This window comes from Bufo bufo, chromosome 4 (assembly GCF_905171765.1).
Source record: "Bufo bufo chromosome 4, aBufBuf1.1, whole genome shotgun sequence".
NCBI lineage: Eukaryota > Metazoa > Chordata > Amphibia > Anura > Bufonidae > Bufo > Bufo bufo.
This window is the reverse complement of record NC_053392.1, coordinates 177,645,472-177,789,650: the sequence shown is the minus strand read 5'-3', so window position 1 is coordinate 177,789,650 and position 144,179 is coordinate 177,645,472. Positions and strand designations below refer to the sequence as shown.

At 42.5% G+C, this 144,179-nt stretch overlaps 1 protein-coding gene across 1 annotated transcript; it reads right to left on the bottom strand.

The window, feature by feature from the left end:
- Positions 1-42,727: 42,727 nt before the first annotated feature.
- Positions 42,728-139,484, bottom strand: LOC121000025 (vomeronasal type-2 receptor 1-like). The gene is made up of 6 exons (XM_040431054.1): positions 139,282-139,484; positions 80,138-80,429; positions 77,550-78,413; positions 72,537-72,767; positions 69,579-69,702; positions 42,728-43,725 (listed from the first exon to the last, which is right to left on the bottom strand). Exons 2-6 carry the CDS (start codon positions 80,393-80,395, stop codon positions 42,728-42,730), a joined length of 2,475 nt encoding a protein of 824 aa, XP_040286988.1. The 5' UTR covers positions 80,396-80,429; positions 139,282-139,484.
- Between the last annotated feature and the right edge of the window lie 4,695 nt (positions 139,485-144,179).

Genomic DNA, 144,179 nt, shown 5'->3' with positions numbered 1-144,179 from the left:
AATTGGAGAAAAGGGGACAGGCAGGGGCGTAGCTAAAGGCTCATGGGCCCTGGTGAAAGAGTTCAGCTTGGGCCCCCCTTCCCTCAAACCTTCGTGCTGCATGAGGCAAAAATTGAAACTGCACCCCCTCCTCCATACCAAATTCTTACCCTAACCCCTTCTGTCCAGCCAGAGGTGTAACTTGCATACACTTTCTGCACCCCCTCCTCCATACCAAATTCTTACCCTAACCCCTTCTGTCCAGCCAGAGGTGTAACTTGCATACACTTTCTATAATACCAGTGTCTGCTTATGTGGCATAAGAGTCTTTAGACCCCTCAGGCTCCTGGGCCCGGTAGCGACTGCTACCTCTGCACCCCCTATAGCTACGCCCCTGGGGACAGGCCAAAGTCAGAACCTCCTGACACATTTTACAATATACTCCTGAAATGTACACCCTTGCTGGCATAGATTTTGTTTTCTGATGCCCAAGGATGCGTCAAAATTATTAAGAAGCAAAATGTTGGCAGATTGTACTCCTGTGATATTAATGATGTCAGAAACATCAGTCTTAGGACTCATGCACATGAACATATTTATTTTCTGCACCTGTTCCATTTTTTCGGGTCTCGTATGCGGAACCATTCACTTTAATGGAGCTGCAAGAAACGGAAATGACTATGTGTGCACTTTGTGTCCGTATCTCCACATGGCCGTTCTGCCAAAAACTAGAACATGTCCTATTATTGTCCACATTACGGACAAGGATGGGACTGTTCTATTATAGGGGCACAACATTCCGTTCTGCAAAATGCAGAATGCACACGGCCGGTATTTGTGTTTTGTGAATTAGCAATTTGCGGACTGCAAAACATCCAACAGTCATGTGCATGAGGCTTAATAAATTCTCCATATGCTAGTTCTTTGAAACATGCAGTAATTCATTCACACCAGGAGATGGTGCTTTTGTAGTACAATATATTTTGAAGCACCGCACTTCAGAATATACTGTTTTGCTGATTATGGTTCCCTGGCATCTTTTTATCCCTTAAATATCTTAGTCGACTCACTTAAAGGAGTTGTCTCATCTAAGACATTGGAGGGGCTATCCATACCTCCCAACTTTTTGGACAGTCAAAGAGGGACACTTATGGTTCATTGTGTGAAAGATAAATTTTTCCTGCATTTCTATAAACTTTAATAGTTTTCTCTGACAAAATAGCGCAGAAAATAATCTAAATATAAAAATTTCTAAAATCCCAACTAGTGATGAGTGGCAAAGGCAATATTCGAATTCGCGAGAATTTGAGAATTTGTGATCTCGTCGTTATTTTCTTGATTGCGAAAATCGGCAATGTAATATATTCGCAATAAAAATTCGCGATTAGAATATTCGCGATCAACACTAAGGGGTAGACATCTTTCCTATTGGTTGCTAGGGATGTAGCTAAGTGTCGATATTCATGATAAATTTGCGATTAGAATATTCGCAGTCAACACTATTCACGAATACGAATATACAGCACTATTTTCTAAATAATCACGATTTCTCGAAGAGGCGATATTCGTGATTAAAATTCGCGATTTGAATATTCGCGCTGAACACTAATCTCAACTGCATCAAATGATGAAAAAATATACAAGACGGGCTCGAATATACAGAGAGGAACCAGACAAACACTTCCTGGGTCAATATTGTGAATGTAATAATGCAAATCTATTCCTCAGATGAAAAAGAGGGGCAATTAAGGAGCAAAGAGGGACAGAGGGACTTGGGTCAAAAATAGGGACTGTCCCTCCAAAAGTTTTGGAGATAGATGCGGGTCCCACACCTATCTGACTTTGATGGCATATCCTAGTGATATGTGATCAAAGTCCCAGATGACACAACCCCTTTAAGCACAATTTTATGACAGTGGCTCAGGCTGGATGATAAATGTGGTGCAGGGATTTTTTTCTAACTATACCAACTATTGGTTGGCATGAAATGAAAAATTATAGACAATGGCACTTGGCATTTACAATCTCTAAAGGGCACAGAGCTTGGTGATTACAGTCTCTATTGGACACACAGTTCTATGGTTATGGTCGCTAGTGGGCACACAGCTTAAGGGTGTATTCACACGACTGTACTGTATTCATTTCAATGGGGCCGCAAAAGATAAGGACAGCACACAAAAAAGATAGAGCATGTCCTATTCTTGTCCGCAATCACATACAAGAATAGGCATTTCTGTCTTAGGGCCGGCTACATTCACACGGCCGATATCCATGTTTTGCAGGTCCGCAATTTACGGACCCCAAAACATATACGGTCGTGTGAATGTAGCCTTAGGGTCCATTCACATGGCCACATTTTCAGTCCGCATCCAATCAGCATTTCTTCCAGATTCATTTCAATGGGGCTGCAAAACACGCTGTTCGCATCTCTATGTCTGTTTCATTGCCCTACAAAAAAATTAGAACATGTCCTATACGTGTCCAATTTGCAGAAATGAATAGACATTTCTAACAAGGGGCAGGACATGCTGATACACAAAATAGCTGGTATCTGTGTTTTGTGAACCAGCTATTTGTGGACTGCAAAACGGATGCAAATGCTTGACTACCCCCTAACAATTACAATCCTTAGACAGACATTAGACAAGAAGTATCAAAAGTGCTAAGGAGGGAAAATGAGGGTTGCCACTTGTACGGGAATGACCCGGACAGTCCGGGTTTGTAATCCTGTGACCGGGTACAAGCCTTTCTCAGACCTGGGCACAGGATTCATTTCAAACTGCAGACTTGCTAGTCGGCCCTCACCTGACAGCTGGCGGTGAGCGGCGGCGAGCGGTGATGAGCGGCGGCGAGTGGTGATGACCTTGAATGGCCAGCGTGTCAGTCAGCGGCGAATCCGATCAGCCGTGCCTGTGACATCCTAGCACAGGGCGGCGGTGTCTTCAGACACTCCCTCCCTCCCTCTCCTTCTCTCTGCTAGTGAGAGGAAGTGACATCAGAGAGAGAGAGGGAGTGTGGGAGCATTCATTCTCCGGCAGCCTGCGCGTGGAGCAGCTGCTCCAGCAGTTTCTCTTCTTCTTTTTGTCTGGGAGTCAGTCGACCTCTGCGATCATTGCCGTGACTGCCGTCCTTCTCCACACACCTGGACCTCTGAAGTTGAACTTCTAAAAAAGGTATTTAAAACATTTGAAGTGTTTAATAAAAAATATTAATTAAAAGGGGGGTCGGCGGGCACGGCACTTGTTAGTATTGCACATAAAAGATGCCCCCATAACCAGTGACATGTTTTGTGGGGGCATCTTTTATGTGCAATAATACATATCGTCCAATACAGACATCCAAATTTCATGTTAGTGCAAAATCCATTTTATTGATAGTTGTCGTCCAATCGACAAGTGCTTTTGGGGCCATGCAGGGTCCCCATCGGGCCCAGAAATGCGCTTGTCGTTTCAATGACAACTATCAATAAAATGGATTTGCACTATAGATGTACCGAACTACCGATACCGATACTAATATCGCTGCCGATACAGAGTAGTACTCGCCCAAATGCTCCGATACCTTCCCCGATATTGGAACTTCCGGTCGGAGGGAGATGTCCCTCTGACTGGCAGCGCCAAGGGAGCATACAGCCGACTTTCTTTCTAATCAGGAAGCCGGGAGGTGGGTTATCATTCGCCTCCTGGCTTTCTGATTGGCTAGGAAGCCTGCTTCACTTGTTGCTAGGCAGCCTGGCTTCCTAACCAATGTATGGTGAGGTCAGGCAGCACTGCGCGTTAGTCGGCGGGTGCTCGGTCTTGCGGATGTCATCCCGAAGTCTGCACAACGAAGAAAAACCGGCACTCCAATTTTCTTTGCTCAAAAGGATTTATTGGTCACTCATGTGACGCGCGTTTCGACACTGACAGGTGTCTTTTTCAAACTGAAATGCTCACTTTCTGTTTGAAAAAGACACCTGTGAGTGTCGAAACGCGCGTCACATGAGTGACCAATAAATCCTTTTGAGCAAAGAAAATTGGAGTGACGGTTTTTCTTCGTTGTGCTGGCTTCCTAACCAATCAGCAAGCTTGGCAGTATGTCATGACTCGCATCCCGGCCTCCTTATTGGTTCAGGAATGTACCCTGCCTACAAAAAAGTGACTCCATATGTATTGTGATACCTTGTGATTACCTACAATATTATTTAACTAGATTGTGTCGTTTCTGAAGAAACCACAGGATGTTGGCTTGAAATCTGATTGGCTGTTTGTGGCTCCACTTACTTTTTAAAATTTGAACCCAAGTCACCCAATGATTGATTGTGCCAAATTTGAGGACCCTGCCATTAACAGTCAAAGAGCGGCCGTAATTTCAATTTCCCCATATAAAACAAATGTCTGAAATGTGATTGGCTGTTAAAGGCTCCACCCACTTTTCCTAAATTCTAACCACACTCACCCAGTGACCCATGGTGCCAGTTTGGGGACTCTGGCTTTCATACTGTAAGAATAACAGCTTTTTACATTTTCTCTGTGAAGTCAATAGGTGAAATCTGATTGGCAGTTTTAGGCTCCACCCAATTTTCCTAAATGTTGACCGCAGTCACCCAGTGAGTAATTGTGCTAAGATTGGGACACTTGGCATTCAAACTGTGATAATAGCAGCAGTTTATCTGTTTTTCATTAAGGTCAAAGGCTGAAATCTGTTTGGCTGTTGTTGCCCCGCCCCTTTTTTCCCCTAATTGTGAACCACAGTCACCCAGTGACTAACACTTTAAGGTTTGGGAATTGTGGCATTTAACGTGTAAAAATGGCAGCAGTTTTATTGTTTTCTATTGAAAATCAATGAGTGAAATTTGATTGTTTATTGGTGGCTCCGCTCAATTTTTCTAACTTTGAAGTGGAAACACCCAATGACCACATTTGTGATATTTGATGTCCATGACATCAATAATGTGAGAATGGCAGCATTTTTTGTTTTTCCCATTTAAATCAATCAAATAAATCTGATTGGTTGTTTTTGGCCCCACCCACTTCCCAGAATTTTAATCCCAGTACTTCAGTGACCAACTGTGCCAAGTTTGAGGACCCTGCCATTAACAGTCTAAGAGCAGTGGCAGTTTTAAATTTTCCCATTTAAACAAATGGCTGAAATTTGATGTTGTAGACTCCGTCCACTTTTTTATAAATTTTAACCCCAGTCACCCAGTGACCCACGGTGCCAAGTTTGGGTACTCTGGCTTAAATACTGTGAGAATGACAGCAATTAAAATTTTCTCATTGAAGTCAATAGGAAAAATCTGATTGGTTGTTTGGGGCCCCGCCCACTTTTTAGAGTCCCCAAAATGTGACAGTAATTTTTAGGTTGACCCCATGACTAAGTGACCCAAGTTTGGTGAGTTTAACTTCAAAGCTGTACGAGTGGCAAAAGTTTACAATTTTCCAATAAAAGTCTATGACAAAAAGTGGGGCCTTCGGGGGTCCGCCCCAGGGGCCCAGAGGGTGGAATCGGTTAACAAAGCACAAGCAACCTATTTGGGTATGTGCCGAACAAGTGTGCAAAGTTTGGTAAAACTGTGGGAGGAGTAGCGTATAGAAAATAGCTACATTTTCATTGGCTGTTGCTAGCTCCGCCCACTTTGGGATGTCCCCTCAAAATTTGCCCTTTTATTAAGGTTGACACCAACAATATGTGGTCCAAGTTTGGGGCGTGTAGCTTCAAAACTGTGCGAGTGGGAGCGATTAGAAAATTTTCCCTGTCAAAATCAATGGCAAAAAAGGGGTCTTCGGTGGTCTGCCGCAGGGGCCCGGAGGGTGGGATCGCTTATTAAAGCACAAGCAACTTACCTCACTATACGTCGAAGAAGTGTGGAAAGTTTGGCGTTTGTAACCCCAAAACTGTAGGAGGAGTAGCGTATAGAAACAACATAATTATAAAATATGTGCATAGTGTATACTTTACCAAAAAAATTGCCGCGAGGTGCTAAAGTGTTTGGGTTTGGCTTGAAGAAAAGGTGGCAACTCTAGGGAAAGTAGAGCAGCTGCCCTGGGCAACCAATAAGATTCGATCTCTCATTTTCCAGAAAAACTTTGGTAAATGAAAGCTGAAATCTGATTGGTTGCCATGGACAAAGACTCCACTTTTCCTTTGCATAAATCTCCTGTATTTTATCCTGTTGAAAAAACCGGGTTTAATAGGCCTGCATTATTAGCAGGTCTGGGGGGGATATATAGGCCCCTGGCTGCCATAGTAACACTGAGCACTCTGTGATTGCGTCATGGAAGACGTGATGGGAAGAGAGGAGGAAACCCTTCCCTCTCTCTAACCACTTAGATGTGTTAAGCGGAAGGGGTTTAATACAGTTAGCATAATACATATACTGTATAACAATTGTCACTGACAAGTGATGGCACAGACATAGCTCATGAACTCTGCGCCATCACTGCGTCATAATAGTATGTTTGTTGGCAAGAGCTGCATTTCAGCCGTGATGTACTATTAAGGTGAAGGGGTTAATAAGTTTACCCATGTCAGCATGTCAGTATGTGGGTTACGATTCTTATAGCTGTTTATAGCAGATCCGTTATCATATTATATCCTCTTGTTCTTCTCTTCTCACTCTCCTCTGCAATAGGGAGTGCTCCTCATTCTTAGGGCTCATCACAAGACCGTGTGTCGGCCTCATGTCCCAGGCCGATGGCGGCCCCCCTGACCCAAACTTTATCATCGTAATTAGTGGTAGTCATTCTCTGCTTAATCGTGTGGCTACATGATGATGTGAGAGCACTAAAATAGCGCTGTGATCAGATACGAACTGATAGTATCATAAATTACTATGATGCAGTCAGTTGGGGTCAGGGGAGCTGTGGTCAGCCTGGGAGATGTGGCAGACACACATACCGTGTTTCTCGGGCTGATCCTTGTCGCGCACATCAGCCCGCAGGCTCCTATTAGCCAAAAAGTACAATCTTTTTTGTGCTGTTTGGCCAATCAGGTGAGGGGCCATGTCCCTGTAATAGTCCGCCTTTAAACATAGTAGGACAGATCCCCGTCACTATAAAAATTTCATAATAAATGCATAATGCATGGCTAACATACCTGGTTTCCTGCTCTATCAAATCTTTCAGGTGCAACTAAATCCAATAGATCATGGCTTCTCAAACTCTTTATACTCATGCCTTTTTTATACCTTACCTCTGCCAGTAGCATTGTCCCTCTTCTTACTTCTCCCCCATTGTCAGCAGCATTGTCTCCTTTCTTACCTCTCCAGCACTGGCAGCAGCATTGTTTCCTTTCTTAACCCACTACCACTGGCAGCATCATTGTCTACCATCTTAGCCCTTCCCCACAGCCTATTTAGAAATAAAAAAGCTCGTAATGCTCTCCCCTGCCAAATTGGCCTTCTGACATGCTGAGGAAAGATGGCAGAGGCTTTATAGCCTTTATCCAATGCTAATCCAGTGAGGGAGAGGGCTTTTGTCTCCATCAAATTTCAGATCATCACATATCAGATACTGCCTCAACCAAAAGTAAAAACAAAGAATGGGAAAGGACCAGAATAGCAATACAACTGCCCAATAAGCAAATCAATGCGTGTGCTGACTAGTGTTGAGCACGAATATTCGAATCGCAAATTTTAATCGCGAATATCGCCACTTCGAGAATTCGCGAAAATTTAGAATATAGTGCTATATATTCGTATTTGCGAATAGTGTTGATCGCGAATATTCTAATCGCGAATTTATCGCGAATATCGGCACTTCGCAATATTCCTAGCAACCAATAGGAAAGTTGCCTACTACTTAGTGTTGATCGCGAATGAAGTAAATAATGACTGGAGGTCACGAATTCTCGAACTTGCGAATTTATGGTGAATATTCAGCCAAAAATTCGAGAAATATCGCAAATTTGTATATTGCCTATGCCGCTCATCACTAGTGCTGACAGGCAACCAAGGCTGTCACAAAATGGAGGGTAGATACCATGTAATGACTAGACAGGATGTCAAACAATACACATATTGTATATACAGTAACTGTTAGGTTTCTGTCAAATTCTCTGTTATTTTTTTGTGGCAAGAAATGGACTGTATGGACCCAATGGCGATTTAAACACATCATTTATATGCATTATACTTTCATTTGCTGCTGCATATTACATAAAACTAACTTTGTATTACTGCATCCAGGGTTAGGCCTCATGCACACAGACGTTTTTTTTTTGCGGTCCGCAAAAACGGTTTCCGTTGTTCCGTGATCCGTGTCCGTTTTTTCTTCCGTGGGTCTTCCTTGATTTTTGGAGGATCCACGGACATGAAAAATGAAAAAAAAATCTAAGTCAAGTTTGCCATTGAAATGATAGGAAAAAACGGACATGGATCACGGACACGGACGCGGGTGACAATCTTGTGTGCATCCGTGATTTTTCACGGACCCATTGACTTGAATGGGTCTGCGAACCGTTGACCGTGAAAAAAATAGGACCGGTCATATTTTTTTCACGGCCTGGAAACACGGATCACGGATGCGGCTGCCAAACGGTACATTTTCCGATCTTTCCACGGACCCATTGAAAGTCAATGGGTCCGCGAAAAAAAACAGAAAACGGAACCACGGACACGGATGCACACAACGGTCGTGTGCATGAGGCCTTAGAAAAACATATTTTTATTTTTTCTGGAAACCGCACTAGAGATCGAAGCTAATCGAAGCTGACGAAGTTGAATTCGATCCGAATTTCAGGAAATATTCGATTCGCACCGAAGCCGAATTTCCTCAGGCTTCGTGGTAACTAGAGATGAGCGAATCAAAGATGACGAAGTTGAATTCGATCCGAATTTCTGGAAAAATTTAATTCGCACCGAATTTAATGGTAATGAATCACATTTTTTCCTAAAATGGCTGCCACACGTGTGAGGATATGGAGAAAGGAACTCTGGGAAGGTGGGATCACCCATAATGCCATGCATGCAGCCAATCAGCAGCCAGCCCTGTGATGTCACAGCCCTATAAATAGTGTCAGTCTTCTTAGATTCTGCCATTTGTCAGTGTACTTAGTGCAGGGAGAGATGTCTGCAGGCGCTAGGGACACTGATAGGAAAGACTTGATTGTGGTGAAAAAATGATTTATTAGTACAGGGAAAGATTATTCAAGGTGTAGGGAAAGGATAGGGAGGAATCGTTCCACAGAATTTCTGTAGAACAGGGTTCAGTAGGGGAGGTTACAGGCTGGGTAATAGGAACAATCCTATTACACTTTGTAGCACTGACTGGGGAAATCAAATTGCCATTACTGTATACAGCTCTGTAATTCCAGCAAACCATTCTTGTAATTGGGGTGCAAATGCTGTTTCATACAGCCATTAACAGCATTTATTACAAGGAAATATTTCTACAGTACGTCTTATTTGCCCTTGTGCGGTGCAGTGATATATTCTAAAGCCCTATTTGCCGTGTATTAATGGCGAAATAAAAATATATTCGCTGTTCAGCGTTGCACTTATCTGTTGAAAAGCCATTTGTGTTTTGTAAAAGTTGAAAAAAATTAGGGCCTAATTGCTGTTCAGCGGTTCAGTGATATATTCTAAAGCCCTGTTTGCCATGTATTAGTGGCGAAATAAAAATATATTCGCCGTTCAGCGTTGCACTTGTATGTTGAAAAGCCTTGTGTAGTGGAAAAGTGGAAAAAAATTAGGCCTAATTGGCGTTCAGCGGTGCAGTTATTTATACTAAAGCTCTGCTTGCCGTGTATTAGTGGCAAAATAAAAATATATTCGCCGTCTATCATTGCACTTATATGTTGAAAATCCTTTGTGTGGTGAATTGAGAAAATTACAGAGTTTTTTGTGGTGTTGTAATTTCCTTTTTATTTATTTATTAAATCTAACAGTATGTCAGACAGAGAAGTGCCAGGCCCTGCACAGTGGAGTGGCACAGGCCTAAATGTTTCTGGCGCAGGCAGAGGTCGCAGCAGAGTAAGGGGGCGTGGCAGCAGGGGTCGCAACAATAGGCCTGAGCTCCCAGTGTCATCTAGCGGTCGTGTCTTGACCAGCACCCCAGCGGTTCTTGAATGGTTGACTCGGTCATCCACTTCGTCCCAAGTAACATCAGACACCCCCAGCCAAGAGTTTGTGGGTTCCTCTGACACAATGCTTAGTTGGCATGGCCCAGGGAGCAGGCCCCATGGCCCCACCTGTCCTAAACCTTCCTCTGTCATTTTCAGTTCCCTCACCGCTAGAAGTTTTATATGCTATAGGCTCAGCTCCACTTTTCAGCGAGGACGAGCTACTAGAGGGCAGTCAGCAGCTACTGCCCAGCCAAGATCTGGAGGAGACATCCGCCGCTTCCTCCGCTAGGCAGGCAAGTAGTGATGAGGAGAGTGGAGTGAGAGTTGGTGTTGCGAGCAGTCAGGCTCCTGACCCAGAGATGGTTGAGGAGGACACAAGTGACGTGTAGACAGTACTCGATGGTGATGATGTAGCTGATCGCACTTGGGAGCCGAGTGACGAAGGAGCTTCATCATCATTGGGAGAAGAGGGTGGCAGCTTGCCCATGAGGCAGCAGCGGAGCCAGCAAGTCACTAGCGTGGCCGGGAGTCAGCAGGGTGGCAGCAGTGGGAGGTCGGTAGCCAAACATGCCCGGGATAGACCACCCGCTTCGCGGGAGCCTCCTGCCTGGAAAGTAGCGGTGCAGGGGTTCACGGAGGCAGCGGCGGTAGCAGTCTTTGCATAGTTTTGGCGGTAAAATGACCTACTCAGCGGTGTGGCAGTTTTTGTTAAGCCGTCGGAGGAGGTGAACGTGGCCATATGTCGAATCTGTGGGTAGAAGGTGAAGCGTGGCCAGGGTGCCAATGTTGGCACCACGGCCCTGCATCAACATATGCAGCATCACCATAAAGTGGCCTGCGAGAATTGTGGCTCCAATGTGATGGTCTAGCCTGCCGCAGCAACCGCTTCATCACCCAGTGGCACGCACCCGGTTTCAGGCAGTCAAGGCTCCACCACCTCAGCCGAAGGAAGCTGTCTGTCTGTCGTTCCCATTATCTGCTGGTCCTGATGCTCCTGCTCTTCCTCCTCCTCATCACTCATTCCTTCAGCAATCGATCACTGAAGCGATTGCCAAGAGACAACTGTATGCATGCACTCATCCAATGGCACAGAAGCTGAATGTGCTCCTGTCCAAGTTGCTGGTGCCGCAGTCCCTCCCTTTCTAAGTGGTGGACTCTGCACCTTTCAAAACTGATGGCTTGTGCCGAGCCGAGGTGGAGAGTCGCAAGCCGTCATTTCTCTGCCAAAAAGGCAGTACCAGCCCTGCACACACATGTAGAACAGAAGGTGGGCCAGTCATTGAGCCTGTCGGTGTCTGCCAAAGTGCACGGTAGTGCCGACGTGTGCAGCTGTAACTACGATCAGGGAAAATACATGTCCTTTACGGCCCACTGAGTGAATTTGGTTCCTGCACAGCCACACTAGCAACTTGGCCAGATGACGCCGCTTCCGCCTCCACGTTGCCCCGCCGTTGGTCCAGCAACAATGTCCGCCTCAGCCTCCTCATCCTTCACCGTGTCCTCAGCCTCCACTGCAGGGACTATTCAACAGTGCCCCTCCAGCATAACACATGTGCAGGGCACGGCGGTGTCACGCTGTTCTGCACCTCGTTTGCCTGGGCGAACGGAGTCACACAGGGGAGGAACTGCTCCATGTCCTTCAGCAAGAAATCGAATCCTGGCTTTCTCCGTCACAACTGAAAATCGGAACCATGGTGACCGACAACAGGAAAAACATTGTGTCGGAGCTGCGTCAAGGAGGGCTGAGCCATGCGCCCTGCATGGCACACGTGTTCAATCTGGTTGTCAAGCGGTTCCTGAAGTCTTCCACCCATCTGCAAGACTAAAAACTTTGCATGTACTTCAGCCACTCGTACACCGCAAAGCACACCCTCCTTGAGCTGCAGGAGCAGAACGGCATCCCCCAACATAGACTGATATGCGATGTTTCCACCCGTTGGAATTCTACCTATCATATGTTGGACCGACTGTACGAACTATAAACGATTTCCTGATGATCCAAGCGGACAGGAGTACTCCATTGTGTAACTTCGATGTCAGCCAATGGCAGCTCATGCGTGACACCTGCTGTTTGCTCAGGCCCTTTAAGGAGGCAATTTTATTTGTCAGTTGCCAGGACTATGGGATGAACAATGTCATTCCACTGCTTCATGTTCTGGAACAGATGCTGGTAAATCTGGCTGGTCAGGGGACTGGAGACATGGCGCCTAGATCTCACGGCCACATGAGCCCTGTGGGGGCTGAACTGGAGGAGGAGGAGGACATTGGAGCACAAGTAATGTGTAGCGAAATGGGTGGTTTTTCTACACAGGTGACAGGAGAGGAGGAGCAGGAGGAGGAGGAGCAGCCAGAGGAGCTACAGGGCGATGAGGAAGATGAGGCAGAGGACCCAGAACGCACCGTGGCAGTATGCAGTGGAGATGGAGGCAGAGAGTCCCTCTGAGTCACTTGCGCAAATGTCCCGCTGCATGCTCACTTGCTTGGGTAGTGACAGCCGAATTGTCACCATTCGGCAGATGGATGATTTCTGGCTCTCCACCTTGTTGGACCCTCGCTACCGGTCCAAAATGTGGGCCTTTTTTACCCTCCTTAGAGGGAGGACAAACTGAACTACTATAGAGACATCCTATGTAGTCAGTTGGCCGCTGCCTATCTGCGCCATCGTCCATCCTCTCGCAAGTCTGACTGGGGGGGCCCGCTGCGCTCACATTCCACTGCCATGGCTGCTGGGGAGGGGTGGGGTGGCATGAGCAGTACCAGTTTAATAAGCAGCAGCCTGAGTTTACAGTCGCTGATGAGCAGCTTTCTTCACCCGCAAAGTGAAGAAACTACTCACCAGCAGCTAGACGTAAATCAGAACCTGAACCAGCAGGTGGCGGCATACTTGGAGTGCACCCTGCCAGCCGTCATTGAAGATCCGCCGGATTACTGGGCAGTCAAACTGAATTTGTGACGGCAACTGTCTGAGTTTGCCCTGGAAAAGCTTTCCTGCCCGGCCAGTAGTGTGGCATCAGAGAGGGTGTTTAGTGCGGCGGGGGCCATAGTTACCCCAAGAAGAACTCGCCTGTCCAAAATGTGGAGAGACTGACTTTTGTCAAGATGAATCAGGCGTGGATCAGTCAGGATTTCCACCCACCAATTCCTGATGCATCAGACTAGATCATCCATTGTGCCACAGCAACACTTTGACAAAAGAGACCGGTTTCTTCTGGCTACCTGCCTCAGCTACTATCCTGATGCTGCCACGAGCCTGATGCCACACATCTGATGCCAAGTGCTCCTTCTTTCACCCACCATCTTCAGCAGGTACTGGTATTGTCACCCACCTCCACACTATGTCACCTTGCCACTCTGTGGTCTCCTAATGCTGCTGCCACCGCTACACTATGTCACCTTGCCACTCTGTGGTCTCCTCATGCTGCTGCCACCTCCACACTATGTCACCTTGCCACTCTGTGGTCTTCTGATGCTGCTGCCACCTCCACACTATGTCACCGTGTCACTCTGTGGTCTTCTGATGCTGCTGCCACCTCCACATCATGTCACCGGGTCACTCTGTGGTCTCCTGATGCTGCTGCCACTTCCACACTGTCATTGTGCCACTCTGTGGCCTCTTCCTGATGCTGCCGCCACCTTCAGACTCTGTCATTGGGCCACTCTGTGGTCTCCTCATGCTGCTTCCACCTCATTACTATGCCATAGGGCAACTCTGTGGACTTCTCATGTTGTTCCCACCCTCCCCACTTCATGACTGGGCCACTATTTTGCCTTTCGGCCTGGCTGACATCATCATTTATTTGACCCTTCTTCTGATCTGTCAGAAGGAAGGAAAAATGAGACACACAACTGATCCTTTCTGTGTAGAAGCTGTAAGGCCTGTATGGTCCCATCAGAATTGGCTTATGATTTGGTAGCCAAAAGCAGGAGTGGGTAAAAAACACAGAAGACATGCAAATATTCCTCTCACGTGTCATCTCTGTTTTAGATCCACTCCTGTTTTTTTGGCATTAGCAATACTGATGGATTACTGACCAAATGCTTACCGAGTGAAGGCGGATGCTCCACAGACCGGATCCGTTTTTTGTGGGTTATTGTTCTGACAGATCAGAGGAAGGGCAAAATAATCAGTGACGTCAACACAAACCTACTGCTGACACCCTCTCCACTCGGGGGGGCTCTACTTGTATAAGCGTTTAATAGAACAGGTTCTGTTGACATCTATGTGGAATCAGCTGATGACAGTGTAAAAGGAGTGTTCTTCTTCTTGGCGCTAACATCGACCTGTAAGGAGTTCATACTTGAGTTATTTGGTCAGTTTTCGCCCCGTGACTGCCCAAATAAGTGAAGTGTGCTGTGATTCTAAGAGCGACGCATGTCATCTGCATGTCATACGGACTCACAGTATTATTTGACTACCAAAGCAGACTCCCTATGCGTGTTACTGTAAGGCACAGTGTTCTACACCACTATAAAGGCTCTCTGCAGCCAGGAAATAGATGTTTTTTTAACCAAATTCGCCACGAATATATTCGGATCGAAACGAATTTTGCCCCAAAAATTTGGCGAACCAGCTAATCAAATTTTTGAAAAATTCGCTCATCTCTAAACAGCACCACTCCTGTCCACAGGTTGCATGTGGTATTGCAGCTCAGTCCCACTCAGTTCAAAGGAGCTCAGCTGCAATACCAGACACAACCTATAGACAGGAGTGGTGCAGTTTTGGAAAGATGGCAGGACGCTTTATGGTCTTTATCCGATGTTAATCCAGCGTGGTAGGGGGCTTTAGTCTCCATCAAATTAGAGTAAGATAGGATGTCAAACAATACACATATTGTATACAGTTGGAAACTGTCCGGTTTCTGTCAAAGTCTCTGTTGTTTCGTGGCAAAAAATCGACTGTACACTGCGCTTTTCTAACCATCAAAAGTGGCAGAACCCCCAATACCTTGGAATTCGTACAGGTTTTTGGGAGTTTAAAAGCCATGTTTATATGCATCACACATTCATTTGTTGCTGCATATTACATCCACAGTTTGTGTGTGATATTGCAGCTCAGTCCCATTCAGTTCAATGGAGCTCAGCTGCAATACCAGATACAACCTATGGACAGGAGTGGTGCAGTTTTGGAAGAAAGCAGCCATGTTTTTCTAATTATGAATAACCCCTTTAAAGGGAACCTGTCAACACCAAAATGGATCATAAACCGGCAGCAATACCTTAAAGCCGTTAACATCCGGCTTCTAATGATGTTCTTGTGTAAGATGTCTGAAGTGCATGATCGCTGTAAGGCCTCATGCACACGACCGTTGTTTGCTTCCGCGTCCGTTCCGCCAATTTTAGCGTTTCAGGTGCGGACCCATTCATTTCTATGGAGCTGTTGAAAATGCGGATAGTGCACCGTTTGCCATCCGCGTCCGTGATCCGTGGTTCCAGTCCGTCAAAAAAATATAACCTGTCCTATTATTTCCGCGGAAAACAGTTAGTTTTATTCCTATCATTTGCATGCCAAACCTGTCTTAGACTTTTTTTTACATCCCTTTATGTCTGGTGGTCCTCCAAAAATAAAGGAAGACACACGGAAACAAAAACGGAAATGGATCACGGAACAACGGAACCCCATTTTGCGGAACGGAACACAACAACGGTCGTGTGCATGAGGCCTAAAACAACTTTTATTCCCCCGCAGGTCGTATGCAAATGAGGCTTCCTTGCTTCGAGTCTAGGTAAGCACGCCCCCTAACTGTCCCCTCTTTTGTTAGATTGACAGCCTGCAGCGCGGCCGGGATGGCACAAGTCTCGTGCATGCGCAGTGTGCCACTGAAACCCGGCTAACAGCGGCAGCCGGAGACAGGAACGCGCCTTACCAAGGAGCACACAGCGCATGCGTGAGACTTATGCGATCCTGGCTACACTGCAGGCCGTCAATCTAACAAAAGAGGGGCCGGTTAGGGGGCGTGCTTACCTTAACTCGAAGCAAGAAAGCTCATTTTATCTGTAGGGGCGTTTCTTAGGCGGAGCTGAGGAGCTTGACGCGGACAAAATATGACTCTTCTCTGGTCAAGCATGTAAGATATGACTCTTCGGTCAATTAGCATAAAAGGCGGAAAAGCATTATAGGGCGATAAAATAGGTTAGTCCTGAGAAGATTATGGATCGATCGCTGGGAACTATCAGGGTACTCGAGCATAAAGGTACATTCTGTTTTATATGTCAGAACATGGTGACAGGTTGTCTGTCCATTTTAAATGTTTTAAAACAGGCTCTGTATGGTATCAAATGATAAAACAATGATGCAAAAGAATAGGTATTTATTGGATAGTGCGGCTATCCAATAAATACCTATTCTTTTTCATCATAAACGCTGGAGTATTGATCGTTATTTTAAGACGGGGTGGGAACCCGAATCCCAGCAGCAAGCAGATGGCAGAGTGCCACGAAGTTTTATTAATAAATGATAAAACAAGTCATACTCACCTTACTGATCACGTACCACTCCTGTTCTGATGCTTAGTGGTCATCTGCTACATTCTGCTCCGTGGTCCCTCGCAACACCCAGGTAATGACTGCTCATTGACCACTGTGTCTGGTGAATGGCTGAGTGGTCATGTCCTATGTTTCAAAAGGGACCACGAAGCAGAGAGCAGTGGGGTACAGAAGCATCGGAGTGGGAGTGGAAACACCTGTAAACTTAGGTTTTATTGTAAAATATAGAACAATGTTAAAATATCTTAAAGGAGTTTTTAAGGTGACAATTTCTTTTCTTTTTTAACCTTTTAGGAGAAGGATGAGAGTTATTATTATTTACAGCGTGATCTTGTGCATCCTCAGGAAGTGGGACTGGAAATAATTATCTGAACAACAATCATCCAATTGAAATCTGCCATGTAGAATACAATTTCCCAGTGCTCCAATTACACACAGGCCATGTTATGGAGAAAAAAGCAGTTTCATACATTCAAGTACTGATCCCATGAGTCCTCATACCCACGGGCTATTTTTCATAAATGACCGTCTCCAGAGACTGTGATTACGACTTTACATTTGATCCTGCTATTGAGTAACAAATATGATATAGCATATGTGCATTAACCATTTTCATCAGTTGCTAAATCTTTTAGATATGAGAGGCATCAAAAGTAGAATATATATTGTAGTTACTATATATCTGCTTACAGATACAGTATATAGGGAGGTCGACTATAATTATGTCTGCCAGATAAAGCCAGATAGTGGCACTTATTCTTTTTGTACATTTATTAGTCTTTTTTTTATTCTCTTTCTTGAACATGATTATGGGGGCAGCCATCTTGCCTTGGCTGTCGTTAACAGCATTTAGAGATATTCTTTACAGCAGCCACATGGGCCATAGAGACAATGGACAGGAGGGGATCTCATTAACTTCTATAGGAGAGTTTTCTAGGCATGCTCTGTGAAGAGGTCAGGAGGGAGAAGATAAGCTCTGATATCATTTATTATGAATGAGGGATCCGGTGTTATCTAAATAAAGGTGATATCTGTCATTGTAATCCTGCCTCTGATGATAACAAAATGATCACAGAAAGTGATCTGTACAGGAGAGGTCTATTATTAGGCATAGTGACCAGTATGAAAACTGAAGGATTTTATGATTTTTTTGAATGCAAAAACTGACCTGGAAAACTGAAATCACCAAAAATTCTTTAAAACTATGTAACATAATATGTAATATGTAACTTAAATGGGTTTTTACCCTTTTCTTACTGATGATCTATCTTTTGGATAGGTCATTAGCATCTGTTCAGCGGGGGTCATACACCCAGGACCCCCACCAATCAGCTGTTTGAGAATGCAGTTGTGCTTCCAGTAGCACCACAGCCATCTTGCAGCTTTCTGTATGCCATTGATGTAACGACTATGTCACGTGGCCTGGTCGCAGCTCAGCCATATTCACCTCAATGTGAGACATACCTCAAAAGACTTGAGGCTGTAATTGCAGAGAAAGGTGGTCCTACAAGGGACACTAGTGGCCCCGTCACAGAGTAGTGCGGGTGACAACAGCATGAGAATTCAACACAGTGGCCCAGTCACAGAGTGGGGAGGGTGGCAATAGCATGAGGAGTCAATATAGTGGCTCGGTCACTGAGTGGGGAGGTGGGGGACATCAGCAGTGGCAGTAAGAGCACAAGATAGTGGCAGTAGGAGAAGATGGTAGCAGAGGAAGCAGCTGTGTGGCATCAGGCAGGTGGCAGCATCAGAATAGTGGCTGAAGCATGTGGCCAGAAGTAACAGCACATTTCTCACAATGTTTTATTGTGGCTCCCAGAATGATCTAGTCTGTTGCATCAGGCACTGGCGTGTGGATATCCTGGCTGATCCACACCTGATTCATATTTACAAAGGCTAGTCTCTCAGCATTTTGTGTTGAAAGGCGAGTTCTCTTTGGGGTAACTATGGCCCCCGGCCACGCTAAACACCCGCTCTGATGCCACACTACTGGCTGGGGCAGGAAAGCTTGTCCAGTGCAAACTCCGCCAGTTGAAGCCACAAATCAAGTTGTCAGAATATTTATACTGCTCTGATTAACAGTCTATATTCTTTATGTAAATAAATTAGAATCTAAGGGAGGAGATTCTAACTTATTATCATAAAGACCAAGCCAATAAGAGCTTGTGATCTGCGCTAGGTTTGACGACAAAAAGAAGGCAGTGGTAAATCAAAATATAAATTTATTAAAATAATAATAATACAGTGCACATTATTCAAAATAAAAGTCGGTGACAATAAAATTATGAAAATTAATTAATGATATGCAACTTTTTAAGAAAGTCAAAATAACCTATAGGATATACATACAGTTGCAAGAAAACCCTTTGTAATGATATGGATTTCTGCACAAATTGGTCATAAAATGTGATCTGATCGTCATCTAAGTCACAACAATAGACAATCACAGTCTGCTTAAACTAATAACACACAAAGAATTAAATGTTACCATGTTTTTATTGAACACACCATGTAAGCATTCACAGTGCCGGGGGGAAAAGTATGTGAACCCTTGGATTTAATAGCTGGTTGAACCTTCTTTGGCAGCAACTTCAACCAAACGTTTCCTGTAGTTGCAGATCAGACGTGCACAACGGTCAGGAGTAATTCTTGACCATTCCTCTTTACAGAGCTGTTTCAGTTCAGCAATATTCTTGGGATGTCTGGTGTGAATAGCTTTCTTGAGGTCATGCCACAGCATCTTAATCGGGTTGAGGTCAGGACTCTGACTGGGCCACTCCAGAAGGCATATTTTCTTCTGTTTAAGCCATTCTGTTGTTGATTTACTTCTATGCTTTGAGTCATTGTCCTGTTGCACACCCATCTTCTGTTGAGCTTCGGCTGGTGGACAGATGGCCTTAAGTTCTCCTGCAAAATGTCTTGATAAACTTGGAAATTCATTTTTCCTTCGATGATAGCAATCCGTCCAGGCCCTGACGCAGCAAAGCAGCCCCAACCCATGATGCCCCATACTTCACAGTTGGGATGAGGTTTTGATGTTGGTGTGCTATGCCTCTTTTTCTCTACACATAGTGTTGTGTGTTTCTTCCAAACAACTCAACTTTGGTTTCATCTGTCCACAGAATATTTTGCCAGTACTGCTGTGGGACATCCAGGTGCTCTTGTGCAAACTGTAAACATGCAGCAATGTTTTTTTTGGACAGCATTGGCTTCCTCTGTGGTATCCTCCCATGAAATCTATTATTATTTAGTGTTTTACGTATCGTAGATTCGCTAACAGGGATGTGAGCATATGCCAGAGACTTTTGTAAGTCTTTAGCTGACACTCTAGGATTCTTCTTCACCTCATTGAGCAGTCTGAGCTGTGCTCTTGCAGTCATCTTTACAGGACGGCCACTCCTAGGGAGAGTAGCAGCAGTGCTGAACTTTCTCCATTTATAGACAATTTGTCTTACCGTGAACTTATGAACAGCAAGGCTTTTGGAGATACTTTTATAACCCTTTCCAGCTTTATGCAAGTCAACAATTCTTAATCATAGGTCTTCTGAGAGCTCTTTTGTAAGAGGCATCATTCACATCAGGCAATGCTTCTTGTGAAAAGCAAACCAAGAACTGGTGTGTGTGTTTTTTTATAGGGTAGGGCAGCTGTAACCAACACCTCCAATCTCATCTCATTGATTGGACTCCAGTTGGCTGACACCTCACTCCAATTAGCTCTTGGAGATGTCATTAGTCTAGGGGTTCACATACTTTTTCCACCTACACTGTGAATGTTTACATGGTGTGTTCAATAAAAACATGGTAACATTTTATTCTTTGTGTGTTATTAGTTTAAGCAGACTGTGATTGTCTATTGTTGTGACTTAGATGCAGATCAGATCACATTTTATGACCAATTTGTGCAGAAATTCATATCATTCCAAAGGGTTCACATACTTTTTCTTGCAACTGTATATTCCTTACAATTCCTTATTGTGATAATACCCTACAATATATTTTAAATCATTTTGATACCTGATTTCTCTCAGCTGACAGATGTCTCAGATGAAACTCAAGTCAGATTTATATCATTATCCATTTATATATATTGTAGGAAGGCGCAAGGATCCGTCATTGATGGTAGGCACATGTCACCGAGGTTCCTGAAATATAATTCAATAGTCCCAAGACTAAAAATTCCTGTTTTTGGTCTATTTTTTAAAACATAACTTTTATTATTTATTGACATACACGATACACAAAAAAGAACAAAAAGAACTCTGTTGAGAGTTATTTAAAAATATATATGAAGGGGAATAGTATACAAGAGGTAGATATGTGTGACACTGTCACTACCTACTGACAATGTGAGGATATATATCCTTTTAGAGTGATGTTTAACAGTTAGATATATGTTTCTTTTAAAACTTGCCACTGGTATAAAGTTTAAGCTGGTGTTATCTCTCACCAGACACCTTAAACTATCACTCAATCACTGATTTAGCAGATCGACCTTAGAGCTATGCTGGTCTATATGTTAATGATCCTACTGGAATTGTCTTATATTCACAGTCGAGCTGCTGACTATTTCTATATCTACACTACCCTTGTCATGAAAGCTGATGTGCACTGCATCTGCAGATCACGGTGCTACAGCTAATCCTATCCCTAACATATTCTTAAAATGTTACAAGACGCAGCTCCCCCGACATGTTTCACCGCACACAGCGGCGTCTTCAGGGGAATGTAGCTCCATTCCCCTGAAGACGCCGCCGTGTGCGGTGAAACATGTTGGGGGAGCTGCGTCTTGTAACATTTTAAGAATATGTTAGGGATAGGATTAGCTGTAGCACCGTGATCTGCAGACGCAGTGCGCATCAGCTTTCATGACAAGGGTAGTGTAGATATAGAAATAGTCAGCAGCTCGACTGTGAATATAAGACAATTCCAGTAGGATCATTAACATATAGACCAGCATAGCTCTAAGGTCGATCTGCTAAATCAGTGATTGAGTGATAGTTTAAGGTGTCTGGTGAGAGATAACACCAGCTTAAACTTTATACCAGTGGCAAGTTTTAAAAGAAACATATATCTAACTGTTAAACATCACTCTAAAAGGATATATATCCTCACATTGTCAGTATGTAGTGACAGAGTGTCACACATATCTACCTCTTGTATACTATTCCCCTTCATATATATTTTTAAATAACTCTCAACAGAGTTCTTTTTGTTCTTTTTTGTGTATCGTGTATGTCAATAAATAATAAAAGTTATGTTTTAAAAAATAGACCAAAAACAGGAATTTTTAGTCTTAGGACTATTGAATTATATTTATCGACCTCCTGGGTCCAGTGGGTCTTTTGGAAACAATTACCGAGGTTCCTGGCCTCGGTGAGATAAGAACCGGTAATTTTGTGTGTCAGCAGCAGCTAGTGCTCGCTGACAATGTTTTACTTAGTGTGGCTGTAAAGCCAATCCGGGCCGGTTTATTGGGAGCAGCCAAAGAGCAGGGTCGGTGGCTGTTCCCCACGTCCAGGCCAGGTTTTGGGATGGGGTTTAAAAACCCAGTCAGCAGCTCAGCTGGGTGTGGTATGTTCCTCCAAGTGATAGTGGAGATGTGGGAGCTCTGTGTTTTTGGGAGCTGAGGAGATCCGCCATACTGCAAGGCTGAGAGCTGCATGAGAGCCGCCTGCTGGGAGTCAGGCGCCCTAAAGCCTGCTGTGGTCTGCCAGGTGATTTATGTTATTTTGGGAACTCTTGCTGTGTGAACTAACACCAGGACCCTGTAAAGCATTGTTTTTCTTTTCTGCCTTCTCTGTGTGAATTAACACTGGACTTTTGTTTTTTCAACCGTGGTCTTGCCTCTGTATTGGGTCCGCTTACCCTGCCTACCAAAGCAAATCTCTACAATATATATAATCAACCATACATTCATAGAACTGAACTCAGTTCCTTGGAGATGATACCGTGATATAAGAATAATTTTCAACAGTATGTATAAATCTCCCTGGATTAGGAAAAAAGTCAGAATGATACTGCAGTTACAGACTAGCCTTATTCCAAACCAGATTCTACACCAAAAATATAGTTAATTGAATATATATGTGCAAATATATAATTTTCGTTCTCCTTTAAAATAAAGGAAAGTTTATACTATACCAGTGTATCGGCTAGCAGAAATCAGTTTCAAGATTCAGGACTGTAGACTTGTCTGGTCCTATTTGTTCCTGGATGGTTGTGTCCTCCTTGAAAGGATTGAGGAATGGAATGATGTTTTCAAGGAATGGATGGATCCCCCTGGATGACTGGATAGGTGTTCCTAGTTCATCGAATGGGTCTGATGATTTCCTCAGGTAGGTATAACAAATGGGATGAGATGGCATCCCCTCTGTCAGCTCATGCCACCTTTTTAATCCCATTCAAAAATGGGATTGGTCTGGTTTGATCTTTAACAAATGTTAATTCCCCCAACTATCTCGTAATACATGTCTTAATTTTTACTCTACCACTAGATGGCACTAGGGCTCTATGTAAAAAGTTTTGACAATTATAGCTATTTACTATATTTTCCTTTTTAATTTGAAGAAGGGGTAATCTTTAACTGGAATTTTAGACAGAACTTTTAGAACAATAGAATGTACATATAAAAGTGTATCCAGGATTACACCTCTATTCTCAAGGACTTGTAGGTACACAACTCCTAGACATGACTAAAACACCTTTCCTATTCATTGTGATAAAACAGGATTCAGGTTATATTTTGCCCTTTGTCTTCATGAAGATATTGTTTGCTTATAGACATCTGTATTTACAATCCCCCTTCCCGAGATCTTCTGAGAAACAGATAATTAACTTCATGCCAGTCTATAATAGCACTCTGAAACTACATTGGAATTTCCACCTCAATTCTAACACTAAATGAAAATCCCTTTATCAAACTTCTAGTTATATAAAACACCCAATTTTAGAACATATCATATAAAAACTCAAAATCCATTCATATGAGGATTAATATAAACATTACAATGAATACTAAATTATATTCTTTTTACTCACTGGGAATAACCAAAACTCGACACATTCCCTCCATTGTCTTAACTGAGTAAATGCATTGTATTGTATCTGTCTAAACTTCTTTCACGCAAGAGCAGACTATGCAAACACTCTTAATTTCCTAGTTAGCTATTCAAAGTCTTGAGAAATTCACCTCACTTTAACCTTTAAAAATCAGACAAGATGGACCCCCAATGTTCATTTTTACATATTGAGACAGGCCTTTTCAATATGTATATTTTTATGCTCAATAATTCTGACAAAGTTTTGGCTGCCCAGTAGTCCAGGAAATCATGGATCTGGGGTGGCAGGGTGCACTCCAAGTATGCCTCCACCTGCTGGTTCAGGTTCTGCTCCATATCCTGCTGCTGGGTGGTTTCTTCAGTAGGCGGGTGAAGAAAATTGCTCATTAGAGACTCTAGACTTAAGTTGCTGCTGATAGAGCTGGTGCTGCTCCTTCCCCCACCCCCCTCCAGAAGTCATGGCGGTGGAGCATGAGTACAGAGGGTCAGACCTTCCTGAAGATGGGCGATGGAGCACATAGGCAGTAACCAACCGACTACATAGGTGGAAAAAAGGCCCCCATTTTTAACTGGTAGTAACTGGTAGCGAGAGTCTAGCATGGTGGAGAGCCAGGGTGTCATCCCTCTGCGAATGGTGATAATACGGCTGTCACTACGCAAGCAACTCAGCATGCATCCAGCCATTTGCACAATGGAATCGGAGGGAGTCCCTGCATACTGCCATGGTCTGTTTGGGTTATCTGCCTGGTCTTCCTGATCACCCTCCTGCTCTTCATGCTCCTCCTGCTCCTCTCCTGTCACTTGTGCAGATAAACCAGCCATTTCTGTATACATTGCTTGTGTGTGAATGTCCTCCTCCTCCTCGTCCTCATCCTCCTCCTCCGCTAGTTCAGCCCACACAGGGCTCAGGTGGCCATGAGATGTAGGCACCATGTCTCCTGGCCACCCAGATTTATCAGTATCTGCTCCAGGACATGAAGGCTTCTGACAAATAAAGTGGCCTCCCCAAAGGGCCTGAGCAAACAGATGTCAGGTGTCATGGATGAGCTGCCACTGGCTAACGTCGAAGTTACACAGGGGAGTACCCCTGTCCACCTGCATCATCATGAAATTGTTCACAGCCTTTCTCTGCACATATAGTCGGTCCAACATGTGGAGGGTGGAGTTCCAACTGGTGGAAACTTTGCATATGAGGCGATGTTAGGGAGCGCTATTCTGCCTTTGCAGCTCAAGGAGGGCATGTTTTGCAGTGTAAGAGTGGCTGAAGTGCAATCACAGTTTTCTGGTCATTTTCAAGATGTTAACACTAATAGACATGAAAAACACAAATATATGCTCTCATATATTCACAGGCATATATATTTCAGCTAACATCTGGAGTTGGTGTTTTTTCAACACCAAATAATGTAGGTGCTAAAAAACTCCACAATATACCTTTGCGTGTATTGCACACATAAAGGACTGATGCTAATATTATGACATAAAAAGTAGAAAATTATGGCAAACCCATATTTGCACTGTAATTTGTAGGTTTTTACACTTCTATTTTCCTCAGGATAGGTCATCAATATCTGATCGGCCCGATTCTGACACCCAACACCACCGCCAATCAGCTGTTTGTAAAGGAGATGGCGCTCCATGCAAGCACTACTTCCTCTTCATTACACTGCCTGTAGTCTCAGAAGCAAGTGTAATTACAAGTACTCACTCTATTCACTTGAATGGAGCAAGTACAGTACTTGTAATTACACTACTCTGTCGCTGCAAGGGAGATGAGATGATGCATAGTGTAATGAAGGGGAAGCAGTGTTCACATGGAGTGCTGCCTCCTCTTCAAACAGCTGATCAGCAGTGAGAAGTATTAGATTTGTATGGTTTTTCAGGTTCTGGACATCAACAGGAAAGTTTCACTTCACTTAAAATAACAGAGATCATGAAATGCAAAGTATATTAGGTTACTTTAACATCTGTGACATTGTGATCCGGCAGAGAATGCTGGAAATTGGACACAAACCGCAGCTTGCAGAATTTCCTGACCGGCCAATTCTCTGCATATTTGTGGGATTGCAGCCTGATCTCTGCCGGACCACATTATAGTTAATGGGGCATTCTAGCGGTATCCAGCAGTCCAATAGTAGGCAAATTAATGGAAACCCTATTAAAGGATAGGATTGTGGAACATCTAAAATCCCATGGATTGCAAGATGAAAAACAACATGGGTTTACTTCAGGGAGATCATGTCAAACAAATCTTATAGATTTTTTTGACTGGGTGACTAAAATAATAGACGGTGGAGGTGCAATAGACATCGCATATCTAGATTTTAGTAAGGCTTTTGACACTGTCCCACATAGAAGACTTATCAATAAACTGCAGTCATTGAGCATGGACTCCCATATTGTTGAGTGGATTAGGCAGTGGCTGAGTGACAGACAACAGAGGGTTGTAGTCAATGGAGAACATTCAAAACAAGGTCATGTTACCAGTGGGGTTCCACAGGGATCTGTACTGGGACCAATTTTGTTTAATATCTTTATAAGTGATATTGCAAAAGGCCTCGATGGGAAGGTGTGTCTTTTTGCTGATGACACAAAGATATGTAACAGGGTTGATGTTCCTGGAGGGAAACGCCAAATGGAAAAGGATTTAGGAAAACTAGAAGAATGGTCAGAACTCTGGCAACTGAAATTTTATGTGGATAAGTGCAAGATAATGCACCTGGGGCGTAAAAACCCAAGGGCAGAATATAGAATATTTGACACAGTCCTGACCTCAGTATCTGAGGAAAGGGATTTAGGAGTAATTATTTCAGAAGACTTAAAGGTGGGAAGACAATGTAATAGGGCAGCACGGAATGCAAGCAGAATGCTTGGATGTATAGGGAGAGGTATAAGCAGTAGAAAGAGTGAAGTGTTTATGCCGCTGTACAGAACACTGGTGAGACCTCACTTGGAGTATTGTGCGCAGTACTGGAGGCCATATCTCCAGAAGGATATAGATACTCTAGAGAGAGTTCAGAGAAGAGCTACTAAACTAGTACATGGATTGCAGGATAAAACTTACCAGGAAAGGTTAAAGGACCTTAACATGTATAGCTTGGAAGAAAGACGAGACAGAGGGGATATGATAGAAACTTTTAAATACATAAAGGGAATCAACTCGGTAAAGGAGGAGAGCATATTTAAAAGAAGAAAAACTACCACAAGAGGACACAGTTTTAAATTAGAGGGGCAAAGGTTTAAAAGTAATATAAGGAAGTATTACTTTACTGAGAGAGTAGTGGATGCATGGAATAGCCTTCCTGCAGAAGTGGTAGCTGCAAATACAGTGAAGGGGTTTAAGCGTGCATGGGATAGGCATATGGCTATCCTTCATATAAGATAGGGCCAGGGGCTATCCATAGTATTCAGATATATTGGGCAGACTAGATGGGCCAAATGGTTCTTATCTGCCGACACATTCTATGTTTCTATGTTTCCCCGATCCGGAGAATTCTGGCAGGCTGTTCTCTGCCGGAAGAGCCTGTCGGAATGGCTGCCGCATTTGTGAGACTAGACTTACAGAGTTAAATAACTTTCACTGTATAATGACAGCATTATTTAAATAAAACCATAAATAACTCAAAAATTTTCAATCTCATACATATTAGGTGGTGTCAGCATTAGGAGAGTCATTGGTAGTAAAGGTCCCCTAGGCATTTTTGTGGAGAACTGTAATGCTAGAATCAGGCAATGCAGATTCATTGGGGGAGATTTTTCAATACCAGCATATCATATAAATGGTGCACCAGTCAATCCCTCAGTGCGGCATTGGGGGGAAATAATGCTACGCATAAAAGTGTTGGAACATTTTGACAAATACATTTTCACATTCTGAAGTTCCTCTTTTTCCAACTCTTTTGCATGTGGGCGGAAAAATGCTGGAAGGAATTCATAAATATAACATTCAGCCTATACACTATCTTTTTCAAATTTCCTCTGATGTAAATAAATTAATACATCTACTATATTACTATAGAAATGTAAATTTTACCATTATTAATTTTAATATTATTGTTCTGATTATTAGTATTAAGGGTGAGTGAATCGAAGTTAACGAAGTGGAATTCGATCCGAATTTCAGGAAAAATTAGATTCATACTGAAGTCGAATTTCCTCACGATTCGTGGTAACGAATCGCATTTTTTCCTAAAATGGCTGCTGCACATGATAGAACAAGGAACTAAGAACTCTGGGAACGAGGGATCACCCACAATGCTATGCATGGAGTCAATCAGCAGCCAGCCAGCCCCTATGTCACAGCCCTATATATAGCCTCAGCCATCTTGGATTCAGCCATTTTCCAGTGTGCTTAGTGCAGGTAGAGACGTCAGCAGGCGCTAGGGACAGTGCTAGGAAAGACTTTATTGTGCTGAAAGATTATTCAAGGTGTAGGAAAAGGATAGGGAGGAATCATCCACTCTATAAAAGGAGAAGAGGGTGTGTCGCTCCGATTCTATTACACCTTGCTGCGCTAACTGGGGATCCAAATTGCTCTTATACTACTGATTTTAGGTCGTTTGCACTATATGTCAGTAATTCCAGTAATCCTTGCTTGTTATTTGTGAAAGTGCTGTGTGATACAACCAGTTTTGGGGTGTATTTAGGTGAAAAATAACTCTTTCCATTCACCCTTGCTTCTGTACGGAAAGTGCGGTTTGATACAGCCAGTTTTGGGGTGTATTAATTGCAAATATAAGTACATCCATTTGACTGTCATCTTAATGTCATACGGACTCATAGTATTGTTTTACTACCACAGCAGACTCCTTATGCATTTTACTGCAAGGCACAGTGTTCTACACCACTATACAGGCTCTCTGCAGCCAGGAAATAGCTGTTTTTTTAACGCGATTTGCATCAAATAAATTCGGATCGAATTGAATCTTTTTGGGGAAATTCGGCGAACTGTCTGAATAAAGTTTTTGTGAAATTTGTTTATCTCTAATTAGTATTATTGTTAAAGTTGTTATTATTATTATTATTATTTCTCTGCTTCTTTACTATGATTATTAATCTACTTCTTATTATTCTATTATTATTATTATTATTATTATTATTACTATTATTGTTATTATTATATTTTTTATTATTTTGCTTATTATTGGTTTTATTGTTCTTGTTATTATTATTATTCTGCTTCTTTGGTGTTCTTATTTGTAGTAGTTGTAATGGTAGTAGTTGCTGTTCTTCTTTAAATTATTATTCTCCTTCTTTCTTCTTTTTATTCAACATTTCTTCCTTATGTTATTATTGTTATTCTTTTTATTATTATCTTTTGTATTACTATTGTTTTTATCACTATTATTGTTCTTATTTTTTTACATTATTATTATTCTGCTTCTTTATTAGTATTCTACATTTTCTTATTATTGTATTTGTTATTCATATTAGTACTAGTAGCATTATTGTTCTTGCCATTCTTAATATTATTATCATGTTGCTTTATTCTTATTATTCTACACTTTCTTTTTCATTATGGATATTTTTATTATTATTGTGTATAGAGCACTATTATTATTGTGATTTTGCTTCTATTGTTTATTATTATTATTAATATTATTATTTTGTAGAACTCGTTACACCATGACAAACTGAATATGGTGACACATAATGAGCCCAGTTATTGCTTTTGCATAGAGCCTAGGAGCTTTAAACCATGCATCTGCTCTGCCATGGTTCCAGGAAGTGTAGTAAACATTTTGATTCCCCTCTGTGACATGTTCAGTGATGCATTTGCAATAACTGTAATAAACAAGACAAGAAGCAAGAGAGGTGATTGAAATCTGCCCAGGTTGTTTGCACTTTCTCTCCTGGGTCCAGAATTATTCAGTATTTTAATTTGACCAAATAGAAGGCAGATCTCCTGGGAAAACACTTGTGCTCTGATCTATCACACAATCTCTACAACGTCAATTATTCAGGCAAATTGCTGCATGATGTAACATGAATTACATGGCATGCAGAGGAAACTGACTGGCCTCCATTCTGTCTTAGGCTACTTTCACACTAGCGTTAATATTTTCCAGTATTGAGATCCGTCATAGGGTCTCAATACTGGAAAAAATCACTTCCGTTTTGTCCCCATTCATTGTCAGTGGGGACAAAACGTAACTGAACAGAATGGAATGCTCCAAAATGCATTCTGTTCCATTCTCATACCGGAAAGCAAACCGCAGCATTCCGTCCTGGGATGCGGCGCAAGACGGATCTGTCATGACCCACAATGCAAGTCAATTGGGAAGGATCCGTTTTCTCTGACACAATCTGATACAATAGAAAACAGATCCGTCCCCCCCATTGACTTTCAATGGAGTTCATGACGGATCCGTCTTGGCTATGTTAAAGATAATACAACCAGATCCATTCATAACGGATGCAGATGGTTGTATTATCAGTAACAGAAGCGTTTTCACTGAACCCTGCCGAATCCATCAAAAACTAGTCTAATTGTTCCTCAGTTTCTAGGAAGGAGTCCAGAAAACAATTCCAGCCACATTGCATCCCACTGACTGCCGCATCTGTGAATTTGGCACATTCCCTTTATACAAATACGATGACTTACACTTCCCCTGGAAATAAGGGTAATTAATAAAAGCATGTATTCTTACACTTGGAGAGATCTAACGTGGGGTTTGGTTGATCCAGTTTATAACAGCCCCATTTCCTATCAGAATTTCTTGGCAGATTTAGCTAGCCATATGCTATACACAGTCAAGTCACATTATTATAACCTCTTCCTACTCAGCGCATAGCTCATGAAGGCAGTCATGTTACGTTAGCTAATCTTGGTGGGTATATAAGGTGCTCAATAGGCTGTCTGCACACACATCCCTCATCCCTGTCATGGGTAAAAGGACCATTTTATCATAGTTGCAAAAATGGATGATCGAGAGTGGACAAATGGCACCATTGTGAATAAGTGAAACTGTGGTCACCACGTGTCATTGATGTGAGAGGTGAATGTCAGCTACAAAGGTGAACAAGGGTGGATTAGCATGGAGCAGCTCACTGCCATAATGAACCAGGGGGGCTACCAGACGTGTGTCTAAAACAGTTTAGCAAACCCTACTGCGAATGGGGCTCTTGCAAATGCATTCTTTCCTGTTTATAGATTTTAGATTGACTTCTTCAAGTATGCTTTTTAGTTATGAGCGAAGTTCTTAAAAATAAGATTCGGCTGCTTTGCCGAATTTAGCAAAAAATTTAGCTTTGTGACTAATTACTTTGTCATGCACTGCATTTCTTTGTAAGTGGTGGGTGCAAAGACCGGGAATGACGATTGCGCCACCCCTGTCATTGAACCCCTCAGATGCCACGTTCATCGTTGATCGCAGCATCTGAGAAGAATATTAAGGCCTTTCAGGGGTTGATCAGCAAAAAAAATTTTTTATTACCTTATCCATTTGAGCGTGAAGAGCCCACCATCTTGCTTGAAGATCCAGCATGAAATCATGCGTCACCACGCACAAGATTTTGCATGGGATCTTCAAGCAAGATGGCCGCAGTGGCCTCTTCACGCTCAAATGGGTGAGGGGAGTATGTTTTTATTTATCTTTACCGCCATTTCAGGGGAAATTGGTTCATTACCATGAAGCATGAGGAAATTTGGCTTCGTGGCTAATCGAATTTTCCTTGAAATTGGGATAGAAGTCCACTTCAGATACTTTGATTAGCTCAACACTAATGCTTATGTTAAGCAAATATACTTTTATTTTCATTCTGTGGTGTTACATTGGACACATCACCCAGCATGTTATTTTAGAAGACTGATATTATTCTGTCTCTACGGATCAAGTCACTCTGGTGGTTGTTCTCACAGGTGCATACTAAGTATGCCTGCACATTGCTTTCGGTATAAATGCTGAATCATACCATATTATAGCAGATACGGTATGTACTATAACCAGTAATTGTCTTCAGGAAATATGGTAGGTCCCAAAACTTTTCTATTATCTGAAGATACCAGGCTGTACCCATCTTGTCTGAACATATGTGAAACAAATTATAGATAGTCCTGCAATATCTTACCCACACAACTTTGATTTAAACTCTACTCTTCATCTTATGGTGGAGAGTATATATACACAGTGGGAGCTCAATTACATCAACTAGGGATAAATTGATGAAATCTATGGATATATTATTCAAAATATCTGGACACCATACATAAACATATTTTCAAATGCTCACCTTCATTACAAATTTTACCTATTTCTAAAATGTTGTATTGTACAACAAATAATAAGGTAATCTTATTGGTGACTATATTTGTGAGTTATCCACTGCCTTCTGGTCCTCAGATTTGTCACATGACAGACACTATGGGGGAGATTTATCAAGACCAGGATATGCTGCGCCAGTCTCTGATAACCCCTGTGCTAAATTCTGTGCATCCTCTGGCATGCTGTGCATCTAAATTGTAGATTTTATATCAGGACACGAGCCTTCTCATTATGCGTAACTTTCTTTATACTGAACTGCAGCAGCTAAAGACAAAACATTAGTAATCACCAGTGATGGCCAGTTCACCGTGTTCGCCCGCGAACACATGCGGGCTGCCATCTTAACTCACAAGTCCGGCGATGCACAGGTAAGCCCTTACCTGTACCTGTGCCTCTGCCGCCAGCCGGTCTGAAACAAATGCGGTCACCGGGAGCAGGCAATTCCTCATATGGCTCCCAATACACCGTCACATTTCTTTTTCTCAGCTGACGATTCTGCTGTTACATTAGCAAAAAGGCTTTAAAAAATCTCAAAAATCTACCCTGAAAAGGCAGTTTTCTCACGACGACTGCAATCCCCCCAAACAGAAAAAATCTGTTGAAAAAGTGACAGGTCAAGACCTCTATAACGGCCCACGACAATCGTGTAGCAAATTTACTGGTGCGCATACATCGCACCCCCTACCCTCCGCCCGTGAGGACGATACTAATACTAAACGGGCTCGGACCACCACTAAAGGGTTGAAGCCAGATTATTTTGTCAAATATTCAGACATATCCTCTGATGACAATCCTGATAAATCAGATAATGACTATTCTGATCTAGATAAGGCCTCTGATTTTGATGAGGACCGTCCCCAGGATTCTACCAGTATCGAATCCTTACTTCTAGATAGTACAGGAACTCCATTTTTCAACCCCTCTCTGATAAAGCATCACCGCTCCGGAGAGTGGGTCCCTAATATCCAGGTCCAAAAATTCATTTCTACATGGTTGAACAAAAGCTTGGATCATTCATCCCGAAACAAGTTACAGAGTTCCCTCGCCCCTCATTACCTGAGTTTTCTACAGCTACCCCTGATATCGAACCGTTATTAATTAAATATCTTTTAAAATCAGGTAAAAATCCCAAGAAGGGAATAGACCTCTAATTTAGAGTGGCTCAAGACAAACTTTTAGATGTATTGGGACCAGTCACAAAAATTCTATACCTCACAGAAGAGGTTTCTATCTCGAGCAATCTGATAGATCTACCCACCCTAAAAGGATGGGCGCAATGTACCATGTGTTTACTAGGGAACACTAACGCGGCCCTAAATGCTGAACATCACAGATCTTTTCTGATGCGACTGGATCCCCAACTGTCGCATCTGGCGACCTCCGAACCCTTGCTCCCTACTGAGGGACTTTTGCTCAGAGAACCATTTTTGAAGGAAATCAACAAGTTTGTGGGACTGTTTTCCTCCCTTGATAGGGCACAAAACAATCTAAAAAAAGTCTTCCAAGGGAAGGTTTCAGTCGGGATGGGAAAGGTAATAGGGGCCGCTTTGCCAGCCAGGCCTATCAAAGATCACAACATCGAGGCTCCTTTCAGTCAGACAGACAGTCCTTTACTGCACCAGTTGTCCAACCTACCCAGTTTTTTCCCTGCCGGGGAAGACTGTGGCGTGCCAGAGGACAACGGGGATTCTCCAGACCAAGAGCTTCTTCTGGTAAGTCAAATTCCTCCTTATTTTTCCCAAATACCATTAGGAGGCAGATTACTTCATTTTTTACAAAATTGGACTGCAATTTCTTGATTGTTGGATTCTAAACACTGTTTTAGGTTTCCACATAGACTTTGTGTCACCTCCAATCCAGTGGAGCCTTACCCATCCCACTCATTTTTCCTCGATCACTGATAGATCTAGAAATCAGGGAACTATCTTCCAAGAAAGCTATAATCCAAGTTCCTCTACACTCATCCGGCTTTCTCAGCAACCTCTTTCTTGTAAAAAAGAAAAACTGACGTTTTCGCCCAGTGATAAATTTACACCTCCTAAACAACTTCGTCCAATACAGACATTTCAAGATGGAAGGAATCCATCTTTTGAGGGATCTTCTCCTTCAGGACGATTGGCTAATAAAAATAGATATGAAGGATGCTTACCTTACAGTCCCAGTTCATCCTTCTTCTCAAACTTACCTACAATTCCTTTGGAACAATCAGAGGTGGCAATTCACTTGCCTTCCATTCGGCCTTTCTTCTGCTTCTTAGTGTTTTACCAAACTCCTAAAACCCGTGGTAGCTTCCCTCCGGTTTTGAGGTGTCTGACTCATTATCTACCTAGACGACATCCTCATTATGGCAAACTCGATTTCTCTGCTTCGTCTCCACATGCTTTGGACCCTATCTCTCCTAACGATTCTCGGATTTCTCATCAACTTCGAGAAATCAGTCCTTTCTCCTTCTCGAGAAATTGAATTCTTGGCCTTTCTAGTCAACACCCAATCAGCTATGTTGAATCTTCCTCCCAAGAAGCTGAAGGTTATCCGGAGAGAGATTCCATCCATTCTCAACAAGAATTTGATTTCCCTTCGGACAATCGCTTGAGTTGGCCTTCTTTCGGCTTCCATCCAAGCCATCTTCCCAGCTCCCTTACATTACAGAGCACTGCAACGTCTGAAGATCCAACATTTGAGGAATGGATTAGGGTACTCACACGAGGTTCTTCTCTCCTCGGACGCAAAAGAAGAACTTCTTTGGTGGCTCCAACACGTTCAGGATTGGAATGGGAAGACAATCTTTAACTCCAATCCAGATCTGGCTATAGAATCGGATGCCAGCCTGTCAGGCTGGGGTGCCAGATGCGGATCCAAGTCCACCGAAGGAAAGTGGTCTCTGTCCGAAGCTCACCTACACATCAACTGTCTGGAACTCTTGGCTGGTTTTTTCGCCCTCAAGAGCTTTGCATCCGACAGATCTCATTGCTGTATCCTCCTGCGTATGGACAGCATTTCGGCTGTCCAGTACATCAATCGCCTGGGAGGAATGAGATCAAAAATTCTTGCCGATATTGCCAAAGAATTTTGTCAATTTTGCCTGGACAGAAATATTCTGATCAAGGAAGAATATCTCCCGGGTCTATCCAATGAGATAGCAGACTGTAATTCTCATTACCTCATCGATTCAAGCGATTGGCAATTAAACCCAGAGATCTTTTACCTCATCAACTCTCTCTGGGGTCCTCTTCATATAGACCTATTCGCGTCACGTCTGAACCGTCAAATTCCCTGCTTCTTCAGCTGGCGTCCCGACCCCGAAACTTCAAGAGTGGATGCCCTCCTCCAGTCCTGGCCTCGGGACCCTCTTTATGCCTTCCCTCCTTTTGCTCTGATACCCAGGGTCCTTCTTAAGGTTTCTATTCAGATGTCGACTCTTGCCCTAATCACTCCATTATGGCCAACACAATCGTGATTCCCACAAATTCTGGGAATGCTAATAGATATTACACGGATCATTCCTCACTCTTTGAACCTTTTATTAGATCCCACCAGGAATCCTTATTCCTTAATCTCATTGAACCAGTTGTCTCTTGTAGCCTGGTTCATCTCGAGCCTTCCGGACCTGACTCAGAGCTTTCTCAATCGACTAGAGACCTCTTCTCTGAGGCCTTGGCTCCGGGTACCAGAAAGGCTTACAGATCAGCCTGGAGACTTTGGGCTGATTGGTGCATTCAACGGGACCTGGATCCCATACATGCACCTATCACTCTCGTCTTCATTTTCCTCTCTGCATCTTTCGACGCAGGAAAGGCATACTGGACTGTTAATCTTTATAGGTCAGCTAGTTCTGCTTCCCATGTCTCTATCCAATCTATTCCTATTGGGAAACACCCTCTAGTTTGTAAGTTACTTAAGGGTATCTGTTTTCAAAGACCTCCCCTTCCCAAATACCGGTCTACTTGGGATGTCAACTCTCTACTAGAATTACTTTCATCTTGGGACGACAACAATCGTCTGTCCTTAAAACATTTATCCTTTAAACTTACCGTTTTATTATGCCTAATATCCATCAAAAGGGTGTCAGATATCAGAGCCTTGGACATATCTCATAGATCATACTCACCTCAAGGTGTCCATTTTACAATCTTCAGAGGAACAAAAACTAATCTACACTCGGTCTTTTGCCCTACTTTTCCTCATAATGAAAAATTATGTGTGGTGCGTTCACGTTGGCTTCCATCATACGAAACTAAGACTAAATCCCTTTGTTCTCCATCTTCTTCCCAACTTCTTATATCTTACTGCAAACCACATTTGCCTGTTTCTTCCCCCCACTCTAGCTAGATGGGTGAGACAAACAATGACCCTAGCTGGCATCGACATTTCCTCATTTGGAGCCCATTCAACTCGAGGAGCGGTTTCTACCAAACTCATACAATCTGGTGGTTCTTTAACCGACCTTCTCAAAGCGGACATTCTATTTCAGACCTGACCCTCACATATCCATGTCTCTAGCATAGATGTTAAAAAATGTATAATGAGTTTAATATCTTATGTTTATGATGTTGAGCTTTAAACTTTCATAATGAGATGCCTCGTGTCCTGATATAAAATTTTAGATTTTCCTAGCTGCTTGTGCAGGAAAATATGGATGTTAATAAGGACACGAGGCGAGCATGTTAACCCATCCCTTTATTTTCTGTTCTTATCTTTCAGCCTTCCAGTAACAGATAGATACCCCCACATCAGCTGTTCTTCCCTCAGATACCTCGATGGATGACTCCACACCTTCTGGATTTATTCTATCTTCAACCCTATCAGCTTTACCTCTATCTACAAGAACTGTTTCCTATTGTTACCCTACTTGTTCACTACAAGTTTCTGATGTTATCTCTGCTGTTCCTGATTTCAGCAATACCTTCTTCATAGAGACTTCTCCATTGGATGTTATATATCTGTTTGCTGATGAAAGAGGGCGGAGTTTGCACCTGTGGACCTGATATTACCTGTACTCTGCCCTCATTGGTTATTGCATATACAGCATTCTAGGTTGTACCTAGTCAAGGTTTTTGTGATTACTAATGTTTTGTCTTTAGCTGCTGCAGTTCAGTATAAAGAAAGTTACGCATAATGCTCGCCTCATGTCCTTATTAGCATCCATATTTTCCTGCACAAGCAGCCAGGAAAATCTAAAATTTCTGTCTTCATTTACATTGGGAAACTGGCGTGAATTAAGTTAAATGTGGTGGGCCCGCTGGTCCAGCCCCCTCCCCACCCTCCTTATGTTCTCTTTTGGAAAGTGGCAAGGGAGGCATACAAAACCGCCAACACAAGGTTTGCAATGTTTTAACACCACAAAATTTGTGTAGGGAGATAAGTCTCCACTTTCCAACTGAAGCAGCGTATGTATGGTCCAGAAGTCAGTTTCTGTATTCAGAGCCTTGTGGGAATAAATAAAGAAAACCCCACTTTCTGTCCATGCCCCCCAAAACTAAAATCTCTGCTGAATCCGTCCTAGTCTACAGAGGAAATCTAAAAACAAAGCTGCAAAACAGCTGAAAAAGGCCATGTCAGTGTATGTCAATTCCAATGGTTGGTGTGAAAACTGGAATATTTGATTTGGATAGTCACATAAAAAACATCAAACATTTAAAATGTGTGGTTCTCTAGGATGACCAAAAAACAGAAGCTTACACTTTTTCCAAAATTCTGTACTTTATTTGACTTTTGGATGGAAATTATTCACAACCACACTCTGTATTTTACATTTATTTTACGAATCTCACAAAGGCCATATTCTCTTTTAGCCCTTTCCATGTCATAAAATGTATTTCTAGAAAGATGTGCAGCAAAGGAAATCATCACATACAACTGAATGGTTTTCCAGAAGTAAAGTAAAATTTGTATGCCAATAACCATACTTTCTGGTAGGTAGTAAAATGAAATCTCTCTGAGAGGAAATTAAGAAATCAAACATTAATTTACATTTATTTGTCAAAAGGAAAATACATTTTACATGCATGTTTGATGCCACTGATATACTTTATGATATACAGGTGCTGCTTCTCAATAAATTAGAATATCGAAAAGTTAATAGATTTTGGTTATTCAATTCAAAAAGTGAAACTCATATATTATATAGATCCATTACACACACAGAGTGATTTCAGGTGTTTATATCTGTTAATGTTGATGATTATGGCTTACAGCTAATGAAAACCCAAAAGTCAGTATCTCATAAAATTAGAATATTGGGGAAAAAACCTATATTGTAGTCTTACGGACGGTATCATATTCGAATAAGCTACTCAACACAAAACACCTGCAAAGGTTTCCTAAGCATTTAAATGGTCCCTCAGTCTGGTTCAGAAGGCTACGTAATCATATGGGAAACTGCTGACTTGACCGTTGCCCAGAGGACAGTCACTGCCACCCTCCACAAGAAGGTTAAGCCTCAAAAGGTCATTGCTAAAGAAGCTGGCTGTTCACAGAGTGTTGTATCCAGGCATATTAATGGAAAGCTCAGTGGAAGGAAAAAGTGTGCTAAAAAAAAGGTATACAAGTAATAGGGATTACCACAGCCTTGAAAGTCAAGAAAAAGCTCTCAAGAATTTGGGGGAGATTTTTTAAGGAGTAGACTGCGGCTGGAGTCAGTGCTTCAAGAGCCACCACAGACAGGCATATCCAGGACATGAACTACAACTGTCGCATTTCCTGTGTCAAGCCACTCATGACCCAGAGACAACGTCAGAAGTGTCATATCTGGGCCAAGGGGAAATAGGATCGGACTGTTGCTCAGTGCTCCAAAGTCTCCAGAGACTGAAGGAAGAGTGGAGAGGCACACAGTCGAAGTTGCTTGAGGTCCAGTGTGAAGTTTCCATAGTCAGTGATGGTTTGGGGAGCCATGTTATCTGCTGATGTTGGTCAACTGTGTTATATCAAGTCAGCGCAGCCGTCAACCAGGACATTTTAGAGCACTTCCTGCTTCCCTCTGCTGATGCTGATTTCATTTTTGGTACCTGCCCAAACTGCCAAAAGTACCAATACCTGGTTTAATAACCAGGTATCACTGTAGTTGATTGGACAGCAAACTCACCTTACCTAAACTTGTCAAGAGGAAGATGAGAGATAGTAGGCCCAACAATGCAGACAAGCTGAAGGCCACTATCAACTTGGGCTTCGATAAAACCTCAGCAGTGCCACAGGCTGATTGCCTCCATGCAGTAATTCAAAGAAGCCCCTACCAAGTATTGAGTGCATATACTGTACATACTTTTCAGTAGGCCAACATTTCTGTATTAAATCATTTTCTTATTGGTCTTATATAATATTTTAATTTTCAGAGATACAGAATTTTGAGCTTTCATTAGCTTTAAGCCATAATCATCTACATTAAAATAAATAAACGGTTGAAATAGATCACTATGTGTATAATGAATCTATATAATATATGAGTTTCACTTTTTGAATTACTGAAATAAATGAAAGGGGTTGTCTGAACCCGGACATATCCCCATTTTCACTCCTAGGCCCCTCTGACATGAGCATCGGGCATTTCATGCTCCGATGCTCTCCCTTTGCACTGCACTGGAATGCGCAGGAAAAGGGCTGTTTGTTTATATTTTTTACACTTCTAGGCAGAATTTTTCTTTTTTCTAGACAACTTATCCCAAAATCAAGGACAGACAATATTTTTTACTGACAAATTGGAAAACCGTAATGCCCTAAAGCCTGCCCATTAGTGCCAGTGACATCACCAGATCTGAAGAAAAAGCCTTTGCTATGCGCGATTAAGCTTTGATGCTCATATCAGGGAAGGGGGAGTGAACCCGGACAACCCCTTCAATTTTTCGATGATATTTTAATTTATTGAGATGCACCTGTATACTATAGGGATTTTATGAAGGTACAAAATCTATTAGGCAATCCAGTAAAGGAACCATGATGCCCAGATTGGACAATCAGTTTTTTGTTAGAAGCATTCCCTGAATATAAGCAGATCACAGGGTGTTCCGCTATTATTACACCCAGCAATCAGTTGTAATCGGTAAAGGAACCTGACAAGTGGTAAACTTTTAAGCACCACAACTGGGTAAAATAAGCATTACACAGTTTTCATTGAAAGCAGCGATTTGTCAATAAACAAGTTTGGTCCTCCACAGTGAGAAATATTACTTATAACTAATTTCCCCTTTGGGTAATAGCGTCTGTCATCTATTTTACTCATGTAAAACTGCTCAAATCACACTGTAGGTCGCAAATATAGTTCACAAATGGTACCTTTTATTGCCTTGTCTGCTGCTCTGATGGTCCAAAAATGAACTTTGAGGCCATATTCACATGAGCTTGCAAGTGTAAGCCGTGTACCAGGGTGGGCTCCCCAGGATACAGCGAAGTCACAAACGAGGAAAGAAACTCCAACACCAGCTTTTGCCAAAGCAGAATTTTACTAACACGTGGTAATAAACACAACCACAAATGCTGGGAACATAAAATAAATTTACATACACCCAGCCCAAAGGCTGAGACCCCTGTCTTGCACAGCACGGCACCCTCTGATGGATGCCAGCGGAAATTTTGCGGTAATTTACCTACTGGTGGGCACAACTAAAACTGCCTCGCCGTACCTATTATTACCCTAAAGCAAACACGAACAATTGTTTGGGTGCTTAGTACGGGCTAGCCTGCGGTGCAACGCAACAGTTTACAATCTTACCGTGGTCTATAGTATTCCCCCTCCCATAACTAGTCCGGTAGCACGTGCCTGAATATTGCTCCTGAGCAAAACGCTGAACTGGATTGAGTTTGTGGGGGGTGTTTATCAGCTCTCAAATGTGCAATGCCCCTTTAAGTAATGGAGTCCTTGTAGTACCAGTAGCAACACATTAGGCCTGACACAAAGCAGAGACCCTAACTAACTAACTACAGGCCTGGTCTCAGTCTCTAGGCGGCAACACTGCAGTGAGGTGCGTGCACGATGTTACCGACCCGGGTCTGCTTTGCATCCTCTGGTGACTCTTAACAGAACAAATGTCTCTCCAACAAGCATGCGGTACAGCAGTGTATGTAGCTTTTGTTCCTCTGCTCTCATCAGTGTTCCTGGCAGCGATCTTCCTTCCTCTGGACAGGATCTGGGTCTTGGACCATGAACAGCTTCACTCAGCTGCAGCTGTGGTCACTGAGGGGTCATCTCACTCCTGGATCCATCAGATTCTCTGTTCACACACAGCTCCTCAGTCTCAACTAGCTTCTAAGATGGATGCTGCTTCTTCTAGCAAGTTCTCAAAACTCCACCTCTTTGGAATTTTCAAATATCTGCAGTCTATTAGCTGTGTTTAAGAAACAGCGGCATCTTGTGGCCAAACAGCAGAATATCAGTCCTGATCATTTAACTTATTTCACACACAGTGTTCAAACAATAAGAGCTGTTTCTCAATCTCACACAAGTGCCCAGTGAAGTTGTCTATTGCTGCAAGTGTCTGGGCCCCCAGGCGCTACTCAGCGATACTTGTCTGGCTACAAGCCAGCATAGGATCCTCTTAACTTCACTGTCCTCTGCGCCTGAAATACCATGCACAATCCCTTCATTGATGCTGTTGCCCACAGTTGGTATTGTGCAGCACATCTCCAGGCACATCAGTGATGTGCGTAGGAACAGGATTTCAGTAGCAGAGAACAATGATTTCAGAGCAGCAGACAAGGCAATAAAGGGTACCTTTTGTGAACTGTGTATGCAACCTACTGTATGATTCGAGCACTTTTACATGAGAAAAATAATTGACAGACTCTCTTTAATAATGGTTGTTGAACACCAGACAACCCCATCAAATTATATCTTGTTAGTCAAGTCATCCATCACAGCACTGCAATATGGTTGCTACAAGAATTTGTCATGGTTGATTCACTGAAACTGCTCAAGAAGGGATGCCTTTCATGATTATAAAATATTTAAGGCTACTGGTATAAAGTAACAATGAATAGGTCTGTGTTTAATTTGAAGGAAGGTATATATAATAACAGCATCATACTTCATACTGTGTCAACTGTGCTCATACTGACATTAGAAATGAAAAAAATAAGTGTCTTAAAAACATGGCTGCAACTGAGAAAATTCCAAATTTATGTTATATTCTAGCTACCTTTTTACACAAGCCAATTTATAGTCTGTGCTCAACTATACAACCACCTTACAGATACTAAAATGATGCAGACAGTTCATATTTTGTTATATGAATGATCTCTGAAATTTGTTAAACAAACTCCACATCAGACATACTGTATGTGCTCGACATTTTTATATTTACTTTGTTTTTGTTCTTTAAAATATATATGCTTACGCTTTATCTTTAAGAAACGAAAAAAAAAGAAAGCAGGCACATTTCTGAAAACTTTACTTTCCCATAAGAGTTAGGTCAGGTTCACATACAGCATTTGCAGCTGGGTTGCCACTCACTTTTTTCTTCTTTATTGGATCCAAATGAGAGAAAAAATATAAATCTTTTATTTGTCCCGTCTTTTGAATCCAATTATAGTTTTTGCCAAGAAAAAAAATGTATTTTGCTTTCATTGTTAAAGAGATATTTATATATCCTCAAAACCAAGACAATGTTTTGTTATCTTTTCCTGCATTTTGGAGGTCCATTCAATGAATAGCTGTGCAATTAATTTTATAAGATACCTATTGAGCATCTCATAGGCATGCATAGAGAAACTGACATCAGGCCCACAGTTAAGAGGCTGCTTGATTTGGAGAGTCAGACTATGCTCACATGGTATAACTGAGGAAACCAAATGGAGGCTGATAATTAAGGAAGGAAGCGATCAGCAACTGCACAACTATTTACCGGATAGACATTACAACCAACGGAAAAGAAAAGATGAACGTTGTTCCTGGGGTGCTTCTTTAAAATACAATTAATCATCGAGCACTACAGTGGATACTGTCGTATTATTTAGCTCACTAGTAATAGAGGCTGACGTTGCTGGAGCACTTTTGTCATTAGTGGCAGCTTTGCCACCAACAATTTCTTCAGTGTTTCTCTCTGGTTTTATTAGAATTATATATCCCTTAGGGACATAAATGCAACCAAGTAAACCAAAACTTGATGCTAAAATAGCAAAAATTTCAACAGCTACTTTGAATTTTCCTCTTGTGCTCAAATAAGCTGGAACAAAGGATATCCAAACAATGAAGAAGACCAACATGCCAAATGTGATAAATTTTGCCTCATTGAAATTGTCTGGAAGCTTTCGAGCTACAAAAGCAGTTATAAAGCAAAGAATAGCAAGGAAGACATCAAACCCAAACATGGAGCATAAGAATTCAATGGAACCTTCATTACACTCAAGAATTATCTTGATATTTTGGGACTCCATGTTTTTGTAAACCCATGGAGGTATCAGAATTAGGTAAGCTGTACATATCCCAACTTCGATTGTTAATCCAGAAATGGCAACAATTATTTGATATAAAGGCTTAAAGTTTATCTGACTAGTCTTTTCAGCCATTTTTGATTTGGCAGCTCTCTTTGCTAACATCAAAACAATAGTTTTGCCAAGTATGCAGGAAAGACACAAAGAAAACCCTAAGGCTACAGTAGTTTGACGGGCCATACATGACCACTCCTCAGGTTTTCCCACAAAAAGTATTGAAGTCATAAAAGTACAAACCAGTGAGACTTGAATAAGAAAGCTCAAGCTGCGGTTATTTGCATTTACCAAGGCAGTTTCTCTATACATGATGTAGATAATAGTGAAGGCAATAACCAGAGAAGCACCAAACACAGCAAGAAATATCAATGTTATTCCCAAAGCTTCATCGGTAGCAAGGAATTCCACTTCTTTCAGTACACACTCATTCCTGTATGCATTAGACCAGAAATCCGCTGGACATGATATACATTCTCTTGCATCTGAAAAACAGTAAAAGCAATGAGTTAACCTCATGCATTTAACCTCTTCAGGATGTGAATTTCTCTGCTTTTAAGACAGATACCTTATAAAATAGTTACTAATTAATAGTGTTGAGTGAGCATGCTCGGCCGAACACCATTTCACCGACGTCAGTGTATTTAAATCTAATTTAGCCTCTATTTCTATGCAGAAGATTTCTGTACAGTGAAATATAATTTAGCCTGTATTTCAGAAAAGTTTCTGCCGAGATTCAAACTCACAGCCTTCTGCATTAGAGGCAAGGCACTTAACCACTTAGCTATAATAGCTGCATAGCTAGTTACTTTAATAAAAAAAAAATATATAAATATGAGACTTCTACTGTACTGAGACCTAAAGTCGATTTTTTTTTATTTTTTTTGTGCCAGGCTATGCAGCTATATAGTGTAGTGGTTAAAGTTCAGGGCTGAGATGCAGAAGCTGTGAGTTCAAATCCCATCGCAAACTTTTTCAGAAATAGAGGTTAAATTAGATATATATATTTTATATTTTTTTCAGTAATTGTAAAAAATGTATGGCACAAAATAAATGTGTGTATATATATATATATATATATATATATATATATAAAATCATACTTCTGATATATATTAATGCATAATATGTGGGAGGCTACTACTGATGTTTTAGCCATAATATATTTTATATATATATATATATATATATATATATATATATGTATATATATATAAATAAAGAAAGAAAGTCTGCAGCACTCCTTGAAGTAAAAAATGTGCAGTTTATTCACACATGTCAGAAAAATGATAACGTTTCAGTTCTCTCACAGAACCTTTCTCAAGTCAAGTGAACATAAAGTGCATACGTGCATGTTTAAATACATTTTCACATTGTGTCCAATTAATTCATTAACTAATACAACTGCCGTGCACTCCCCTCATAGGCTAAGCTACATTCCACATAATTGGCTCCACATGTTCCCATAGGTGCCAGTAGATCTGTATATATACAGGGAGTGCAGAATTATTAGGCAAGTTGTATTTTTGAGGATTAATTTTATTATTGAACAACAACCATGTTCTCAATGAACCCAAAAAACTCATTAATATCAAAGCTGAATATTTTTAGAAGTAGTTTTTAGTTTGTTTTTAGTTTTAGCTATTTTAGGGGGATATCTGTGTGTGCAGGTGACTATTACTGTGCATAATTATTAGGCAACTTAACAAAAAACAAATATATACCCATTTCAATTATTTATTTTTACCTGTGAAACCAATATAACATCTCAACATTCACAAATATACATTTCTGACATTCAAAAACAAAACAAAAACAAATCAGTGAACAATATAGCCACCTTTCTTTGCAAGGACACTCAAAAGCCTGCCATCCATGGATTCTGTCAGTGTTTTGATCTGTTCACCATCAACATTGCGTGCAGCAGCAACCACAGCTTCCCAGACACTGTTCAGAGAGGTGTACTGTTTTCCCTCCTTGTAAATCTCACATTTGATGATGGACCACAGGTTCTCAATGGGGTTCAGATCAGGTGAACAAGGAGGCCATGTCATTAGATTTTCTTCTTTTATACCCTTTCTTGCCAGCCACGCTGTGGAGTACTTGGACGCGTGTGATGGAGCATTGTCCTGCATGAAAATCATGTTTTTCTTGAAGGATGCAGACTTCTTCCTGTACCACTGCTTGAAGAAGGTGTCTTCCAGAAACTGGCAGTAGGACTGGGAGTTGAGCTTGACTCCATCCTCAACCCGAAAAGGCCCCACAAGCTCATCTTTGATGATACCAGCCCAAACCAGTACTCCACCTCCACCTTGCTGGCGTCTGAGTCGGACTGGAGCTCTCTGCCCTTTACCAATCCAGCCACGGGCCCATCCATCTGGCCCATCAAGACTCACTCTCATTTCATCAGTCCATAAAACCTTAGAAAAATCAGTCTTGACGTTTCAGCTTGTGTGTCTTGTTCAGTGGTGGTCGTCTTTCAGCTTTTCTTACCTTGGCCATGTCTCTGAGTATTGCACACCTTGTGCTTTTGGGCACTCCAGTGATGTTGCAGCTCTGAAATATGGCCAAACTGGTGGCAAGTGGCATCTTGGCAGCTGCACGCTTGACTTTTCTCAGTTCATGGGCAGTTATTTTGCGCCTTGGTTTTTCCACACGCTTCTTGCGACCCTGTTGACTATTTTGAATGAAACGCTTGATTGTTCGATGATCACGCTTCAGAAGCTTTGCAATTTTAAGAGTGCTGCATCCCTCTGCAAGATATCTCACTATTTTTGACTTTTCTGAGCCTGTCAAGTCCTTCTTTTGACCCATTTTGCCAAAGGAAAGGAAGTTGCCTAATAATTATGCACACCTAATATAGGGTGTTGATGTCATTAGACCACACCCCTTCTCATTACAGAGATGCACATCACCTAATATGCTTAATTGGTAGTAGGCTTTCGAGCCTATACAGCTTGGAGTAAGACAACATGCATAAAGAGGATGATGTGGTCAAAATACTCATTTGCCTAATAATTCTGCACGCAGTGTATATATACTAATACATTGCCCTGATGAGCGCCCGAATGTAAAATGGTGGCGTAGACTGGTGACGTGGCGCGGATGTCTGGTGCAGTACGCTGGCGCATGAATGATGCGCGCCTTGGGTGCTGACCCGGATGATCGCGCGTCACTACGCTGGGTCTCCGCCCAGTATAGTTACAAGGTAGATATGTACTGCGTCACAGAGGGGGAAGGACTGACACATGCGCACTAAGGAGGAAGAGACGCGGAAGATTAGCGTGCTTCCACACAAGCTTAGACGTCCTCTCCTGATATATCTCCGTGGAAAAACCCTCAGCAAGGTATCAGAAAAGTTGTTTTTAGTTGATTTAGCGCACCTTGCACTTTATTATATGCACTTGTATACACTTATCACTACAATAAATGCTCACCAATGAATGTATTAGTATATATATATACAGATCTACTGGCACCTATGGGAACATGTGGAGCCAATTATGTGGAATGTAGCTTAGCCTATGAGGGGAGTGCACGGCAGTTGTATTAGTTAATGAATTAATTGGACACAATGTGAAAATGTATTTAAACATGCACGTATGCACTTTATGTTCACTTGACTTGAGAAAGGTTCTGTGAGAGAACTGAAACGTTATCATTTTTCTGACATGTGTGAATAAACTGCACATTTTTTACTTCAAGGAGTGCTGCGGACTTTCTTTATTTGTTTATCCGTCCTGTATCGAGGGACCACCGCGGGCACCGCATAATTGAGAAAAGGGAGTGCTGCCTGACCTTTGTTATGAATTTATATATATATATATATATATATATATATATATATAATGTAATATATTATATATTTATATTATGACAATAAAAATTGATTTAAATACACTGGGGTGTCCCCAAGCACTGACTCCATATATGGACATAGCTATATATGGAGTCAGAGCAGGGACTCCTAAGCCGAACTAGAGTCCCAACACCCCCCCACCCCCTCTTCAGAGCATGGGGTGCCTGATTTAATGCTTGGGTTCTCCCATTGACTTCGCAAAGTGTTCTACTCGAGCACCCAAGCACTTTGGTGCTCGATCAACACTACTAATTAACATTTACCATATGTCTAATTAATGCTGGCATCATTTTGTACATTGTATTTTATAGGATGTTAGAAGGCTTCAAATTTTAGAAGCAATTTTTCAAATTTTCAAGAAAATTTCCAAAACCGACTTTTTAAAGGGCCAATTGAGTTGTGAACTGACATTGAAGGGCTTACATAATAGAAACCACCCATAAATGACCCGATTTTTATAAATTGTGTTAACAATTTAGGTGTACCCCAAAAAATAAAACAACATGAAGGTAAAATTAAAAAAAAATATTTTTGAAGATTTTCCATTTTTGCAGATTTTTCATTATAATCCATTTTTCCAGTGACATAGCAAGGATTAACAGCAAACAAACCTCAATATTTATTACCCTGATACTGAAGTTTACAGAAACGCCACATATGTGCTCATAAACTGCTTTATGGGTTTAGAAGTAAAGGAGCGCTATATGGTTTTTGGATAGCAGATTTTGCTCGAAAGGTTTTTGGGTGCCACGTTGCCTTGAAAAAACCCTGAAATACCCCTACATTGTAAACCTCCAAAAAAGCAACCCTATTTTTGAAACAACACCCCTCCCAAGGAATTTTTCAAGGGTTGTAGTGAGCACTTCAGGCATTTCATAGTATTTAGAAAAAATTGGCAGCGAAATTGATGAAAATGTTGCTTTAGGCCCAAATCTTTCATTTTCACAAGGGGTAAAAGGAGAAAATGCACCATAAAATTTGTTACCCATTTTTTCCTGAATACGGCAACACCCCATATGTGTTAGTAAGGTGCTGCATGGGCACACAGCAGGGTGCAGAAAGGAAGGAGGGCTATATGGTTTTTTATGGGCTGATCTTGCTGGAATGGATTTTGGACTATGTTACATTTGAAGAGATCCTGAGATACCCCTACAGTGAAAACTCCACAAAAAGTGACTCCATTTTGGGGATTAAACCCCTTAGGAAATTTTTTAAGTGATGTAGACAGCACTTTGACCTAAAAGGTGTTTCATAGAATTTAGAAAAGTTGGCTATAAAAATGAATTTTTTTTACAATAAAATGTCACTTGAGACCCAAATTTTTTATTTTCACAAGGGGTAACAGGAGAAAATCACCACACAATTTGTTACTCATTTTCTCCTGAATACTGTAACACCCCATATGTAGTCATAAACTGCTGTATGGGCACAGAAAGGAAGGAGTTTTGTACGTTTTTAGAAGATTTGGAATGGTTTTTAGGCGCCATGTCACATTTGAGGGAATCCTGGGGTACCTCTACAGTGGAAAACTCCAAGAAGACCCCATTTTGGAAACTGCACTCCTCAAGCTATTTTTTAAGGAGTGTAGTGAGCATTCTAATTGGCATGGCTGTGATTGCCGGAGCACCATGTGACCATGCATGCATAAATGTTGGATTACATGGGGCGCCGCCATTCTGTTCTGACTAGTGTAGGGACAAGGCGCTGCTGCAGGCAGAGAGAGTGTTAGGCCTTTATTATATTTTAAAAGTGTGCAGGTGACCTGTAGGCATTATTGAGGGGTGCAATACAACTCCTTTGCACCAGTGAGACAGAAATACCATACTTAATCGTGCGGTTCAGTCTGAGGGTGACGTGTTGGCATTTTTTTCGTTGCAATCCTACTCCTTTGCACCAGCGTCAAGGAAATATAATAGTAAATCAGTCTGTTAATTGTGTGGGTGCGACATACCAATTGTTTTGGGGGAAAAAACTTTAATTGCCACTGTTACAGGGAAATATAATAATAAAACAACCTGTTAAATGGATCGGTGAGACCTACCTATTTTTTTGGGTGAAAAAGCCTTTACTTGACACTGTCACAGAGATATATAATAGTTATTCAGCCGGTTAAGTGGATTGGTGTGACCTACCTATTTATTGTGTTTAAAACACTGTACTTGTCACCGTCACAGGGATACATAATAGTTATTAGCCAGTTAATTGGGTCAGTGAGACCTACCTATTTTTTGGGTTAAAAAAACACTGTACTTGCCACGGTCACAGGGATATATAATAGTTATTCAGCCGGTTAATTGGGTCGGTGAGGCCTACCTATTTTTTGGGTTGAACAAACACTGTACTTACCACAGTCACAGGGATATATAATAGTTATTCAACTGGTTAATTGGGTCGTGAGACCTACCTATTAACATTGGGGGTCTGATTGCTGGTCGGACCTAAGGTGTAATGGAAAATATTTTTTTCTTATTGTTCTCGTCTAAAAACTAGGTGCGTCTTATGGGCCGGTGCGTCTAATAGGGCGAAAAATACGGTATAATAATTATTCAGCTAATTAATTGGGTCTGTGTGGCCTACTATTTTTGGTGTTTAAAACACTGTATTTCCTGGCTAAGGTGATATCTAATCAGAACCAAAAAAAAGAAATAGTCAGCATTTACTCAGCCAAGGTTTTAATTATTGAAAAGCAGGAGAAAATAAAGGGAGCTTTTTTAAAACACTTTTCGGAAATATATAAAACTAGTAATAATATTTCGGATAAAATGATGGATGCCTATTTGGACTCCATCACTTTCCCGGTTCTTACTGAAATACAGATCGAATCCCTTGAAGTAGAATTTTCACTCCAGGAGTTAGAGGCCGCAATAAAGGCATGATCGGGAAACTCCTCCTCTGGATCAGATGGCTTTCCATACGAGTTTTATCACAAGTATGGTGAGGTCATTTTTCTGCGTCTTCTGATGGTAATTGCTGAGTCATTGGAGGATGGTAGCCTACCCGAGTCAATGACAGAAGCGGTAATTATATTAACACTGAAAAAGGGGAAAGATCCCTTAGATATGGGGTCATATAGACTAATATCGCTTCTGAATACAGATGTTAAGCTCCTATCAAGGATGTTGGCCACAAGGCTCTCCAGAGTTGTTTGATTATACATCCCGATTAGAATTGGTTTATCCCTAATAAAGGTACTCATCATAACCTTCATCGACTCTTTGCGAACATACAGTCCTCCAGGGGGAGTTCCCGCTCCATCCTGTCTATGGATGCCTTTAAGGTGTTCGATAGGGTGGAATGGAAATTCCTATGGAAGGTGTTGGGAAGGGTGGGATTCGGTACGAGGTTTATAAGTATGGTTAGGCTTTTGTATAAGTCCCCTATTGTGAGACTGAATCTTAAAGGGCTTCTGTCACTCCACTAAACTAATATATATTTTTTTGTCTCCTTAAAATCCTTATGCTGCGATTTCTCAATATATAGGGCTATAACTCAGTTTGGTTCAGTAGTTATATAAAAAAAACTGACTTTCATAATATGCAAATTACCTCTCTAGCAGCAGCCACATCCTCCATTCATAATGACGCCCCCTCCTCATGTTGATTGACAGGGCCAGCGGACGCGCTCGTTCTCTGACTGGCCCTGTCTGCGTTTTAAATCTCGCGCCAGTCTTCAGTTGGCGCAGGCGCACTGAGTGGAGGACGCTCGCTCGGCCGCTCCATCCTCAGTGCGCCTGCGCCGGGTGTACATGTGACGTCATCGGCGCAGGCGCACTGAGGATGGAGCGGCCGAGCGAGCGTCCTCCACTGAGTGCGCCTGCGCCAACTGAAGACTGGCGCGAGATTTCAAACGCAGACAGGGCCAGTCAGAGAACGAGCGCGTCCGCTGGCCCTGTCAATCAACATGAGGAGGGGGCATCATTATGAATGGAGGATGCGGCTGCTAGCAGCAGGTAGCCGCCCTACCTGCTGCTAGAGAGGTAATTTGCATATTATAAAAGTCCGTTTTTTTATATAACTACTGAACCAAACTGAGTAATAGCCCTATATATTGGGAAATCGCAGCATAAGGATTTTAAGGAGACAAAAAAAAAATATGAGTTTAGTGGAGTGACAGAAGCCCTTTAATGGCAGTCTGACCTCGAGTTTTATGTTGACTAGAGGTACTAGTCAAGGCTGTCCACTTTCTCCATTATTGTTTGACATCTATATTGAGCCTTTAGCACTTTGTGTTAGGCAAGATACAAGGATTGAGGGGTTTGGAGTATTGGGACCAGAGGATCGGATTTCTTTATATGCGGATATGTTATTTTTTATATACTTTTATATATTTTTTATATACATACTAATACAACCCTCCCAAGAATTATTCGTACAGTCAATTTTTTTGGGGAAGTCTCTGGCTTAGATATTAACTGGTCAAAAACTACCCTTGTATTATTGGATAGTTTTGAGTTTCTAAGCAAGGGGTCTTTGATGATGTTAAAAGTTGATGATTCTTTTGAATATCTGGGCATGATGATATCACCTAGGATCAAGGATTTCACCCAGCTTAACTTGATTCCATTGATAAGTAAATTGAGATAAAAAGTTACGATATGGCTTCGACTACCCCTACCCCTATCTAGAGCTGACAAAATATTTTTGGTTAAGATGGTGATTTTACCCCAACTTCTCTATATTCTCAGGAATTCCCCAATTCGAGGATACGTTTTTCAAACTCCTTGAGAGGATGATTAACGATTTACTTTGGGGAAGAAAGCGAGTAAGGTTAAAATTGGACTATATCTATAAGCCGTTGCAGCAGGGAGAGTTAAATCTTCCCTACTTCAAGGGCTATTTTATAGCTGGGCACTTATGGTTATACTGTGAATGGGAGAAAAGTGCTCTGTTTAAGACTTTGGTAAAGAAATCTCCATATGATAACATGTTTACTCTGTTGGAATCTGGGAGATTAATCAATGTTGAACAAGAGTACAGAGTTACTGGAAAGCTATTTTCTAGATCTTATACCACTATTAGAAGATGGTTGGGATAAAGGAATCTCTTCTGTGCATTCCTTTTTGGCATCATTTTTATTTACAGGATTTCGATAAATTAGCTGGGGATAAGTTTTGGCAAAAAAGTAATAAAAGTAATAAACAGTGTACTGCACGCTTTCATACACCGCGTGCAGACACGTAGCCTGCGGCACTGGGAAGGCCGTTGCGCGGCCGCCCAGTGCTGCCACTAAAGAAGAAAAAGCCACACCCCCTGGGCTGGCACAAGCCGCACAGGAGCCAATGGAACAGCGGCACCTCTGGAGAACAGGCGCGCCCCTGCCCCGCCTACTTATATAGCTTTAGAGGGCGAAAGGGGAGGTATACATTACAGGAGTGATACAAGGCGATCCTTATATCATCCAGTGGCAAAGTTAGCTCATAAAGCATCCCAGGAGGACAATCGCTGAGATAGCATATCACTAGAAGTACCCACAACCGAATACTGTTAATATCACAGAGCGGGCATAAGGCAGTAACCCAACCAATGCGGCCGCTGCACAGTATGAGTGGATCATGTATGCAGTGGCCATCCCTGTTGCCATACTGCTCTCTATCCCCGTATGGCCCGACAACAATGTCGTGGCCATCACAGATAGAAAAGCAGATGCTCATAACGCCACTGCTTCTGTAACTCGTATAGATCACCATGGGTACACATGCTGTGCGTCATATATCAGAGAAAGATGCGGAAAAAGAATATATATATATATATATATATATATATAGAGAGAGAGAGAGAGAGTACAGACCAAAAGTTTGGACACACCTTCTCATTCAAAGAGTTTTCTTTATTTTCATGACTATGAAGGCATCAAAACTATGAATTAACACATGTGGAATTATATACATAATAAACAAGTGTGAAACAACTGAAAATATGTAATATTCTAGGTTCTTCAAAGTAGTCACCTTTTGCTTTGATTACTGCTTTGCAAACTCTTGGCATTCTCTTGATGAGCTTCAAGAGGTAGTCCCCTGAAATGGTCTTGAAGGAGTTCCCAGAGATGCTTAGCACTTGTTGGCCCTTTTGACTTCACTCTGTGGTCCTGCTCACCCCAAACCATCTCGATTGGGTTCAGGTCCGGTGACTGTGGAGGCCAGGTCATCTTACGCAGCACCCCATCACTCTCCTTCATGGTCAAATAGCCCTTACTTTCAAAGTTTTCCCAATTTTTCGGCTGACTGACTGACCTTAATTTCTTAAAGTAATGATGGCCACTTGTTTTTCTTTACTTAGCTGCTTTTTTCTTGCCATAATACAAATTCTAACAGTCTATTCAGTAGGACTATCAGCTGTGTATCCACCTGACTTCTCCTCAACGCAACTGATGGTCCCAACCCCATTTATAAGGCAAGAAATCCCACTTATTAAACCTGACAGGGCACACCTGTGAAGTGAAAACCATTTCAGGGGACTACCTCTTGAAGCTCATCAAGAGAATGCCAAGAGTGTGCAAAGCAGTAATTAATGCAAAAGGTGGCTACTTTGAAGAACCTAGAATATGACATATTTTCAGTTGTTTCACACTTGTTTGTTATGTATATAATTCCACATGTGTTAAATTCATAGTTTTGATGCCTTCAGTGTGAATCTACAATTTTCATAGTCATGAAAATAAAGAAAACTCTTTGAATGAGAAGGTGTGTCCAAACTTTTGGTCTGTACTGTATATCCCAGAGAACAGGGTCTATATCTGGACCCGTATATATGTGTAGTAGTGGCATGCAGATACTGCATCTACCTATATAAAACTAACATAGGAGATGAAGTAATTTAGTCCACGGGGCTTGACGGTCTGCAGGGTAAAAGTCCATTGAGCTTCTTTCCGGAGGACGAGATTGTCAACATCCCCTCCTCGTGCAGATGTTCTGATATGCTCAATCCCCTGGAAGCTGATGCAGTTGGTCACATTAGGGTGGTATGTCGCAACATGTTGAGCAATCGATGTGACAGCTTCATTAACAATGTTGCGTAAATGTTCACCAATGCAGCATCTAAACTCGCGTTTTGTTTTGCCGACATATTGTAAACCGCAAACGCAAGTTGCTACATATACCACTCCCGTCGTTCTGTAATTGATAAAGTCAGTGATCACCTGGAAGTCAGGGGGCTAGGGGTTTACTAGGGCCATTTTTATATAGGGTAAGGTTCCGGACGGGGTCGCTCTTATCAGGGCGGGTTGTCTGTGGTTAGGCTATCAGGGCCAGAATAGCACCCCCCTGTAGGGCAATATCAGGGACAGTTCTTTGCCCACCCTGTCCTTCAATACCACATCATCATCTAGCCCAGGGATAGATGTTTTTTGCTTTCCCTCCGGGATTCAAGGTTGTGCACTAGAGCCCCCCGGATTGTGGTAGGACATATGGTTTCTAATTTGGTGCCGCCGAGCACTTGTTATTGCCTACCACATCTATGCTTATTGCTTAACTTTAATAATTTTATTTATTTTCATTGTGAGGGATATCTTTTCCATTCACACGTCCGCAAAATGGGTCCGCATCCATTCTGCAATTTTGCGGAACGGGTGCAGGCCCATTCATTTTCAATGGGGCCAGAATGTGCTGTCCGCATCTGCATTTGCGGATCCGCACTTCCGCATCCGTGCTTCCGTTTCCGCCAAAAAATAGAACATGTCCTATTCTTGTCCGCAATTGCAGACAAGATTAGGCAATTTCTATTATAGTGCCTGTGATGTGCGGTCCGCAAATTGCGGAATGCACATTGCTGGTGTCCGTGTTTTGCGGATCCGCAAAACACTTACGGACGTGCGAATGGACCCTCATAGTAACATTATTAAAGGTTACGTTTTATCTTTATGTATGTTCTAATGGATTGCCTTCCTTGTACAATGTTATTATATTATAGTGCATTTGTAATGTGTGGCAGTTGTGTACAGTTCTGCTGCTATACTGCAGGTATATAGAGGGACAAGCGTTATTGGAACAAATAATTTCTACTGGTGTGATATACCAGTCACCCCACAAAAAAACTGATTGAAGCGGGGTGTTATATACGAATATACTTTCTTTATAGTGCATTTGGATACTGTATAGTGCATTTGCGCATGCGCGTACGCGAAAATTATATTGCCGATATTTCGCATTGAAAAAAATTATCAATGGAGATCGCAAATTCGAATAATACAGCTGGTATGTCACTGTCCATGTTGTGGGACTATTTGTGCACTTCTAGTAATTATTTCTTGGCTGCAAATATGAGCTGAAGGTTTTTTAGGTTCGCCTGCCATTAAAATGAATGGGACCCCCGCGAACTTGCGGTTCGCGAACATTTGATCGTGTTTGCGCCATCGCATTCGCGAACCGTCCCGGAAGATGTTCGTCCATCACTACTCACAGTATTATTTCACTACCAAAGCAGACTCCCTATGCGTGTTACTACAAGGCACAGTGTTCTACAGCAGCTCTCAGCAGCCAGGAAATAGCCGTTTTTTAATGCAATTCGCCGTGAATATATTCAGATCAAACCAAACTTTTCCCGGAAAATTCGGCGAACCGTCAAATCGAATTTTTCTATTTGTACTGAAATAGGCCAGTAAACGCTTTTGCCACAAATAACTGCACCAGTGAAGTGCGTATATATTTTCTTTCTATACTGAAATAGGCCACTAAACGCTTTCAACATGTATAACTGCAGAAGTGAACTGAGAATAAATTTTTCTTTTTGTACTGAAATAGGCCAGTAAACACTTTTCGCAGAAATAAATGCACCAGTGAAGTGCTTATATATTTTTCTTTCTGTACTGAAATAGGCCACTAAAAGCTTTTGCCCCAAATAACTGCACCAGTGAAGTGCATATATATTTTTCTTTCTGTACTGAAATAGGCCACTAAACGCTTTCAACATGTATAACTGCAGAAGTGAACTGAGAATATATTTTTCTTTTTGTACTGAAATAGGCCAGTAAACACTTTTCGCAGAAATAAATGCACCAGTGAAGTGCTTATATATTTTTCTTTCTGTAATGAAATAGGCCACTAAAAGCTTTTGCCACAAATAACTGCACCAGTGAAGTGCGTATATATTTTTCTTAATGTACTGAAATAGGCCACTAAACACTTTCAACACGTATAACTGCAGAAGTGAACTGAGAATATATTTTTCTTTTTGTACTGAAATAGGCCAGTAAACACTTTTCGCAGAAATAAATGCACCAGTGAAGTGCTTATATATTTTTCTTTCTGTACTGAAATAGGCCACTAAAAGCTTTTGCCCCAAATAACTGCACCAGTGAAGTGCATATATATTTTTCTTTCTGTACTGAAATAGGCCACTAAACGCTTTCAACATGTATAACTGCAGAAGTGAACTGAGAATATATTTTTCTTTTTGTACTGAAATAGGCCAGTAAACACTTTTCGCAGAAATAAATGCACCAGTGAAGTGCTTATATAGTTTTCTTTCTGTACTGAAATAGGTCACTAAACGCTTTTGCCACAAATAACTGTACCAGTGAATTGCGTATATATATTTTTCTGTACTGAAATAGGCCACTAAACGCTTTCAACACATATAACTGCAGAAGTGAACTGAGAATAAATTTTTCTTTTTGTACTGAAATAGGCCACTAAATGCTTTTCGCAGAAATAAATGAAATGCACCAGTGAAGTACTTATACAGTATATTTTTCTTTCTGTACTGAAATAGGCCACTAAACGCTTTTGCCACAAATAACTGCACCAGTGAAGTGCGTATATTTTTTCTTTCTGTACGCTTTCAACACATATAACTGCAGAAGTGGACTGAGAATATATTTTTCTTTTTCCACAGATATAAGCCACTAAAGGCTTTTCAACATAGCACTTGCACCCTAAGAACAAAATGCTGGAATGACAGAGCTGTATAATGGCTATTTGGATCCCCAAATAATCTTTCCCTGCACTTGTAAATCGCATTTCTAACACTGTCCCTAGCACCTTCTGACGTCTCTCCCTATTAGTGTTGATCGAGAACCAAAGTGCTCGGGTGTTCGGGTCTACCGAGCACCCGAGCACAATGGAAGTAAATGGGAGAACCCGAGCATTAAACCAGGCACACCCTGCTCTGAAGAGGGGAGGGTGTCTGGTTCATAGGAAAAGGTCAGAAATTTATGGAAACCCCACCGAAATGGTTCGGGAACAGCATGGGGAGGATGTCTGGATTCATCTTGGACTCCTAGGTCGCTGTTTGGAATGATGTTGTCCGAGTAGTACGCCACTTTTACAGACTGACAATAATATGAATAATATGCACAAAACCGAAGATAAAATCGATTTTAGAGGAAAAATTGTTAGGAAACATTCTTTCCTGTATATTTACTTGTATATAAAGTGCAAATGCTGCCAAAAATTACATGGAAGAGGCACTCTGATACAACCTGTATATCACATAATGGAGGGCCTCATTCACATTGCGGTACAATTGTTCAGGTAGTGGGACTCCTACACTCAAAGTCTATGCACTAAGTGAAAGGGCTTCCAAAATTTACAAGGAGCCGGCACTCCAATATACCCTTTATTACACATAAAGGAGGGCATCATACACCCTTGAAAAATTATGATTGATGGTCTGCTGGTGACCCTCAAAAACATTAGGCGCAAGGGCCTGCTGGTGACCCTCTAAAACATTACGGGTGAGGGCCTGATGCTGAGCTGACCATCTAAAACATTAGGGGTGAGGGTCTGCTGCAGAGTTGACTCTCTAAAACATTAGAGGCGAGTGCCTGCTGCTGATCTGAGCATCAAAAAAATTATGGGCGAGTTCCTGCAGCTGAGCTGACCATTGAAAAAATTATGGGCGAGGGCCTGCTGCTTAGCTAACCTTTGAAAAAATTATGGACAAGGGCCTGCTGGTGAGCTGACCCTAAAAAACATTATGGTTAAGGCCTGCTGGTGAGTTGACCCTCAAAAACATTATATGCGAGGGCCTGCTGGTGAGCTGACCCTGTAAAACATTATGGTTTAGGACCTGCTGGAGAGCTGACCCTCAAAAACATTATATGCGAGGGCCTGCAGGTGAGCTGACCCTCTAAAAGATTGTAGGTGAGGGCCTGCTGGTGAGCTGACCATCTAAAACATTATATGCGAGGGCCTGCAGGTGAGCTGATTCTCTATAATATTGTAGGTGAGGGCCTGCTGGTGAGCTGACCCTCTAAAACATTATATGCGAGGGCCTGCAGGTGAGCTGACCCTCTAAAAGATTGTAGGTGAGGGCCTGTTGGTGAGCTGATCCCTCTAAAACATTACATGCGAGGGCCTACAGGTGAGCTGGCCTTCTAAAAGATTGTAGGTGAGGGCCTGCTGGTGAGTCGACACTCTAAAACATTATATGCGAGGGCCTGCAGGTGAGCTGACCCTCTACAACATTAGGAGCGAGGGCAGACTAATAAGCATGTTGATATGATGGAAGAGGAGGAGGATGAGAAAAGGAAGATTGAACCATATACCCTTTTTTGTGGTGGAAGGGGTGCATGGGAATACAGTGTATTCAGTACATTAAAAAAAAACACATTTAAAGTGCCTGTATGTTCAGTCGCTTTCCTCTGGTGGAGTAGAGAAGTCAAGGGCAACCCAGGCCTTGTTCATTTTTATAAGAGACAACCTGTCAGCATTTTCAGTTGACAGGCGGATGCGCTTATCAGTTATCATGCTCCCAGCTGCACTAAATACCCGCTCTGACAAAACGCTGGCGGCAGGGCAGGCCAGGCCAGCACCTCCAAGGCGTAGAGTGCCACGTGTCCAGCTTGGACACCCAGTAAGGCACAGAGGGATCATTGAGGACGCTGACATGGTCTGCTATGTACATCTTCACCATCTTCCAAAATGTTTCCCTCCTTGTGACACTAGGCCACGCATCAGGGTGAGGGTGCTGGCGGGGTGTCATGAAACTGTCCCAGGCTTTGGAGAGTGTTGCCCTGCCTTTGTTGGAACTGCTGTGTGTTCCCCTCGTCTCCCCAAGGAACTACGTACTCTGCCGCCAGCATTGTCAGCTGGAAATTTTTGGAGCAATTTTTGAGAAGTTCCTTTGTATCGGGGGTCGAGAAGGGTGAACAACCAGTAATCGGTGTTGTCCAAAATGCATAAAACGTGTGGGTTACGGGAAAGGCAGCTTAACATAAAGTCAGCCATGTGTGCCAGAGTCGCAACAGGCAAAACTTCGCTGTCATCATCAGGAGGATGACTCTCAATCTCCTCATCCTCTTCCTCCTCTTCTGCCCATCCATGCTGAACAGATGGAATTAAACTTCCATGGGTACTACCCTCTGTAGCAAAGGCAACAGTCTCCTGCTCCTCCTCCTCATCTTCATCATCCAATTTGCGCTGAGAAGATGAACTGAGGGTGGTCTGGCTATCACCCTGTGTAATGTCTTCCCCCATCTCCACCTCTTCTACATGCAAAGTGCCAGGCTTAATTGTGAGCAGTGAGCATTTGAGTAGACACAGAAGTGGGATGGTGACGCTGATAATAGTGTTATCACCGCTCACCATCTGTGTTGATTCCTCAAAGTTTCTTAAAATCTCACAGAGGTCAGACATCCATGTCCACTCCTCGCTTGCAATGAGCGGAAGCTGACTGGAAAAACGACGACCATGTTGAAGCTTGTTATCCACTACTGCCCTCTGCTGCTCACAAAGCCTGGCCAACATGTTGAACGTCGAGTTCCAGCGCATGCTCACATCGCACAACAGTTGGTGAGGTGAGCTGTCAATTGTAAGCGCTGCTGCAGCGTTGACAGACCGGCGGAAGCTGATAATGGGCACACATGCGGCGCACCTTCACCAGTAGCTCAGGCAAATTGGGTAGGTTTTGAGAAACTGCTGAACCACTAAGTTGAAGACGTGGGCTAGGCATGGGATGTGTGTGAGCTTGCCGAGCTCCAAAGCCGCCACCACGTTACGGCCATTATCAGACACAACCATGGCTGGTTCTCGGTTGAGTGGCGAGATCCACAGCTTAGTCTGGTCTCTTATCTCTTGCCACAGCTCTGCGGTGGTGTGTTGTTTGTCACCTAAGCAGATCAGCTTAAGCACGGCCTGTTGACGCTTCCCCACTGCAGTGCTACACTGCTTCCAGCTACCGACTGATGGCTGAAGTGGGTGTTGGAGCCACTAACGTAGGTGGTGGCGGAAACTCTGATGAAATTAGGGCCCGCAATCCTTGGCGTCGGTAGAACCTGTGACATCCCAGGGTACAACTCGCTCCCGGCCTCCACCACATTCACCCAGTGTGCTGTCACGGAAATGTAGCGTCCCTGGCCAAAAGCACTTGTCCATGTGTCAGTGGTTAAATGGACCTTCCCAGTAACTGCGTTGGTCAGGGCTCAGATGATGTTATGGGACACATGCTAGTGTAAGGCGGGCATGGCACACCGTGAAAAATAGTGGCAGCTGGGGACTGCGTAACGCGGGATGGCCGCCGACATGAGGCTGCAGAAGGCCTCAGTGTCCACAAGCCTAAATGGCAACATTTCCAGGGCCAGTAATTTGGAAAGTTGCACATTTAGTGCTATGGCTTGTGGGTGGGTGGCTGAGTATTTGCAGTTACGTTCAAATGCCTGGGGTAGGGACATTTGTACGCTGCTCTGGGACACGGAAGCGGATGTGGTCGCTGATGGTGCTGCGCCTTCGACAGGGGATTGGCCAGCACGTAACACAGAGAGAAGAGGCAGTGGTGTGACCCGCAGACACAGATTGTGAATCCAGACGTTCGGCCCACCTATTACGGTGCTTTGATGCCATGTGCTGGATCATGCTGGTGGTGGTGAGTTTCCTAGTGTTCACGCCCCTGCTCATTTTTGTATGGCATAGGTTGCAAATTACAATTCTTTTGTCGTCTGCACTTTTCTTAAAAAGCGCCAGACAGCGGAACACCTACCCCTTGGCAAGGGAGATTTCCTCAAGGGTGTGGTCTGGGGAACAGTTGCGGGCCTGTTTGGTGTGGCCTGCCTTCTCCCTTTTGCCACCCCACTGCCTCTTACAGCCTGTTGCAGTGCTGCGGATCCCCCCCCCCCCTCTGTACTGTTGTCTTTGCTCAACTTGCCACCTTCCCAGGTTGGGTCAGTGACTTCATCGTCCACCACCTCCTCTTCCACTTCCTTACTCTGCTCATCCTCCTGACTTGTTGACCTAACAACAACCTCAGTTATTGACAACTGTGTCTCATCCTCATCATCAACCTCTTGAGACACTAATTGCCGTTGACTTATTGGCAACTGTGTCTCATCATCATCATCCACCTCGTGAAACACTAATTGCCATTTCCCACCGTCATCTTCTTGTGACTGTGGATGCTGAAGAGTTTGGGAATCAGGGCACAAGATTTCATGCGGGCTTGTCGAGAGGCCCAAATGAAGGAATGACGCTGAAAGGAGCTCTTTGGAATATTCGATTGTGGGTTCACTTGTTTGGCAAGACTCTCCATGGTGGGAGGAAGGAGGATCAGGGTGAGGATTGTATTGACCAGACTCTTGGCTACTGAGACTGGACTTGGTGGAAAACAGGGTGGTGCTTAACCAACTGGAAGCATTATCTGCTGCAATCCAACCGACCACCTGGTCGCACTGGTCTGACTTCGAGGGCGTTGTCCTGCGCCGCCCTGCAAACTGGGACATGAAGCTAGGTATCGTGGATGATTGTTTTTCTTGTGCTCTGGCAGAAGGCACAGTTTCAAGTTTTTCAACGTAAAAAAAAAAAATTTCCCTCCGTACACTATCTTTCCCTTCTTCAGCACAGCTCTCCCTGACTAACACTGAGCCAAACATGTGTATTCCGGCTAGCCAATCACTGTAATGCCAGTAACCAACATGGCTACGGCATTACAGTGAAGGGCAGGCAGTACCTACCTGCACGTTTATTGGCTGCGTAGCAGGCAACAAATGTGCCGGGGGGGGGACACTCGAGCATTGCGCTCGAGCACATGCAGTATTCGGCCGAACACCGCCATGTGTCGAGCATCGAGAAGCTCGAACTGGTGTTCGGCCAAGCATGCTCGATCAACACTACTCCCTATCCTTTTCCTGCACTTATAAATCGTTTTTCCAGTTTCTTTGTTCGCAATGAGGTTTTTCCTTTTGCTGTCCCTAGTGCCTTCTCACATCTGTCCCTGCACTCAGAACGCTGGAAAATGGCAGAATCTAAAATGGCTGCCGTATTTATAGGGCTGTGACATCACTTGGATTCACAGTGGGCGGATTTTTTGTACATGTTTTGGTTGTGTCCAGATTTAAAAGTCTATTGGGGTTCAATCCATAATTTTATTACCCAAAAATTGAGGGTAGCAATCCCGTTTATAGCTGAGTGCTGGATATTGAGTGACGTGACCTATCCATGGTAAACTGCCATAAGTATAAAAAGATCCTTTTGATTAGAATTATGTTTCTGGCCAGACTCCTGATCACTTGAGTCTGTTTTTTTTACAAAATACCCCAAAGCTCAATGAGTGGTTATATCTGGTTAATAAGGTTAAGAGATATGACAATGTTTTATATAACCAAAGAAATTCTGAGGAAAAATGGACTAGGGTATGGGGAGCTTGGAAGTGGTAGGTCTTTTTTATAGACTCCCCCCCTCCCCTTCCTTTCTCCTTCCATGTTTACGGAGGGATTAGAGACGCATCGCTAAGGGAGGGATGGTAGGGTAGGGCTGAGTGGGTTGGGAATGGATCAAAAAGAGGGACAAAAATTAAGGATGTTATTGATTAATTATGTATTGGTTTTAATTTTGTTGTTTCCCAGAAAAAAAAAAAAAGTAAAAAAAAAAAGAACACTGTACTTGCCACGGTCACAGGGATAAATAATAGTTATTCAGCCGGTTAATTGGGTAGTGAGACCTACATATTTTTTTTTTGTGCTAAACACCTCTTTTGCATCTGTGGCGCCTGCTACTGCCCAACATGCCAAGAGACATAGCACATCAAAGCCATCGCAAAGAAGTTCCCTGGCATGGGAGTTCTTCAGGCAGTGTGCTGACGACAGGACACGGTTGGTTTGCACGCTGTGCAGTCAGAGCCTGAAACGAGGCATAAATGTTCTAAACCAGAGCAACACCTGCATGATCTCACATCTAACCGCAAAGCACAAGCTGCAGTGGAGTAGACACCTCAAGAACCACGAAAAATCAGAGACTCCTTCTGCTCCCTCTTCTGCTGTGGTCTCGGCCTCTTCCTCCCCCTCTGCAGTGACAAGGGCACCTGCCAACCTGCAAACAGAGGATGTGGCAGCAACACCACCACCGTCTCCAAGCATCTCCACACTATCCCATGGAAGAGTTAAGCTGTCCATCCCCCAAACACTGGAAAGAATAAGGAAGTATCCCCATACCCACCCGCGAGCCATGGCCATGAATGCCAGCATTTCAAAATTGCTCGCCTTTAAAAGGAAGCCATTCCATCTGGTGGAGACTGACAGTTTTAAAAATGTCATGATGGCAACTGTCCCACGATACGTGGTTCCCAGACGCCACTACGTGACTAGTGAGGGGACAGGAGACGTGGAACTTACATCTCATGGCCACCTGAGCTCTGTGTGGGATGAACTGGTGGAGGATCGCCCATCCTCACAAAGGTCTGACGGGAGGGGGGGACCCTCTGCATTCAAGCTCCACTGCCATGACTGCTGGAGGTGAGGGGGTTAAGGAGCAGCAGTAGCTCCGTCAGCAGTAACTCGAGTCTAGAGTCTCTAACGAGCACATTTCTTCACCCTACAACTAAAGAAACCAGCCAGCAGTAGGGCATAAAGCAGAATCTGAACAGCAGGTGTTTGCATACTTGGACTGCACCCTGTCACCCCAGGTCCAAGATCCCTCAGACTCAGTGGCGTAACTAGAGTGTTATGGGCCCCAGTGCAAACTTTGGATCGGGGCCCCCCCCCCCCCTTTTTACAAAGAAGCGGCAGATTTTCTTACGAAGGGCTCTTTCCCTTGTGGTTAGTCCGCTGCGTGAATGAGGGCCAAGAGACACGGAGCAGTAACATGATTGATAATGCTCCGTGCCTCTCTGTGACCTTTTTACTACAAAATCACAGTGAGATAAAGTGGTCACTGTGAGTTTGTAGCAAAACGATCATAGAGAGGCACAGAGCATTATCAATTATGTTACTGCTCCGTGTCTCTGCTGTCCGGAGCGGGGCTTGGCACTCTTTCACACAGCGGATTACCCACACGGGATCCGCTCGTGTTAAAGAGCCCTAAGCCCAATGCATGGCTACACTAACCCAGTCCTAATAAAATCTGGTCCTACCTCATCCAGGGTGTCACAGGCTTCGGCGTGATATCCACTGGATCTAGAACAAGGTCCCTGTGGTGATAGAGAAAAAAATGAATAATCACATAAGGAAGGGATGGTGACTGCCCCTATGAAATCACCAGCAGGGGGCGCTGTGCTGGCCTGGTAGACTGAGCTATGCCAATGTATAGCAGGGTAATTTAGGACATTTCCCCTAAGTTCTACCACACAGTACTAATGCCCACATTGTGGCCCCTCACAGTACTAATGCCCACCTTGTGGCCTTTCACAGTAATTAAGCCCACCTTTGTTCCTGTCACAGTAGATATGCCCAGATATGTGCCCCTCACAGTGGATATAGCAAGATATGTGCCCCTCACAGTAGTATTGGCCAGATATGTTCCCCCTCACAGTAGTTATGACCAGATATGTGCCCCCTCACAGTAGTTATGCCAGATTATTTGCCCCTCACAGTAATGACCAGATACGTGCCCCCCTACAGTGGTTATGCTAGATTATGTGCCCCTCACATTAGATATGCCCACATATGTACCCCTCACAGTGGTTATGCCAGATTATGTGCCCCCCCTCACAGTAGTTGATATATGTGCCCCCTCATAGTAATGCCTTTATATGTGCCCCCCTCACAGTAGTTATGACAGATTAGGTGCCCCCTCAGTAGAGATGCACACTTTTGTGCCCCCCCTTCCCCTTTGCCCCCAGTCTGCAAAAAAAAAAAAAAACATACTTACCCTCTTCCCTGATGTTTCACTGCCACACTCACATCGCGCTGCTGGCTGTACTGAAGGCAGTTTCCCGGGCCTTCAGAGCTCCTCCCACAGCCAGCAGCGCGATGTGCGGCAAGCAGAGGGAGCGCTAGAGCTCCTGCTTCACTGATGATCTGGAGACAGCCCGGCAGTGACAAGAACTGCCGGGCCGAGTGTATATGAGTGAGTGCACGCGTCCCCCCTCTTCCTCCTCCCCCTCTCTGCGCAAACCTCCCCCACCTTGCCTCATAATATTAAACGTGTAATGGAGCGCCCTGACGGGGCTGGCATTGTCACTGTACTTCATGCCGGGCCCCGTCACAGCTCTTCATTACATGTTAGTACAGCGGGCCCCCTCCCCCCGTCGGGCCGGTCGCAGTCGCACCCCCTGCGACCGCGATCGTTACGCCCCTGCTCAGACTACTGGGCAGTCAAACTAGAATTGTGGTTGTAACTGGCTGATTTTCCCTGGGCAAGCGCTCCTGCCTGGCCATGGTGTCATATTCCACCACTAACCAAAGGAAACACAAAAGAGACTGAGACACAGTCGAATTAAAATAAGATATTTTTATTCTTATAAATTTAACATTGTTTTGGATATATAAAGGCCACAGTGTTTTTACGTTACCTTTCTTAGAAGACAAACAAAATTATTTATGGTTCAATCATATACAAACAAAATAATTTAAATCATAAGAACTAATTATAAAACCAAGACCTTGTCTAAGACCCAAACTAGTCCGCTCAAGGAGCGACTATTACCCCGTATAAACACAGTGACAATAAAACAAAAGGGGAGGGTGGGGAGGGGGATTCTTTGCTGACAAATTCTGTATGCGCAGCAAGTAACTGAAATCTTCTTCTCTTACAGGTAACTCGTGCTGACCGTTAACAGCAAGCCAATCAAGACCTCCACGTGCCCACGAGGACAAGTTCAGCCCAGCCCACACTACAGGTAAGTAAATAAACTTAACCCTTTCATATCCAAATATACCCTTACACATACCAAAGGGGGGGGTGATCCATGACACCATGTCCCCCCTTTTGTATTCGCAAAAGGTTATCTCAGTAGTGTGACATCAGAGCGGGTTTTTAGTGCAGTGGGAGACATAGTTACCACAAACTTGCCTTTCAACACAAAATGTAGAGGGATTAACCTTTAGAAAGATGAATCAGGCATGGATCAGCCAGAATTTCCACACCGGTGCCTGATGTATCATACTAGATGATTCTGACAGTAATTTTTTGACTGCAGTGTGCTGCCACAGCAGAGCATTGTGAAATATGGCCTGTTACTTCTGGCCATGTGCTTCAGACACTATTCTGATGCTGCCACCCGCCTGATGCCACACACCTGTTGCCTCTGCTGCCATCTTCTACTACTGCCACCATTTTGTGCTGCTACTGCCACTGCTATTGCCATCCCCTTCCCCACTCTGTGACTGAGCCACTATGTTGATTACTCATTCTGTTGCCACCCTCACCACTCTGTGACTGAGTCACTATGTTGACTCCTCATGCTGTTGCCACCCTCACCACTCTGTTCTGGGGCTACTAGTGTCCCTCTTTGACCTTGTTGACATCACAGTTTATTTTATCCTTCTTCTGATCTGTCAGAAGAACCGAAAAATGGAGAACACTGTGGATCTTGTCTTTGGAGCATCTGTAAAGCTCCAATCACATGGTATTTTAGGTGCAAATCACAGAAGACATGCAAATATTTCCATCACATTTCACCTCTGTTTTGGACCCACTCCTGTTTTTGCCTTACCAATACTGATCAATTACTGACCAAATACTGACCTTGTGAAGATGCTCAATAGACAGGATCCATTTTTTGGGGGGGTTGTTCTTCTGATGGAGCAGAAGGGAAAAACAAACAGTGACGTCAACACAAACTAATTGCTGACCACTAATGGCCAGTTCGCATTGTTCACCCGCGAACACATGCGGGCTGCCATCTTTTCTCACAACTCCGGCGAGGCACAGGTAAGCCCTTACCTGTGCCTGTGCCGCAAGCCGGTCTGAAACAAATGCGGTCACCGGGAGCAGGCAGTTCCGAGAACAGCCCAATGAAGGGCTTACCTGTGCCTCACCGAACTTGTGAGTTAAGATGGCAGCCACTCACTCCAGGTGTATCAGTCAGCTGACCGCAGTGACGCAGATACGCCTTGAGTCGTGGGACGCCATCATCTGCACCACGTGGGACACAACCAGAAACGACGGAAGCAGGAGACGCCGCAACGGAGAAAGACGCAGAGCAAGCTGCAAGACACGTGCGCACCAACGTTCCCCAGGACTGGACCACCGTCAGCATACAACGCCGATAGTCACCTCTCGGGACACACCACAAATTGGGTAAGACTGTTCGAGCCTCCACACACAGCTGACTTAATTTATTTGGACATAGCAAGGGACTTTATTACTATCTGACATAATCTGATTTTATTATCAATATTTTTATTGGATATCCGGATACGTACGTCAGTGCCAATTGTGTATACAGGACCACACACTGTGCACTTTGACGTATATTTTAGAGACATACTAGACAGACTGATCACCTGTACTAGTATCTAATACTATATACCAGAATATTGCATTTTATTCTATATGAGAACATTGCGTATTGTGGTATACGTTATCAGAATACCTTAACGCCATCCATCTGGAACCACTCGCATATATCCGTTGTGGTATACATATCTATATTTTTATTTCTAAATAAATAATTTATTATTATTTACAACTTATCTATTCATATGTGTACCTAGACATTTGAGTGCCCTCCAACTTACTTATCCACTGTATAAAACCTGCCTGTCATACTGACGCACATTAACTTTTTCACTACCAGAAAGGACTAGCCATGCATGTTGCTGCAATGCACAGTGATGTACACCAAGATACAATCTCCCTCCAGGCCGGGATATTGTTGATTTAACACTCTTTGTGACAAATTAATTTGGAACGAAGCTAATTTCTTGGAGAAATTCAGCAAAGCATCCGAATCAAAATTTTAAAAAATTAGTTCATCTCTAGTCTAAGCAATAATGTGTTTAGACAAAATTATCTGAAGATTTCCACTAAACTGATGCCTAGATTGTGGACTGTGTTCCTGGAGATAACCCTGTTCATATGCAGTTTTAACACATATGGATGTCTTTGAGTGGGATTGCCCTTTCAGAATCCCATTCTTTAAGTCATAAAAATTAACTAATATGTACAGTAAGATTCCACTTTGGTGGACTCAAGCATCTACAGTGTATATATGACCACCATAAGCCTTTTTAAAGGACCACATCTATGAAAAAAACAAACATATAATCTAGACAAAATTTCATGAGACAGCTTATCAGTTCCACCATATACTATGCATACTGGTCATGTTCTTTGAGAGGATCACCTCTCTAGAACACCATTTTTATGCTATAATTTTGGGTACTGATCTCAAAGAGGCTTCACTGTACTACAATGTCAAGCTGGCCGCAGTTTTCCCCAGCCTGAGTTATAAGTAGTGATGAGCGGCAGTGGCAATATTCGAATTCACGATATTTCGTGAATATTTGGGCGAATAGTCATCATAAATTCACGAATTCGAGAATTCGCCTTTATTTTCTTGATTGCGAAAATCGGCAAAGTAATATGTGCATATTGCGCGTGTAATACAGGCGTGGGTCAATATAGCTACATTTTTCAAGCTGCTAGAAGTTTCCTGAGACTGGAGAAAATGGTTGGCACGGCAGAACATTACAATAGCTTTATATGCAGATAGAGTGCTCCAATATATTTGCGATTGCAAAATCGGCACTAATGATGCAAATATTTTGGCGCAATACATGCAACTTCACATTTTATCAGGTCTGACTACTTAGTATTGTTGTGAACTTGTGACATCACAGCACTATCTGTAGCATGTATGTATGGACAGCAGAACCTATCACACTACCTAACACTCTGCACTGGAACCTGTCAGCTACACTATATCAGGATATAACCTACACTGACTATCTCCCACTAACTATCTGTATTATATATATAAGCTATCTAACTATCTATCTAATGTAATGACTCAGGAAAGCACAGAGCACAGCAATGACACTGCTCTCTCTCTCAGATCTGCAAAATACTGCATACAAGGGCTGCTGGGGAGGTTCTTATATAGTAAGGGGTAGGCAACTTTCCTATTGGTTGCTAGGGATGTTGCTAAGACATTGCAGCCTTCTCATTGGCCCACAAGCAAAAAGCAGGGAGGGATTATGGGTTCAGATGAAAAAAAATCTAGAATATTTACGAATACGAATATATAGCACTATATTCTAAATCTTCACAAATTCTCAAAGTGGCGATATTTGCGATTAAAATTAGCGATTCGAATATTCGCGCCCAACACTAGTTATGAGACAACCCTTCTATTTTTAACAGTAATACACATAACATTTAAGAAAGTATTTTACCGGTTTCATTGGTAATTTCTCCATCTGCACATGAAATACAGTCAAAGCAGCACACTGGTTCTCCTTGCCTAATGCCTTTTCTTGTACCTGGAATACAGCTGTTACTGCAAACCGATACTGGAGACTAGAGTAAAGATGAAAAAAATATAATGAAAATAAATAATAAATGTTATTAATATTAGAAATGATGCCATTTTATATTTCAGCTGTATTATGTTAAATTGGTATTAGATTATAATAAGGGGTTGGGTCAGCACAACCTGCCTGTAGGTGCACATCACTATGGCGAAATACATATACAAACGGAAAATGCAAATGTGATCGCACACTGCATCCAGCACTCTGCCCTCCATGCTGGACGAGACATTGGTTTATATTTTGGCCAAAGCATAGTAAGCCACTCACCGCGTCAAGGTTGTCTCTCAGGGACCACTCATGAGACAACCTTGACGCGGTGAGTGGCTTACTATGCTTTGGCCAAAATATAAACCAATGTCTCGTCCAGCATGGAGGGCAGAGTGCTGGATGTAGTGTGCGATCACATTTGCATTTTCCGTTGGTATTAGATTATGTAACAGTTTACTGCTATGCAGATATATAAAAACTTCAGATGTAAATAGATATTACGGTAACCCCTTGAGTCCCAGAGGATTTTTTGTTTTTCATTCCCTGCCTTTGTAGAGCCATAATGTTTCTATTTTTCTATTTATGTAGCCATATAAGGGCTTGTTTGTTGTGGGACAAGTTGTAATTTCTAATGTCACCATTTATTATTGCATACGATGTAGTGGGAGCTGGAAAAAATTCCAAATAGAGTGGAATTTGAAAAAAAATGCAATTTCATAACAATTTTACAGGTTTCGTTTTTATGGCATTCTCTATACAGTAAAACTGACCTGTTATCTTCATTCTCTGGGTCAGTAAATTTACCACAATACCACACAAAAATAGTTTACACCTTCGGGGGAATTTTTTTATGATTGCATTTTACTTATTTTGGGCTAAAATCATTATTAAAATGTGAATCCCTTGTCTCTGTACAGGGCTGATATTCTTTAGAAGCCGGATCTTTTCACCTTCTTCTGTCAGGAAGCTCAGCTGATCACTTATCCATGATCTCTGACCTCCTAAACAATTATTATAGCATAAGAATGTGTCTTAAATAAGTGTTTTTAACCTTTTAGTGATTTTGAGATAAGGGTTATTAGATGACCAGCACAAAGTGAAAGTATGATTCACACAGCTCCTGTGGATAGATAATCCGTACCTGATCTGTTGGGGTCCAACACCTGGGACCCCCGCCAATCAGCTGTTTTAGAAGGCAGTGGCGCTCCTGTGAGCGCTGTAGCCTTCTCCCAGCTTTTCTTTGGCCGAGTGATGACACGTTCAGATGTCACGTAGCCTAGGAGCAGCTCAAGTGAGTGGGGCTGAGTGCGACACCAAGCACAGCCACTATACAATGTATGGCACTGTTTTGTAAGCTGCGAGAAGGCAGCAGCACTCACAGGAGGATAGGTCATCCGTTTAAAAATACTGGAAAACCCTCTTAACCTTAGATGCTCTGTCACCTGGTTCCAGCATACCCTAATAGTCATATAGCCAGGTAGGGTACGTGCCATCACGTCACTGCACCCAGAAGTGGCGGTGCATGCACACTAGAAGACAAGGACTTGCCCAGAAGAGTGGGAACAGTTGAGTGCCCATGCGCCGTCATACATGCGAGTGCACACGCGCGGGATCTCAGCGCTAGACCAGTGAGTCTAGCGTTGCCAGTCAAATGCATTGGGGGCGTTATTAGAACATGCAGGGCGGCGGTATCATTTCTGGGTGTGTGGCAGAAGCAGTGCTCGGAAGGCATAACCCAGCCTCCGAGTGCTCTAGTTGCTCATTTAAATATTTATAAAAATTGCTTTTACAGCTAAAACGGACCTCAGAGAAGGGAATAAAAAGTATTGGTTTTTTTCAGTGTTAAGAGCCCTACCTGACTATATGACTATTAGGGTATGCTGGAATCAGGTGACAGAGCCTCTTTAACGGAACGGCTGCATATTTTTAATAAAGACCAACTGAAAAAATATCATATTTAGCCCAAAATGAGTAAATGCAATCATAAAAAATAAGTATATGCAATCATAAAAAAATGACCCCCAAGGTGTAGATTCTTTTTTTCTTTTCATCACCATTTTCTGAATCTCATAACTTTTTTACAGATATGTCCAGGGAGCTGTGCAAGGGCTTATTTTTTGTCAGATGATCTGTAGTTTGTCGATTCTATTTTGTGTCGACAATTCCTATTTATTTTTTTATTATTGATTATTTATTTTTATTTTAAATATGGGGAAAGGGGAGTGATTAGAATTTTTATATTTTCTACACTGACTATAACAAGCAATGATTAGATTGCCATTTCTATTTACTAATGGATTTTGATCTATTAAAGAAAAAACTATTCAGTATATTCCAATGCAGTGCTGTCACCTGCAGGCCTGTATTGGAATATTTCTGTGATAGGCATCGTAGTCTCCAGCAGGCTTCAGCCTTTTATTACAAGGTTCCCCGATCTCAAAGAGGGGATGCTGTTACTGGCTCCTGTATTTTCATCACTTAGATGCCGTGGTCACAACTGACTGTGGCACCTGAGGGGACAAATGTTTGTGATCAGCGTTATCACTGATCGCAGACATTAGCTCAGATACTTGGCGGTTATAGCGCGGGTGCCATATTTAAAGTGACTACTTCTGCCATACATGTATGGCACTGGTAGTAAAGCGGTCTTTTTCCATGAGTCCTCTGGGAACTTTTAATGCTGCTTCCTAGATTCTGTTACTTATTGTTTATTTAGCCTATATGTGTTGTATCTGAAATTAGCACTATATTCCATGATATATACCATGATTTCCTCCTCATGGGTGTATTGTAATAAGTAGTATATTGTTTAAGTAGTATAGTAGTACCTACCAGTCTGTTTGGGGTGTTCCAGAATATTGAGCTGTTGTCTATTTTAAGTTCAACACTTGCTCCTCCTCCAGTTACTTTATAATGTCCCATTTGTACAAAAGATAGTGTCTGATTGTCATGCCACTGCCAATTTAAAATGTCATAATATCCGTCTACATCACCTGAATCATCAAACTTCATGTATTCTTTAGTGTCAAGTGTGAATTTCGTATTCTTCAAATAGTACATAAGCTGTCGGAAAATATAAAGAAATCATACTAATATAGCACAAGAACAACCCGTCTCCTAAATGTAAATCTACATATGTTTCTAGGTTTGAAAATGCAAAGACTGATTAAAGAAGCATTTATGACAAATCAACAGAATATGACTCAACGGAGTATTCCTATCTCAGACATTTGATCATATCCCCAAAAGCTACAATATGCAGTTGGTACATCAACAGTGGAATGCATAAAACCACATGTGTAGGGCCAGGAGACATTGTCAAGTCTAGATTAATAACATGCTTCTTCTTAAAGGGTACCTGTCATGTTTTCATAAAGAAAAAAATCTATTTTAGCATATGTTACTGCTGCAGCAGCATTATACATAAAGCAATCTTTAGTTTCTTCACATACCACTGTTTTCCATGAGTTTTTCACTTTGTTACGGCTGTTTAAACATTTACAATATAAGGACGTTCTCAAGATGGCTCCTCTGCCAGTTCTCTGAGGGCAAAACCAGGGGCTTAACGACCATAGCGGCAGACCATGCGACTGCTATAGAGTCCAGGGCAAGAGGGGGCCCAGTCTTAGGCCTCATTCAAGCATACGTGGATTTGCTGAGTGCAGGAGCGCACGGCATCATTGGTTGCTATGACTCCGTGCGCTTCGTGCCGCCGCTGTACAGTAGTACACTCTTATAGATCATACAAGTGTATTACTGTACAGCGGCGGCACAAAGCGCACGGTGTCATAGCAACCAATGACCCCGTGCGCTCCTGCACTCAGCAGGATGGGTTTACACGGACCGTGGTCCATGAAAAGCCACGTATGTGTGAATGAGGCCTTAGTTGGGATCATCCCCTCTTCTACTGGAAGTGAAAACTTGGTCAGGACTCTACCCTGTAAAGGAACAACTTTTAGCAAATGAGGCAGTGGAAAAATGGCCCAAGGGTCATTGAAACAGGTTTAGGCAGACTCCCTTCTGTCTGTGTGGGGGGCCTGGTTTGATCCTTGCTATGGGGCCCTTACTTCTCTATGCACACCACTGCCAAAACTGCTTTCCCTCACTTACCATACAAACTTGCTGTAGCCAGTAGCTCCTGCCAGCCAATCAGATTGGATTACTGAGAGACACGCCTCCTCACTCTGAAGCCTAATGCAGGCATGCAGTGTGAAGGACCGTCCCTCTGTCTTCTTAGCCAGAGACAGATGAGCCATAGCAACTGTCTTTTAAAGGGCTTCTGTCATCCCCAAAACACATTTTATTTTTTTTGGGCTTGTTAAAATCCTTATTTAACGACTATTCCCTATATAGGGCTCTTACCTTTGTCTGTGGCTTCGTTTCCTTAAAAATCGATCTTTTAAAATATGCAAATCACTTCACTACCAGCAAGTAGGGCGTCTACTTGCTGGTAGCCGCTGCAAAAACCCGCCCCCTCCTCCTCTTGATTGACAGGGCCAGCCGCGATCTCCTCCTCCGGCTGGCCCTGTCAGCATTTCAAATCCCGCGCCTGTCTTCATTCGGCGCAGGTGTTCTGAGAGAAGGAGGCTCGCCTCCTCAGCACTCCCTCAGTGTGCCTGCGCCGATGACGTCTTCTCTTTCGGTGACGTCATCGGCGCAGGCGCACTGAGGGAGTGCTGAGGAGGCGAGCCTCCTTCTCTCAGAGCACCTGCGCCGAATGAAGACAGGCGCGGGATTTGAAATGCTGACAGGGCCAGCCGGAGGAGGAGAGCGCTCGCTGGCCCTGTAAATCAACAGGAGAAGGGGGTGTTTTTTTGCGGCAGCTAGCAGCAAGTAGACGTCCTACTTGCTGGTAGTGAAGTGATTTGCATATTTTAAAAGATTTTTAAGGAAACGAAGCCACAGACAAAGGTAAGAGCCCTATATAGGGAATAGTCGTTAAATAAGGATTTTAACAAGCCCAAAAAAAAAAGTGTTTTGGGGGTGACAGAAGCCCTTTAAGGGAGCAGTGGAAAGGGACAGAGGACATTAATGAAAGCTGTTATTATAAGGTAATTACTGATCTTTTGACAATTATTGACAGACTAACTCAGGTATACATGCCTAGCTCTAATAAACTAGCAAATAAAAAAAATATATGACAGTTCTCCTTTAACTTACTCCTTTGTGTTCTGCCCTTTAGGTCCAACACTCCTTACTGCTACAAAGCTGATACTCTTGGCAACTTGTAGTTTTTACAGTTTTTCTCTGTATTTGGAATGCTCGCTAAAGGGAGTTTATACTGATCAAAAACTTGAAAAATCAGCTTTATTCGTCTCACATTCACTTCAGTATTTAAACATATAGGAGGTCATTTATTAAGACCGGTGTTTAATAACCCCTATATCTGGCGGTAGATTTGCCGAAGTTATGAAGAGGTGCCAGCCTCTACATTACTTTGGCGTATCTAGTGCCAGTCCAAATGTAAACCTTGCTGTCTTACATTTAGACCATTTTCTACACCTAAAACAGGCATAGAAAATTATGAATGAGAACCTGTCGGCCCGTCCTCTGCCACGCCCACACCTCAAACACTTTTTTAGACCTCCTGTGAGCAGGGCAAAGTCGCTGATTATGGCGTAAATAAACTTTGAGCCACAATCTGCGTCAGAAATATGACAGAAGGTCTTCATACCTTTTAATTTTTTTCACATTTTGTTATGTTGGAGCCTTGTGCTAAAATAAAAAGAGTTAAAATTTTTCCCCATCCTTCTGAACTCAATACCCGATAAAGTGAAAACAGAATGTTAGAAATCTTTGCTAATTTATTGAAAAGGAAAAACTAAATGATTGCATTGACAGAAGTATTCAGACCCTTTACTCAGGGCTTACTTAAAGCATCTTTGGTAGCGATTATAGCCTCCAGTCTCCTTGGGTATGATTCCACAAGGTTTGTACATCTGGATTTGGGGATTTTTTGCCATCCTTCTCTGCAGGTTGGATGAGGACCATCTGTGGACAGCCATTTTCAGATTTCTCCAAAGATATTCGATTGGGTTCAAGTCAGGACTCAGGATGGACCACGTGTTGGAAGTGCAGTATCCCAGAGCAGGGGGTACAGTATTTGCAAATGGCTTGTTCTTTAATGTCATTTTATTAAATATGATGTATTGTATTGCTATGTCATGTATTACAACCAATATTGCCATGTAAGGATGTCACAACCATGTTTAACAATTCTGGCTCAGCCTTTGCAGGGTGCTAGGTTATGGCTGGCTCTACCCCATAGCTCTAGTCAGATCTAGGGACAGTTCCGAGATCAATGAAGCAAAGTCCATTGCTCCCTCTTCCCAGGCCCAAGAATGCAACAGAGACTAGGCAGAAAGAAAAGGAGAGAAAGATAAAGGAGATAATTTGATAATTTGTAATCTGCATGGCCAAGCATAGGAGTCAGCAAGGTAATCTGCTAATACAGAAAATGATACTTTGATGCAAGTGAGAGCCACCATTAAGAAACTTTTAACACTTGGACACATCCTGGCCAGACATGCCTTCAAATATTTGGCAGTGGACATTACAGCCATTATTGCCAAAGTACTGTTGCCAGCCATAGATTCTACTGAGACGGTCTTTAGCAAGATAGAAAGGTAAGGGGGCCATAACTCGCATCTTTGCCTAAATCCATACATCGCTATCTGCGAGAGAATATCATTGTGAACAGTTGGAACTGTGTTTTGCTATAGTTAGATGTACTGTAACTCCCATGTTTTCTACTACAGTAAAGAGAGATGTATATTATTCTAACTCTGTCCTGGTTTTCTGACTATATCATACGCTGGCCATTGCACTTTACATGCCTTGTCTTGCACCCATCTAAACACCTAAGATCAAGGACACCCTATCAACCATCAGGAAGGAGCCCTAGAATCAGGGTGTGCCCCGAGAGAAGAATGGGAGCAACAGTGTGAAGACAGCTTCCGTGATTGCCTGTGACCGCCAGAGCCACTACCACTCCCATCATTTGCTCCGACTCCTCATGGGATGACTGCAGAAGGTACACCTTCGGCCCAGTATGAGGTCCAGAGCACTCTGCATCAGATTTTTATTAACAATATCTCTATACTCGATTCCATTTAGCTTTCCCTCAACTCTGAACAATCTCTCTGTCCCAGCCATTAAAACCGCCCCCACAGCATGATGCTGCCACCACTGTAGGAATGGTTTTGGGGAGTGCCTGGTTTCCTCCAAACATTACGCTTAGAATTGAGGCCAAAAAGTTTAATCTTGGTTTCAACAGACCAGAGAATCTTGTTTATCACAGTCTGAGGGTCCTTTATGCACTTTTTTTCAAACTTTCATGGGCCATAAAGACCAGATTGGGGGAATGCTGCAGTGATGGTGGACCTTCTGGAAGATCCTCCCATCTGCACACAGGATCTATAGAGCTCAGCCAGAGAGACCATTGGGTTCTCGATCACCTCTCTTACCATAGCCCTTTGACCCCTCAGTCAATTGAATTTACCACAGGTGGACTCCAATCGAGGTGTAAAAACATCTCAAAAATTGGAAATGGGAGGGCCCCAGAGCAAACATTTCTAAAATTCTGTGTTCACTTTTCCCATTATGCTATTGAGTGCCAAATTGGGAAAATTATTATTATTATTATTATTATTATTATTTTAGCACAAGGACTCAAAATAAAATGTCTGAAGACTTTCCAAAAGCATTGTATATGTACAAGTATATGGACATGGCTTTAATTAAACTGAAGTGTAACAGTCCCAGTTAAATATACCATACATTATAAATCTATATGTTTATGTTTATTATGCACATTCACAATGCATAGGTAAGACAAATACTTACTTGCCATGGCTCAAAATCAAGCAAATTTGCACAAGAAGCAGCTGGAAAAGGCCCACGCCCTGGCACACATATGTCTAAATCATGGAGAGCATGTGCAATTGTGTAAACAGCTTTGTATACACTGTAAGTGATGCGAAGTTCAGACACATCAGTGTATGTATTTAATATATCTTTAAATTGTTCTTTTCCAGTGCAGAGGCGAGGAGATATATTCCTTTTCCGTCCTGCCACAATTGCTTCTATGCTTATATTAGTATAAAATGCTGCTCTTTGTGTGGGCCAGGTACAATTGAAGGCTTCCTCCCAGAACTCATATACCAGATCATCAGTCCCATGCTCTGGATGAATGTCAAGGAGGAATTGCTCAAAGCCTGGTATTTCTGCTCTACGGATAGCAAAACCAATGGTTCCTCCGAGGAATGAGAAGTATTGTGGCTTAGCTATTAGTGCTGATGTCGTCCAGGCTTCACTGGATAAATAGGTTTTACCAGTAATATTAGTAGCTGCCAGAGCTTCCATTAATGGACTAAGGTCAATGTCAGATGAAAAGATGACAATGACATTGGCTGTTGACCCACGTATTGTCTCCACAATGGCATCTATACTTTCTTTGTTATAGATCCTTGGCAGTGTTTCAGAGAAAGCAATGCATACTCCATTTTTTTCAACCTCCTCTTTGAAGACCTTTATGCCATATTTCCCATAGTCATCATCTGCTGCAATTGTCCCAACCCATGTCCAACCAAAATATGTGACTAGGTCAGCAAAGCCTTTGGACTGGGATTGATCGCTAGGTATTGTGCGGAGAAAAGATGGAAACTGAAACTTGTCACTGAGAACTGAGCAAGAAGATGCATATCCCACCTGTAAATTAAAGGGATAAACACATGTTCTTTACAAAATGTCTATGAATGTCTCAAAAATAAGCAACCTAGCTGTTTTACATGCTAACCCTTATACATTCATATAATTAAATGGATATTTAAAAATCATTTCTTAAAAATAAATATATCTAGGTAGTAAATTGCAGTAATTAACTGGATATTCAACAAATCTCCAAATCTATAAAACCTTTCATAAGGTTAGTGGTAGAGGAAAAACTTGTTGGGCAACGGTTACAGTAAGTTACCCTTAATTTCTATTATCACAAATGTTAGGCATTTATACCGTATTTTCTGTTTTGACTCTGCACTTTTAATAAATCTAGACTATGGTCCCAATCAGGCCATGGACCCTGGAGGACTCCTCTAATACCTAAATGGTCAGTCCATCCTTCATTATGCCTTTTTCCACCCTACAATGATATAATAATTTACATCAATGGAGAGTTACATTAATGGAATTTTATTGTGTAATATACATGAAAATGCTTTTAGGCATGTAAGAAATCTAAGGAACAGTGCTACATAACCAGAGAGGGGTTCTTTTCCCCAAGACTTCACCAAAAGCGCCCTATGGAAGGTCAAGTAAAGGTATGGGCTCACTGTTTGGTTGGGTTCAAATACTGGGTTATTCATAAGATACTGAGCTAGGGATTATCTTAAAGGGATTATTCCACAAATTTAAACCTCTCTTTTACTCACATATGTGGAAGACTTTCTTCTCTTTCAGTGGATGGGCAGCAGCAAGTCACATGAGACAACAAAGCACTTGCATTTCCCAGGATGAACTGCAATTAACTCTTGTTAACTCCTTCTCCCCTGTATAGAATATAGTCTCTTACATAGGTAGGGCTCCACAGGAACATCGCTGTGAGAGGACTCGAGGAATTCAGAAAGCCAGAGGTTACCACAGCAACCAAATGGCTCCCTTGATCTCAGTGCAGGGGAGCCATTCAGGCCCTAGGAGCAGAGTGCTCCCAGGGAAAGACCGCTCAGATTCAGTGGATGTAATTGATCACAGCATCTGAAGGGTTAAGGCTAGGTCTACACGACGACATTTGTCGCGCGACATTTTGTTGCACCAATGTCGCGCGACAATTTTTATAATGGCAGTCTATGGTGTCGCACTGCAACATGCAACATGCTGCGACTGCGACGCAACAGTCGCAGAAAATCCATTCGAGATGGATTTTTCTGCGACTGTTGCGTCGCAGTCGCAGCATGTCGCATGTTGCAGTGCGACACCATAGACTGCCATTATAAAAATTGTCGCGCAACATTGGTGCAACAAAATGTTGCGCGACAAATGTTGCGCCCTATCTGTCGCGCGACTTATTGTCGCGCGACAAATGTCGTCGTGTAGATCTAGCCTTAATGTCCAAAATCGGCATTATTGCCAATCAGGGACATTGCTTCTGGGTGTCTTCTGTGAAAAACAGTAGGCATCTGACAGCAAAGGTGCCACCTCAGCTTCTAAACTTCTGCCATACATATGCGTCGGAGGTCTAGGGGTGAATTTAAGTAACAGTTGAGGAAATAGATCCGAGCTACAATACCTGACATAGCCCATGGTATAGGCAGGTGCTATTTCTAGATGAATAGCACCACAGCCTTTTTGTAATTTCAGACAACTCCTTAACTGTGATGTCAAATGTACTTTAATATAATAATAATAGAATATATCTAAAAATAAATAGTAAAATTTACCTGTGGAAAATAATAGAGCCCCAGTATTCTGGCAGTGGCAATGGACAAGGCTGATCCTCCAGCTCCGATAACAGCTGCCAGTGGTGCTCCTGCACTGCAGCGGAAGTTTGGATGGGTTTCATTCTGTCCAGTAAGAAATGTTAAGGTGGCTTCAACAGATTTGGAGATAGTGAAGCATGTATCAAAAATCTGGTAACCCAAGGTAATTCTTGGTAGAATGTCTTTGCGTTTATTTATTTCATCAATAGCAAACATCATCGCTCGGGTCCATCGCAAAGCCCGAAAATTAAACCTGCATATAAAGAGAATATATTATATCTACATTTATCTACACATGCAAAAAGATGAAATTACAACACCAGGATTCCAAACGGGCACGATGTTTCAGCTTAAACATTGAGTCTGTCTCAAGCAGATACAGAGGGTATAGAGTCAAATATAAATAGGAAGCTCTTACATCATATCCTAATTATGCAATTATTAAATTAATAAAATATACAATAAAAATATGATCCATCATAATCCAAAATTAGCATACAGGGTGTTACACAAAGTGCTATGTGCGTAATCACATATTTAAAAAATGACTGAAATAAAACATATTTCATAATAATATACAGTGCCTCAAATAATTGCTAGTTAACATATCAGAAGTCCAGAAGTCACTTACAAAAAGTACAATGCATTGTCACGGTGAGGTTCACTGACAGTTTTTGCCGTGTAGGCTGGCTGCATGCCCTCTCGTGTACTGGCTGCAGGCTGACACCTGTGTATGCTGGTTGCTTGGGGCTGCCTGCTGGCTGCAGTGGTGTGTGTGTGAACTGTGGCCTGTGTTTGTGGATTCCATGTCGGCATATCTGTGGTTCCTGTCTCTGGTGCCGTGCAGGCTGGCTGCATGCGCTTTGTGTACTGGCTGTGGGTGTTCCTATACATGCTGGTTCTGCAATGCGTGCTGACTGCGGCCTTGAGTGTGAACAGGGACTGAGTTTGAATTCACTTGTGATTGTATGTTCTGTGCTTCTTGTTAATCCTGGTTCTGGAGGGGTTAACATTCCCTGGTCTGGGTTTGGGTGTGGCTTATCAGGTGCCCTTGTTTCGCCAGCTATATCTATCTGTGAGCTGTAGGGCTTGAGGTCAGTCTATCTTGTGCCTTACTGGGTGTAACCTCTTGCTGCTGACCCAGTTTTTTTTTCCATCTGCCCTTGTTTGTGGTGTTGCCTGGTTTGCATTGTTGTTGTTGCTTTGTCTGTTCTCTGTACCTGTCCTGTGATGATGTTGTTATCCTTGTCCATGCCTTGCCTGTTCTTCTGTACCTGTTCTCTGTCTGGATCCACTCTGTTCCATGTCTAACCTAGAAGTGCTCTAACTGCGTCTGATAGCCTGGCAGTGCTAAACTGCTTCTGATCCTGTCCTATGTCCAGCCTGGCAGTGCCTACTGCTTCTGATCTAGTCTGTTTCTTGTCTGTCCTACAGTGACTTACTGCTTCTGATCCTGTATTTGTCCTGCCTTCGTGAGAGGGTCCCTGGGTTCTCCGGAGGGAGGATCTCTAGTCTGTGTGCAGCTCTGCCTGTGACCGCCATGCTTCCATTCCACTTGGGGTCCAGGCATCTGCTTCTGTGCTGGTTCCCGTTTGTCTTGTCATCTGATCCTTGTCCTGTGTTTGGCTGGGTCCCAGTTCTGTTGTCTGTTCTGCTGGTGCTTGCACCAGCGTGGTTCTCAGCCAAGTGTACTGGGACCTTCCTGGAGGTGCAACTCTCAGCATGCCCGAACAGCTGTAAGCCCACAGCAGGGCATTTTGGGAGTTGTAGTTTTACAACAGCTGGAGGGCCGCAGGTTGAGCATGCCTAGTCTAGAGCGTGTTTCCTGATTGTACAATTCGCTAAACATCAGTAGAACTAGGATGGCATCACTGTGCATGTCAATTGCTTCCCTGTGATGTCTATTGTGCATGTCATAAGTCTTTATGAAACATCTCCTGCCCAGTAGCTAGTACTGTGCTTGTCAGGGCACTTAGAAAGGGGGATATTTATCAAACTGGTGTAAGGTAGAACTGGCTTAATTTCCCATAGCAACCAATTAAATTCCACCTTTTATCTTCCAAAGGAGCTATGAAAAATAAAAAAGGTGGAATCTGAGTGGTTGATATGGGCAAGTAAGGCAGTTTTACCATACACCAGTTTGATAAATCTTCCCCACAGTGTTCATAAGACACTGAATGTCTGATAGGTGTCAGTTCCACTTACAGGACTACCCTTCCCAAAGGAAAAATGGGAGTCACCTTCTCCACTGATTGCACTCCAGAAAGTAAGAGATTATGCATGTATTCATTTCTCAGAATTGTAATTGTTAATGTAACCGACTCTATCTTATCTTTAAACAAACTTTTCCAAACTGCTTAAAGACATTCCAAAATAAGGTGTGTGATGGGGGTGGTGGGCTACAAGACTTGTTTTGGTTGCCAAGGGCTAAGGCTAGGCAGACCCTGTCCACACATTCCACCATAACCTGCTCTATCCTGACATGAGGCTATCATGCCCTGTTATCTATAATCTGATTGGCTCAGTGTCCTATACCATAAACATCTGATTGGCTTTGTGTTTGTGACTTTATGTATAAATAAACACTGAGGAAGGGGAAACCCGGACTCTATTGTACACCAACTCTGTGTGTGCTTGATGCCCCCCGGCCGATGATTTGCTTGAACCTCGACAACTTCATTTTTAGTAGTGGAAGCTACTCTAACATAGTTATTATGAGTTGTTGAAACTAGTTTCACTAGTCTCATATATTTCAAAGAAGATAGCTGCATACCTACATAGCCACCTTTTTACCCCATATACTCCTTTCTGGAGTGCCACCCAGAGGTCAGAAGACCACCATTATTCTAACACATGCGGGTTCCCGATATGGCCCTTCTCCCGCACCATGCAGCATTCCTCTATAATGGACAACACATATGAGCAGCCACCAGATACAGACAAGCATATCTGTCATGAGATGGTTGGGGGCTGCACAGAATGGTATCACGAGCCACATGTGGCATGAGTCGCAGGTTGTGTATCCCCGCTCTCAATCTGTGCTTACAAATACACCATATGCTAATTCATATAGCTTCACATGCATATAGATGGATTTACATCCTCATTTCTAGCTAGGGAACATGCACTAGACTGTGACTGTATATTTACCTACATAGTTATAATGGTGAAAAACAGGGCCAAGGAGTTGCATTACGTTATTTCCCGCGATTACATTAATAACCTCAACTAAGACATCTTTGAACCATTAAACATCACAGGGTATGAAAGTCAAAGGGAACAGTCTTCCTTATTAGCCTTGGCTGTTACCATCAGTACATTCTCGTGTTGCCAGTTTAACTACCCCTAGACATTTGTGGTCCCTTAAATCATCAGTGACTAACATCTGCTATTTTGGAATTTTGGAGATAGCAGACCTGGGTGTTGTAGCCTGATGAGGAAGGCAGTTCACCTATGAAACGCATTGTTGTTTACCTTAGTTTACCTAAATTAGAAGACACCATTCAGAATCTGCCATCCTTGATGCCACTGCCATATTGGGGATCCTGTCTTTATCGATCTCTTTATTTTTTTGTCTGGCCACAGCTTCAACAGTCCTCGTCTGGATCTCAGTTGGCATATCCATGTTTCCATAGGGATTGTGCCTGTTAGCAAAACACCATAAGGTGATGTACCTTAACTGATGTTTTTATTGTCCTACACATTAAATGTTCTGCTCTTTTCTTTTTAGGACTATAACATCCTCTATTTAGTAGTACTATTATTTGTGTCACTACTAGATATTATTACTTAGTAATAACTAGAAAAGCTACAATTTCTGGGGAAATTGTGTGAAGTGTTCTTGCCTCCACCCAGGGGCGTAGCTATAGGGGAAGCAGGGGAGGCGGCTGCTTTGGGGTCCTGACCCGGAAGGGGCCCATCCAGGAGGAGGAGGACTAAAAGATTTTGTCAGGGCCCCCTCAACAGTATTACACAATGAAATTATATACAGTGAGAGTATAGACAGTGTAGGAAATGGATGGAACTGCCGGGCCTGGTCTGACAGAGTGATCTTTTTACTAGCACAGGAATGGGGGCGGCATAAAAGGAAGGGGTTTGCGAAAAAATTACTAGGGGAGGGGGGCCCCATTCAAAAATTTGCTGTGGGGCCCAGTCATTTCTAGCTACGCCACTGCCTCCACCTGTAGTCTACAACTGGAGTAGGCGGAGTAACTGGGTGGAGTGGCTTGAGTAACTGTTGTGTGTTTGGAGTGGCTGGAGTAACTGTAGAAAGGTTGGACTGGGCAGAGTAACTTTATGGAGTGGGGCAGAGTAACTTTATGGAGTGTTTGGAGTGAGTAAATATAGTAAACATTACACTAACCAATTGATTGATCTAATTAAAAAAGTGCACATGGCAAGCTTGATAGATTGAGAAATGCATTTCAACTTTTATTTATTTATATAGCACATTTAATTGCAATGTTGTTGCCCAAAGTGCTTCACAGTTACATTAAAACATACATTTATAAAAACATTTGCAGCCGATTTGTGTAGGTGGGCTTGAAAATGAGGGAGTGGTGGTAGCTTAGAAATCATGTCCTGATTTTTCAGCTCACACTCTAGCTTTTGTCACTTTGCTGGCTGCTCACACAATTGGGTTCCTATGGCAACTCACTCTACAGCAAGGGCAGAGAAGAGCGGTTAAAAACAAACTGCTCCAACTTGCTCACTTTACTGGCGGTTGCCATCTTCAAATGGTTGTAGTTTAAAAATTATAAATCCTACAGCAAAGAGCTTTATATTGTGAGAATCACAAGATGCAGACCTACATTTTAATGCATAGTGTGTGTCTGAAAAATGAAGGCACAGTCGCAGTTTATAAATTGCCCTTCAGGTGGCTAGAGTGGAGTTTCAATATATGTCAATGGGCAGCGTGAGTTACAAACAAATGGTCATATTGTGAAAACTATCAGGACTATGGCTTTTTGTGTCAGCAGGTATAGCTGAACGTTTTGATATAAGATTTGTGTAGGTGGGCTTGGAAATGAGGGAGTGGTGGCAGTTTAGAAATCATGTCCTGATTTTTCAGCTCACACGCTAGCTTTTGTCAGCTCCCACTCTAGTTTTGAACATTCCGCCATTCATTCCTATAGGACCAATTTCGCCACAAAAACGCTGATATTTTGTGAACCATTCGGCGAAATGTTCCACAAAGTAATAGCACACCAATCGGGAACAATTACACGTTTCGGTATATTACTGTCTAGGTAGTGTAAAAACTGTGGGAGGAGTTAGGGTGGTAAATTTGGCTATAATAATAAGAACATATATGTGAGATAACAGTAAGTGGTCTTGCCATGCAAGAACACTTAATTATTATGCCCGATAATAAGAATCGGGCTTGATTTTGCCACTTGCACAAGTATGTCCCTTTCTGTATATTTCTGCAGTATAGTGACGCAGATTGATATAGATATAAAGAATAGCTTTTGATTTGTTATAGTTAAATTCCCACTTTAATGACTTATATGTAATTCCTTAGAATACTATACATTATCCTAAAAATATTTTATGTCCAACAATATGCCTCATCCAACCATACCTCCAATATTCCACCAGTTCTATAAAGGGCTACAAATGGCAGGAGTGCACTTAGCATTTCTGCTGCCAGAGGCAAAAACTGAAACGGTCCCCCGCCCATGCCAAATTCTCAATCTAACCCCTTCCCTCCAACCCTACTGTTAAAGACATACTTGGAAAACATTATACAAAACGCTACAAAACATGCAGGGTAATACAGTACCACATACTTCCTACATCCAGTGACATGTGGGCAACAGTTTTTTTTGCAGATCCAGTGACGTACCGAGTCTCTGCTAGGCGGAGGCTTCCCCCCTTTGCAGTGTTCCCGGAGACATCACTGGCACTAATGGGTGGGCTTTAGCACTGACTTAGCCTGTAAAACAGGCTAGGGCAGCGATAAAGCCTGCCGATTATTGACGTGACGTCACTGGCAAAACTGCTAGACTTAAGCCTCCGCCTAGCAGTGTAAAAATGTAAATAAAAGAGTCCTTGCCCTGCACAATACAGTTCAGGGCAAGCGAGAGCATCGGAGCATGAAATGCTCCGTTGCTCGTTTCAGAAGGGCTGCCTGGGTGGAAAAGGGGATATTTAAAGTGTGTGCCATTACAAAAAAATGCCCTCTTCTGTGTGCCAGTGCCCCCAGTAGAGCTAATGTCTCCATAGTCCACCTCATAATGTCTGCCAGTACAAAAATATGCACCCTTATGTGTGTCAGTACAAAATGCACCTATTTAGTGTTGCCAGTAGAAATAATGTCCTATAGTGCTCTTCTATGCCCCACCCATAGTTGCCCAACAGAGTTATGCCAAATACAAAAATAATAAGGTTAAAAACTTATCTCCATGTGGCTGGCAACGATGCAATGCAGGCCTATTCGGGCTTCTTTTCTGAGCTGTAAACTGCGCGGCTCAGGCAGCGCATTGATAATTACGTCATTGCGCTGCCTGTGCCGGCCTCTGAGAGGCTACAGGCACTAGACATCACCCCTGTGCCCGAGCACAGAATTCAATTATATTGCCATCCTGAGCACGGTGATACAGTTGGATATAGAGAAATGAGTGCTTCCACAATGGAAGCGCTCATTTCCCACGGCCCTGCTGCCACCCCCATTTGTCTCCGGGTTGCGCCGCCTGAGGCAATTGCCTCACCTTGCCTATTTGGTGGTGCGCCCCAACAAATGGTTAATGGAAAAATATCAATCTACAAAAATCTGGACTCCACCAATGCTATCTTCTAAATTGTCTACAGTATATTAAAAGATAAAGCCCTATCACAGCATTACTGGTTTATGACCATAATCCCTACCCACATTTATGTCCTGAGAAGGAAGGTATTTGCGCAAAATGTTATATATTTATGGCACAGTAATGTGGGCTCAGGAGCTGAACCAGCACAAATGACAGCTCTTACCATGGCCTTCGGATACCATTTACGGAAGTCTGTTAGGCACCTTCAATAAAAAGTGATTTAAAAAGGGAGACATACCAATGAAAATTAGAAGGTCATAAAAAATACAGGCCCTCACACAGCTACTTTGGATTATATTGCCTATTTCTAGCCCAGTCCCATTCAAGTGAAGAGGCCTGAGCTGAAATACTAAGCACATCCACTATACAATATATGGCACTGTGTTTGGTATGCTGTAAGGAGGCCGTACTGTTCAACAAAGTAGCCTCTTCAAACAGCCAATAGGCAGGGGTTCTGGGAGTGGGACACCCACCGATCAGATAACAGTGACCTATCCTGAGGATAAGCCATCAATATTCAATTCCAGGAAAACCTCTTTAAATAACTTGTGAAAAAAATATAGAGTATAAGCATTCACATCATGCATAACTAAAATGCATAGGCATTAGAATTAATTTTGGTCCAATATGCCAATAATAATGCTTGAAAAGCAATTTTTATTATTTGCTAAAAATATAATCTTATAAAGCCAAATAAAAGGTCATAAAAGAACGACCTAACAAATAAAAAATTGTTAGTGGTCAGTTCTGCATACAGTAAAAACCTTTAACCCCTTAAGGACTCGGCCGTATTTCACCTTCTGGACTTGGCCATTTTTTGCAAATCTGACCAGTGTCACTTTAAGTGGTGATAATTTTAAAATGCTTTGACTTATCCAGGCCATTCTGAGACAGTTTTTTCGTCACATATTGTACTTCATGACACTGGTAAAATGAAGTAAAAAAAAATCATTTTTATTTATAAAAAAATACCAAATTTACCAAACATTTGTAAAAAATTGCAAATTTCCAAGTTTCAATTTCTCTACTTCTATAATACATAGTAATACCTCCAAAAATAGGTATTACTTTACATTCCCCATATGTCTACTTCATGTTTGGATCATTTTGGGAATGATATTTTATTTTTTGGGGATGTTACAAGGCTTAGACGTTTAGAAGCAAATCTTGAAATTTTTCTGAAATTTTCAAAAACCCAATTTTTATGGACCAGTTCAGGTCTGAAGTCACTTTGCGAGGCTTATATAATAGAAGCCACTTAAAAATGACCCCATTCTATAAACTACACCCCTCAAGGTATTCAAAACTGATTTTACAAATTTAGTTAACAATTTAGGTGTTCCACAAGAATTAATGGAAAATAGAGATACAATTTCAAAATTTCCCTTTTTTGGCAGATTTTCCATTTTAATAATTTTTTTCCAGTTACAAAGCAAGGGTTAACAGCCAAACCAAACTCAATATTTATGGCCCTGATCCTGTAGTTTACAGAAACACCCCATATGTGGTCGTAAACTACTGTACGGGCACACGGCAGGGCGCAGAAGGAAAGGAATGCCATATGTTTTTTGGAAGGCAGATTTTGCTGGACTGTTTTTTTTGACACCATGTCCCATTTGAAGCCCCCCTGATGCACCCCTAGAGTAGAAACTCCAAAAAAGTGGCCCCATTTTAGAAACTACGGGATAGGGTGGCAGTATTGTTGGTACTAGTTTAGGGTACATATAATTTTTGGTTGCTCTATATTACACTTTTTGCGAGGCAAGATAAGAAATAGCTGTTTTGGCACCGTTTTTATTTTTTGTTATTTACAACATTCATCTGACAGGTTAGATCATGTGATATTTTTATCACGGATGGTTGTCACGGATGCGGCGATACCTAATATGTATACTTTTTATTTATTTATGTAAGTTTTACACAATGATTTCATTTTTGAAGCAAAAAAAATCATGTTTTAGTGTTTCCATAGTCTGAGAGCCATAATTTTTTCAGTTTTTGGGTGATTACCTTGGGTAGGGTATGATTTTTGCAGGATGAGATGATGGTTTTATTGGCACTATTTTGGGGTGCGTGTGACTTTTTGATCGCTTGCTATTACACTTTTTGTGATGTAAGGTGACAAAAAATGGTTTATTTAGCACAGTTTTTATGAAAAAATTTTTACGGTGTTCATCTGAGGGGTTAGATCATGTGATATTTTTATAGAGCCGGTCGATACGGATGCGGCGATACCTAATATGCATAGTTTTTTTTTATTTATGTAAGTTTTACACAATAATATCATTTTTGAAACAAAAAAGAAAACATGTTTTAGTGTCTCCATATTTTGAGAGCCATAGTTTTTTCAATTTTTGGGCGATTATCTTAGGTAGGGTCTAATTTTTTGTGGGATGAGATGACAGTTTGATTGGCACTATTTTGGGGTGCATATGACTTTTTGTTTTGATCGCTTGCTATTACACTTTTCGGTGTTCATCTGAGGGGTTAGGTCATGTGATATTTTTATAGAGCTGGTCGATACAAATGCGGAAATACCAAATATGTATACATTTTTATTTATTTATGTAAGTTTTACACAATAACAGCTTTTTTTAAACAAAAGAAATGATGATTTAGTGTCTCCATATTCTGAGCCATAGTTTTTTTATTTTTTGGGCAATTGTCTCAGGTAGGGGCTCATTTTTTGCGGGATGAGGTGACGGTTAGATTGTTACTATTTTGGTGGGCAAACGCCTTTTTGATCGCTTGCTGTTGTACTTTTTGTGATTTAAATGTCACGGATGGTGTTGCAGAAAGCTGGAACTTATAAATAAACATCCGACTGGCTTGATCCCAAACTAAGGAGCATATGGGTGAGCCCTATAAAACCCCTAGAGCTCTCCCTGACTGCTATGCCCATGCAAAGATCTTTATGGTAGACGATTGCATGCCCTCGTACCTTATGCTATGTGACACCTGAAAACCCTATAATAGTGAGGGGACACGACCACCGGCTCCCTGCACTTAATACGGACAGAGTCAGGGTCACCTACAATCAAGCCAGCAAGAAACACAAATAAAGGAAACAGACTTATCTGAGGAATCAGGAGAGGCAGCCTCCAGCAGTAAACACAATCCAGGAAGAAGTATAAACCGCAAAGTGAGGCAGTATGGGAGGGAATATAAAGGGAGACAATCAGTGCAAATAGGTGACAGCTGGGAGATGGAAAGGAGATGAGAAAGTGAAACCAAAACAAAGAACATCATACAACGGGTAGAGAAGAACGTCTGCCAGACCTTCTCACAGAGCTGGCGGTGACAGTAAGGTGACAAAAAATTGTTTATTTAGCACAGTTTTTATTGTGTTCATCTGAGGGATTAGGTCATGTGATATGTTTATAGAGCCAGTCGATACAGATGCGGCGATACCTAATATGTATACTTCCCCTATTTTTTACCAATTTTTTTTAACTTTATTTGGGGAAATGATGTTTTTGTTTATTTTTACTTGAAACTTTAAATTTTTGGGGGGAAAACTTTATTTTTTCAACTTTTTTTTCACTTTATTTTTTGTCCCACTTTGGGACTTGAACTTTTGGGGGTCTAATCCTTTACAATGCATTTCAATATTTCTGTATTGGAATGCATTGGCTGTATGAGCAATACTGTGTGTATTACTCGTACAGCTTCCGGCCTGTGAGATCCAGGGGGCTGGATCTCACAGGCTTGTCACCGGAAGGCAGCGCAGATGCCTCAGGAAGGCATTGCGCTGCCTTCCATGCCATCGGGTCCCCCCCACAGCCCCATGGGGACCCGATGGCACCACCGCCGCACCAGGTAAAAGCCGCAAACCGCAGGTCTACATTGACCTGCGGTTTGCGGCGAACGCCAACACGATCCCCCCCCCGCGCATTTAGCTGAGGTGCCTGCTCAATGATTTGAGCAGGCACCTTGTTCCTATCACCGCCCGCCGGGCGACGGTGATCGGAACAACACATGACGTACCGGTATGTCATGGGTCCTTACGGACTCGGGAACCATGCCGTACCGATACGTCATGGGTCCCTAAGGGGTTTAACTCCAGTCCTTCAGTTCCAAATTGCCTACTAGTCATGGTCTAGTTTATCCAATTCATCTGCTTTAATGGGGTTTCCAAGACTTTTACATGTACAGTGGATGTCAGGTCTTTAAAGATGGCATCCGCTCCAGAGCGGAGTGAGCACCATAGCTACCGAATGCCTGCTGTTTCACACAGCAGACACCTGGGGCTAATGTCTGCAATTGGCAGTAATGATGATCGCAGGCATTTAACCCATCATGTGACGGCATCTGAAAGGCCAGAAACACAGGAGCGTGTGCTTCCAGGGTAGGAACACCTCCCCCTGGCTGAGATCAGGAAAGGCGTTCTATTGCAGTAATAAGCCAGAGCCTGTACTAGGCTTCTAGGCTTATTACTGATATATTCCAATTCAAGCCTGCAGGTGGCAGTGCTGTATTGGAATATACCGATCTTTGTATATTGTAATGGATAAAATTCTATTACTTTATACAAATTGCAATCTAATTATTGCATGTTGGGGGTCCACTTGGGGGCCTAAAAAAGTTTAATAAAAATGTTACAAATATAATAATTCAAACAAAACTGAAGTATAAATAAACAATCAAAAAATAAAGATCATAGGCATCACTGCATCCAAAAACCTGTACTATTAAAATATTTTTTAAAAATGTATGCTATATGGCAAATGACTTCACCTCCCACAAAAAGTTTAATAAAAAGAGATCAAAAAGCCATACACACCCTAAAATGGTATCAATAAAAACTGCTGACAATCCTACAAAAAATGAACCCTCACGCAGCTCCATAGACATAACTATAAAAAAAAGTTATAGGGGTCAGAATATGGCGTTGTAAAGAATTTTTTTCCAAAGTTTAAAATTTTTTTCAGTAGTAAAACAAAGAGAGAACTATACAAATATGGTATCACAGTAATTGTGCTAACCCTGAGAATGAAGGAAATAGGTCAGTTTTAGCACATATTGAATGCCATAAAAACAAACCCATAAACTGTGGTACAATTGCATATTTTTTCTGTTCCACCACATTTGGATTTTTTTTTCCAGCTTCCCACTACAGCAATATTAAATGTAGACATTAGAAAGTATAACTTGTCCTGCAAAAAACAGGCCCTCATGACTATGTGAATGGAAAAATAAAAAAGTCATGGCTCTGGGAAAGGGAGTAAAAAAACGGAGATACAAAACCAGAACATGTCGGGAGGGGTTTAATATTGATGATGGCCTATACTTAGGATAGAGTAGATCATCAATATCATGATAGGGTTATTGGGGAAGTTCCTTCGGGTCCTCCCCACCCTATTTCACCCGTAACTACCAACCTCCCCCACCCCATCATCCCACCAATAAAGACACTGAGGCAGATAATTGGAATTAAATGGCCACAGCAGCCTTTTATTAATATAACATAACATCAAAACATGTACATCATGAACCCGACGAAGGAGGTCCTGAAAGCCCAAGCTTCAATTTAAAACAAGTGCACCAAAAACACCCGGGTAAATACAACTTGCCTCCAGCCGCGCCACACAAGCTCGGAGACCCCCGAGTGCTGTATCCCCCTTAAACCGACTGATTACCAAAACCTGGGAGTCCAGCCCCACCAATTGAGGCCCTCCCATCCACAAAACACCAAGTCCTAGCCCAGCTTCCAGGACCTCCTACCGCCACACCTGCCGTGACAAACAGATTCGACCTTCCGCAAACAAAAAAGGGAGGGTGGGTGGGAGCTTGTTCCAACTAAAGATGGCGCCCGATAGGCCTTGGTACCACCCTTATAAACCTACAGCTCCTCCCCTTCCAGCTAACCGCTACCTCCCGCCACTTAACCCCTTCCTCACCTCTCCAGCCCTCACCTACTTACCCTGCGTCCCCTCGCTCCCCAAAACCTATCATGGCAGCCTCCCTTAAAGGCTGTCGCCACGAAGTACAGCTGCACTGCAATAAATATATGTGTGTGTTTAAAACAGGAGGTAATCTAGCCACCCGTGATCACCATTCAGGGCAGCTGTTAAACCTCTCACTCACGTCTATATGGGATAGTCCAATCCTAGAATAGTCGTCCTGAGCGGGTGTAAGGTCGCACCTCCAGTGATGTTCACCCAGCTACGGCGCCTGTTTGCTATGACGCCACATCAGATAGGGGACGCCACACATCTACAGTGGCTTTTCACCCTATGCTATAACACCCACATCTCTTATGGGTGAACATCACTGGAGGTGCGACCTTACACCCCCTCAGGACGACTATTCTAAGATTGGACTATCCCATATAGACGTGAGTGAGAGGTTTAACGGCTGCCCTGAATGGTGATAATGGGTGGCTAGATTACCTCCTGTTTTAAACACATACATATATTTATTTCAGTTTTTTCTTTGCTTCCCACTCTAGGTTGCATTAGCCCTATGTCCCCTGATGAGTTTTGGGCTATATAAATAAATGAAACGCGTAGGGACAACATTTTTCTTTTTATCTGAGCACCTGTAAGTAGGTTTCTTTAGCACCCTTTAATCAGTACAGATAGGGGTCTATCTCTTCACTGTCCTCTGATACACCATACACTATTACAAAGATGATTAAGGGGCGACGTGTTTGAGGATTCAAAGCAACTGGAGCCAAATTCATCTGTGTGTGAGGACGTGATTTATTTGGTGTGTATGCTGGCTCTGTCCACCTTTACCTACACATCTATCTGGGTAAGCGGTGTATATATTACAGTATACCTATCCATATACTGTACATGTGTCCGACATGGAATTTGTGATGCTTATTGCCTAATCAGTGTGGCTTCATGGTTACAATTTGGGCTATTTTGACTTTTTAGATTTATTATTAAAAGTTATATTTTACTACTGCCCTTTTAGATTTTGGTTTTTGTATCTGGTGGTAGCCTTGTAGGACTATATTTCTGACCTATGAGCAGTAACAGCTCCTGTGATGGCTGTATTGATTCCATCAATATCAGGGACCCAACTCTCAGCAACACCTCTGATCCAGCTGTATGCAGATGCTACTGTGTGTCAGGCACAGCCAGGCTCGGACTGGCCCACAGGGGTACAGGGGTATCCCCTGGTGGGCCCCTGAGCAAGATGGGCCCCTAGTTTACCACCCCCTGCACAAGTAGCACATAACACATTAGATTTACTGCACTATATACACATATTCAATGTACAGCACTTCTACTAGCCTATGTTCATATAAAAAACTTGTTAGATTATTTATTATACTTGAATGTATACGTATGGTGGGCCCCCAAAATAAATTTTACTGGTGGGCCCTAAGTACTCCAGTCCGACACAGGGCACAGCTCTGTACACTGTGTAGTGACCTTTCCTGGTTACTGCAGCTCTCTCCAATTCATCAATATTAGGGTCCACTCACACGTCCGTAAGTGATGCGCAAAACACGGACACTGGCAATGTGCATTCCGCAAGAAATGCCTAATCTTGTCCGCAACTGCAGACAAGAATAGGACCTGTTCTATTTTTTTCCGGGAACGGAAGCACAGATGCGGAAGTGCGGATCCGCAAATGCGGATGCGGACAGCACATTCCGGCCCCATTAAAAATTAATGGGTCTGCACCCGTTCCTCAAAATTGCGGAACGGATGCAGACCCATTTTGCAGCCGTGTAAATGGACCCTTAGGCCTTGTCCACCCTTCCGTGTCAGTATGACATACAGCTCTGTCCTTATATAATCCATGAAGATCTCTGTGAAGGATGTTCAGGATCATGGTTGGTCCATCTATTAGCTTTTACTCTTTGTGTCTTACATAATCCATGGACGCTAAACAGAAATTAATTTCATGAGCATTTTCTATCTGGCGTCCGTGAAAAACGGATGCACCAGAGATGCCATCCGTGTTGCTCTGTAATTTTCATAGACCCATAGACTTCAATGGACATGTTTAGTCTGGGGCACAGATGGAAGTAGTGCATGCATCCAGGGATCAATTGCGAACACACGGACAGCAGAAAATCACGGAAATGTGGAAAAACATTAAAATAAGCAGACAGCATTCGTTCATAAAAAATTGAAGTGTTGATGAGGACTTAATGTCCCAGAAAACCTCAATTGTCAATCCAGTTACCTTTCATGCTAAGGAACATTGATGTGAAGTTGCAAAAAGTAGAAATTACAATTAGGGATGAGCGAATCCACTTTGGATGCTTCATCCGAAGTTGATTCGCATAAAACTTTGTTTTACTGTAAAAACCTTGATACAGAACCCGAGTTCAGTATCAATGTTTTTAACAGTCATAATTATTTCCCGAAGTTGTTACACAAAGTCTCACAAGACTTCACAAAGTAATAACTTCGGCTCATCTGAGCCAATACATTCTAATACTGTACAGAGTTCCCGCTCCGTAAAGTATTACAACAAAGTTTTATGCGAATCGACTTTGGATGAAGGATCCAAAGTCGATTCACTCGTCCCGAAATACAATGCTGTTATAGACTTCTCATAGAGCAACACACAAAATAAACAGAGAAATAACCACTTGGCAAATAGTAAGTATTTACTAATGTCTTCCTACTCCTAAACTTATGTATCAAACAGGGGCATAACTATAATTCATAGGGACTCCCACCACCTAGTGTAAGTGAATGTAAACAGCAGTAATCAAAGGTATGCATATCACCATATCAAGCATCATATATCAGAAAATACAAAATGCCACCATATTGTTTTTCCCCACAGAAAAGTACAATGTTCTTAAACCTAAATAGCAAGTGCTATGGCTGCTATGCTTATAGTTACACTTCTGGTATACAAACTATGGGGTCACTAGCTAATATAATGTACAAATTATGTTATATATCTTTATTGTGTGCACTAGTATCTGCATTGCCATCTAGTGGTCATAAATACCTAGTATCTGGCATGGTTAGATGTTTGCTTTGGTCTATATTGTTTTCTGCTGCAATTTTATTTACCAAAATTTTGTACCCACTTTTTAAAAGTCTTTTTTTTTTTTTTGTTATTAGAGGTAAGTGTCTGATTTCCATGTATGAACTATTTATAACTTTGGATAAAAAGGTTCCATTAATGGGTTCCTTTTTTAGTATGGACATTTTGACATATACAGTTTCTGGTAAGATTATTGTCATCATTAGGGCCGGTCAGTCTTGTTTAATTTATACTTTATTTGAATGTTTTTGCTATGTTATGTTTACAGTTTTTACATAAGATCATAGACACCATCACAATATACAATTAGATTTATTGTCACGAACTGTGCTGGTAGCACTGTTATTCACCTCTTGCCATTTGACCCAGGTGGTCTAGTCAGTTCCGCTCCCACTCTAGTCTGCAATTCTGGCAGGCTCAGACTGGCCCACAGGGGAACAGGTGAATCCACTCTATGCACAAGTGGTACATGGTAGACGGACTGCACTACATGTAGAAAGGCAGCATCTCACCCAGTTTATTATTATAGATGCATCACCGGGCTGAGATGTCTTCTAGGTAAAGAGGTAGGCCAGCCTGTATCCTCTTTCAAGTCACTGCACGGACCTCCATAATCAAACCATTTGTGAGCAAATATTATTTGCATATACTACAAAGAAAAAAGTGGGGGATTGGGTCAGCACAACCCGTATGTAGGTGCATATCACTATGGCGAAATACATATACAAACGGAAAATGCAAATGTGATCGCACTCTACATCCAGCACTCTGCCCTGCCTCCATGCTGGATGAGACATTGGTGTACATTTTGGCCAAAGCGTAATAAGCCACTCACCGCGTGCAAGCCAAGCACACTCTGCTTTTAGCCCCGTCCGGTGCCATTACAGCTTTCATCGGATCCAGGAATGCAAGTACCAACATTTGGCTCCAGGAGAAGTATGTGGTGGGCTCAGCATGCATGTTGGTACTTGCATCCCTGGATCCGATGAAAGCTGTAATGGCACCGGACGGGGTTAAAAGCAGAGTGTGCTTGGCTTGCATGCTGACCTGCATTCCCTGGATTTTGTGTGGCTGTCATGGCCCATAAACAGGTAGGAACTAGTGTTAGGGACCACTCAAATTAGACGACCTTGACGCGGTGAGTGGCTTATTACGCTTTGGCCAAAATGTACACCAATGTCTCATCCAGCATGGAGGCAGGGCAGAGTGCTGGATGTAGAGTGCGATCACATTTGCATTTTCCATTATTTGCATATAGCTCTACAGCAGACCACCAGAATGAGTTTTTACTGGAGGGCCCTAAGATTTCCATTCTGACGCTGTTTTCTATTTGCATTTCTAGTCTACTATGTTCCATCCTCGCTACTGAGCTAAAACCTGCTATACCAACAAAGCCATGGTCATCCCTGGTTCTGATTCTGGTGCAGTTTTGTTTCTAATGTGTTCTGCTATAAGTATCCAGCCAGTCCACTCATTCAGGTTGCTTGGGGTTCTACAGTATGTATATTTCACAAGTGGGTTTGGATCAAAAACATTTTTTTACCTATCTGTTCCTTTGTACTTGTGGATTTAACCTCAAGGCACCTTGTCCCAAGTTTGTTTCAAGTGTGTCTATAGTTCAATGTGATTTTTTATATGCTTTTCACCTTGTCCTGCTAACTCTGCTCCAGTGTCTCTGCTCAAACTCCTGTGTCCTGCTAACCACTACTGTGACCTCACTTCCTGTATTGTGACCCAGTCTGCTCTGGACTCTGATCCTACTATACCCTAGTTACTAGTGTCTCCAAGTTCAATCCATGGCCTGTACTGGTACCCCCTAAGGTCTGCAACTGGCTGCAGCTCCTGAATTTTTCTATTCCTCTGCCATTCCACAGCAACAAACTGAATTCAGATATTGCAAGTTACAAACCAGACTCTGCTGCTACAAGTTACTTACTTGGCTATGATGATGTCACAGGTAATGGGGAGGGGAAAACACCAGATAACACAGAAGGAAATAGACCAGAGTCTAGGCCTCAAAGCTAAGGGAGAGAGATGGTGACCTCCTAGGAATCCCTAGACCTCTCTCTGACTCCTGCCAATATGACCCTGAAGGTGGAAATACTCATACACTGGAACCTTAGCCCTGGAGACCCTGGAAATCCCTAAGAGTGGTTGCAGGGAATGAGACTACTGGTTCCTTCCCAGATGAAGGAACCAGCATCTCCCTGAGGCCTAGAAAACAACAAACACAAGCGAACAACAAAATACAAAACAAAATGCACTCAGCTTAAAGAAGAATGGAGGAGCAGGAAATCCAAAAGAACACCACATTAGCTCAACCAACTCCAGCAGGAAATATCAACCGCATGGTAAGCAGTGTGAGTCAGAACTAAATAGAGCCTCAGTAATGACCACAAGCTGTACCTGACAAGAGGTGTTGTCATTCCCAAACAACAACACTGCAAGGGGAAAACATAGAGACTGTCAGATACCCTCACGTGCTGCTAGTCTCTCAGATCTTCTCACCTCTGTCATGGAAGGGATTGTGACAGTACCCCCCCCCCCCTCTACAGATGACCTCCAGACACCCAGGGCCGACTTTATCAGGATGTGCCCTGTGAAAGGCCTTCACAAGGTGATTGGCATTAACGTCGGTCGCAGGAACTCACATTCTTTCCTCTGGACCGTAAACTTTACAGTGCACGAGATACTGAAGAGATCGACGGAGAATTCGAAAGTTCACTATCCTGGCAATCTGAAATTCAAGATTACCGTCCACCAAGACATGAGCAGGAGGTAAGGACGACGGTTCAGCAGGTTTGACATATCTTTTCAGTAATGATTTGTAAAAAACATTATGGATTTTTAAATCCTGCAGAAGTTCAAGACGAAAAGGAACCGGATTAATAATGGCAGAGATCTTATATGGCCCAATAAACCTTGGCCCCAACTTCCAAGAAGGTACCTTCAACTTAATGTTTCTTGTGGACAGCCACACAGAATCACCCACTCTCAGGTCCGGACCACTCATATGTCTCTTGTCATTCTAACGTTTATACTTTTTGCCCATTTTTTTTTTATTGTTTTGAATTTTCTGCCAAATAGATGACAACAAAGAGGAAAATCTTTACTCTTCCAGTATACCAGAAGTCTCAGTACCAGAAAATGTGCCAAACTGCGGCTGGAACCCATATGCTCTGAAAAACGGCAACTTATCAGTGGACTCCCGCCTACGGTTATTTATGGCAAACTCAGCCAACGACAAAAATTAAGACCACTCCTCCTAATTCTCTGAGACAAAATATCTAAAATAAGTCTCCAGATTTTCAGATTCTGGTTAGTGAGCTCAGTCTGTCCGTTTGACTGAGGATGAAAAGCCGAAGAGAAGGACAATTGGACCCCCAGGCGAGTACAGAACGCCTTCCAGAATCTGGAAACAAACTGAGTCCCCCTATGTCAGAGGGGATACCATGTAGTTTCACGATGTTATCGACAAATACTTGTGCGAGAGTTTTAGCATTAGGTACATCTGATAATGCTATAAAGTGCGACATCTTGCTGAAGCTATCAACAACCACTAGAATCACAGTTTTCCCTAAAGAATTAGGCAAATCTGTGATAAAGTCCATGGACAAATGAGTCCACGGTTGGAACGGGATAGACAAAGGGAAGTAGAGATCCTGAAGGCCGAGTAGCCAGGATCCTCCAAATCCCCCCGCCCCCCCCCCCCCCCCCTTCCCTGGAAAGCTACACGACAAAGCATCCGCTTTGACGTTCTTAACCCCAGGGTGATAAGTGACAATGAAATTAAATCTGGTAAAAAACAATGACCATCTGGCCTGCCTTGGGTTCAGACGTTTAGCCGACTCCAGATAAGCCAGATTTTTGTGATCAGTAATTAACGTAATGGGATGAATTGCTCCCTCCAACAACTCTCCTCCAGCAACTCTCTATTACCTACATCATAATTTCTTTCAGCAGTAGAGAGTTTTTTTTGAGAAAAAAGCACATGGGTGCCATTTGCTAGGACCATGCGACAAGACTGCTCCAACCCCTACCTCGGATGCGTCAACTTCCACAATGAATGGCTGCGACACATCAGGTTGCACCATTATAGGAGCAGAAGCAAAACACTCCTTCACCACTGAAAAGGCATGTAATGCCTCCTCAGACCAGACTGAGTAATCCGCACCTTTCATAGTCATATCTGTTAATGGTTTAACAACAGTCGAGTAATTCAAGATAAATTTACAGTAGTAGTTGGTGAACCTCAAAAATCGCATGAGCACTTTCAAATTTTCGGGTCAATCCCAGTCCAACACAGCACAGACTTTTTCCGGATCCATACGAAAACCCGAAGATGAGAGTAGGTAACCCAGGAAGTGCACTTCCGGAACAGCAAATACACACTTCTCCATCTTAGCATACAATTTATTCTCCCTTAGGATCTGTAAGACCTGTCTCATATGATCCTGATGCTTCTCTATATCAGGGGAATAAATTAAAATATCATCCAGATACACCACCACAAACCTGCCCACCAGATGATGAAAAATGTAATTGATGAAATGTTTAAAAACAGCAGGAGCATTGGTCAACCCAAAAGGCATGACCAAATTCTCAAAATGACCTTCAGAGGTATTAACCTCTAACGGACACAGGGCGTACAGGTACCCCCTGATGTGGCGGGCGGTGATCGGAACTGGTTGCCTGCTGAAATCAATCAGCAGGCACCCTGGGTCAATGCCGAGGGGGGTCCTGTGACCCCCCCATATCGGCGATCGCTGCGGATGAACCCCTTCTATGCTGCTGACCGCGGCATAGAAGGGGTTTGTGTTTGAGTGAGCGCATCGAGTCGCCGCGCTGCTGTGGCGGGGACTCGATGTCTCAGAAGGCAGCCCTATGCCGTGCAGAGGCTGCCCAATGCCTTGCACGGCATCGGGACCTGCCTTCTATGGGAGCCGAGGAGATCCAGCCTCAGGCTGGGTCTCCTAGGCAACCTGTTTGTTTACTACTCACTGTAGTGCACGAACAGGCAGTGCATTACAATACAACTGTATTGTAATGCATTGCAGAGGGGATCAGACCCCCAAAAGTGAACATCAGAAATAAAGTAAAGAAAAAAAAAAAAGAAAAAAGTGTTTTTAATAAAATTAATAAAGTAATAAAATTAAAAAAAAACGCCCCTTTCCCCTTATTAGGTATCGCCGCATCCGTAATGACCGGCCCTATTAATATATCACATGAACCACCCTGTCCAATAAATACCATAAAAAATAAAATTAAAACGGTGTAAAAAAAAGCAATTTTTGTCAACTTACATCACAAAAAGTGCAACACCAAGTGATCAAAAAGGCGTATGCCCCCCAAAATAGTACCAATCTAACCGTCACCTCATCCCACAAAAAATTAGCTCCTACCTAAGCCAATCGCCCAAAAAAATTAAAATAAATATGGCTCAGAATATGGAGACACTAAAACATCATTTTTTTGTTTAAAAAATGCTGGTATTGTGCAAAACTTAAATAAAAAAAAGTAGACATATTAGGTATCGCCGCGTCTGTAAGAACCTGCTCTATAAAATATCACATGACCTAACCCCTCAGATGAACACCGTAAAAAACTAAAACTAAAAACGGTGTAAAAAAGGCAATTTTTTTTCACCTTACATCACAAAAAGTGTAATAGCAAGCGATCAAAAAGTCATACGCACCCCAAAATAGTGCCAATCAAACCGTCATCTCATCTCGCAAAACTCATACCCTACCTAAAATAATCGCCCAAAAACTGTAAAAACTATGGCTCTCAGACTATGGAGACACTAAAACATGTTTTTTTTGTTTCAAAAATGAAATCATTGTGTAAAACTTACATAAATAAAAAAAAAGTAGACATATTAGGTATTGCGTAATCCGTAATAACCTGCTCTATAAAAATATCACATGACCTAACCCGTCAGGTGAATACCGTAATTTTTTTTAAATAAAAACTATGTAAAAAAGCCATTTTTTGTCACCTTACATCACAAAAAGTGTAATAGAAAGTGATCAAAAAGTCATACACAGCCCAAAATAGTGCCAATCAAACCATCATCTCATCCCGAAAAAATCATACCATGTGTAAAATAATCGCCCAAAAACTGAAAAAACTATGGCTCTCACACTATGGAGACACTAAAACCAATCAAACTGTTATCTTATTATGAAAAAAAGGAGCCCCTACACAAGACAGTCACCCAAAAAATAAATATAACTACGGCTTTCAGAATGTGGAGACACTAAAAAATCATTTTTTTTTCAAAAATGCTTTGTTATGTAAAACTGAAACAAAGAACCAAGAAAAGTAGTCATATTTGGTATTGTTGGGTCTGTGACAACCTGCTCTATAAAAATACCACATAATCTAACCTGTCAGATAAATGTTGTAAATAAAAAATAAAAAACTGTGCCAAAACAGCTATTTCTTGTTACCTTGCCTCACAAAAAGTGTAATATAGAGCAACCAAAAATAGTACCAACAATACTGCCACCTTATCCCGCAGTTTCCAAAATGGAGTCACTATTTTGGAGTTTCCACTCTAATGGTGCATCAGGGGGGCTTCAAATGGGACATGGTGTCAAAAAAACAGTCCAGCAAAATCTGCATTCCAAAAACCGCATGGCGTTCCTTTCCTTCTGCGTCCTGCCGTGTGCCCGTACAGCAGTTTGCAACCACATATGGGTTGTTTCTGTAAACTACAGAATCAGGGTCATAAATATTGAGTTTTGTTTGGCTGTTAACCCTTGCTTTGTAACTGGAAAAATGGATTCAAATGGAAAATCTGCCAAAAAAGTTAAAGTTTGAAATTTTATCTCGATTTTAACCCTAAAGGGTTAACAAAGTTTGTAAAATCAGTTGTGAATACCTTGAGGGGTGTAGTTTCTAAAATGGGGTCATTTTTGGTGGTTTCTATTATGTAAGCCTCACAAAGTGACTTCAGACCTGTTGGTCCTATGACCTGTCAATTTGTTACGGGCTGGGAAGGACCATGTGTCTCCTGACGTCTCCATTGGTGGGATTATATGTGAGACTTCTGGGTTAGCAATGCATGGAGGAGGGCGGTATTAGGTATGACTGATCAGGGGTTATGATTGACTAAGGGGGTGGTGACGTTCCAGCTGTCCGTGAATAAGGGTATAGCCTCTAAGAAGTATATTTTCCTTGGATAATATGCCTCCGTAATAGGTGGGTAGTGGCGATTAGGAGAAGGTTATACAAATAGGATGCCACCAGTCCAAATATGCGTATGTGGTTACTTTGTTTATTAACCCTGGGAGTGCCATGGCTAACTTTTCTATGTGAGCATATGTATCTCTCTGCTATTCATAGGAATGCTGGCATTTGAAACTGGTCCAGATTTATTTGTCTCTGTGTTAAACATGCGATCATGTGTGGTGTTTTGGATACTATTGATATATTTTCTTTGACTGATATTATGTTCAATGTCATGTGATCAGTCCGAAGTAGTTCAGATATGTTGGTAATTTATAATTCACATTATAACCAATAATCCGGTGACCTAAAGGAGGTATATATGTGATATTTGTGTAATGAATGTATTTGATGTATTTTTTGGATGTTTTATTTTTTGTATTGAGCCCTACGGGCTATGATGATTTTAAAGAGGTGTAGCCTATCAGTGGCAGGTATATAAAGACCGCCTCGTGGTAGGCGTTGTAGATACCCCTGACGAAGCTTCACAAAGCAAAACCCGGGTCGGGTGAATTGATTTGTATACACCGCATGTTATTTTAGTATAATAAAAACCTTGCAGTTGGAACCTCTTGTGAATGTACTTCACTATTGGTGGCACCTTGATTTCTCATAAGGTTACCTGGAGGAACGGTGAACTCAAGTGAACTGATCGCTTACCCATATTCAGGAAATTCCTGTGAGATCTGGAAGGGAGGATTTTTTCAGCTCTGTCCGGGTGCAGCGCGGTCCATTTAAAGAAAAAATCCCACCTTTAGGTGAATATCTTGCACCATTTGTGACAAATACTTTTGTGAGAGTGGAGCGGAATCAATCGCAAACATCGAAATATTTTGTCTAATGTGCTTGTTGCCAAACCATGCATATGGATGAATTGGCCATCCACTAGGTTAACCCCTGCCCCACTGTCAATAAATACTTCAGTTCCCACAGTTTTGGAGTCTAGCGCCACCTTGGCAGGCAGGAGAAATCGGGTACTACCGGTAAATGACAAAAGTACATTCTCAGATTTCCCACCCACACCACCAAGAGTGGGAAGAGGACTCAACACATTATTATTTTTTTTTCCTTTTTCACCTTGACGTTTAACATAAGGACATACCTTAACAAAATGTCTCCCACTGAAAAAGCTGAGTCTTTTCTTAACCCTAACATTTTTATTACCAGGTCCAGGAGTGACTTCCCCTAACTGCATTATCAGACATAAGCTCAAGTGCCTCCCTACCCAAAATTTCGGAAGAAGCCGCCTCCCCATATGATAGTGCGTCCCAAGCGAGGGGAACCTTAGATCTCTCCCTCAGGCATCTATCAATACATACAGCCAGAGACATGGCTGCCTCCAATGACTCTGGATAATTATGAAATGCCAATGCGTCCTTCAGGTTCTCGGATATCCCTTGACAGAATTGACTATGGAGGGCTGGGTCATTCCACTCAGTATCAATTGCCCATCTCCTAAATTCAGAGCAATAGGACTCAGCAGAACAATCTCCCTGCCATAAACCATGCAACTTAGTCTCGGCCAGGGAGACCCGATCTGGGTCATCGTAGATAATTCCCAGAGCTCTGAAAAATTAATCTACCGACCGAAGGGATTGTGATTTGGTTGGCAAAGAAAAAGCCCAAGACTGAGCGTCAGCTTTCAGTAACAAAATAATAATCCCCACTCTTTGACTCTCGTCCCCAGAAGAGTTAGGACGTAGTCTAAACTTTAGTTTGCACAACTCCCTGAACCGAACAAAGTTGTCACTTCCCCGGAAAACCTATCCCGAAGAGCAACCTTAGGTTCTGGGAAGGCCTGGTTCCCGCTGCTGGAAGCCACCGTCTGTAGTCTCTGAAACTGCGAGACGGCCGTGCAGCGGAAAGACATCTCCGAAGACAGTCCCTGCATACAATCAACCAGTGCAGAAACAGTATCCATCGATGCACTGACACAAACAAAATGACGGTTTTTAGGCGGTTGATAATGTCACAGGTAATGGGAAGGTGAAAACACCAGATAACACACAGAAGGAAATAGACCGGAGTCTAGGCCTCAAAGCTAAGGGAAAGGGATGGTGACCTAGGAATCCCTAGACCTCTCCCTGACTCCTGCCAATATGAAGGTGCAAATACTCATACACCAGAACCTTAGCCCTGGAGACCCTGGACCCTGGAAATCCTAGGAATGGTGGCAGGGAATGAGACTACTGGTTCCTTCCCAGATGAAGGAACCAGCGTCTCCCTGAGGCCTAGAAAACAACAAACACAAGCTAACAACAAAATACAAAACAAAATGCACTTATCTTAAGGAATAATGGAGGAGCAGGAGATCCAAAGGAACAACACAGCAGCTCAACCAACTCCAGCAGGAAATATCAACTGCATGGTAAGCAGTGTGAGTCAGAACTAAATAGAGCCTCAGTAATGAACACAAGCTGCACCTGACAAGAGATGTGGTCATTAACAAACAACAACACTGCAAGGGGAAAATAGAAAGACTGTCAGATACCCTCACGTGCCGCTTGTCTCTCAGATCTTCCCATCTCTGTCATGGGAGGGACCGTGACAGATGAGCCTTCCCTGTGTGTCCATGAACTGCCTGATTACCTTACTGACGGTTTTAAGTTCACTCTATGTTTCCATTTTGTTTTCACTGCTGTGTCCTCTAAGGCCTCTTTCACATGAGCGAGTTTTCCTCGTGGGTGCAATGCGTGAACACATAGCAACCGCTCTGAATCCTGAGCCATTCATTTCAATGAGTCTGTGCACATGAGCGTTGTTTTTCACGCATAATTTCTGTGTTCAGAAAATATCACAGCAAGTTCTATATTCTGCGGTTTTCACGCAGCCCTGGCCCCATAGAAGTGAATGGGGCTTCAGTGAAAAACACATTGCATCCTGATGCAGTCCAAATGCAATGCCTTTTTTTACACTGATGGTTGCTAGGAGGTGTTGTTTGTAAATCTTTTTTTTTTTCACGTGCCTGAAAAACGTATCAAAATGCATTGTAACCGCGCCGAAAAAACTGAAACACTGAACGCAATTGTAGACAAAACTGACTCAACTTGCTTGCAATATGGTTCAAGTTTCACTAGGGATTATAAGAGGTGACTGAAACCCACAAGTAGCAAGGGGCAGAGATGTAAAGGAGGCTGATAGCAGCACGCAGCAATCAGCCTGCCATAGCCCATTGCCAAAATAGGACCACTGTGAAGATAACAGTGCCATATGATTAATCACTGAAGAAAAGGAATGCAGAAAGACTGAGTTTTAAAGAGAGTTATTAGGTCTTTTATTATTTAAAAAAAAAAACATTTGAATATAATGCATTAAAAGTTACGTTTTAGCAAATACAATTAGAGGCAGATGCAAAAATTTGGCAATTATTAGCCCAAAAGACATTTGTAAATAATGGTATAAAGTGCCTGCACATATGTCTTGGGTCTATGTGTGTATTAGTCACTGAACGCATCCTAACACAATCTGTATTATTTGTGTGAAAGAGGCCTAAATTATTCACATTTCTTAATCTTTACTTATACCAATCTGAACACTTGCCTGCTGACCATATGATCTGCCTGCAATAAAGTAACATAAAACCATAGCAACAATACTATACACCGTGGGGCTAATAAAAGGCTTCTGCTGTCTCAAACCCCATACCGGGTTTACTACACTACTTATTACTACTTGAGTGTGGGGGAGATGTAAGGTGTGGCTGGAATCCATTTTAATGAAATATGGTCCCTTTATTAAGTACATAGTAGAAAGAGAGCCACCTTATGAAGAGAGCTGTGACGTGGCTATTACAAATCCCTTCCTGGGGGTGTGTAGTGGTAGAAGGCAATAATAGGATCTTCTGAAAACAAAGGCCTCTTTCAGACGAGTGAGTTGTACACTCCGGACTTGGAGCGTGAGTATAAGACAGCTCCCATCCTGAACTCCTAGCACTGCCGGGGTTGCATAGCATTATATTGATTTATGATGTGTAGGAAAGCACAAGGGATCGTTATTGATGGAAGGTATGTGTCACCGAGTTTCCTGGCCTCGGTGGAGTAAAAGCCAGTTTTCATGTGTCAGCAGCAGTTGCTGTTTGACACCTTGCTATTTAGTATAGCTGTAATAGCAGATCTGGGATGGCTCTTACTGGGAGTAGTCAAAGTGCTGGGTGGGTGACTCTCCCCACATTCCAGGCCGGGTCTTGACTGGCCTATATAAAAAACCCAGCCAGCAGTGTCAGCCTGTGGTAATTACTTCTTTCTCTGACAGAGGAGCTCTGGCAATCACTGGAGTGGTATCTGAGTCGTGTACTAGGCTGGAGGCCTGAGTTTAAGAGGTCTGCTCTGTCCTGAGCAATGCTGATCGGGCGTGAACTAACACCTACGATAACAGGCGACTCTTTTGCTGTATGAACTGTCTAGGTGTGAACGAACACCAAAAGTCTGGAAAGGCAAAAAGAGGAGAGAATATTTAAAAGAAGAAAAACTGCTACAAGAGGACATAGTTTTAAATTAGAGGGGCAAAGGTTTAAAAGTAATATCAGGAAGTATTACTTTACTGAGAGAGTTGTGGATGCATGGAATAGCCTTCCTGCAGAAGTGGTAGCTGCAAATACAGTGGAGTTTAAGCATGCATGGGATAGACATAAGGCCATCCTTCATATAAGATAGGGCCAAGGGCTATTCGTACTATTCAGTATATTGGGCAGACTAGATGGGCCGTTATATGTTTCTATGTTTCTAAAACTGCAAATGGACTGTCGTACTGTTTTGTTGCCATAAGTGTGAAAAAAAACCTGAAGTTATTGAGTTACAAACTGGTCTTTGACGCTATACTGCGTTCGCTTGTCCTGTCTACCAGAGCGAATCTCCACAGATGCTATGTAACCCTTACAGTTCTGGAATGCACTGGATAACACTGGCATCATTATGTCACTGTTATCCAATACATTCCAGACCTCTAAGGGGCACATAGTATCATAAATCAATATAATGCTATGAGACCCCGGCAGTGCTAGGAGTTCAGGACGGGAGCTGTCTTATACTCACGCTCTGAGTCTGGAGTGTACAACTCACTCGTATGAAAGCGGCCAAAGACTGCAGAATTTTCTGTGACTGAAAATCTGTTCCATTCACTTGAGTGGGGCTTGCAGAAATCCATGTGTTAGCTGCCTCATTCAAGTGAATGGAACAGATTTTCAGTCGCGGAAAATTCTGAAACTAAATCTGCAGTGTATGAAGGCACCCTAATACACTTAGCCTGACAGTCTGTACAGAGGCTGCAGCAAGACAGCCAGAAAGCAGGAGAGGCAGTCACCACTGGAAAGCAGACTAGGATGCAAGTCAGACCTATACTGACATTCCTGGCTGTGGACAAGGAGTGGCAGTCACCACTGCTAGAGTGATCAGGCAATGGTTGCATATGCCAAAGACAACACATAAAGCAGTGATGGCTAACCTCCGGCACTCCAGCTGTAGTGAAACTACGACTCCCAGCATGCTCCATTCATTTCTGTGGAGTTCCGAGAACAGCCAAGCAAGTGTACATCTTGGGAGTCGCAGTTTTACTACAGCTGGAGTGTCGGAGGTTTGCCACCACAGTCATAGAGAGTGAAAGCGGAGAGTAAGTCTCCCTTTGTGGTGTTGACACAGTGCATCTTAGCTCAATGACTGTGTAGTGGCCCACAAGAAAGCCACTGTAAAGGCAACAAACCAATGCAAAGGGACAGCTGAGACCAAGCATACTGGAGAAGACCAACCAGTGAAGTGAAAGAGACCTAGGAGAAGTGATAGAGGCCTGAATAAACAGTAAAATTCAGTAACTACAGTCCAGTGAGAGACTTCTGACTGGAGTGAGACTGGTCCACAAGCTGAGAGAGTTTGGTTGCTTCAGTGAGTAAGTGAAGATGAAAGGGGACTCTTGGGAGATTTGGGTGTAGCCAGCTGTGATGCAAACATTGACAGGAGCCCTCTGCAACATGGAGCAGTGGAAGCAGGTGTTAAAAGTCAGAGAAGATTTCCCCTGTATCAAGGTCCTCCTACGGACTAGGAAAATGTTAAGGAGACTGTATATAGTTATAGGTCTGTGCATTTTAAAGTCTGTAATCACCATGAGTAATATGCCCTCACATTAAAGATTCCAACCGCCAAGCATGTGACAAAATGGCGAATTCACCAGAACTGCATATGTTAAGTCTTGTGTTGCTGCTCCTCCAGCTTTACATAACATACTCCATGCTGCTCTCTGTGTGCTGTGTATAGGAGACATCATAGCAGCTAGTATCCTGTTCCAACCTCCTTCTGTGGACAACTGCTGTAAACTGATCCCTTAGTGAAGCTGATAATCTATTTTCATCTGTCTTATGTGTACAGTGAAATGAGTGAGCAGTGCTTTCCATAGAAGAAACCTGGTCATTACTATGGGCCTGTGGTTGGAAGGGAGGCCCGGGACTGAGCTCCATTGACTGCTTCCTGACACTGCCAATAGTTTTCCTGCAGCCACCAATACAGGCAACATGCTGCACAGAGAATTATACAGCGTCTATTGAGTTCTATTGAGGCTGTATAAATTCATAAGTACTTATCCCCCCTAGTGTGGGTGCAGGCATCCAAAATTTGGGAGGAAAGCAGCAAATTTGGAGCTGTTTGAGCAAGATTAATCAGTCCATTTAGACATAAATATATTGACAAACATAATGTTTGGGCTGAACACAATATTTTTTTCTAAATGTCAAGAATCTCCGACACTATAGGAGTTTTTTTTCTTTTTTCAAAAACAGCTGTGGTTAGTGTGGCAGGCGCAGAACTATAAAGTGCCTTTTGCCCTGTGGCATTAGAAGAATTTTGGTATCTCTAACTTCTTAGTCCAACCAGACTCTATGATCTTAACTTCTTTTTTCCTTTCTAGACTTTTCAATTCAGCTTCCATTTGATGGCGCTGTGCCTCCATTTCAGCTTCCATTTGATGGCACTGTGCCTCCATTTCAGCTTCCATTTGATGGCACTGTGCCTCCATTTCAGCTTCCATTTAATGGCGCTGTGCTTCCATTTGACAGCGCTGTGCCTTGATGGCAGCTTCGATTTCAATTTCTGCTCTCTCAACAGCAAGTTGTTCAGCTAATTCCTTTCTTTTGGCTGAAGTATTTGAGGACTCTGATATATAGGTGGCACTTCTGCTAGCGAAGGAAGTCACACTTGAGATTGTGGTTCCCCCTAAGGACCTAGCATAGTCTCTCATACAAAGCTCATTCATTCTATTTCTTGTTTTAACTTCATCATAATTAGCTGCAGATGAAAGTTCTCTCATGAGCTTTACTAAATCTTTAGTGACTGCAGTACATGTGTCCATGTTCCTTACAATATCCTGGGAAGGTGTCGTAAACGATTACAGGTTGACATATGCTGCCATAAGCTCTGATTCAGATTCTTCTACATTCTCTACCATATCACTCAATTTCCCTTTTATACTTTCTTGATTTAGCTCTTTACGAATGTCTTTAATGTATAATTTCCACTTGTCATACATTCTGGCAAACTGTTTTCCTTTCAGTGCTGCTTCTTGCTCCAAATTTTCCAGCATCTTTAGGGTCGGTTTTCTGGCACGTGATGAACATCTTAGTTCAACTGCTTGGGCTATATTTGTTTGAGGCAAGACTAATGCTGCATCAGACTCTTCTACCTCAGACAGATTCCCTTTCTGTTCAACTTCTACTCTATCTATCTTTGCATCCTCTAACTGTGGCATGGTAATACTAGGCTCAGATATTTTACTTTCAATGCTATCACAATCAATACAAATAATAAGATGCCTTTCACTTTAAATCCAATACTGACAAATGCAGGCAATAAATGACTTTCACTTTAAATACTTTAAAGTCCATATACTACAAACCTGTCCTTTGTTTTTACTTTAAAGTCTCTTATTTCTGAACACAAAAAATGTCTCTTTATGCCAAAGTCTATATGCAATGATAAGTGATAAAAGGAAAGCTCTAACCTTATTCTGAAGAGCAACAACAAATGTCAGTCTTAAAGGAGACATGTCTTTTCTTGATATGACGTGATGCTCTGCACTGACTTGCGATGCTCTGTGCAGACTTGTGATGCTCTGTGCAGACTTGCGATGCTTGAGATGCGCTAGCTTGCATACGCTGCTTGCAATGTTCTGTCCTGACTTGCAATGCGCTGGCTTGGATACCATGCTGCAGGCTTTGGGCCTAGTGGTGGGAAACTAGCTGGCTGCAGTACGTGGCCTGTTCGTGGATAGCAGTGCGGAAACTCTAGCTCAGGACTTTGGCCTCCCACCATGCGTCTCTTTCTCTCTCTAAGGATCGCAGGGGGGGGTTGGCGCTCTTTCTCTGACTATTTTGCCTTTGCCGTTCTGCAACTATATGAGTCGGCTGCAGTTTGACTAATGCACACATTCTATGGCCTCTATGGTAGCTCCGCTGAGGTGTCTTTGCTTGCTTTCTCAGGGAACAGTTGCTGCGTGGCGGTATATGCTGGCGCTCCGCTGCTCTAATGCGCTCTTTACTGTGCAAGTTGAGGAGCGCTATCGCTTTGCCCTCTGAGGGTAATAGTTCCACTGTGGCAGGCGCAGCACTATGAAGTGCTTTTTGCACTGTGGCATTAGAAGAATTTTGATATCTCTGACTTTTAGTCTAACCAGACTGTTTGTTACTCTGTAATTCTTCTAGCGCCGTTCTATGGAAACAGTAGGTTTAAAGAGCACACCAAATGCTTGAAATAACTTTTTTATTAACTTCAACTTTTCTTCATATATAACACTGCCGCCTCCGCAGCAGATAGTCCATGTACATAACACGTGTTGAAAAGCTATCACAAAATGTCAGATGGTGGTTCAAATGTTCAATCTTGTCATTCAACATAAAATGGTGGATATATTTCACTCTTGAGTATCTGTACTCTCACTTTAAGTTATTTAAGCTCTTTATGATCTCTCTGAGATGTATATCTGAGGTCTAACTAATAGTTCACTTGCTGAATTTGGTCGCAATTTGCAGATTTGTTAAGTATGATCTGGTAGGGTTGTATGCAATTTGGATTGCAATATGGAATTTTAATTTGGATTGTGAACTTTGTAGTTTGCAATTGGTGGAACTGTAAGTAAACACACATATAACTGGTTCAGTATACAGTTCGAATCACTATATTAACAGTAGCAACATTATATAACTGTTTTAAATACCAATTTAATTTTACCATAAAGCACAGCTCTTAGTGGAGTGTGTGTCTATTCAGCTTCTCTCTCTGGTGAATAATGATTCCAGCAGCTCCTGCTAGCAGAATTTCCCACACAAGCTGTGAGTGAGGCTGGCTGTGATTGGTAAAAACTCCTGCTGTGTGTGAGGCTGCCTGTGATTGGTCTAGACTCCTGCCCAGCAACAACAGTTTAGCTCTATGCTTTCTGTTGTTTCTGCTGTGTCATTGAGCTTACCTCACATCCATATAATGAATCTTAAAGGCATATTATCTTTTCTGCTTCTGTGAACACAATATACAGTCAGGTCCATAAATATTGGGACATCGACACAATTCTAACATTTTTGGCTCTATACACCACCACAATGGATTTGAAATGAAACGAACAAGAAGTGCTTTAACTGCAGACTGTCAGCTTTAATTTGATGGTATTTACATCCAAATCAGGTGAACAGTGTAGGAATTACAACAAATTGCATATGTGCCTCCCACTTGTTAAGGGACCAAAAGTAATGGGACATAATAATAATCATAAAACAAACTTTCACTTTTTAATACTTGGTTGCAAATCCTTTGCTGCCAATTACAGCCTGAAGTCTGGAATGCATAGACATCACCAGACGCTGGGTTTCATCCCTGGTGATGCTTTGCCAGGCCTCTACTGCAACTGTCTTCAGTTCCTGCTTGTTCTTGGGGCATTTTCCCTTCAGTTTTGTCTTCAGCAAGTGAAATGCATGCTCAGTCGGATTCAGGTCAGGTGATTGACTTGGTCATTGCATAACATTTCACTTCTTTCCCTCAAAAAACTCTTTGGTTGCTTTTGCAGTATGCTTTGGGTCATTGTCCATCTGCACTATGAAGCACCGTCCAATGAGTTCTGAAGCATTTGGCTGAATATGAGCAGATAATATTGCCCGAAACACTTCAGAATTCATCCTGCTGCTTTTGTCAGCAGTCACATCATCAATAAATGCAAGAGAACCAGTTCTATTGGCAGCCATACATGCCTACGCCATGACACTACCATCACCATGCTTCACTGATGAGGTGGTATGCTTAGGATCATGAGCAGTTCCTTTCCTTCTCCATACTCTTCTCTTCCCATCACTCTGGTACAAGTTGATCTTGGTCTCATCTGTCCATAGGATGTTGTTCCAGAACTGTGAAGGCTTTTTTAGATGTCGCTTGGCAAACTCTAATCTCTCCCTCCTGTTTTTGAGGCTCACCAATGGTTTACATCTTGTGGTGAACCCTCTGTATTCACTCTGGTGAAGTCTTCTCTTGATTGTTGACTTTGACACACATACACCTACCTCCTGGAGAGTGATCTTGATCTGGCCAACTGTTGTTAAGGGTGTTTTCTTCACCAGGGAAAGAATTCTTCGGTCATCCACCACAGTTGTTTTCCGTGGTCTTCTGGGTCTTTTGGTGTTGCTGAGCTCACCGAGCTCACCGGTGCATTCCTTCTTTTTAAGATTGTTCCAAACAGTTGTTTTAGCCACGCCTAATGTTTTTGCTATCTCTCTGATGGGTTTGTTTTGTTTTTTCAGCCTAATGATGGCTTGCTTCACTGATAGTAACGGCTCTTTGGATCTCATCTTGAGAGTTGACAGCACAGATTCCAAATGCAAATAGCAGACTTGAAATGAACTCTGGACCTTTTAGCTGCTCATTGTAATTGGGATAATGAGGGAATAATACACACCTGGCCATGGAACAGCTGAGAAGCCAATTGTCCCATTACTTTTGGTCCCTTAACAAGTGGGAGGCACAAATGCAAACTGTTGTAATTCCTACACCGTTCACCTGATTTGGATGTAAATACCCTCAAATTAAAGCTGACAGTCTGCAGTTAAAGCACATCTTGTTTGTTTCATTTCAAATCCATTGTGGTGGTGTATAGAGTCAAAAAATGTTAGAATTGTGTCGATGTCCCAATGTTTATGGTCCTGACTATATAACAGTTATATGACATGCAAACATGAAGTCAAGGTAAATAACTCTGCTTTTGTCTTTAACATAGGAACTGTATTAAGGTTATTGGCAGGTCTAGCTGTATAAACATATAAGCTGTATTAGCAACCTAGGACAGGTCTTGGCTGGCCAGCTACTGTCAGATGTTAGCTAGGGAAATGTAAAATACACTATAAACAGTACATTTTCTTTGTAGCCATTCCTTGTGTACTGTTTACGGTTTTGGTTGTGTTTATGTAATTTACATGCATTGTTGTTGCAGATTTTCTGTTTATGTTAACCCCATTGAAGTCTATGAGGAAAAACACTATATAAGGTGCGGAATCGCCCACAAAAATGGCATGCAGCTTATTGCAAAATCTGCACAGCAGGACAATTTATGCATGTCCATATTATAATATCTGGCATATCTCATTCATTTTACTGAAATAACGGACGTAATCCACATCATGTGCAGTTACCCTAAGGGTGCCTTCACACGTGACAGATTTTGTTGCAGAAATGCAAAACTGAATACAGAACCCGATTGTTTGCCATACCCCAAAAATCGGCTCCATTTATTTGAATGGGTTTGTTTTGGAGGCAAGCACATGGATCACTGTAAGCCCTATTCTCATGAATAGAACTGATTTTCAGTTATAGAAACTTCTGTAATAAAATCTGCCACACATGAAGTTCTGTTTCGGGTGGGCTCACAAAAGACGTAAATGCTGCAGATTTGCCACTGCAGATTTCTGTACGCAGCATTGTACAGTACCAGCAAAGTGGTTAAGATTTTAATTTACATTGAAGTGAGTGGGTGGGTGAAATCCACAGCCACAAAAAACCTGCATTTACTTAATGTGCTTTTTTTGTCCCTATTTTGGCTATGGATCTATGGTAAAATCCACAGTAGACTGTTTTGCATGGGAGTGTGTCACCAGAACATGACCTATTGTTTAAATCATGTTTTGATGATAAAGACATTTTTAAATAATTTTTGGTGGTTATTTTTAATTTTCCATGTCAATATCTATATTTAAAAAAACATAACATAAAATCCTGCAAGTCTAATAATAGGCGACACTTCTTGGTCTGTTCAGATCACTTTACTGCAGTCATCTCATTATCTAACAATTCACGGACGGTAATGTAATAAGGTACCACCTCTCTATATATAACTAAATTCACGGAAAATGAGGGAAAGTGAGGTGTGTGCAGTGTATAAAACTGTAATTTATTGGTATACACTAAAAACAGGGGAACATGAGTGAAAACCTAATCATTTCCCATATGGAGCGATGCAGCACTAGAACGCTCAGAGGACTGAAATATATAGGTCATGAGCAGCAGGGGTGAGTGAACAGTGGGTGTAAACCAAAAAACCTCCACCACCCGCTATCGCCCACAGTTGAATAAAGATGTGCCCAACTGGTGAACAAAAGCCCCCACCTCGCTCAGATGGGTGTGATATTGTAAACACACCACTTATAATGCACTGAGCTCAGGGGGTATTGCCACCGGCGATGCACAAATATGTACCACTGCAATCAACTTCACTCCCCCTCTGTGTCAGGGGAGGGAAATGGATATAAATAAGGCAGTGAAATTGCGAGACCCCTAATACAATCCACATATAAGTCCCAACTGTGTTGTACGTCTAGGGAACTATAAATGCGGACCCTCACTGGGGATAATCCCTACACACCTGCCTGGTATCTGGTATTGAATGCAGGTGAAGGGAGGACCCCCCAGAAAATGGGGGACTCGCAAGCTAGTGAACTAATCAGGCACAAAGTTAAGTTTCATCTGAAGCAATGAATGCCATGATCTTGCAGCTCGGACTATGTCATCAGTGATTGAACTCAGCTCTGCAGCTCGGACTATGTCATCAGTGATTGAACTCAGCTCTGCAGCTCGGACTATGTCATCAGTGATTGAACTCAGCTCTACGTGTTTCATCTATCTAAGATTCATCAGGAGCGGAACTGACTAGTTGTAAAACATATAAGTATAGCTGTACATCAGCTGTCCCACTGGCGTGGTGACAGCCTCCGGTGCTAGTTCGGCCGTGAAGCGGCGGCCGAACGCGCTGCTTTTTGAAGAGAAGGTTCCTCCCTCCTTATGGCGTGGGAATCCAGTGCGGGCGAATCACAAGCCAGGGGGCGGCAACCACCGCCTGTCAATCTCCTGGCAGAGACATGGCCTCACAGGAATAGAGGATTACCACATCAATGACAAGATAAGAAAGGCTATTAGAACAGGAAAACGTGCAAAGGACACAAAGGAAGGGGCAGAGAAGGAATGTGCAGTCTGTCTACGTTTAGTAGCTGAGGTCAGAACCCTTAAACGATATATATTATTAATGGACCAGAGGCCCAAATTCTATATATAGTGACCACCAACGGAATATATATAAAACATGGGGCTTGTTAATATATATATATACTTGTCACGGCGGGGAGTGGGGAAAACCCCCCACCGAGCAAAGGCAGAGACTGCAATGCCAGATAGGAAGGAACAGGGAGCAGGTCACCACCTAGGACATAACCCTGAACTCACCTTAGACTCCTACCGCATGAGCCGCCTCAGAAGGTAAGGGGGCTCATGCTTACCAACCTTTGACCCTACTATCCCTACAAAGCCCTAGGCCTAATGACAGGGCAGAGACCACCCATTCATCCAACACCACGGATGAATGGTGTCTCAAAAGGCCCAGTGGCAAGCAGGATAGAAGGCCATGGGCTAAACAGTACGGCAGGTAAGTTACACAGTAACATAACTATGCAATCCTCACTTACCTGCCGTAGCCATGATGGAAGGTGGCTCCAAGCTGGAAAAGCCCACAGGCGAGTCTTCGCTTAAACCCCTCCGGGAAAGCCCACCCCTTTTCGGAGCCTCATACAACAATCAAACCTCCAAGCAAAACCCGCACCATAACTACATACACCAGGTGGGGGGAGGAATGACAGAAACACACCGGAGGGGACAACAGACAAAGCAAGAAATACAAAATAACAAATAAGGATAGCTCACACAGACAGTATCATTCAGCCCAGGAGCAGCGCTCCACACCAAGCTGACAAACAACCAAACTGACACTCAGGCTCCACCACACCAACATATAGGAGGCCTGAGGTCACACCCACCACACCTACCAAGCACACCTTAACCCCATGCACACCATAGCAGGGAAAGGAAACATCCTAAAAGGGAAAGCGCGCACACATGCATAAAAACAAGTTGCCACCGGCAACCAGCATGCGCGGCAAAAATGGCGCGGCACACACCGAGGCCATGACAATACATAGTAACATAGTAACATAGTAACATAGTACATAAGGCCGAAAAAAGACATTTGTCCATCCAGTTCGGCCTGTTATCCTGCAAGTTGATCCAGGTTGACAATACTATTGTCAAATGACCCATAACACATATAGACCAACCAGGGGACAAAAGATGAAATATAAATTGTCCCCCAGGGTGGTCATGTGATGGATAGTGGATATAGACAAACAATTGAAATCTGCCAAAATGCAGATAATACATAGTCCACATTGGAAGCTGCACCAAAAATAAATCAATCGATAAAGCTGACATAGGAGATATGGTCGTTTAGTCCATGCGGTCGCAACGTCCCTAATTTAAAGGTCCACTGTGCCTTCTTCTGTAGGACTCTTTGATCTAAATTACCTCCGCGAGGAGAAGGCCGTACCACCTCGATCCCCTAAAAGGATATTGCCCGTATATCTCCTGAGTGACAGGTGTTAACATGACGGGCCCTCTTCACAGAGCATGCCTAGAAAACTCTCCCATAGAAGTCAATGAGGTCCCCTCCTGAGCCATTTTTCCTAATGCTTTCTAAAAGCTATTAAGAACAGCCCGGGCAAGATGGCAGCCCCCATAATTATGTTCAGGAATAGAAGAAATAAATCTCCAATCAAAAAATAAAAACAGATTGCAATAAAAAGGCATGTGTCATCTGGTTTTAACTTGCAGAAAATGTTATTGGTGACACATTCCTTATTTTTTTTTCCATATCCACATTCCAACAACATACTTTCCAACGGCCTACTTTCACACTAGCGTTTTGACTTTCTGTTTCTGATATCTGTTCAGGGCTCTCAAAAGCGGTCCAAAGCGGATCTGTTTTGCCCTAATGCATTCTAAATGAAAAGTATCTGCTCAGAATGCATCAGTTTCCCTCCTTTCAATCACCATTCTGCTTGGAGGCGGACACCAAAACGCTGCATGCAGCGTTTTTCTGTCCTCAATGTGGTGCGGAGAAAAACGCTTTCTTTGACACAATAGAAAACGGTCCATCCCCCATTGACTTTCAATGGTGTTCATGACAGATCTGTCATGGCTATAAAAGACATAATACAACCGGATCTGTTCATGACGGATGCATGCGGTGGTATTATTGTAACAAAGCGTTTTTGCAGATCCATGACGGATCCTCAAAAAACACTAATGTGAAAGTAGCCTTACCGTTTACATTTGTGGCTTTTGGAGGGAAATATAACTTTTTGAATACTTTTTTCAATAATAACATTTTGTGTAAGGGAAAAGTAGGGGTTTTTTAATTATATTTTTTAGTTCTTCTAAACATTTATTTTATTACTTTACATTTTTCTTTAGTCCCTCTAGGGGGCTTAATCCTGTAATCATTTGATCACGGTATTGCAGTATATTATGCCTGTCAGTGTGACTTTGGTACATCACAGACCTGTGGACCATTTTTAGAATCCCTGTGGCAGCACCAAAAAGATTTCCACTCTATCTGTAAAACCTCTTAATTGCTGGTCAGTACTGACCACTGTATTCAAGGGGTGAGAAATTGCCAGGATTGGTGTTAACTTCAATCCCAGCCATTGCAGCAGGATGTTAACTGTATGATACAGCTAACGTTCTCTGTGGATAGTGTGGACACAGCTACTGAGCCACATTCATTATTGTTTCATAATAGTAATGCATGGTACAGAAACTTAAGGTGTAGTACAGAAAGAAGTTAAAGCCTTGCGAGTCAAACATTTTCCCTCCAGTAGTTTCTGAAAATGGTACTTTTGAAGAAAGCCATACTTACCTGCTCCCCTACACTCAATTCTGGCTATGTGGCACGGGGGCACTCCTCCCTAGACTTCTGGTCACATGCATGGCTACAAGCAATAACTGGTTTTGCCGATAATGTGTCCAAAGCGGCATGTCACTGCTGGGTCACATACCCCTTGGGGAAATGTAACTGCTGAGGTTAGTCATTGGTTGTAGCCATGCACGTGACTCTATCCATGTGGAAATTGAGAAATGGGGACTAGACATCCAGTGTAGGAAGTCCAGGAGCCACAGAGCCAGAACGGAGTAGAGCAGGTAAGTATAGATTTCTTCTCAAGTACCCCTTTGCTTTGGGAATTTTTTTTTTTAAATCCTGGGAAACCCCTTTAAGGTAAGTATAGAAGTGCATGGTGGCCATTCAGGTTAATGACTAAGCATGTAAAACAATTTTCTGTATTCTCTTACAGCAAGAACTGCTGCTTATTAGTGGTTCTCCATGGAGGAACCCGATACCCCTCTACAGTCGTGGCCAAAAGTTTTGAGAATTACATAAATATTGAAAATTGGAAAAGTTGCTGCTTAAGTTTTTATAATAGCAATTTGCATATACTCCAGAATGTTATGAAGAGTGATCAGATGAATTGCATAGTCCTTCTTTGCCATGAAAATTTACTTAATCCCAAAAAACCTTTCCACTGCATTTCATTGCTGTCATTAAAGGACCTGCTGAGATCATTTCAGTAATCGTCTTGTTAACTCAGGTGAGAATGTTGACGAGCACAAGGCTGGAGATCATTATGTCAGGCTGATTGGGTTAAAATGGCAGACTTGACATGTTAAAAGGAGGGTGATGCTTGAAATCATTGTTCTTCCATTGTTAACCATGGTGACCTGCAAAGAAACGCGTGCAGCCATCATTGTGTTGCATAAAAATGGCTTCACAGGCAAGGATATTGTGGCTACTAAGATTTCACCTCAATCAACAATTTATAGGATCATCAAGAACTTCAAGGAAAGAGGTTCAATTCTTGTTAAGAAGGCTTCAGGGCGTCCAAGAAAGTCCAGCAAGCGCCAGGATCGTCTCCTAAAGAGGATTCAGCTGTGGGATCGGATTGCCACCAGTGCAGAGCTTGCTCTGGAATGGTAGCAGGCAGGTGTGAGCGCATCTGCACGCACAGTGAGGCAAAGACTTTTGGAAGATGGCCTGGTGTCAAGAAGGCCAGCAAAGAACCCACTTCTCTCCAAAAAAAACACCAGGGACAGATTGATCTTCTGCAGAAAGTATGGTGAATGGACTGCTGAGGACTGGGGCAAAGTCATATTCTCCAATGAAGCCTCTTTCCGATTGTTTGGGGCATCTGGAAAGAGGCTTGTCCGGAGAAGAAAAAGGTGAGCGCTACCATCAGTCCTGTGTCATGCCAACAGTAAAGCATCCTGAGACCATTCATGTGTGGGGTTGCTTCTCATCCAAGGGAGTGGGCTCACTCACAATTTTGCCCAAAAACACAGCCATGAATAAAGAATGGTACCAAAACACCCTCCAACAGCAACTTCTTCCAACAATCCAACAACAGTTTGGTGAAGAACAATGCATTTTCCAGCACGATGGAGCACCGTGCCATAAGGCAAAAGTGATAACTAAGTGGCTCGGGGACCAAAACGTTGACATTTTGGGTCCTTGGCCTGAAAACTCCCCAGATCTTAATCCCATTGAGAACTTGTAGTCAATCCTCAAGAGGCGGGTGGACAAACAAAAACCCACTAATTCTGACAAACTCCAAGAAGTAATTATGAAAGAATGGGTTGCTATCAGTCAGGAATTGGCCCAGAAGTTGATTGAGAGCATGCCCAGTCGAATTGCAGAGGTCCTGAAAAAGAAGGGCCAACACTGCAAATACTGACTCTTTGCATAAATGTCATGTAATTGTCGATAAAAGCCTTTGAAACGTATGAAGTGCGTGTAATTGTATTTTACTACATCACAGAAACAACTGAAACAAAGATCTAAAAGCAGTTTAGCAGCAAACTTTGTGAAAACTAATATTTGGGTCATTCTCAAAACTTTTGGCCACGACTGTATATTACTTACTATGGTGTATGGACAGGTACTGTAAAATTTCTGTGGCTCGTGGAAAATTCCATTCACTTACACTTAAAATCCACACTGTGTAACTATATAGAATCTTTCCATTGTGGCAGAAGCTTGAACTTGTGAATATGCCCTTATTAATTTCAATATTAGTAATAGAGATGTAGGAGGGCACTCGGTAGATGGAGTCACATAGAGACACGAAAGTTAGAACAGTACAATTTATTAAACACCTCTATAACAATAAAACATAAAAAGCAACTATAATATAATATAGGAATATTCTAATACACACCGTAAAAATAAAGGCAATGTTATACAATATAGTACATAAAATGGAGACAAAGCTTAGATAAAATATCCAATGTAAAAAAGAGGAGAATAACTTCAGATAAAATGTCCAATACCACAAAGGGTTAAGGTGAATTAACTATGGGAATTTTTCAAATCAATTTTTCAGTTTTTCAATTTAAATAGTCGGCTTGAACTCTCTCGTTTAAAACCAGTTCGTGGCGTCCCACGTTTTCAGATGGTATTAATCAATAGGAGGAAACACTATTCGATGAAAAGATAATCACAAAATTTTTACTTAGCTTATTTGTAGCCAGCACTATAGTATACATGGAGTTTTCCACTATGAGGTACTGGATCTGAGTTCAGCGTCCCACGTGGTGTAGTTTGTTTGGTATGGCCTGGTTGCGGCCTTCTTTTGGATATAACACAAGTCGAATCTTTATAGAGTGTCAAACTTGAGTTTTCACATCCCACGTGTTTGTATTATTCATACACAGATATAATCATTGACCAAGCACTGTGAATATCGAGTCACGCACATACACTTTCAATGGACCTTAGTTGGTTGCAGCAAGATTTAGTGCTTGCCTTTTCCTTGATCCTGTAGGCGTTCCTCTCCAGGTGCTGTGTCTTTCGGGTCTTTGTAATCTGTTTAATTTTTGATCCTTTTCCAAGCGCTGTAGATTATGATTATAATCCCACTATGCAAATCCATAAATTGAGCACCAAACGCGTTTCGGAGTGTTGCCTTACTCCTTCCTCAGTGGTAAGGCATTACCACTGAGGAAGGAGTAAGGCAACACTACCGAGTGCCCTCCTACATCTCTATTACCAATTTTTCTTCTTGATTCGGGTGCATCAATTGCAGTAGGTGCACTGTATCATTCCTAAAGCAGGGTGAGCCGCGCCATCCCTATTAATTTCAATATTAAGTGATGAAATAGTGAACTGGTAATGCAGTGAGACGCAGGGGAGGTGGAGAGGATGAGCGTTGCAGCTTTCACTCTGGTTCTCTCTGGGCCGTGCAGTGATAGGAGGGATACGCTTTCTTCCCTCGCCTGGTAATGTAGTGTGTCGGTGGTGCAGGTAGCAGCATGGTACCATAGGCAGATTTTTAGTGCAAAAAGTTCACTGTACTTTATGGAGGCAGATTTGCAGATGGTTCACACAGGCACTAAGTATATCAAGCATAGACTTTACAGTTACCATGTGCAGTTTCCTAAGATCTACGGTAATATATAAAGCTCAGTGTATATGTGTGTGTGTATGTCCGCTAAAGGAATCAGAAACCGCCGCATTTACAATCACGAAATTTGGAACACAGGTACATCAGGTGTCCAGAAAGGTTTTAGACCAGGTCTCAGAGATATTCCCAAAAAATGCATTAGCCTATAGAAGCTTGGTCACATGACCCTTATCAGCCAATAGAAGCTCGCAGGTCCTCCAGCCTCCACATACACAGTTTTACTCCAGGTTTCCATAACAACCCAGCCATTTATCTTCACTGCTGTAGGAGAGCTTTGTAGGAAATCTGTCACCAGGATAATAGTTATTGAAGTAAAGTCATGGCCTAATAGCACTTAGTACCTTATTTCAAGATGTGCCTTTGTTTCAGCAATAGATGTTTTTATCCTCTGAAAATCCAGTTTATTTGGTATGCAAATTAGCCAGTAAGGTGCCCAGAGGGGCGTCACTCTTGCAGGAAGGAGCCCAGACACACCCCCTGCCACAATATGTCCACCCTCAAAAGACTTAAAACCCCATCCCCTTCAGCTAGTTATGTATAAAAGACAGTGGGTTAGGTGGCTTTCTTATAATCTGCTCAGTCTTTCCCAGCTCGACTAAGGAATACAACTTGTCCCTTTCACTATCACTATATTGGTTTCTCTTCAATGTAGCATAGTCTCTAAACAGGTGATCAGGCTGTACTTTTAGTATGCAGGGAACCTGAAGCTTATAAGATCCCACCACATGCAGGGAAGTCTGTAGCCATGGTCTTTGACAGAATGCTTTGCACTCCCACTTGTGGAACTATTACACTCTCTGTAGAATCCAGTAACTCATTCCCTGGAGGGCTGGCGCATATGCTCTCACTAGAGAGTGCTAGCCCTGTCTATAAACAGTAGTTAGGGACCCAGTTCCCTCTACATATGCAGTCTATTGCCCCTGGAAAAAAATATCTAAAAGTTGCCCCATGTTGTAGGTGGGTCCAAACTGAGGGCGAGACCACAGAAGTAGTTGGGGCCAGAAATATCGTAGTGCAGAACAAAATACTGCCCCAGCAGAACCAAATACCACAGTGCAGCACAAAATACTGCCACCCGTGCCACAGTATTAAACTGTATCATCGTATTGAGGACAGGAGGGGACCTGCAGATTCTGGCCAGGCGCATAAGTGCCTGATGCTTTTACATTAATTAATGCTGAGAGCGTCAGATCTTTATGTACATGTCAGCCAAGAGGAGGGCTTGGGTGGCCAAGAGGAAGGCTTGGTATCAGCCCAATGTGAAATTTCCCTGAGGTGTCTATGGCCAGTCCATTCATGGTCTATGAGACATACAGTACATAAAATACAATCACATTGACACTTGCAGTGGGGACACTGCACTAACCAGGGGCGGACTGACCATTCGGGCACTTGGGCATGGACAGATGGCCCACGGCCACTAGGGGGCCCGCTCACTCCTGCAGTCAGAGGTCGCAATAACTTACTAAATAATACATTTTACTCCCTGAAAAAAGTCCCCCACATTCATCAGCGCAATGAGCGCTGTGAAGGGCACGGGCAGCGCAGCAATGCTACCTGTGCCTGATAACCAATAACAAAGCTCCTTACAGCAAAGAGCTTTGTTATTGGTTGGGTATTAGCGATAAAGGTCGGGTCAGGCAGAGGAAGCCGGCGAGAGCTGGAAGGAGGATGGGCCGGCTCCCGGAAGTGGCTGTATTAAGGAGAGCGGGGCGCATTGCCCAAGGACCCTGTGGAGCCACGGACTCATGTGACTGGACTGGTCTGAGAGAAAAGCTGACCCTGGGCCTGTGACCCTCGACCGTGACGTGGCAGTGAAAAGCTCGCATGTCAGTCTTCTCTTCAAGTAAGTGATTCCCCCTTCCCCAATCATGGTTCCATCCAGTTTCACAGTTCTCTGCTCCTCCCTCCTCCTGTAACCCCACTAGAAACCCTGCTCCCCCTCCTCCTGTCACCCCCCTAGTGACCCTGCTCCCCCCCTTCCTGTCACCCCACTAGTGACCCTGCTCCCCCTCCTCCTGTAACCTCACTAGTAACCCTGCTCCCCCCACTAGTGACCAAGCTCCCCCCTCCTCCTGTCACCCCACTAGTGACCCTGCTCCCCCCCTCCTGTAACCCCACTAGTGACCCTGCTCCCCCTCCTCCTGTCACCCCACTAGTGACCCTGCTCCCCCCTCCTCCTGTCACCCCACTAGTAACCCTACTCCCCCCTCCTCCTGTCAACCCACTAGTGACCCTGTGACCCCTCCTCCTGTCACCCCACTAGTAACCCTGCTCCCCCCACTAGTGACCCTGCTCCACCCTCCTCTTGTCCCCCACTAGTGACCCTGCTCCCCCTCCTCCTGTCCCACCACTATTGACCCTGATCCCCCTCCACCTGTCACCCCACTAGTAACCCTGCTCCCCCCTCCTCCTGTCCCCCCACTAGTGATCCTGCTCTCACCTCCTCCTGTTACCCCACTAGTGACCCTGCTCCCCCCTCCTCCTGTCCCCCCTAGTGACCCTGCTCCCCCTCCTCCTGTCACCCCACTAGTAACCCTGCTCCCCCCCACTAGTGACCCTGCTCTCCCCTGCTTCCCATCCTCCTGTCACCCCACTAGTACCCTGCTCCCCCTTCTCCTGTCACCCCACTAGTGACCCTGCTCTCCCCTCCTCCTGTCACCCCACTAATAACCCTGCTCCCCCCTCCTCCTGTCACCCCACTAGTAACCCTGCTCCCCTCCACTAGTGAACCTGTGTGTTCCTGTACAAAGAGGAGCCTGGCGGAAGTGTGGTGAGGCCTAGCTGTGTGTCTGTCCCTGTGTGCGTGTGTCTCTCCCTGTGCGTGTGTCTGTCCCTGTGTGTGTGTCTGTCCCTGTGTGTTTGTCTGTCCCTGTGTGTTTGTCTGTCCCTGTGTGTGTCTCTGTCCCTGTGTGTGTCTCTGTCCCTGTGTGTGTGTGTGTGTGTGTGTGTGTGTGTCTGTCCCTGTGTCTGTTTGTCTGTCCCTGTGTGTGTGTGTGTGTGTGTGTCTGTCTGTCCCTGTGTGTCTGTCCCTGTGTGTGTCACCATCACCATGCCCACAGTCCTCCTATGTCTTGACGCAGCTTCATCAGGACATTCTGTGCGGGGCAAGAAGAAGAAGATGGAAGGGGAGGCAGCGCCGCTAGCATGGAGTCCGTGGGAGAGACACAGGGAGGCACACTAAGGACGTAGGTAACACTACCATATAATCTACACTAGTGTTATCTGTGGTTTTACATAAGACTGCAGGTAACATTACCACATTATCAGGACTAGTGTTATCTGTGTTTTTACATACGTCTGCAGGTAACACTACCACATTAAAAGCACTAGTGTTATCTGTGGTTTTACATAGGACTGCAGGTAACACTACCACATTATCAGCACTAGTGTTATCTGTGGTTTTACATAGGACTGCAGGTAACACTACTACATTTTCTGTACTCAGATAGCCATCACTGTGTTGTCTGTGTTGTAACATAGGACTGCAGGGGACATCTACTATATTATCTGTACTCAGAGAGTTATCACTGTATAGGGGGGCCCACTGAGACTTTATTGCCCAAGGGCCCACATGAGCCTGAAGCCGGCGCAGAGCAATATGTGGGTGGCGCTATGTGTGTGGCTTGAGGGTGGGCGAAGACACAGGGGCCCCATGAGTTGTCAGTCTGCCCCTGGCACTAACATATCACAGCTACTCCCCTAAATTACTGTCCTTCCTTCAGCTCAGACGGATGTGATAGGCTTTTTATAAGAAGGATAGTGGAAGTGCCTAATCTCACCTTTCTAATTGAGGGTTACACTTCCTAATTATAGAGCTGCAGTTATTAGGATGAAATCTCAACTGAATAGCACAGCTGTCGCTGCTGTTACCCTACCTGTCAATGACGCTTATAGCTTTTCATCAAACCTCTGCTGACTCACTTTTATATTTCATCGGCCAGACCAATGTTCTTCCCTTTCATGTAAATAAGGTAATAACTATAAATTACAGTCTGTAGCATTGATGGCACATTTCTACACCTGCTCATTGCAACTGATAATATCAATTTTCTAATGCTATGCAAATAATCCCAGGCTCACATTATACTATTATACTACTGTGGATAGGTCTGCGATGATCAGACATGTTGCTAAAATGTGTGTGTAAAATACAGCATGGTAGTTGTATATCTAGGGGTGCAGAGGTTGCAATTGCAGACATCCTTTGTGGGGGGGGGGGGTTATAAAGATGTAGTGCAGTGGTTTCATAATAATTCCATAATAATGTGATATATAGCAGCTGACTGAGGCTGGGATCACATACATCAGTTGTGTCCAGCCAATTGCTTTATGACACAATGATGATGTCCATTGCCTGAAAGCACAATTTTTCTGTCCAATGATGGTAGATATGCACTTTGTTTTGCTTTTCCATAAGTGCAAACAGTTATATCTACTTATTCTAATTATAATGGGTATTCATTGCCTTTAAGAGCAATGTTGATTTATATTCACTATTTTGTATGGATTTCATGTAGGCCGAAGTAAGTCCATGGAAAGATTACTGCGCTGTTCAAAGAGCTAGAGTTATTGTAACAATCTATTATACATTTAGACAGTAAGAAGATACAGGGCACCTGCAAAAGTAGAGGCTTCATTGTATTTCTTATCTGAACATGAATTCCATAGTGTGAGAATTGTCTAGATGTTCCTCAAAGTATACATTCATGTTTCAAAGTTTGTCCCTCAACTTTGAGACAAGGCCTCCAGATGTCAGAGGTGTGTAGTATTGAAAATATCAGGCATGTATGAGTTAACCCTTAATGGTATGATGCTTATACAACAGTGCCACCTAGGTATGAGCAGTTAATACTACACCAGTAGCAAAAGTGAATTCTGGGTAGTGTTATGACGTCACATTCCTTATCAATGCACACACCTATTCAACAATGATTGCAAAGTTCCAAACTAGGAAGGTGTGCTCATCTGATAAGTTTTGGGTTAAGAAACCAGATACCAAAAAGAGAGGGGACACAAAAAGGAGGGAAAAACAAAGAAAGAAAGGGAGATCTCTGGAGAAAGATTTGGATTATCAGAAAAACTTTGGAGAGCTGACTTCCCCTAGACTCTGCCTATCACCTACATCCTTGGGTAATGTATACTTTTATTTATATGTAGTATTGATATAAATTAATTGGCTTGATACTTAGCCAAACCTCGCTTATTGCGGACGTATAGTGTTAGTATCAATGGCATTCAGTGAAAATGCATATCACTGAATACAAGATATGATATTGATAACAAGAGAGCTTCTCTGTTGGGAATCTTTATATTCCATAGTTTGATATCAAGCTGATAATTTATACGTTTTATTGCAATACCATTATCTGAGATTTGGTCATAATTGCCAGGGCAAGGGTTCGTATCTGTCATTTTCTTGATAGAATTTCTGTTAATAATCAATTGATATATCTGTCCTAATTGAAAGCAGTATTGCATAATATTCTTGTGTTGGTTGAGTAGTGTTTTGTTGGCACCATATAGTGGCGAATTCTGGGTACTGCATATCATTGTATATTATTGAAATTTACGTTGATTATTTTGATTGTATTCTAAATTATTGAATAATAAATCATGTATATTTTGCATAGACGATTTTACCCTGTTTTGTTTTTTACTGATTATACAAAATAATTAGGTTCTCGATTGAACTCTTGGAGAGGTTTATGTCCATCTCATGGATCAATATCATTTGAAATTTTTTTCTTTTGATCCATAAATATTTTTTTTTATATAAAGCATTTGGTCTTTATATAACCCGACAACCAGATGGCAGATATGATTCCATAGAACACCATGGGGTCAGTTTCCCTCCAGCATTCCTGTACCACACTGGAGGAAAACTACAAAAGCAGGGTATAGTGTGATCCAGGCTTACTATAGAGATGAATAGTATACACATATATAATATACAGTGGATATAAAAAGCCTACACACCCCTGTTAAAATGTCAGGTTCTGTGATGTAAAAAAATGAGACAAAGATAAATAATTTCTGAACTTTTTCCACCTTTAATGTGACCTATAAACTGTACCACTCAATTGAAAAACAAACTGAAATCTTTTAGGTGGAGGAAAGAAAAAAAAAAACTAAAATAATGTGGTTGCATAAGTATATACACTCTCTTATAACTGGGGATGTAGCTGTGTTCAGAATTAAGCAATCACATTCAAAATAATGTTAAATAGGAGTCAGCATACACCTGCCATCATTTAAAGTGCCTCTGATTAACCCCAAATAAAGTTCAGCTGCTCTAGTTGGTCATTCCTGAAATTTTCTTAGTCGCATCCCACAGCAAAAGCCATGGCCCACAGAGAGCTTCCAAAGCATCAGAGGGATCTTATTGTTAAAAGGTATCAGTCAGGAGAAGGGTACAAAATAATTTGCAAGGCATTAGATATACTATGGAACACAGTGAAGACAGTCATCATCAAGTGGAGAAAATATGGCACAACAGTGACATTACCAAGAACTAGACGTCCCTCCAAAATTTATGAAAAGATAAGAAGAAAACTGGTCTGGGAGGCTACCAAGAGGCCTACAGGAACATTAAAGGAGCTGCAGGAATATCTGGCAAGTACTGGCTGTGTGGTACATGTGACAACAATCTCCCGTATTCTTCATATGTCTGGGCTAAGAGGTAGAGTGGCAAGACGAAAGCCTTTTCTTTTGAAGAAAAACAGCCAAGCTACATTTTGAAAAAACACATCTGAAGTCTTCCAAAAACATGTGGGAAAAGGTGTTATGGTCTGATGAAACCAAGGTTGAACTTTTTGGCCATAATTCCAAAAGATATGTTCAGCTGGAACTGGGGCCTTAGTTAAGCTAGAGGGAATTATGAACAGTTCCAAATACCAGTCAATATTGCACAAAACCTTCAGGCTTCTGCTAGAAAGCTGAATATGAAGAGGAACTTCATCTTTCAGCATGACAACGACCCAAAGCATACATCCAAATCAACAAAGGATTGGCTTCACCAGAAGATTAAAGTTTTGGAATGGCCCAGCCAGAGCCCAGACCTGAATCTGATTGAAAATCTGTGGGGTGATCTGAAGAGGGCTGTGCGCAGGAGATGCCCTCACAATCTGACAGATTTGGAGTGTTTTTTGCAAAGAAGAGTGGGCAAATCTTGCCAAGTCATAATGTGCCATGCTGATAGACTCATACCCAAAAAGACTGAGTGCTGTAATAAAATCAAAAGGTGCTTCAACAAAGTATTAGTTTAAGGGTGTGCACACTTATGCAACCATATTATTTTATTTTTATATTTTTTCTTCCCTCTACCTAAAAGATTTCAGTTTGTTTTTCAATTGAGTTGTACAGTTTATAGGTCACATTAAAGGTGGAAAAAGTTCTTAAATGATTTATCTTTGTCAAATTTTTTTACATCACACAAACCTGATATTTTAACAGGGGTGTGTAGACTTTTTATATCCACTGCATATATATATAGATATATATATATAATAGAAAAAAACACCTGCAGCACCATTCAAAGGAAAAAAGGAAAAGGGGCGGGTGCAATGTCCAAGTATGGCAACAGGTGCTTACCCTCTTGTATAGAATAAAAATCGGACTGCACTCCAGAAAGATCTTCAATAAGACAATGTGTTTTATTCACCCATGAAGTGGCAAAGAGCGACGTTTCGGCTCATACATGAGCCTTTCTCAAGCATTGAGAAAGGCTCATGTATGAGCCGAAACGTCGCTCTTTGCCACTTCATGGGTGAATAAAACTCATTGTCTTATTGAAGATCTTTCTGGAGTGCAGTCCGATTTTTATTCTATACTAGATATATATATATATATATATATATATATATATATATATATGCACTACTCACAAAAAGTTATGGATAATTGGCAAGTGGATGAAATTTCAGGATGAACCTAAAATGCACTCTAACCTTTACAGGTGAACTTAATGTGACCTTCTCTAAACTTTCGAATGCGCATGTCCAACTGTTCAATGTTCTCTAACAAGGAGCTTAACGGCAAATTTCACAACAGGTGTTTGATCCATGAATTGCCCAATACATTTCTTGGTTCAATTAGAATTGGTATTTAAACAGTCCTCCTCATCATGCTGTTTACAGTTTGACATCATGAGACCAAGACAACAACTAACAACGGATCAACCGTACTTCACCATTGTGAGGCTTCCAGCAGGATGCTCTCAGACGGAAGAGGCCACTGAGATTAGAGTGTCACAGAGTGTCATCAGCAGGTTGCAACAGAGAAACAGAGAGACTGGAAGAGTCACAGAAAGGCATAGAAGTGGATGTCCTTTGGCCACATCCCACACTGGTGACCGCTTTATTGTGAAGAATGGCCTGCGGATCAGGATGATGAATACCACACCACTCCAGGTACATTTAAGGGAAGTGACAGGCATCCAAGTGTCACGTCAGACAATTTAAAACCATTTACATCAGCGTGGTCTGCGGAATAGTAAGGAGCATTGATTGGACGGGCACAAGAGCTGTCCTTGCCCAATCAGCGGTGGGGGCTTGCAACTGGTGTATCCGCTGGCATTCGTGAAAATTCTGATGCCAGTGGATTAACTCCTTAGATGCTACAGTAACTGCTGGCCGCCACATCTAAGGGGTTTACACATGTGATCACAGGGTGTCGATGGCTGCTAAGGCTGTTCCACGTCTTACAAAGGCCTTGGGACCTGCCAGCCATAGAGGCCTATGAGGACCAGCCTTATTTGTCAGTGTAATGCATTGTGGATTGGATAAGACCATCAAAGGTTGAAGTCCCCTAGTGGGACAAAAATAAAAAGGTAAAAAAAAGTGTTTTATAAAAACAATATTTTTTATGCAAAATACAAAAAAAAATTATTAAACATATTAGGTATTGATCACATGATTTACCTCATCAGGTGAACGCTGTAAAAAATATAAATAAGGCCAGAAAAGGTAATTTTTTTTTGTCACCTCACCTCACAAAAACTATAATATCGAGCAATCACAAAGTAATATGCACCCAAAAATAGTACCAATGAAAACATCAACTCAACCAGCAAAAAAAGAGCCCTCAAACAAGACCATCACCAGAAAATATAAAAGTATGGCTGAAAATGGCGACAAAAAAACATGATTTTTTTGTTGAAAATGCTTTTATAGTGTAAAACTGAAAAAATAAATAAAACATAGACATATCAGGTATTGTAGCATCCTTAATGACCTGCTGTATAAAAATATCGCATGATCTATCCAGTCAGTTGAACACCAACCGTCAAATCTACCCCATAATGGTAACAAAGAAAACATCACCTACAAAAAAACAAGCCCTCCCATGAGATTATTGCCAGAAAAGTAAAAAACATAAAAATAAATATGGCTCTCAGGAAATGGTTTCAAGAATGCTTTGATTTTGTAAGACCTCGTTCACATTTCCATTTTTCATTGACCTGTGCTGTCCGCATTTTCTGTGAACAGCACACTTAGGCCTCATGCACACGACCGTTGTGTGCACCCGTGGCCGTTGTGCCATTTCCCGTTTTTTTTCGCGGACCCATTGACTTTCAATGGGTCCGTGGAAAAATCGGAAAATGCACCGTTTTGCAGCCGCATCCGTGATCCGTGTTTCCTGGCCGTGAAAAAAATATAACCTGTCCTATTTTTTTCACGGCCAACGGTTCACGGACCCATTCAAGTCAATGGGTCCGTGAAAGAACACGGATGCACACAAGATTGGCATCCGTGTCCGTGATCCGTGGCCGTAGGTTAGTTTTTATACAGACGGATCCGAAGATCCGTCTGCATAAAAGCTTTTTCATAGCTGAGTTTTCACTTCGCGAAAACTCAGAACCGACAGTATATTCTAACACAGAGGCGTTCCCATGGTGATGGGGACGCTTCAGGTTAGAATATACTAACAGAACTGTGTACATGACTGCCCCCTGCTGCCTGGAAGGTGCTGCCAGGCAGCAGGGGGCAGCCCCCCCCCCCTGTAGTTAACACATTGGTGGCCAGTGCGGCCGGCCCCCCCTCCCTCTCCTGTAGTTAACTCATTGGTGGCCAGTGGGCCCCCCCCCTCCCCTGTAGTTAACTCATTGGTGGCCAGTGAGCCCCCCCCTCCCCTGTAGTTAACTCATTGGTGGCCAGTGGGCCCCCCTCCCCTGTAGTTAACTCATTGGTGGCCAGTGCGGCCGGCCCCCCTCCCTCCCCTGTAGTTAACTCGTTGGTGGCCAGTGGGCCCCCCCCTCCCTCCCCTGTAGTTAACTCGTTGGTGGCCAGTGGGCCCCCCCCTCCCTCCCCTGTAGTTAACTCGTTGGTGGCCAGTGGGCCTTCTCCCCTCCCTCCCCCTCCTAATTAAAATCTCCCCCCTATCATTGGTGGCAGCGGAGTGTACCGATCGGAGTCCCAGTTTAATCGCTGGGGCTCCGATCGGTAACCATGGCAACCAGGACGCTACTGCAGTCCCGGTTGCCATGGTTACTTAGCAATTTGTAGAACCATTATACTTACCTGCGAGCTGCGATGGTCTGCGTCCGGTCGGGAGCTCCTCCTACTGGTAAGTGACAGGTCCGGCCGGGAGCTCCTCCTACTGGTAAGTGACAGGTCCGGCCGGGAGCCCCTCATACTGGTAAGTGACAGGTCATGTAACTCAAATCCGACGGTATATTCTAACATAGAGGCGTTCCCATGGTGATGGGGAAGCTTCAAGTTAAAATATACCATCGGATTGGAGAAAACTCCGATCCGATGGTATATTAACTCCTGACTTTACATTGAAAGTCAATGGGGGACGGATCCGTTTGAAATTGCACCATATTGTGTCAACGTCAAACGGATCCGTCCCCATTGACTTGCATTGTAATTCAGGACGGATCCGTTTGGCTCCGCACGGCCAGGCGGACACCAAAACGACTTTTTTTTCATGTCCGTGGATCCTCCAAAAATCAAGGAAGACCCACGGACGAAAAAACGGTCACTGATCACGGAAAAACGGAACCCCGTTTTGCGGACCGCAAAAAAATACGGTCGTGTGCATGAGGCCTTACCCATTCATATACCCATTGACTGTGGGTCAGTGAAAAAATCATAGAGTTTGGTCCGTGATGCTGACCAAATACACTAATTTAAGTCTATGGGTCCATGAAAAATCACTGACACAACCCGGATGGCATCTGTGTTTGGTCCGATTTTCACTGACCACTGATAGGAGATGCTCTGGAAATGAATTTTCCAGTGAGCAGTGTCAATGGATTATGGATGACACACGGAGGGCAAAAAAAGGGATACAAAGATCAAACACAGATTTTTCACGGACATCCTCACAGATAAAATAAATAAGGATTTTTTCACGGATGTCAAATGGACATGGAAATGTGAAAGAGACCTAAAACTGAACAAAAAAACCACCACAATACCATATAAAAAATATGGCTTTCAGAAAATGTCAATGCAAAAACATATTTAAAAAAAAAAATACTTTGTGTAAAAGTGGTAAAACGTAAAAAAAATATAAATATAAATATTGTTATATGTGTATTCGTACTGATGAGCAGAATACAAATAACACTGAATTGCTGCCTTTTCTGTAACCTGCTTCCCAAAAAGCGAAATAAGAAAAGATCAAAATAGAACTAATGATAATGACAACTCATCCTGCAAAAAACCAAGCCCTCACACAGCTCTTTCAAGAGAGAAAAAAAAAAACTTATGGTTATCAGAAAAGGGCTCTACTACTTATGCTTGTTTCACAGTGCCTTTTTGAGATCCAGCAGGCAGTTTTGGCAGGGAACAGCCTGCTGGATCTCTCTGCCTTCTGGCATTGCCAAAAGCTACCGCATCTCTGTCTGGCCACATTCACCATAAAGGGGACCAGCGGAGATCCAGCTGCAACCTGGCAAAGGTACCAAAAATTGGCCAGACAAAACCCCTGTGCGCAGGTGTTAAGAAGTGTTGGATTGAGTGCTGGATTCAGACATCTCCGGCAGGCTGTTCCACTGTAGGGGTACCTCAGGGTCTTAGCGCAGGGCAAAGGAGAGCATCGGAGCATGAACTGCTCCGATGCTCCTGTCAAGGGGGCTGCTGGGGTGAAAATGGAGGTATGTCTGGGTCCAGCTCTGAACCCGGACAACCCCTTTAACAGATTTCTCCTTGCTGGCTGTACACTGCCAGGATCAAGGGCGGATTGTGCATAGACCTTACAGGGAAATTTCCTGGCGAGCCGATGTCCACGGGGCTGGCCAGTGGGTGTTTTCGGGGAACTATTTTGGGCTGCTGGCAGAATTTTGTGATGGACTGTGGTATTTGGCTCTGTTGGGGTGGTATAATGTGCCACAATATGGTATTGCTGACCCAACTACAAAACGGGGCCACTTTTCGTATTTTTTCCAGGGCCACTTTAAGTTCCCAGTCCACCCCTAGCCAGGATTGAGATGTAACTTCTACAAAACCACTGCACATTGACAAAAGAGTTGTAGGCTGCTGAAACCATTAGGGGAAATTTACTAACCAAAATGCATCAGAACTGTGCACGATCTCTGCCAAAAAAACACTGGTACACGCTTTGCAACACATTTATTGTTTTAGACACTTTCAGATACTTTTTGCATCTGGCTTATTGAAAAAGGGTTTGGCTTAATGAGAAATATGAATTAAATGTGGCACTGTACTCCCAATTCTTTTTAGGTGGTTTAAATTTAGACTAAACAGTCTATAGGTGCGCCAGATTCATCATCCAGCATCAGCCACTCTTGCACAATTTAAGACAAAGTTGATAATGTCTTACATTTAGACATTATTAGTAAATGTGCCTGTCACTACTTTATAATGCCCATCATCACAGAGGGCAGCATAAGGGAACCAGCCCTGTACCTCACATGGAACCAGAGATTTCCCCATTCATTGCTCTGCTAGATTATTATCAAGCTGGCAGCTCAAGGGGAGGGTCTTTTCTTCTACATGTCCTTTCTGATGCAGCTCTCTCTATCACAGCTTGGTAGGCATTTGAAAGATGAAACTGGGCATGTGCGGCCATCTTAATGAGTATGACAAAAAAAAAAAAAAGCAAACAGCAGGTGACTCTATATACCGTAGATACATTTTATTGAATAGCCAAGTGGTTATACAAAATTTTGAATTACATGCAATTACAAAAGTATTCAGATCCAGGTGCTTGTTTGAAAACTGTTGACTATTTTTCGTGGGACAACCCCTTTAATGTGCGCTGTATTATCGCTTAGCCCTCAAAAACTGATCTGGGCAACTGCCTCTTTAAAAATGTGCCCTGTAATCAATAAAACACATCAAAAATTGTTTTATTGTTAATGAATAAAGCTGTAAGCGTGAAAACCACTCATTGGTGTTAGTTCATGGGCCACGGCAGTTCTGCTTGTCAGTGAAAGAAGACAGTCTGCTTAGCAAATCCATAGAACTGTTGGACCTGTGTAATCATGCCGATCGATTTGGTGTGACCAATGGCTATCTGTTTTCAGATGGGTAGAGCTGGCTCCATAGGCAAGTTACCAGAAGGGTAATGTTGGCTGCCAAGAGAGCCAGAAGCTGGTGTGCCTCAGTTCAGTGGTTGCGTGATCCTTGTTACAAGGTCTGTTTTATGACTCTGTAATAAAGCGGTATATCAGGGTCCATATTACAGTTGTAAGTCCAGGACCCCCTTTTGTTCTACTGAACTAAACTAAGATCATTATTGAGCTGGATGGCAATCTAAGTTTATTTGAGGTCACCTATGTGGACTGCAGTGGTTGTTATATAAATTGCTTAAAGGGAATCTGTCACTAGCATATTAGCAAAAAAATGTTTTAATGAATCCATGTGTAATAAAGTACCTTATATCCATATGTCTTGTTCTTTTTATTGTGAGTCTTGTCATTTCTTCAAAAAAACGTTTCTTATGATATGCAAATGAAGCTGTAAGGAGCCCAGGGGGGCGTTATTCTTTCTCCACGGTGCCCAGGAACGCCCCTCTGAAGTGCCGTGCTCGCCTAAATTTGAAAACTAATAACTCCTCCAAGTTCAGCTAAATCGCCTCCCAGAGGCGAGGCTAATTGCCCCCCCCCCCCCAGCGCCGCGCTCTGCGGCAAACACCCCCGATACTCCACTCGCCTGCAACCGAAATCCCGCGCAGTCGCAGTGTCGGCGATTTAGCTGGCTGAGGAAACAGCGAACACGTCACTGGGATCGGCGCATGCCCAGTGACGCTGTTGAAGCTGTTGCCCTCAGTAGTCTTATCATAGCGCAGGCCCAGGATATCGCCGGCACTGCGCCTGCGCGGGATTTTGCTAATATGCTAGTGACAGATTCCCTTTAAAACATTTGTATTTATTTTTATATAATGGCATCTGAAATCAGGTTAAAAGGAGAAGAAAGTGAAAAATACTAGTTTGGCACGTATGGTTTTAGATGCACTTTCTTTTGCATCTAAATGGAGTACAAAATGGGAATAAGATCAGTTTTTTAATATATTTGAAACAAAAAAAGGACAAAAAACACATTAGGCTGCATTCACACGGACTGGATTCCTGCTTAGTGCAGGAGCGCACGGTGTCATTGGTTGCTATGACGCTGTGCGCTTCCTGCTGCCGCCGCAGTACAGTAATGCACTCGTATGATCTATACCAGTGTACCACTGTACTGCGGCGGCAGCAGAAAGTGCACAGCGTCATAGCAACCAATGACACCGTGCGCTCCTGCACTAAGCGGGAATCCAGTCCGGTATCACACGGACCGTGTTCCACGGATGTGTGAATGCAGCCTTAGGCTGTACAAGCAGGCGCTGGGTATCCCCGAATCTTCACAACTGCACAGATTACGCCAGATGATGTCCTGTATAAAAATATATAAAATCCCATTTTCACATTGCGGTTAAAAGCTGCATGGTTTTCTGGGCATGCCGCGTTTTATTAAGCCGCTGTTCTATTGGTTGTGGTTTTGTGCCATTTTTTTTTATCCTACTTTTGTTTTTGTTTCTCCCATGGACTAAAATGGACAAGATCACAGCATTGAACACAGTTTTCCACAAGTACAGTCCTAGTCTCAGTCTCAAGTGTCGTAAACAGCGTTAAAAACGCCAAAATATTGTAGCAGGGATGTTAAAAAAAAGTCGCAAAACGGATCTTGTGACTATTTTAACAACAAAATCTGGCATAAAAATGATAGTAATTCACCCCCATTGTTTTTTTATTTATTTATTTATTTTTACTGCAGCAATGGTGCAGCTCTATCAGGTGTGAACCTTAAAGCTATGTCCACACGGGACTGAAAATGCTGCAGGTTTGCCCTCACAGATTTTCTACAGTACCAGCAAAGTGGATGAGATTCTAAGAAATCATCTATACGCTGTGTAAGAAAACTGCAGGGAAGTTGATAAAAATCTGCAGCATGTCGATTTATGCTGCAGATCTCCACCACAAATTTCACTCTTTGCAATGGAGAAGGTGAAATCAATCCACAGCCATTTTTGTGGCAAATACCTCATGTAATACATGTGGTTTTGGTTGTGGAGCCACTCTTCAGCTGTATTTTAAGGCATAGATGGAAGTACCCTTAGAGTTTATTTAAAATTTTTAAAAAATTTTCTTGTCAAGACAGCAAAACTGCTATTGCGCTTTTATGAAGACATCTTTCACCTGAATGGGGGTGGAGGAGAAACTAAATTTCAATCTTTATTGCTACAAGTTTAAGGGTTAAAAGCAAAAACTTAAAAAATGTATGGATGTGTTACACAGCAGATGTGAAAGCCAGCTATTAACTCCTCTACTCCCAGAAGACTGCTGTTTACAGCAGAATCCCTAAGCTAACCACACACTGGGCAACAAAGAGGTTAACTATGAGATTCTAATTCAAAATGAGTATCAAATCTATAATATATATAGTATCAGTATTATATGTAGCAGAATGCAAGCTCTTCAGCACAGTACATACATACAGATGCTTCACCAACACTACAATGTTGTAGAAATGAAGATTTTTATTATGAGATCATTTCTTCTGACTTGTCCCAATAAGAAGTCTAACATCTCATATGAAAGAATCTTAACAGCTTCCAGTCTTTCTATCCATACAATTAATTTTTACCATCCCTAGCGATGACCACAGCCAGTGCTAATTGTAAAATACACTCAATTGATATACGAATATAAAACAGGGATACCACTGGGTCTCCTCAGTGATACCTATGACTTATTCTATGCCACCTCCAACTATACAATGTCAAAAATTCAGACTTACCCTTCACATTTCGGGGATTTAGGTTCTTCCAAGTCGGTGTCATTATTCAAGATGGTCCTGCAGTGGAAGGGAAACAATCCTCCAATGATAAGTTCATGGTTTGTAGACTCTACAAATCCATGGAGGTCAAATTTTCCTATCAGCCTGCATTCTTGACCGCTCACCAAAATGTGGTTCTTTAGACATATGATCAAAGCCACCAGTATATGTAACGTGTGATGGTCCATATAATAACACAGCTTGTTCTTCATGTTTAAGATGATGACGATAAACTCTGCTGTGACCAATATCCGAGATTCTCAGTTTATATCAGAGCTTTGCAATAAAGTAACCTTTACCGCTGTTGACCTGTAAAGGTATAAGGTGACCCTAGGGAGAAGAAGGCCTGATGATCTCTCACACAAAACATGGTACATTTGTCAGTCAGGAGAGGAACAGCTGTCAGCAGGTAGTGATACTGATGCTTGGCTGTTGATTATATTAAATACACCTACAGGAATTCCTATGGGAACTCACTGCTTTCTTGATTGGCGAGTAACCGAATCTATGAATGAAAGGTTTAAAGTATCATATGCTATCTGTGCATATGTTCTAACAATGCATGCAGGAATTGCTTTATATTTTAGCAATTATCTAATCCTGCCATTGAAGTCACTCAGGCTTGTATAATAAGATATTATTGTATAATAAGATATATATATAATAAATTAGTGCTTGGCTCTAAATGTGAGCTTCACATTTACTACTTGTGTGGTGGTTGTTACAAGTAACGGATATTCAGGAGGGCTCAGCCACTGTCTCACAAATGGTCTCTAGGCCACCTTGTTATTGAGAAGGGGTTGTCCAGGGTAAAGGAAATCTTCTGAGCTTGGATGATCATAAGCCATTTTAATTCACTTTGAAATCCTTGTACTTCTTTTGTGACATTTGTCTGCAACTTAGTCCAAATTTACTAATGTGTCTACATTTAGAATCTCTAAAAAGTGGTGCAAATTGGCGCAATTTTAATGCAATTTGACGCAACTGGGGTTTCTATCCTTTTTTCCAACTTGCTACAAAATGGGGTGGGCTTAGTGGGAACCGTTAGAACTTCACTGGAAAAGTGATAAAGCCTAAGATGCCCCTCTTTGCACCATCATTTCTCCACAATTCGGGCATAAAATTTTGTCCCAAAGGAAGCCAACCAATAGTGGGTATAGAGGCAGAAAAAAGTGTTTATCCCTGTACTAGATTTATCTTCCCACCATGAGTCACTGTGATTTAGTAAATCTGAGACACTGTCTTTTGTAACTTATTGATCTAAGAGGACCAAATCACATGTGTTGCACCCCCATAATAGTGTAACACAACATGTTCCCTAGAATTTAACTTTACTATATTTTAAGACCTAAGGTATCAAAAGTGGCCTTAGTATTGGAATATATGCTAATTCTAACAGAACTGCAGGTAACCATTTGCGCTGTTACGGCTGTGGTAGGGTAATAGCGGTGGCAGTCACAGTATGTATCACACGACTGCTGCATTCTTAGCTACCCTTGATTGTACATGTGCACTGTATGTAAGAGCATGCGTAAACAAGGGTAGGTATGGTCACAGGAGATGTGATACCACCTATACTATTGCATTGAGAGAAAGTATTAGACTTCTTTCACACACACTTTTTGTGCTGAATGGGGCTTGTAGAAATCCATATGCTTGCTGCCAAAACAACCCCATTCAGATGAATGTAACTGATTTTCATTTGCAGAGTTTCTGTCACGTGTGAAGGCATACTTTGGGAGTAGATGTAGTCATCCAACTGCACCAAGTCTGACTGATTTACTAAACACTCTCTGCCACGTTTCCTCTTTAGAAATAGGTGCAGAACAACACTAGGGGTTCGGTAAGGTGGCCTCAGGGGCGCAGCTATAGGGTGTGCAGAGGTAGCAGTTGCTACTGGGCTCAGGAGCCTGAGGGGGCCCAAAGACCCTTGTGCCATATAAGAAGACACCTGTATTATAGAAAATGCACGCTGGGAGGGCTCTGTCATAGATTTTGCACTGGGGCCCAGAATCTTCAAGTTACACTTCTGGCTGGAGGGTAGGGGTTAGGTCAAGAATTCGGCATGAGGGGGTGCCGTTTCAATTTTGACCTCAGGTAGCAGGAAGGCTATGTGCTCCCATGACCCTTGCCACAAAGCACTGAGGGAAGGGGGCCCAAGCTGAACTATTGCACCAGGGCCCATGAGCCTTTAGCTACACGCCTGGGTGGGCTGTATTCCCTGACAAGCACATGCTATATGTCTTCAATTTTCTAAACTATAACATTGCTTATCTGTCATATACGACAGTGAGAGATACAACTTAAATTCCAAAAAAGTTGGAACATCATGTAAAATGTAAATAAATGTAAATAAAAATAGAATGCAATGATTTGCAAATCATAGAAAACAGTTCAGATGTTTAAAATGAGACAATTTACAATTTTGTGGGAAAAAAATACTGTATTTTTCAGCCATAAGACGCCCCTAGGTTTTAGAGGTGGAAAAATATATATTTTTCATCAGACCTCAGATCAGACCCCCAATGTTAATCAGACCTCAGCTCAGAGCCACAATCTCACCCCAATGTTAATCAGACCTCAGCTCAGACCCCCAAAGTTAATTAGACCTCAGCTCAGACCCCCAAAGTTAATTAGACCTCAGCTCAGACCCCCAAAAAGACCTCAGATCAGACCTCCAAACAGACCTCAGATCAGACCCCCAATGTTTATTAGACCCCAGTTCAGACCCCCAATCAAACCTCTAATCAGACCCCAATGTTAATGCCTCCCAACCAGACCTCAGATTGGACCCCTAATGTTAATAATACCACCAATCAGACCTCAGATCAGACCCCAATGTTAATCAGACCTCCAATCAAGCAAAAAAAAAAAAACTCACATCAACTCACCTCTCCTGTTCCGGACGCCGCCACTGCCACAGAGTGTGCCTATGTCCTCATGCTGTGCGCAGGTCACAGCACAGCATGTGGCACCGGCAGATGAAGACCAGGGAGTGGTGAGTACAGAGCCCACACAGAGAGCACTGTATTCACTGCTGCCCAGTCCTACTGTACTAATGAACGCTTCCATAATGGAAGCACTTATTAGTATTTGTCCTATAAGACGTACTGCCATTTCCCCCCACACAAAAAAGTGTGTCTTATAGGGCGAAAAATAAGGTTTGCAACTCGTTTGGAACTTGATGGCAGCAACACATCTTAAAAAGTTGGGACAGGGGAAACAAAAGGCTGGAAAAGTAAGTGGTGAAAAAAAGAGCGGGAGGAGCAACTTGCTACTAAGTCACATGACTGGGTATAAAAAGAGGATGTTACAAAAGCAGAGTCTCTCAGAAGCAAAGATAGTCAGAGACTCATCAATCTGCGAAAAACTGCATCTAAATATTGTGGAACATTTTCAGAAAAATGTGCCTCAATGTAAAATTGTGAAGACTGTGAATATCCCACCATCTACAGTACTTTTTTTTTTTTTAAATTAATTATCTTTATTAATTAGTATATCAAACAAATTACAAGACAAAAAAGAATACAGAAAATAATTATTTTTTCCCTTCCCTGTTTTTCCCCAATATCCCTATTCCCTAACCCCCCCCTTCCCCCAGCCTGTGGTGCGTCAAAAAAAACAAAAACAAAAAACAAAACAACAGCAACAACATTTATCATAACTAATCAAATCCTCCAATCACCCCATATCTTAGTCCACTTATCATCGGCTCCCCGAGTTTTTTACCTTATCAGTAAGGTTTATCCATATATTTATATCTGGAGTATAACGAGCAAACCAGGTCCGACCGACCAAAACTCTGGCCAACATCAATATCCTACCCAGAAAGATCTTTTGATACTTAGGATTATCTATTTTACTTAATGTCATAAAAAGATTCTGAGAATCTGGAGAAGTCCATGTGCACAAGGAACAAGGCTGACAGTCAATATTGGATGCTCATGATCTACGGGCCCTTAGGCGGTACTGTCTTAAAAACAGGATCATTCTGTACTGGAAATCACTGCATGGCCTAAGAAGCACTTTGAGAAATCATTGTCCGTGGACACAGTTAGCCGTGCAATCCACGAATGCAAGTTAATGAATTATGCAAAGAAGAAGCCATTTGTCTACACGATTAAGAAATGCCGCCGTCTTCTCCGGGCCAAAGATCATTTAAAATGAACTGAGGGAAAAATAGAAAACTGTTCTGTGGTCAGATGAATGAAAATTTTTAATTATTTTTGAAAACCACAGATGCTAAGTCTGCGGACTCCAGAGGAAAGGGACCATCCAGCTTTTTCTCAACGCACAGTTCAAAAGCCTGCATCTTTGATGGTATTGGGTTGAGTTAGTGCCTATGGCATGGGCAGCTTACGTATCTAGAAAGGCAATATCAATGCTGAACAGTATATAGAGGTTTTAGAACATATGCGCCTATCCAGACAACATCTCTTTCAGGGAAGGCCTTGCATATTTCAGCAAGACAATGCTAAAGCTACTTTCACACTGGCGTTTTGGTTTCCGTTTGTGAGATCCGTTTCAGGGCTCTCACAAGCGGTCCAAAACGGATCAGTTTTGCCCTAATGCATTCTGAATAGATAAGGATCCGTTCAGAATGCATCAGTTTGCCTCCGTTCCGCCTCCATTCCGCTCTGGTGGCGGACACCAAAACACTGCTTGCAGCGTTTTGGTGTCCGCCTGACGATGCGGAGGCAAACGGATCAGTCCTGACATACAATGTGAGTCAATGGGGACGGATCAGTTTTCACTGACACAATATGGCACAATAGAAAACGGATCCGTCCCCCATGACTTTCAATGGTGTTCAAGACGGATCCGCTTTGGCTATGTTAAAGATAATACAAACGGATCAG

Coding starts and splice junctions, on each gene's coding strand:
- LOC121000025 (XM_040431054.1), bottom strand. CDS start 80,395: ATGATGTTTGCTATTGATGAAATAAATAAACGCAAAGACATTCTACCA. Junction 78,414..80,137: donor GGCTCTATTATTTTCCACAG/GTAAATTTTACT, acceptor TTTAATTTACAG/GTGGGATATGCATCTTCTTG. Junction 43,726..69,578: donor AGAAATTACCAATGAAACCG/GTAAAATACTTT, acceptor ACTGTTTTTCAG/ATGCAAGAGAATGTATATCA.